Raw genomic sequence first — 144,179 nt, 5'->3', positions numbered from 1 at the left:
ATGGCCATCACCTGCCTCCATTACACACACACACACACACACACACACACACACACACACACACACACACACACACACACACACACACACACACACACACACACACACACACAGAAAGAGAGGAGTGAACCCTTAGCCCTCTAACTAATGGAATGGGGCCTCACAACTAGCCATTAGAGTATTGGTATTCCTCCCCGTGCCCCTAAGTGCCCAGCACAAAGAGCAAAGAGAGGGAGAGGACACAGGAGAGAGGGATGGAGGAGGGAGAGGAAAGAGAGGTGTGCCTTGGGGTCTGGTCATTGCATTTCAGCCAACATCCATCCACCATGCATATGAACGCATAGGGAATGGAGGTTGTTCGTAAGACTTAAATGTCTATTACCTTGAACATTTATAGAATATATTTATTTGTGTATTTACCAGCATTTTCTACTAATTTTGCCAGATACTGTCAATATTGTATCTGTTTTAGCACATGTAAGCAGCATTTACGTTTGTCTGCAGTCCGCATTTTACATGTCCTGGTTTGATATTGCGCGTTCGCTCAGTTGACTGGTCAGTGTGTAACTCGCAGGTTTGTATCTTTTGTTGAAAGGATATTGAGATTCTAAATGAGGTACAGTATACAGACTAAGCCCTGTTCAAAGGTAGTTTTAAGCGTGTATGACAGCCGAGTTGACTGATCTCTGAGCGCTCTGATTTCATTTAGCCCAGTAAATCCAGTTCTCTACATCAATTACATGTGCTTTACTCAGATAGAAAACACATCTCAAGAGTACATGTATGATTGGTAGAGAGAGACAGGTGGAAGGTAGGGTATGTGTAAAATAGGCATTGGGGGGGGGGTTGAATCTCTTGATGAGCTGATACAATGTCCACAGACACTAACACAAGCTGTGCTTTGGTAATGTTATGGTAATGCAATGGTAATGATATGGTAATCCGGCAGCAGTGTTCCACATCACTAGAGAGAGGGGAATTCTGGGAGGCCTTTCACCACTGGGTGGAGAGGAGGGACTTCCTGGTCTCAGAGTACACAACAACAACAACACACACCCACAACACACACACACACACACACCTACCCATACGCACCCACACACACACACGGTCATATATACTACTATCACATATACACACTATCTACAGTCATTAAAACAAATACGCAATAACATGATACGACATATTTGCAAATACACATGCAGAATGCATTTGCGCATGTGAGTGCGAGGGCTCTTAAGCCTGTACAGTATCTTGAGTCAGTCTGATGTTCTGTATAATAAAAGGAGTATGAAGAGATTAAGGGGAGTGTGTGTGTGCATGTGTGTGCATGCCAATCCTTCACACATGCCGGGGGCCATGCGAAGTGTGTGTGTGTGTGTGTGTGTGTGTGTGTGTGTGTGTGTGTGTGTGTGTGTGTGTGTGTGTGTGTGTGTGTGTGTGTGTGTGTGTGTGTGTGCGTGCGCATATGTGTGTGCGTGCGCATGTGTGTGTGTGTGCGTGCGCATGTGTGTGTGCGTGTGTGTGTGTGCGTGTGTGTGTGTGTGTGTGTGTGTGTGTGTGTGTGTGTGTGTGTGTGTGTGTGTGTGTGTGTGTGTGTGTGTGTGTGTGTGTGTGTGAAGTGGTTGAGAACGATCCTGTTGTTTTCCATGTCTGAAACCTCACACCAGTAATGTCTGCTATTACCTACCCTGTCTGAGCGTGCTCTTGTCACACACACACAATGGGCTACACATCACATCTATAAACAATGGACTGCAACCATATACTACATGGGTTTGGAAGAGTACCTGTACCACACATTCTGACAATAATCCATCCTGAGTACACACAAACACACGCATGGGGGAGTTTCTGATACTACAACTCACATCCTTATCCTCTCTTGAGAGAACTGAAACTAACTTAAAACGTGTGTTTTTTTCTGTTCTATATTTTCACTGCGCCTCATCTGAAGATTTTCTGACGTTCAGACATCTAAAGTACAGGCTTGCTGAAGGTTTTAATACCACCCTTCAAATGAGAGGTATCTTTAAGGCCCTTTTGAAATGACTGCTCAGGTAAAAATCTGGGAGCCGTACGGTATGGTAAGAGAAAAACAACATAACGATGTTTAATCATGGCCATCATCATCATCCGAACCAAAGAAGAAGAGCACTGAGAAATCTGGACAGCGAACTGCAAGTGTCCTCTTGAATCTCCCCAGTGACCGTCAATGAATCAAATAAAATCCAAAATAGGAAGGTGAATATTCTGCCACTGAAAAAGCAATGAGGAAAACTAGAATTTGGACATTTATATTGAATTGACTACAATAATGTCTGCTATGCTGTATTATACAGTATTGAAGAGTGCGCACAGAAAGTAAAGAGACCTATAGTGCATTGCTGTAAAATATATCATGTCAAAAATGCTGTTTGTGTTTTTACCTTTTTGCTTCTTTTTTTTTTTATCCCAGTTGAAATGAATATGTCAAGCCAGCACAATACAATACACAGAAACCTGATGACATTTTCCTAGGTGCGCTACTAAATCAAAGAGACCACCAATATGTTGAGTGCTAGCGTCAATAGACATTTGATTCCCATTCCCTTCATACAATATTACCACTGGAATGCCAGAAGCAGATATCATAATCCTCCAAAGCCCGCCGTGCTGTCAAACTTTTCATTTCACTTCAATGTTTTCAAAAATATCACAGTCAATTGTGAAGTGCCGGTCTTGATATACAATATCGTATGCATGCAATGAGCAAATCACCGGTGACACAATTAAATTGGATTTGACTTAACAAAGGGATTTAATGTCATTGACATTTAGCATCAGCCTGTGGCGACAGGTAAAACAGGCCAGTCAGCAGATTGGAGGAGCTACAGGAACCTGCCATGGTTGGCTTGGCGTTCCTCTGCTGCTGAGACCAAAGTTGCTGAGACTATACTATACACAAAAAGAGAGAGAGAGAAAGAGAGAGAGAGAGGTGATTCAAGACAGATCCCACTCTCATTAATACCTGAGAAGAGAGGCCACCTTTACGTTTTGCGTGCATGCATGCATGTATGCTTGTGTGTGTTTGTATGCGCCCGTGTGTGTATAAGAGTTCAAGATGGAGGGGCACTGTCCAACAAACTCCTGATGAAAGTCAACTCAATGTATTATTCATGGTCCAGGCTAGGGTTGCAAAGGGTCGGAAACTTTCCAGTAAATTTCCGGAATTTTTCCTTGGGAAGTTAAGCCTGGGAATTTGGGGAATTTTCCATAAATTCATCAAAAACAGTTAGCTTAAAACAGTGAACCTTTTTTATGGGACACATATAAGGCAATTCTAGGTCTTGTGGTATATTTTGGTTAAACTATCCACAATTCAATGTAATTGCAACCCTCTGCATGCACAGTGCACTCTTCCATCACATGTACAGCTGATTCTCAAGATCTTGCACACTAATGAGATGCTATTGAGCCCACACTACTACACTGTCTGAGCCAAGGACTACCTGCTTTCTGGTAAGTTTTGATTACAATACTGGTGGGGGAATATATTTTATATGACAAACATTTCTTTTTGTTAACTAATAAATAGTAGCCTACAGCAAAGTGTGTTTAAATCAGTCCTAACTTGTTAACAATTTCTGCTAGTTAGTTACCAAGTGGGTTTTAACTTGCTTGAGCCTGCTAACTGAGGAGTGTTAATTCACCTGTTTCCATACATGTTTTTTTTTTTTAAATCTTACAAAGGAGTTGTTTCAATCTAACTGCTTAACTATTTATCTGTACATGGAATTGTATTTATTTTTTTTACTTATTTTTTTCTAATCTTTACAGGAAAATGCCATGGGCACTATGATGTGTGGAGACATTTCACTGCAGCTAATGTAGAAGGAAAAGCTGTGTACATTTGCAAATATTATACCAAATCATATGTGAAGAATGCAAAAAAAAATGCAGAATCATCTGGCCAAGTGCATAAAGTTCCCTCAGCGCTCACAACAAGCAACCTCTGACAAAAGTCCCTCTACTTCTAATCAATGTGAAAATGATGAATCAGACACCTTATCGATAGCAACAGGTCATGGTCCTCCTGGAATCAGAAGTTTTTGTTGACTCAATGGAGGAACATAGTCAGAGAAATGCTGATGAATGTCTTGCTTGAGCTGTGTATGCAACTGGTTCACCTCTGATGCTCACAGACAATGTGTATTGGAAGAGATTTCTGAATGTTCTTCGCCCAGCATACACCCCTCCAACCAGACATACTTTATCTACTCATTTGCTGGATGCAGAGTTCAACAGAGTTCAAGTGAAGGTCAAGCAAATCATAGAGAGAGCAGACTGTATTGCAATCATCTCTGATGGGTGGTCGAATGTTTGTGGGCAAGGAATAATTAACTACATCATCTCCACCCCTCAACCAGTATTCTACAAGAGCACAGACACAAGGGACAACAGACACACCAGTCTCTGCACTGCAGATGACTTGAAGGCAGTCATCAATGACCTTGGACCACAGAAGGTATTTGCACTGGTGACAGACAATGCTGCGAACATGAAGGCTGCTTGGTCTAAAGTGGAGGAGTCCTACCCTCACATCACACCCATTGGCTGTGCTGCTCATGCATTGAATCTGCTCTTCAAGGACATCATGGCACTGAAAACAATGGATACACTCTGCAAGAGAGCCAAGGAAATGGTTAGGTATGTGAAGGGTAATCAAGTTATAGCAGCAATCTACCTCACCAAGCAAAGTGAGAAGAATAAGAGCACCACATTGAAGCTGCCCAGCAACACCCGTTGGGGTGGTGTTGTCATCATGTTTGATAGTCTCCTGGAGGGGATGGAGTCTCTCCAAGAAATGGCCATATCACAGTCTGCTGATACGGACAGTCCCATCAAGAGGATCCTCCTGGATGGTGTATTTTGGGAGAGGGTGGTAAGCAGCCTGAAACTCCTGAAACTTATAGCAGTAGCCATTGCACAGATTGAGGGAGACAATGCCATCCTGTCTGATGTTCAGACTCTGCTTGCAGATGTAAGAGAAGAAATCCGTACAGTCCTGCCCACTTCACTGCTGCTCCAAGCAGAGGAAACTTCAGTTCTGAAATACATCAAAAAGCGTGAAGACTTCTGCCTGAAGCCCATACACGCCGCAGCGTATATGTTGGACCCCAAGTATGCTGGCAAGAGCATCCTGTCTGGTGCAGAGATCAACAAGGCCTATGGTGTCATCACTACCGTGTCTCGCCACCTTGGCCTGGATGAGGGCAAGGTTCTTGGCAGTCTGGCGAAGTACACTTCCAAGCAAGGTCTTTGGGATGGAGATGTAATATGGCAGTCGTGCCAACATATCTCATCAGCCACCTGGTGGAAGGACTTTGTCGATCTGAGGCTCTTTCCCTTGTTGCCTCCATCATCCTCCAAATCCCACCAACATCAGCCGCCTCAGAGCGCAACAGGTCCTTGTTTGGGAACACACACACCAAAGCACGCAACAGGCTGACCAATACAAGGGTTGAAACACTGGTGGCAATCCGGGCAAATTTGAGGTGTTTTGAGCCTGACAACGAGCCATCCTCAAAAAGGTTGGAAAGTGACAGTGAAGATGAGGGCCTCAGAGTCTGATGTTCAAGAGGTGGACATTGAGGAGGTCCAGGGAGAAGACATGGAAGCCTGAGAGGAAGACAACCAAAGCTTTAGTTTATAGACTATCATTTTACAGATGTTGAAAACGTTTTTGGGAGATGCGATGGTTCATTGGGTATCATTCAATATTCCCTTTCTTTTGTTGTTCAGTGAAATCATCCCATGTGAAGAGTCAACTCATATAATTAAAGTTCAATTCATAACTAAATTGTTTTTTTTATTTCTATTGGAAGGATTTCATATTTTGCAATTATGTATATTGATGATAAGGTAAAAGGCTTATGGTTCTGTCTCCATATGATATGGTAAATATATCCAATGCAAAAAACATAACATTAATTTGCATATATTTCCATTAATTCCCATATATTCCCGTTAATTCCCACGGAAAGTTTCCACCTTTCAATTTTCCCCAAAATGTGCAACCCTAGTCCAGGCAGCAGCGGGCAGAGCCAAGGCTGAGATGTGCTTACGTCCTCAGGGTGAACATTAGGGAGTCGACCACCAGGGCAAAGGACACATCCCTGATCACTTATCAATAACCTCATACTCGCTCACCCTCTCCTTCAATAGTTTGACCAGGCAAAACAGGAACTTGGAAACACACTATACTGTATAACACTAACACTGTACCTCAAACTACAAAAAAACGGAATATCTTGGCGCATTGACATACAGAATCTACTAAGCCACACAATTACAAAACTTGACTCAAACTCACGTCCCCTAAACATCGATTACATCAGCTACACAAACACCCTGAATAGGCCTAGACGCTTTACAAAAGACAGTACTGATATGGTACGAATCAGTCATACAGACAGATGGACAGGCGAGAAGACAATAGATAAAATGGAAGCCAATAGGCCTAATCATTTCTAAAGACAACTGGATTTCTTATATCAAATTTTAGTATAGGATTCCAAGGTTGGCCTGTGACGATAGGTAAGAGTGAAAGTGAGTGTGTGTGTGTGCGTGTGTGAATGGGTGAGAGGGGGTCTTTGATCAGATATGAAATATTCAGAAAGCCCGCTGTAATTTGATGAAAGTCAGATATCCTCAAATGGAAATGGAAGTCAGCACTTTCATACACCTCCCGACAAAAAGCCCCTCAGTAAACTGATTTAAAGAACGAAAATTGCGGGTCCATAAGATGAAGTAATAAAGGTAGGTTTTAAATATGCACTGACCTGTGATATGAACTGTAGTCCGTGCTGCTCGGCCAGGGCTCGTGCATCTGTGGCGCCTCCGTCCATCTCCACAGCATAGAAGTGGGGCTTGGTGCCGGGCTGCCCCCCTGTGGTCGCTAGAAGCCACTGCAGCAGGCAGCATACAGTCAGCAGCACAACCACCGCCCTGTCCTTCAAGGCCCTGATACACAGAAATATGGTTTAACACATGCCAAGTTAAAGCCTGAGGGTAGTTACTGTGAGAGAGCAACAACAGCATTTTAGCTTACATTTCTAAAACCTCAATTACAAATCAATAGTGTTTACAAGTTACACTTCATTATGGTTTGTTAACCAGCACCGTGCATTAACATTTTAAAACTAGCTATGAAACTGCATAGCCAAAGAATAACAAAATGTTGTAAAATAATCAAAAGGTCAAAGGGTACAACAGTAGGTAAAGTTTGACAGGAAAATGTCTAGGTCAATAACAAATTACATGATCAATTATGTATCGAAATTAAACAATCACTTTCTAGCATCATGAAATAGATAAATAGGGGAACCACTGCATGATAATGCCAGCTTTCAGAGAGTGTGTGACTGGGAGAAATGCAGGCCTGAGGGCCATCCAGCTACAGACACAGAAATAGACAGACAGTACCGATAGAACTGAAAGTGAAGTCCTTCATTTGTTGCTTTACAAGCAAAAGACGGTGCCTGCCTGAGCCTGACCTGCTCATCTAAATGAGTTATTAGGTGAGAATAACATTTTAATGCATTGTAAGACTTCCCATGAGCAAGACCCCTTTATAATGTCTTATAATCATCTCGGACTAAAGAACAGCCCATTTGAGACAGTTAAAAATGTTATGCATAGAGAGACCTAACACATAAGTGTTGTTATAAGGCATAATAATGTAGATTTAAATAATCCACTTGCCAAATTATTGCTGTAAATGTACTGAAACAACCCAATCTAATTCAAGCACGAGCATATAGTGTAGATGTTAGTTCCCCTTCAGCAGAGTACCATAGTCCACAAGTTGTCATATCATATGACAATGACTATGGCTTTGTAACAATGCAGGAGCACAGTTAGTAACAGGATCTAGCAACCTCTCCCTAGGCCTATAACATTATACTGGAACATTTAATAATAGCAATAATACCTTCAACATAGACCCTAATACTTCCCATGTGAGCCACTGTATCAAATGCACATGCAAAGAGTGGATGTAGCCTATAGCGTACAGTATAAATACCACCCACCTGTAGCAGCAGAAAGTGTCCGAGTCTGATCCTTCACTGGTCTCTCCGTATGCTGCACTGGGTTAGAACTCTGGCATAAGAGCCCAGAGCATGAAAACACACACTTTCACACACACTCTTCCCACACAATTGAATCTCTTGGCCTTAATGCGAATGTATCGAATGCAGAAACACAGCACTCTCCTTCTGTGGACTTTCATCTTCATGCAAAACCATCTCTTTATCTGCCTTTTTATGCCATCCCTCTATCTATCCTGTTTTATTTGCGCCACCATTGTGTGGGGCTCATGTTATTACATTGAGTTACTGCTATAACCTACTCATACCTGTTTGCCCCGAGCCTAAAAGTTCCAATGGAGCCATTTTTATTCCAATATCAAATCCTATCTGGGTAACAATTAAGTACCTTACTGTGACTGTTTTCAATTAAAATGATCAAACAGAAACAAAACTAGCTTTTTAGCAAAGAGAAATTTCTCAAGCAAGAATTTCACTTGGACTGTCTGGGAGTGGTCTGAGTGGGGAGGGGAAAACTGAAAACTAGCTTTTATTGGCAGAGAGGTTAAGAACTCTCTTTGTTATCGGTCTATTTACTAATTTGTCACCAGACAGGCCAAAACTCCATCCCACCAAAACAGATTGAAATTTCAGGTTGCCTTTTCAAACAGCTCTTGCTAGAAGGGCATTATAATAATTTTCACAATTTCACAGTATTATTCCAACCTCATAGAGTGGAAATATATATAAAACACAGGTAAATCACGTTTTTTAACTGCACTAGGCCTTTAAAAGATGTCTAGGAGACTTTAGATATATCAACTGCAGGGAAGCCATAAGGATTTCCCAGGGAAGAGTGATACACTATATATCCAGAAGTATGTGGACACCCTTTCAAATGAGTGGATTCGGCTATTTCAGCCACACCTGTGGCTGACAGGTGTATAAAATCAAGCACACAGCCATGCAATCTCCATAGCCAACCATTGGCAGTAGAATGGCCTTACTGAAGAGCTCAGTGACTTTCAACGTGGCTCCGTCATAGGATGCCACCTTTCCAACAAGTCAGTTCGTCAAATTTCTGCCCTGCTAGAGCTGCCCCGTTCAAGTATAAGTGCCGTTATTGTGAAGTGGAACCGTCTAGGAGCAATAACGGCTCAGCCACGAAGTGGTAGGCCACACAAGCTCACAGAACAGGACCACCGATTGCTGAAGTGCGTAAAAATCGTCTGTCCTTGGTTGCAGCACACACTACCGAGTTGCAAACTGCCTCTGGAAGCAACGTCACCACAATAACTGTTCGTCAGGAGCTTCATGAAATGGGCTTCAATAGCCGAGCAGCCGCACACAAGCCTAAGATCACCATGCGCAATGCCAAGCATCAGCTGGAGTGGTGTAAAGCTCGCCGCCATGCCTTCTCTGGAGTGATGAATCACGCTTCACCATCTGGCAGTTCGACGGACAAATCTGGGTTTGGAGGATCCAAGAGAACGCTACCTGCCCCAATGCATAGTGTGGTGCCAACTGTAAAGTTTGGTGGAGGACGAATAATGGTCTGGGGCTTTTTTTCATGGTTCGGGCTAGACCCCTTAGGGAAAAGGGAAATCTTAACGCTACAGCATACAGTGACATTCTGTGCTTCCGACGTTGTGACAACAGTTTGGGGAAGGCCCTTTCCTGTTTCAGCATGACAATGCCCCCATGCACAAAATGAGGTCCATACAGAAATGGTTTGTCGAGAGCCCTGACCTCAACCCCACCGAACACCTTCGGGATGAATTTGAATGCCGACTGCGAGCCATGCCTAATCGACCAAACATCAGTGCCCGACCTCACTAATGCTCCTTCGGCTAAATGGAAGCAAGTCCCTGCAGCAATGTTCTAACATCTAGTGGAAAGCCTTTAAAAAAATGACATGACCAGTTATATATCGAAATTCAACAATCACTTTCTAGCATCATGAAATAATTAAATAGGGGAACCACTGCATGATAATGCCCGCTTTCAGAGTGTGTGAAAAGTGGGCATTAAGGCAACAAAGGGGGAACTAACTCCATATTAATGTATGATTTTGTAATGAGATGTTCGACGAGCAGGTGTCCACATACTTTTGGTCATGTAGTGCATCTATGAAGGACTGACTATGATATACGGACAGTAAACCAGCTGTTACAATTTTTGAGGAAACGATAGTTCCAAGTTACAAAATTACATATTGGTTTCCTTACACTGTAAGCAGTCTATGGACAAGGTACAGATGTATGATCTTAATTTGATCATTCTTTTTTTTGCTGAGAATTGTATTTACCTGCACAGCAGTAACTGCATACTTGTAGTGTATTCAATGTTTAAAATGGCTTCTAAAGTAAGTCATTTCCACAATAAAATGTCAGATTTGCCCCCTACAAAATCCAACAAAAAATGTCCAATAATTCTAATTCACATGATATTTCACATTTCCTGTTGCTGCAGGATTATTTTCCTGCTGTTGAAAACTGGCTGAAATTAAGATTCTACATCTGTAAGACAGAAATCCAAGCATGCAATGCTTTTGTTAACCTGGCTACTGTTTCCAAATGCTAACTTTTTAGCATTTGTGGCAAAAATCCAAGTCAAGCCATATAACACATTTCCCTCTATTTCTCCCCACACAAACGGGATGATTGTTTGATTAATAATAACTCATGTTTAATGATGCCGTTGTTTTCATTAACAGGTTTCCTTTTGGCCAGAGTAATGTGAATTGTGCAATCAAATTGCCATTAAAGTGTATTAGGCCTATCCCTGTTCATTGAGAATTTACATGGAAAGGCATGAAGGGTTTATGCCAGGTTAGAGAGGTCCTTTTAGGATCCTCATTTTCCTCATTTTGGGAGAGCTGCTTGTCAGGTAACATGCTGTTATAAACTCAGCAAAAAAAGAAAAGTCCCTTTTTCAAGGAGCCTGTCTTTCAAAGATCATTAGTAAAAATCCAAATAACTTCACAGATCTTCATTGTAAAGGGTTTAAACACTGTTTCCCATGCTTGTTCAATGAACCATAAACAATTAATGAACATGCACCTGTGGAACGGTCGTTAAGACACTAACAGCTTACAGACGGTAGGCAATTAAGGTCACAGTTATGAAAACGTAGGACACTAAAGAGGCCTTTCTACTGACTCTGAAAAACACCAAAAGAAAGATGCCCAGGGTCCCTGCTCATCTGTGTGAATGTGCACCAGGCATGAGGACTGCAGATGTGGCCAGGGCAATAAATTGCAATGTCCGTACTGTGAGATGCCTAAGACAGCGCTACAGGGAGACAGGACGGACAGCTGATCATCCTCGCAGTGGTAGACCACGTGTAACAACACCTGCACAGGATCGGTACATCCGAACATCACACCCGCGGGACAGGTACAGGATGGCAACAGCAAATGCCTGAGTTACACCAGGAAAGCACAATCCCTCCATCAGTGCTCAGACTGTCCACAATAGGTTGAGAGAGACTGGGCTGAGGGCTTGTAGGCCTGTTGTAAGGCAGGTCCTCACCAGACATCACCGGCAACAGCGTTACCTATGGGCACAAACCCACCGTCGCTGGACCAGACAGGACTGGCAAAAAGTGGTCTTCACTGACGAGACGCGGGTTTTGTCTCACCAGGGGTGATGGTCAGATTCGCGTTTATCGTCGATGGAATGAGTGTTACACTGAGGCCTGTACTCTGGAGCGGGATCAATTTGGAGGTGTAGGGTCCGTCATGGTCTGGGGAGTGTGTCACAGCATCATCGGACTGAGCTTGTTGTCATTGCAGGCAATCTCCACGCTGTGTGTTACAGGGAAGACATCCTCCTCCCTCATGTGGTAGCCTTCCAGCAGGCTCATCCTGACATGACCCTTCAGCATGACAATGCCACCAGCCATACTGCTCGTTCTGTACGTAATTTCCAGCAAGACACGAATGTCAGTGTTCTGCCATGGCCAGCGAAGAGCCCGGATCTCAATCCCATTGAGCACGTATGGGACCTGTTGGATCGGAGGGTGAGGGCTAGGGTCATTACCCCCAGAAATGTCCGGGAACTTGCAGGTGCCTTGGTGGAAGAGTGGGGTAACATCTCACAGCAAGAACTGGCAAATCTGGTGCAATCCATGAGGAGGAGATGCACTGCAGTATTTAATGCAGCTGGTGGCCACACCAGATACCGACTGTTACTTTTGATTTTGACCCCCCCTTTGTTCAGGGACACATTATTCCATTTCTGTTAGTCACATGTCTGTGGAACGTTTCTTTTTTTTCTGAGTTTAGCTCTGCCATATACAATTCAGATGTGTGTTTATGGGAATTTTGCCCTGTGTTTGAGGAAATTTTGCTATTGGCCAAGAAAGGTGATTGTTTTTTATATACTTGATCCAGCCTTCTTCATCACCTGCACGGTAAAATACATATATTTTCTGCACCTGACTGAGCCTGAACTGTTGCTGCCTCACGTCAACACAAAATCTTAGAAAAATTAATAATTTAGCTTTACATTTCCTTAAAGAGTAGCTTACTTAGACTATATATTTTTTTCATGTTTGTTCTTTATCGCTGCCGTTTCAATTTATCCCTCTATATTCACTGAGCAATGATGAACACATCACTCGGGTTATGCTCTTTCTCCTTCACTTCCTCTTTAACATCACCTCCCTTCAAAACACTTAACAGTCAGCCATATGAAAACGGCTACCCACACTGCTCCCCAAACTACCCCATCAATAGGATCATCGTGGTTCAAATCTACAGCATCACTCAGGCCCAATCTACAGTAAGAATACCCTTGCTGAAATCAATAACATCGCCAGGGGACTTAGCCCTAGTCTATCCCTGTCTGGAGCTGGAGGAGCCGGGTCTGCAGGGCAGGGCTGTACAGTACGCCCCCTATGTAAGCAGGCCCCAGGCAAAGGCAGGCTGAACAAGGGGCCAGATGGGTCGTGGAACGAATGGCGAACAGGCAGCAGGAAACTGAATGCAGAGGCGGCCTGGGGGCCTACTGTGACGCCGATAAAGCACCTGTACATTTTTATAGACAAACTACTTATTTCCGTCCTGCATATCAGCTTGGAAAGAATGATAACTTTCTATTCCTCCCATGCGGAAGGATGAAAGGGCCAGGGGAGAGGCCTTTCAGGAGTTTAATTGATCAAGCAGAGGCCACAGGGCTTTACCAGAGATAAAAGTGACTACCACTATGCTCAGCACAATGAGGAGATCTATTTTGGAGGAGACCCAATGAAGAAGGAGAATGTAGCTCATTATGCAAAGTCATTATGAGGTACTAACTATATGGGACTAATTTTTTTAAAGAGTTTTTAAAGAGAGTTTGTGGTAGAATTGAACATGATTTCCAGAGGTCACGCAACACTGCCAGGGTGTTAACTTGTAGACCAGACTTGTTACTGTACTCGGTACAATTAAAATACATTTAAAAAACAATGCTGCTCATTCCTTGAAAAAAAAACGACATATCTGTAGATCCCCTGTTTAGCATGTTTACAATTTATTTCCTACATTATCTCTTAAATGGATTGTGTTGCTCAATGACTAAGTATACAATTATTTTAAGATGATAGGGTATGATGTTTAAAACATGGTAAACGCAGAGAATTCTTACATTGTTTATTGCTCTGAAAATACTAGTGTAACCGATGTGAAATGGCTAGTTAGTTAGCGGTGGTGCGCGCTAATAGTGTTTCAATCAGTGACGTCACTTGCTCTGAGACTTGAAGTAAGGTTTCCCCTTGCCTTGCAAGGGCCGCGGCTTTTGTGGCGCGATGGGTAACGATGCTTCGTGGGTGTCAGTTGTTGATGTGTGCAAGGGTCCCTGGTTCGAGCCCAGGTTGGGGCGAAGAGAGGGACGGAACCTACACTGTTACACTAGCATGGAACCTAATGCATGGAGCCGATGCATTAACAAAACATTTGCATTTTTGTACCGTTTCAGAACCAATGGGTATGTTTAAAAACACTGAATTCTACATACTTAATGCTAAATAGGGTTGGAGAACCTTAACCCAGGGAATTGTGGTTTGATTAATACTGAAAGTGCCACATTAAGTTCTTCAATCCATGGAAGGGTTGCCCACACATTCCTTAAAATAATGATGTATTTCCTAGTAAAATGTTGAGTTCCGTAGACCTCTAAGGAGTGCCATTTGTTCCTTAACATGATCAGCAAGCTTCTGCAACTACAAATAGCGAACGTTCAGAAATATTACTAGGTTGTTACCCCATATGACATATCTGGGTTTCACTTTACTGAGAGCCAGTCGACCGGTCAGTTTGCCTTACTGCAAGAAATGGAACAACTTAACTTCTCCACCTTCAACTCCACCTCTAATGCCTCCTTCTGGGGTCTGGCTCCAGGCGTGGCCTTGTCTCTGTACTGCCTGCTCAGTATTCCCGGTAACATTGCAGTTATAGTCGTCCTCCATCGGGAACCAAGATCTATCCAGTTTGAGCCGGAGACTGATGTTGAACTTGGCTGCATCGGACCTACTCTGCATCCTTACCCTACCTTTGCGTATCTACAACCTAGTCTTCACCTGGAGCCTGGGTCTAGTGCTCTGTCAGCTCAACATGTACTTTTTCTACTGCAGTATCTGTACCGGTCTGCTGACTGTCACACTTCTGAGCATCCAGCGCAACCTCCAGGTAGTGCATTCTCACAGCTGGGCCAGACCGGGTGTGGCAAAGGAGCGGGTGCTACTGGTTGTCCTGTGGGGGGTAGCTGGGGTCCTGTCCATTCCTTATGGGGTGACGGTGCGGGATGTGAAGGATGATAATGGATGGGTCCGGTGCCAGTATGATTTTGTATCAGACGCTGAGCTGGTGGCTGTGTTGCTCCTACAGACTCTCCTGGCATTTGTAGTTCCTTTCTTCATCATGGCCACAGCCTATATCCGCATCCAGCAAAGGGTGAACCAAACAGCTTTCTTCAGGAGCCCCAGGATGACCAGATTAGTGAGCCTTATCGTTGGGACCTTCATCGTTCTATGGACTCCTCACCATGTCATGAATGTGCTGGGAGTGATGGCCATCTTGGCAAAGAATAAGGCTCTGAGAGTGTTCTGGGAGGACAATTGGAGGATTGCAGGATCTCTGGTCTTCATCAACAGCAACTTGGATCCATTCCTCTATGCCTTTGCCTCCAGAAACCCCCAGAGAGCACAGAGCAGTGACAGTCAGTTAGTGACAAGTGAAAACGTACTTTATTTCCTAGAAACAGTTACTGTTTCCCTTAAACATGATAAAATTCCAGGTTAATTGATCAAGCAGAGGCCACAGGGCCTTACCAGAGATAAAAGTGACTACCACTATGCTCAGCACAATGAGGAGATATTCTTTGGAGGAGACCCAATGAAAGAGAATGTAGCTCATTATGCTAAATCAATATGAGGTACTAACTATATGGGACTCTTTTTGTAAAGAGCGTTTAAAAGAAAAAAAAGAGAGTTAGTGGTAGAATTGGACATGATTTCCAGAGGTCAGGTTATAGGTCACACAGCACTGCCAGGGTGTTAACTTGTAGACCAGACTTGTTACTGTTGACATCAGACTTGTTACTGTAAACGTAAAAAAAAAACAATGGCGCTCATTCCTTGAGAATGACAAACAGTATCTGTAGATACCCCAAGCCCAGTATGGGGCAGTCGGACAGTGGCGGTAGCTATGCTTTTAGCAGCACGCTGAGCCCAGTTACGGTGGTGACGTGACCCGGATCGACAGTTGGCCTCAGCTCAACGGTCGGGGTTGCTCGCTGTCTAGCGAGTTTAGAAGGGGTGAGTGTAACGGAGTTAAGAACGTACCGTAAGCTCCCTCCACAGCTATCTTGAAATGTCGCCGATGGAGCCATGCAAGGGGTCCCTTTTGTATGGCTCAATTGGTTTGCACAGTGTCAAGGAGCGCAGTCACGTGTGTTGTGAAACAGGATAATTGGTTTGAGCCCAGCATAGGGCGGTCGGACAGTGGAGGAAGCTAAGCTGTTAGTAGCATGCTGAGCCCCATTACAGCGTGCTGCTAACAGCTCCACTAATTTCCCCATCAACATGCATTTTCTCTACGCATCGAGAGTTTGGGACTACTGTATAAGGTTCTATGTGCATTTTTGTCAAAATGTTGTTATTGTTCAATGTTCTCTACCTATATAGTACCTCAAAATACCCCAATTAATGTTGTTAAGTTCAAAAGAATACTTGATAAAAAAAAATTGCTATGAGGGTTCGGTTAAGCCAATTATTTCAGAATTATCTTTTTGCAGATAGAACCTTATAGTCCCAAACTCTCGGCATGTCTGTGTAACAGTGTAGGTTTCCGTCCCTCTCTTCGCCCCGACCTGGGCTCGAACCAGGGACCCTTGTACACATCAACAACTGACACCCACGAAGCATCGTTACCCATCGCGCCACAAAAGCCGCGGCCCTTGCAACGCAAGGGGAAACCGTACTTCAAGTCTCAGAGCGAGTGACGTCACTGATTGAAATTACATTTACATTACATTTAAGTCATTTAGCAGACGCTCTTATCCAGAGCGACTTACAAAATGGTGCATTCACCTTATGATATCCAGTGGAACAACCACTTTACAATAGTGCATCTAAATCTTTTAAGGGGGGGGGTTAGAAGGATTACTTTATCCTATCCTAGGTATTCCTTAAAGAGGTGGGGTTTCAGGTGTCTCCGGAAGGTGGTGATTGACTCCGCTGTCCTGGCGTCGTGAGGGAGCTTGTTCCACCATTGGGGTGCCAGAGCAGCGAACAGTTTTGACTGGGCTGAGCGGGAACTGTGCTTCCTCAGAGGTAGGGGGGCCAGCAGGCCAGTGGTGGATGAACGCAGTGCCCTTGTTTGGGTGTAGGGCCTGATCAGAGCCTGAAGGTATGGAGGTGCCGTTCACTTCACAGCTCCGTAGGCAATCACCATGGTCTTGTAGCGGATGCGAGCTTCAACTGGAAGCCAGTGGAGAGAGCGGAGGAGCGGGGTGACGTGAGAGAACTTGGGAAGGTTGAACACCAGACGGGCTGCGGCGTTCTGGATGAGTTGTAGGGGTTTAATGGCACAGGCAGGGAGCCCAGCCAACAGCGAGTTGCAGTAATCCAGACGGGAGATGACAAGTGCCTGGATTAGGACCTGCGCCGCTTCCTGTGTGAGGCAGGGTCGTACTCTGCGAATGTTGTAGAGCATGAACCTACAGGATCGGGTCACCGCCTTGATGTTAGTGGAGAACGACAGGGTGTTGTCCAGGATCACGCCAAGGTTCTTAGCACTCTGGGAGGAGGACACAAGGGAGTTGTCAACCGTGATGGTGAGATCATGGAACGGGCAGTCCTTCCCCGGGAGGAAGAGCAGCTCCGTCTTGCCGAGGTTCAGCTTGAGCTGGTGATCCGTCATCCACACTGATATGTCTGACAGACATGCAGAGATGCGATTCGCCGCCTGGTTATCAGAAGGGGGAAAGGAGAAGATGAATTGTGTGTCGTCTGCATAGCAATGATAGGAGAGACCATGTGAGGATATGACAGAGCCAAGTGACTTGGTGTATAGCGAGAATAGGAGAGGGCCTAGAACAGAGCCCTGGGGGACACCAGTGGTGAGAGCGCATGGTGCGGAGACAGATTCTCGCCACGCCACCTGGTAGGAGCGACCTGTCAGGTAGGACGCAATCCAAGCGTGGGCCGCACCGGAGATGCCCAACTCGGAGAGGGTGGAGAGGAGGATCTGATGGTTCACAGTATCAAAGGCAGCAGATAGGTCTAGAAGGATGAGAGCAGAGGAGAGAGAGTTAGCTTTAGCAGTGCGGAGAGCCTCCGTGACACAGAGAAGAGCAGTCTCAGTTGAATGCCCAGTCTTGAAACCTGACTGATTAGGATCAAGAAGGTCATTCTGAGAGAGATAGCAGGAGAGCTGGCCAAGGACGGCACGTTCAAGAGTTTTGGAGAGAAAAGAAAGAAGGGATACTGGTCTGTAGTTGTTGACATCGGAGGGATCGAGTGTAGGTTTTTTCAGAAGGGGTGCAACTCTCGCTCTCTTGAAGACGGAAGGGACGTAGCCAGCGGTCAAGGATGAGTTGATGAGCGAGGTGAGGAAGGGGAGAAGGTCTCCGGAAATGGTCTGGAGAAGAGAGGAGGGGATAGGGTCAAGTGGGCAGGTTGTTGGGCGGCCGGCCGTCACAAGACGCGAGATTTCATCTGGAGAGAGAGGGGAGAAAGAGGTCAAAGCACAGGGTAGGGCAGTGTGAGCAGGACCAGCGGTGTCGTTTGACTTAGCAAACGAGGATCGGATATCGTCAACCTTCTTTTCAAAATGGTTGACGAAGTCATCCGCAGAGAGGGAGGAGGGGGGGGGGGGAGGAGGATTCAGGAGGGAGGAGAAGGTAGCAAAGAGCTTCCTAGGGTTAGAGGCAGATGCTTGGAATTTAGAGTGGTAGAAAGTGGCTTTAGCAGCAGAGACAGAAGAGGAGAATGTAGAGAGGAGTGAGTGAAAGGATGCCAGGTCCGCAGGGGAGGCGAGTTTTCCTCCATTTCCGCTCGGCTGCCCGGAGCCTGTGAGCTCGTAGTGAGTCGTCGAGCCACGGAGCAGGAGGGGAGGACCGAGCCGGCCTGGAGGATAGGGGACAGAGAAAATCAAAGGATGCAGAAAGGGAGGAGAGGAGGGTTGAGGAGGCAGAATCAGGAGATAGGTTGGAGAAGGTTTGAGCAGAGGGAAGAGATGATAGGATGGAAGAGGAGAGAGTAGCGGGAGAGAGAGAGCGAAGGTTGGGACGGCGCAATACCATCCGAGTAGGGGCAGAGTGAGAAGTGTTGGATGAGAGCAAGAGGGAAAAGGATACAAGGTAGTGGTCGGAGATTTGGAGGGGAGTTGCAATGAGATTAGTGGAAGAACAGCATCTAGTAAAGATGAGGTCAAGCGTATTGCCTGCCTTGTGAGTAGGGGGGGGAAGGTGAGAGGGTGAGGTCAAAAGAGGAGAGGAGTGGAAAGAAGGAGGCAGAGAGGAATGAGTCAAAGGTAGACGTGGGGAGGTTAAAGTCACCCAGAACTGTGAGAAGTGAGCCATCCTCAGGAAAGGAACTTATCAAGGCGTCAAGCTCATTGATGAACTCTCCAAGGGAACCTGGAGGGCGATAAATGATAAGGATGTTAAGCTTGAAAGGGCTGGTAACTGTGACAGCATGGAATTCAAATGAGGAGATAGACAGATGGGTCAGGGGAGAAAGAGAGAATGTCCACTTGGGAGAGATGAGGATTCCAGTGCCACCACCCCGCTGGCTCGATGCTCTAGGGGTATGCGAGAACACGTGGGCAGACGAAGAGAGAGCAGTAGGAGTAGCAGTGTTATCTGTGGTAATCCATGTTTCCGTCAGCGCCAGGAAGTCTAGGGACTGGAGGGTAGCATAGGCTGAGATGAACTCAGCCTTGTTGGCTGCAGACCGGCAGTTCCAGAGGCTGCCGGAGACCTGGAACTCCACGTGGGTCGTGCGCGCTGGGACCACCAGGTTAGAGTGGCAGCGGCCACGCGGTGTGAAGCGTTTGTATGTCCTGTGCAGAGAGGAGAGAACAGGGATAGACAGACACATAGTTGACAAGCTACAGAAGTGTTGTTTCTTGTATTATTGTCTCCTGTGTCTTTAGAGAACTGTTTCACTTTGATATCCTTTTTCTTCTGTCCTGATTTTCTCTTTCTTTTCTTCTGTTAACTAGATATTCTTTGTTGTTCTTCGTTAGCTAGCTAGCTTCTTCCAAAAGAGTCCCTAGCAACTGCTTAGCAACTGGTAAACAATTCAGCTTGCTAAGATAACTACAATTTTATGAAAAATAGTTATTTTTCAAAAGCCTATCTTCTTTGTTTGTTGCTTGTTTTTTCTCCTATTCAGTCTTGCAGTTTTCTTTTGCTTTTTTCTGATGTACTTCACTCAAAAAACCATGTAAATTTCAATATTTGTAGGAGCTCATTTTTCAGCTGCTGCTGCTCAAATTGAAATGCTATTAGCGCGCACCACCGCTAACTAACTAGCCATTTCACATCCGTTACATCTGACATGCTGATTACACATGCTGATTATATTCACATGTAAAAACTAATACTGTATTTCCGAGAAACAGTTGCTGTTTCACTGCAACATACATGACACAATTCTGGGTTACACCAATGGGGAAATACAGTAGCTCTATATAATAAATTCCACTAAATGATGCAATAATAATAAATAATAATAATAAAATCAGTGCCGTTTCTAGGCCAATATTATTGTGGGTTAATAAGAGGCAGCTAGTTGGAAGTTATGTCAGTCACTGTCACTCAATTAGTCCATGTCAGCTAACATTTGATAGATTGCTAGGTAAGTTAGTCTAGCCAGCTATCTAAACTTTGTAGTAATCATGGCAGAATTACTGGCTGGGCACGCAAGGCACGCATGTGCCCAGGGGCCCTGACCTCGAGGAGGCCCCCATTGATTTTGTTAGTTACTCTCACTCAGATCTCATATGAACATGGCGTAAGTCATTGCAAAATATGTAAAAACTGCAGGAAATTAGCTTTAAAACGGCAACATGTTTTCTCCATCCCATGGCAAAACGTGTAGAACTGCAAGAAATTAGCTTACATTTACTTTAAAACGGTAAAATGTTCCTTATGCTGCCAAGTGTTTTTCGGGGAAAAGTCTCGCTTTTAGGTACCCCTAAAAGCTAGAAACGCCCCCGAATAAAACAACAGAATTGATCTCACAGCACAATGGACCATTTGGAAAGACTTAAGTTACACACTCGCTTTTAGGAAGGAGATGTATTCATATACACAGGTTGAAATTGTCCTCCCCTCTCTCCAAAGAAAGGTTAGCAGAAATGATGGAACCTACCTTTACATCCAAGACGACTCCGTGTGCTTGCTTTGGGCCTGGATCTCTTGATGTTATGAAAACCATACACGTTGCCTCACAAAGCAAACAAATCCAATTCAATGTCTCTCGGTCGTCTTTATTGTCTCTATCTGTGGTGTGTAGGGGGATATTCATAAAAAATTCGCCCAGTGGTATAAGCACGCGGTTGTATGTGGACTTATCTAGCCTATAGATTCCCTAGTTCTCGAGCATGTATGCAAACGAAAGCGAATTAAATCCCGTCACAAACTACTCCAGCAAACGACAACATTCTGCTCCTGTTGAAAATGATTTTGGAAAATATGTGAATATGCATTTGAATGCAAGCATGGTGAGATGGCGAGATACCGTTTTGCAGAGACAGATCTGCATATGGAAATTAGGGTTAGCCTGTGTCCAATTTTACCTCACTGTTGTACTGTTTTTAATGAGACGGGGACACCAAGATACCAACTGTCGGGGAAGGGCATAGGACGTTACTTTCATACGAGGCTACAAATGACATACAAATATAATACATTTAATCAACTATACCAGGGATGGTCAACTTTGACGGAGGTGGGGGCCAGAAAAACCTGAACTTATAATGAGGGGCCGCAGTTGCTCTCTGGTGTGCGTATCCACGTGTGTATAACCCCCGACCCCACCACACTACAGCACATTGCGAGCAACAACAAAAAAATAGCATTCCCCTGTTGTTGTTTTTTAAGTTTTAGTTAATTTTGTGCAATTCTACACATTTTGCCATGGGGGCATATACGTTTTTGCAATTTTACATCAGTCTCTGCAATTCTACACATTTTGCCATGGGGTGGAGAGAAATGTTTGCTGTTTTTAATATGACATCTGAGTGAGATTGACTAACAACAGGGGCCCCGGATGTCATATAAGCGTACATGTAGTTAGCCAAGTTAGCTTAAGTATGAATTTGACTCTTCCCCCAGCCCCATCCCTCATCTTTCCAACCAAAGTGCCATGGCCAGACTGTTGAAATGACAGATTGTGTCTTTGTCACTTCTCTAAAGTGAACACAACGGAAGAGGACGCTGATGTCACCCTTCGCAGGGGAAAGCCAGTGTGAGCTGACCCCAGCCCTGCCACCCTGTTTCTCCTGTGCATCTGACTCGAGTCAGGAAGACACCCGGCCACTGTCATCTGACAGTTATTTTGGCAGGGGCTCCCTGAAACGGTAACGTCTCTATGAGCACACAGCTGAGGCATATATTATACTGAACAAAAATATAAACTCAACATGCAACAATTTCTAAGATTTTAGTGAGTATCAGTTCATATAAGGAAATCAGTCAATTTAAATACATTATTACTGACAGAAATACTCCTCAGTACTCCTTTGTTCAGTGTATAATCTACTGTATAAGAGTACAGAGACATTACATTAGGCATTTGCCATGACTCATGACAAAAACACCACTCCTCTTGGTAAATACAGCATGAAAGTCCCGTCTACTTCATGGATCATGTCCCACAGTGTTTTTGAATGGCCTTCAAGCATATATAATCAAATTAATAAAAAAGCGGTCATTTAAGATATGTAAAATTATATTTCTATTTGTGGATTAATTTACTCAGTCAATCAGAAATCTTCATGAAAGGCATCAGGTAGAAGTCAATTAATCCACAAATACTAATATATTTGACATATCTTAAATTACTGTGTTTTCATGAATTTGACAATATAATCTTGAAGGCCATTCAATAACAGCGTGGGACATGATCCAGGAAGTAGGTGGGACTTTCATATCGTATGTGACACATAGTAACTCAAAAGATTGTTAGATTGGACGGCTGACAACAGTGGACAGAAATAATACATATTATGTTGACCTTGTTATAATACAACAGAATCATTACTGACAATATTGTTTGAGGAAAAGTCCCTGCCTTCAGTGTCTTTTAGGCTGCAGCAGATCTAAGTGTAACGGCCGTCGTAGGAAGTGGACCAAAATGCAGCGGGTACGTGAATGCTCATATTTATTTTATTACGAACTCCACACAAAAACAACAAACCGAAACCACGAACGACCGCTAAAAGTTCTGCAGGCTAAACATAGCAGTGCACGAATACAACTTCCCACAAAGGGACAGGTGACAACAGGCTACCTAAGTATGACTCTCAATCAGCAACAACGATGTACAGCTGTTCCTGATTGAGAGACATACCAGGCCAACACAAAGAGATACACAACATAGATAGAACCTAGAATACGACACATAGAACATAACCCAAAAACCCCGGAATACTCAAACCAAACACCCCTCTACATAAACACACACCCCGAACCACATAAAACAAATACCCCCCTGCCACGTCCTGACCAAACTACAATAACAAATGACGCCTTTACTGGTCAGAACGTGACACTAAGTCACTATTGTCTTCCAAAGGCTGCTGTTACATCTGGCCCCAGCCCCTGCAGACTATGAGGAGGACACAGTGGATATCTTTGGCTTCCCATGGGTGACAGAGACTGCTCTGGTGGAATCTACCAAGCTTTTGTTCGGCCTGTTCAGGTGGGAATACAGCCAGATAATGTGGAGCCTCAGAGATGGGCTGTGCCACACCTGACACACACACACGCACAGACACGTCAAGATCAAGGCTAATCAAGATAATGTCATTCATTTTTTTCAGACTATGTATAGCTGCCTCACTGTCTCTAATTGTCAGGGTTTCGAGGTCAGTAATGTCACAATTTGTTGTCACCTTTCAGGCAAAAGCTTCTTAAACTAGAGACCCTGGTGCAGTCCAGCTCTCATGACTTTGGTAAGCTAACTTAATGTATACCTTGCTGCTCATGGTTTTGTGAGAGGTTTTGTGAGAGTTCATAAGTTGAAATTTGATATAGGTTTGTGGAAATAACCAACTGTGAAGTGATTTGGTATGGTGGTGGTTAGATGTTTTTCTAGGTTGCTGTAATGGGGAAATATTGTACTGTTTTTGTTGTACTGAATGTATTTGACAATGTTATGTTTCAGGCCAAGCCAGCAGCCTCCATTATGAGGCAGAAGACCTTAGGAAACAGTGTGTGCTGTTTCTCCAATATGTCAAAGTCGTCCTATACAGGTAATGCCTGCTGGTCAGTTATTACTGATTCTCACTGACTGTATTCCTGGCCTAGGGCATAGACTATATTTACTAGGCATATACTGTTGAAGTTGGAAGTGTACATACACCTTAGCCAAATACTTGTCTTGAGATGTTGCTTCAATATATCCACATATTTTCCTGCCTCATGATGCCATCTATTTTGTGAAGTGCACCAGTCCCTCCTGCAGCAAAGCACCCCCACAACATGATGCTAGCACCCCCGTGCTTCATGGTTGGGATGGTGTTCTTCAGCTTGCAAGCGTCCCCCTTTTTCCTCTAAACACAACAATAGTCATTATGGCCAAACAGTTTTATTTTTGTTTCATCAGACCAAATGACATTTCTCCAAAAAGTACGATCTTTGTCCCCATGTGCAGTTGCAAACCGTAGTCTGGTGTTTTTATGGTGGTTTTGGAGCAGTGGCTTCTTCCTTGCTGAGCGGCCTTTCAGGTTATGTCGATATAGGACTCGTTTGACTGTGGATATTGATACTTTTGTACCTGTTTCCTCCAGCATCTTCACAAGGTCCTTTGCTGTTGTTCTGGGATTGATTTGCACTTTTCGCACCAGAGTATGTTCATCTCTTGGAGACAGAACGCATCTCCTTCCTTAGCAGTATGATGGCTGCGTGGTCCCATGGTGTTTATACTTGCGTACTATTGTTTATACAGATGAACGTGGTACCTTCAAGCGTTTGGAAATTGCTCCCAAGGATGAACCAGACTTGTGGAGGTCGACAATTGTTTTTCTGAGGTTGTGGCTGATTTCTTTATATTTTCCAATGATGTCAAGCAAAGAGGCACTGAGTTTGAAGGTAGTCCTTGCAATACATCCACAGGTCCAACTCCAATTGACTCAAATTATGTCAATTAGCCTATCAGAAGCTTCTAAAGCCATGACATCATTTTCTGGAATTTTCCAAGCTGTTTAAAGGCACAGTCAACTTAGTGTATGTAAACTTCTGACCCACTGGAATTGTGATACAGTGAATTATAAGTGAAATAATCTGTCTGTAAACAATTGTTGGAAAAATTACTTGTGTCATGAATAAAGTAGATGTCCTATCCGACTTGCCAAAACTATAGTTTGTTAACAATACATTTGTGGAATGGTTGAAAAATTAGTTTTAATGACTCCAACCCAAGTGTATGTAAACTTCCAACTTCAACTGTACGTAGCAAGTTCCAGTAAAACACTGTAAGGATTTGCCCAAAACAAGTATTTTTATTTGAGTATTTGAATGTAAAACCAAATTGTATTTGACAGTATGCTCAAATACTTATTTCAAATGCTATTTTCAAATACCTGGGTTAAATGCATAGGAGTGTATTTGAGTCAGTGGATTTAAGTTTATCAAATACTTTGCAAGTGTATTTGCAAATACATAAAAATATTCAACTACTTGTCTTTTCAAAGAAAATATATCTCAATACTTACTTCTATTGTGGAAATTCTATGCAGGGACACTCAAAGTCAATCTTAAATGAATCATTCTTTATTATCAGCGCGCTGGAGAGGTTCCAACCAACTCAATGCACCAAGTACACATGTCGATCAGGAGCTCTACCGGGGCAGTCCCGTTAGTTCTCTAATATACTGCAGACAAGTTATATTTGCATGATTTGTATTAAGCTCATTCATAATTAATGAATCATTAACGTTAACTTCATTCATGTGACCGACCAATACTGGGTCATGCATGTGACAGACCAATACCTCGCAAGGCTTCTTCTCTAAGCTGAGATCTTGAAACTGGGATATCTTTCATTCTCAAAACAAAGGTCTGGGGGTACTGCCAAATTGCAGATACTGATAGTGAGGATTTGTTCAATCAGTCACATTATTAGAAAAGCACAAACATAAAATGTTCCATCACATTTCATAAGTATGTGAAAGTAATTTAGATATTTGAAATAGTATTTGAACCCAGGTCTGGTGAATATACCCTGATATGCTTTTACTGTATACCTCCCCTCAGCTGTTTCCTCCCTCCTGGCATTTGTTATGCCTCCACCTGGACATCCACTGGTCAGTGTTGGAGATTCTCCACCTGCTGGGGAAGAGGATGCAAGGTATGTGTTGTTTTTATTGTTGTTATTTTTAAGATCTCGTCTAACCTATCATAGGGTAATCTTCCAAGGCAAAACAAATGTCATATGCAGTACTGCAAAAATCAAATGCGGATCTGAAATACACAATATGAAGAGAGAGAAGAAAAAAAACTTGGCCTGTGTTGTCAGGCTAGTGTTGTCAGTGAATTATAGGTCTACTACATTCTTATTTGTCTGTTTGACCTTTGCAGGTTAGGTGGTGTACGCCCACCAGTTTGTGAACCTGACTGGGGAGAACCTGACCAACAACAGCCTGTTTGAGGAGCATCTCTGCAACCTGCTCTCTGACCTCACTGGCCTGGCCATCGGAAAATACAGCAAGGTAATGTGTATGGGGTTATACATGTGTTTTGTGTTCCTTAACAATGCTAACCATTGAGTAAGCCATGAGGCAAACCCCTTAAAAATGCTCCAGGGGCGCCACACTATGGCTGACCCTGTGCTCCCATCTCTCTGTGGGTGGGTGGTATATTTTTGTTGTTGTTGTATTTTATTAGGATCCCCATTAGCTGTTGCAAAAGCAGCAGCTACAGTACTTTTCCTGGGGTCCACACAGAACATGAAACATGACAACACAGAACATTAATAGACAAGAACAGCTCAAGGACAGAACTACATACTTTTTTTTTAAAGGCACACGTAGCCTACATATCAATGCATACACACACACTATCTAGGTCAAATAGGGGAGAGGCGTTGTGCCGTGAGGTGTTGCTTTATCTGTTTTTGAAACCAGGTTTGCTGTTTATTTGAGAAATATGAGATGGAATGGAGTTCCATGCAATAATGGCTCTATATAATACTGTACACTTTAAAAACAATTGTTCTGGATTTGGGGACTATGAAAAGACCCCAGGTGGCATGTCTGGTGGGGTAAGTGTGTGTGTCAGAGCTGTGTATAAGTTGACCTTGCAAACTATTTGGGATTTTCAACACATTAATGTTTCTTATAAATGGAAGAAGTGATGCAGTCAGTCTCTCCTAAACTCTTAGCTAAGAGAAAGTATTTATGTCAGCCCTCTGTTTACAATGAAGAGAAAGACGTGCCACTCTGTTCTGGGCCAGCTGCAGCTTAACTACAGTGGGGGAAAAAAGTATTTGATCCCCAGCTGATTTTGTACGTTTGCCCATTTACAAAGAAATTATTAGCCTATAATTTTAATGGTAGGTTAATTTGAACAGTGAGAGACAGAATAACAACAAAAAAATCCAGAAAAACGCATGTCAAAAATGCGTTAATGTGCTTCTTCTTGAGCCACTCCTTTGTTGCCTTGGCCATGTGTTTTGAGTCATTGTCATGCTGGAATACCCATCCACGACCCATTTTCAATGCCCTGGCTGAGGGAAGGATGTTCTCACCCAAGATTTGACGGTACATGGCCCCGTCCATCGTCCCTTTGATGCGGTGAAGTTGTCCTGCCCCCTTAGCAGAAAAACACCCCCAAAGCATAATGTTTCCACCTCCATGTTTGACGGTGGAGATGGTGTTCTTGGGGTCATTGGCAGCATTTCTCCTCCTCCAAACACGGCGAGTTGAGTTGATGCCAAAGAGCTCCATTTTGGTCTCATCTGACCACAACACTTTCACCAGTTGTCCTCTGAATCATTCAGATGTTCATTGGCAAACTTCAGACGGGCATGTATATGTATTCTTGAGCAGGGGGACCTTGCGGGCGCTGCAGGATTTCAGTCCTTCACGGCGTAGTGTGTTACCAATTGTTTTCTTGGTGACTATGGTCCCAGCTGCCTTGAGATCATTGACAAGATCCTCCCGTGTAGTTCTGGGCTGATTGCTCACCGTTCTCATGATCATTGCAACCCCACGAGGTGAGATCTTGCATGGAGCCCCAGGCCGAGGGATATTGACAGTTCTTTTGTGTTTCTTCCATTTGCGAATAATCGCACCAACTGTTGTCACCTTCTTACCAAGCTGCTTGGCGATGGTCTTGTAACCCATTCCAGCCTTGTGTAGGTCTACAATGTTGTCCCTGACATCCTTGGAGAGCGCTTTGGTCTTGGCCATGGTGGAGAGTTTGGAATCTGATTGATTGATTGCTTCTGTGGACAGGTGTCTTTTTTACAGGTAACAAACTGTGGTTAGGAGCACTCCCTTTAAGAGTGTGCTCCTAATCTCAGCTCGTTACCTGTATAAAAGACACCTGGGAGCCAGAAATCTTTCTGATTGAGAGGGGGTCAAATACTTATTTCCCTCATTAAAATGCAAATCAATTTATAACATTTTTGACATGCGTTTTTCTGGATATTTTTGTTGTTATTCTGTCTCTCACTGTTCAAATAAACCTACCATTAAAATTATAGACTGATCCTTTCTTTATCAGTGGGCAAACGCACAAAATCAGCAGGGGAACAAATACTTTTTTCCCCCACTGTATGTCTTTCCTTGCAGCAGTGGACTAGAGCCTGCAGAACTTGCTTTTTGGAGTGTGGTGTTAAAAAAGCAGAGCATCTCTTTATTACGGACAGACCTCTCCCCATCTTTACAACCATTTAATCTATATGTTTTGACCATGACAGTTTACAATCTAAGGTAACCCCAAGTAATTTAGTCTCCTCAACTTGTTCAACAGCCACACCATTCATTACCAGATTCAGCTGAGGTCTAGAACTTAGGAAATTATTTTTTACCAAATACAATGCTCTTAGTTTTAGAGATGTTCAGGACCAGTTTATTACTAGCCACCTATTCCAAAACAGACTGCAACTCTTTGTTAAGGGTTTCAGTGACTTCATTAGTTGGGGTTGATGATGTGTATATGGTTGAATCATCAGCATACATGGACACACATGCTTTGTTTAATGCCAGTGGCCGGTCATTGGTAAAAATAGAAAAGAGTAGAAGGCCTAGAGAGCTGCCCTGCGGTACACCACACTTTACATGTTTGACATTAGAGAAGCTTCAATTTGAGTTCTATTAGATAGATAGCTCTGAATCCACAATATGACAGAGGTTGAAAAGCCATAACACAAGTTTTTTTCAACAACAGGTTATTGTCAATAATATCAAAGACTGCACTGAAATCCAACAGTACAGCTCCCACAATATTCTTATTAGCAGTTTCTTTCAACCAATCATCAGTCACTTGTGTCAGTGCAGTACATGTTGTGTGCCCTTCTCTATAAGCATGCTGAAAGTCTGCAATAGCATTGTATTTGGTCAAACACAATTTTTTCCAACAGTTTGCTAAGAGCTGGCAGCAAGCTTATAGGTCTGCTGTTAGAACCAGTAAAGGCCGCTTTACCACTCTTGGGTAGCGGAATTACTTTGGCTTGCCTCCACGCCTGAGGACAAAGACTTTCCTCTAGGCTCAGATTAAAGATATGATAGATAGGAGTGGCCATAGAGTCAGCTACCATCCTCAGTAGCTTTCCAAGTTGTCAATGCCAGGAGGTTTGTCATTATTAACTTTACAAAATTAAAACTTGCAATGCTTTTCTTTCATAATTTTTTTGTTGTTGCATGAATACAATGGCTCACTGTTCGTTGTTGTAATTTCCTGCCTATGTTTGTCCCCTTTGCCAATGAAGTAATCAATATGTAGTAAGTCAGCCAGTCAGATATACAGCCAGACTTATTAGCCACTCCTTTTGAGCCATCTCTTTGAACCATTCAGTTTTTCAATTCCTCATCAATCCATGGAGCCTTAACAGTTCTAACAGTCCGTTTTTTAACATGTGCATGTTTATCAATAACTGGAAGAAGCAATTTCATAAATTCATCAAGTGCAGGGTCTGGATGCTCCTTATTAATCACATCAGACCAACACATATTTAAACATCAACCACATAAGAGTCACAGCAAAATCTTTTGTATGAGCTCTTATACATTATTTTAGGCCCAGCTGTTGGAACTTTGGCTTTCCTGGATATAGCTACTATATTGTGATCACTGCATCGAATGGGTACGGATACAGCTTTAGAACAAAGTTCTACAGTATTAGTAAAAATGTGATCAATACATGTGGATGATCTTGTTCCTATAGTGTTTGTAAACACCCTGGTAGGTTGATTAATAACCTGAACCAGATTACAGGCACTGGTTACAGTAAGAAGCTTCCTCTTGAGCCGACAACTTGATGAAAACCAGTCAGTTTTCAGGTCCCCAAGAAAGTAGACTTCTCTGTTTATACCACATACACTATCAAGCATTTCACACATATTATTTAGACATTGACTGTTCACACTTGGTGGCCTCTAGCAACACCCCAAAAGAAAAGACTTTAGATGTGCCAAGTGAACCTGCAGCCACAACACTTCAATAACACTTGACATAAGATCTTCTCTAAGCATTACAGGGATATGGCTCTGAAATATATATATATACAGTCCCCATAAGCATTTCTGTCTCTTCTATAGATGTTATATCCTTGAATTGCTACTGCTGTATCATCAAATGAACTATCCAAGTGACTCACAGAAATGTCTAATATATGAATGTTATCTGATGTTAGCAAGTTATTGATTTCATGAACCTTATTTCTAAGGCTACATATATTAGGGCTAATTTCAGCCTTTTCCTTGGTAGCTTATCAGAGATAGACATAATACTGAGAAGAGCAAACAAAGCAAGATTTAAAAAAAATACATTCAGCAGTCCATTAATCAATTGGGGTGTGTGTGTGTGTGCTGCGGGGTTGAAGCTACGAACCCATAGGCTTGGCTCTCTCATCCCTTCCAGGCTTCTGTGAGGGAGGGTGGACAATGAGCCAGTCATGGCAGATGTAAGCAATGTGATTGTGTCTAAGAGTTGGGGGAGAAGAAAAACAAAAAACGAATGCCTAATAACTTTTTGTATGGTTATAATACTGCCTGGAACGGGTGAAATCGATAGGTAATTTAAAACCTTCAGGCAACATTTACATCTCCGTAAGAGTTAGTAGCCTCTTCCGAGGCTTAGGCTTTTGGGGTAAGGGTATTTCTAACTCTCTCCTCTGTTCTAGGTAAGGCCTACTGAGGCCCTTAACCAGCCATCACTACCACTGCACCTGCACCAAAGAGCTGTGGATACTACCTATACACTTACTGGAACACAGGAGCAAAGTGTTACACAAACAGGTGAACACACACACACACATTCACACTTGATGTAACTATGATTTGGTGACCATTGGATTTTATCTGCAATTAATCAAATTTGACATAGCGTTTGTATTTACAACTGTGTGTGTGTGTGTGTGTGTGTGTGTGTGTGTGTGTGTGTGTGTGTGTGTGTGTGTGTGTGTGTGTGTGTGTGTGTGTGTGTGTGTGTGTGTGTGTGTGTGCGTACTTGTGTGTGTTTCTCCGTAGTCTTTCTGGAACTACATGAACACACTGCTGCGGTCTCTGATCAGTGGCCAGCCTGTAGCAGAGGAGTACGGTGTGCTCCCTACACACTGTAAAGACCCTCTGGGCTTCACCTGGTGGCTTGTCACTCACTTGGCTGAGCTGGGACAATACAGCAGAAACGGGGCCTTCCAAAACGAGGTACCGTAATTTCCAGACTATTAAGCGCACATGAATATAAGCCGCACCCACTGAATTAAATTTATTTATTTTTTTGAACATAAATAAGCCGCACATGTCTATAAGCCGCAGGTGCCTACCGGTACATTGAAACAAATGAACTTTACACAGGCTTTAACGAAACACGGCTTGTAACAAAAATAAATAGGCTTTAACGAAACACGGCTTGTAACAAAAATAAATAGGCTTTAACGAAACACGGCTTGTAACAAAAAATGTAAAATTAGCAGTAAGCTTTAGTTGTCTTTTCCAACGTCTTATCATCAACTCATTAAGACCAAGCTCCCGTGCAGCAGCTCTATTTCCTTTTCCAACAGCCAGATCAATCGCCTTCAACTTGAAAGCTGCATCATATGCATTTCTCCGTGTCTTTGCCATGATGAGGGTGACAAAATGACTACCGTAATCAGAATGATGGGAAGTTTAAGAGCGCTCGTTTTAATCTAAACAGTAAACAAAAAAGTTGTTTGACCTTAACCCGTTCGGCAATTTCATTGGTCTAATGAAAGCTTCATGCCGGTAAAAAACTGAGCACGTCACAGAATGTGTTTTTTTGGAGAAAAAAAAATTGAAAGCGGGAAAAATCCATATAATGGCCGCGTCATTGTTTAAGCCGCGAGGTTCAAAGCCTGGGAAAAAAGTTGCGGTTTATAGTCCGGAATTTACGGTAATCTACCTGAGATTAGGGGGTATAAGGAGGGATGTCCTAAACTGTAAAGGGGTGTGATTTTTCCTGATTAATCAGATATGGCTGAATTTGTGAAATGTGTCCTCCATTTATAGTTTAAACGGTCAAAATCCTGTTTTGGCCCGATCGCATCCCCTGTTAAGATGAAAGTCACAGGCTGCAATTTTGACTTCTTGCCAAGCTTATTAGACTGTATGTTTTGTTGGTAATATAATGTATGCTCTGGTCTCACAGAAACAGCAGTTTTGTGGGTGAGCTGCTCTATTCCACCTGTAACCCTAAGGTAGGCTCTCGCTCAAAGAGGATATGGGTTATGGATGGGAGCATGGTTTCAGTGTACAGTTATAATTAGTTTGTTGATTGATCTGTGTGTGTTGCAGAGAACGCTACAGGAGGATCAGATCAGAATGCACGTCCACTGCTGCCTGAATCTGTCTGTGCTATGGAAACCTAACAATAGCACTGTCACCACAAAACCTGGTAAGGAACACCTCTAACACACCACTCTAAGACATGAACAATATGTAATGTACTCCTCAAAATATCCCACTTACATTCTCCCCTCCCTCCAAAGCGGTTCGATCACAGTGCCCTGGTTAGGGGTGTCAGGGCTCTGCAGTGTGAGCAGAACCCCCCTGGCCCTGTTGGACCAGGCCCGGATCTACTGCTCCCCTTCCCCCCTCCTTTCTCCCAGCCACACCCAACTGTACCGCTCAGCCAACTCCTTTCACATCTTCCTCAGAGTGCTGGCTCTCTACCTGGCCCAGGAGAACGCAGGCGGCGCCCCCTGGAGGCAGATCAAGGGCAGGTGAGGTGTGTGTGTGTATGTAGGGATGGGTAACATGGAGGGGTACAGAAAAGGAGGCCAGTTAAACCCCTAAGGTACTCTTTAAATGGAGCTAAATTAGTTTTGTTCAATATTATGTTGATATGAAATACTGTCCCAAGGGGGACAGGTAAGTCCACACTCACAGGCACACACACACGCACAGACACGTCAAGATCAAGGCACAGAGAGTCGTGTCTGTGCGTGTGTGTGTGCCTGCCAGGTGTGGCACAGCCCATCTCTGAGGCATTGCTATTTGCTCAGACTCCCAGGGAGAGCAGGTGTCTCAGGAGGAACCTCCACCTGCCTCTCCTCTCCTCCCAGCGGAGGCCAGCCTAGTCCCACTGAGCCACACATCAAACCCACAGCTGCTTCCCAAACTCCCCCAGCCATGGCTCCACTTTCTGGGGGAGACCAAAGACGATAAGCCCATGGATCCCAACATCAGAACGTGGCCTGGGACGGGCCCGGCTGGGCGCCAGCGAGAAGGATAAATCCGCCTAATGACTTCCCTCTGTCTGGAACGTGCTCAGCCGCTCCACAGACATGAAGGCTAATTAGCTAACGAGCATGGCGGTTAATTCCCCTTAACGAAGCCGTGTTGGTTTCCAGCACGGATGGGGGTGGGCAGCGGCAGGGAGGTTGCTGGCAGGGACCGGACTGGGCTGGGCCTGGTCCAGATTAGAACACCCCCTCTCCCTCTGTCTCTGCTCCAGTTCCCTCGAGAAGAGCCGGGCGTGCTTATGGCGTTCCGGCAACGTTCCGGCAGCGTTCTCGCTGGCTGGACCGGCTCCATGGGAGGCCTGTGGTGGCTGCATTACTGGGATCGACTGGGAGAGCGCTGATCTCTTATGCCGGGAGTCGTGAGCATCTGCTTGCCTCCGGAAAAATATGTCCAGGATAAACAAACACACAGACACGCAGACGGACTGTCTGTCTGACAGACAGAAAACACAGGAAAAAGCCTCCCAACCTGTTACAGACAAACTGTAAATCCATTTCCCACTGCTGTTTTTCTCTAAATGGATCTCCCTATCTACCTTCTCTCTTTTTCTCATCTTTCGCTTCTTCTCACAATCTCTTCCTGCCTTAGGTTATTTTTCGACATGTATACCATCCATACACCTTTTACCTTCTCCTCCTCCCACTCTCTCTCCCTGTAGCATGTAGCAGAACTTTAGAACCAGTCATGGTTAGGGCTGTTACAGTGACCGTATTACCGCCACACCGGCAGTCATGGGTCATGACCGCAGTCAAATTCTACGTGACCGCTGAGTCACGGTAACTAAGCTTCTCCAAGCTCTGACGGTCATTAGTAGCATATTAAACTTGCTAACTGCCTGGTACTCAGCACTTTATTGTCCCTCTAATCACTCTGCCATAAATGCAAATGTGATTGAAAATAAAATCGAACACTTAATGAGAGCTCATGTTGAGGAACATTTCTATAGGCTATACAATTGCGCGAGAAAACAAGAGTTTTGATGGTTTTCTATTAAAAAGAGGATTGCATCAGCTTTCTATAGGCTAGGCCTCTATTTATTTCTCAACTTATCCTAATTTTTTGCATATTGCTTCGCTTTACAACAGGAATATAGCCTACCTGGCATGAAAATGAACCACAGGAAAAGCGTCCTCCATTCGCTATTGAAGTGCATAGATTACATGTATTTTTCCCCCTGCCCCTGTTCCGAGACAGGTGCATGATAATGGTCCATTCTAAATCATAACTCATTTCACACACAGAGTACCAGTTAAAAGTTTGGACACACCTACTCATTCAAGGGTTTTCTTAATTCTTTACTATTTTCTACATTGTAGAATAATAGTGAAGACATCAAAACTATAAAATAACACATATGGAGTCATGTAGTAACCAAAAAAGTGTTAAACAAATCAAAATATATTTTATATTTTTCAAAGTAGTCACCCTTTGCCTTGATGACAGCTTTGCACACTCTTGGTAAAATAGTTCAAATAAAGAAAAACCCTGGAATGAATCGCTGTGTCCAAACTTTTGACTGGTACTGTACATTATTTAATATATGTAAAGACAAGATTAAATTAAGAATGGTCTGATGGGTGACAATATCAGCCTTTCACTTGTGAATGATGTATTATCTGTCGCTTGTGAATGATGCCTAGTGTGTGCAGTCAGGCAAGAAACAGCGCATTACTTCTTTTTGCGACTTTTTCAAATCATAGTCACACACCTCATGTAGCCTGTTGATAAGGTTTGTATCACAACTAAAGTGGCAAAATATCTTCTTAAAATTAAGCACATTAATCCTCTTTACAATCAGTGTAAAGCCTGATTGTACCACCAGAGGTGGGATCAAGTCTTAGCACTCAAGTCCCAAGTCAAGTCCCAAGTCAAGACAGGCAAGTCCGAGTCAAGTCTCAAGTCAGATCGTCAAGTATCAAGTCAAGTCTTAAGTCCTAAACTTTGAGTTTCGAGTTTAAAACGAGTCATAATGTGCTCTTCACCAAATGTTAAAAGGTATTACAAGAGTAATAGTGTATTACATTTACGCAAATCATGAATGCTTTTAAAAATATCTAAATATTTATTACTTTCCAAATAAACATTATATTTCCATGGAGAAAGACACACACCCCCCCAATAGTGATCGACTATTGAGGATCGCAATGGGGCGCAATCGCCCAACCTTAACACACACTCTTTCTCTCACTGTGTGGTTACAGTAGGTTAATGTATGTCAATGGTTTTAGGAACAGCAGTAACATCAGGCAGGATTTAGGTTACCAACTGCCTAGCCAGTTGTACCTCAATCTTGGGTGCAATGATCACGTTCCCGCACTGACTGACTGTGTGGAGGCTCATTGATTTAACGTTACACAAGCCTACATGATACACCAGTAAAGTAATAAAATATATAGCTGTCGGCTATATTAGCCACGATTTACCGTTCTTTGTGCAGCTTCAAATGTCGAACAAAGTTGGAAATTGTTGCGCCTCCGTCTGTAATTTTCTTCCCGCGTGTTTTTCAAGTTGCAATTCGTTTTTTGTCGTCTTTATATCCGAAAATAATAATTTGGGGTATCGTCTTTCCAAGGGCTCCATCAGAATTCACCCGCTGATGTTCCTCTGCACTGCCACGCACAATGTTTTCTCAGCTGGCACAATTTGATTGGCTGCTGTCCGATTCAAACTGTAATCCGTTAAATGAAGAGTTTGATGCGCTGCACACTTTTTTTAATAGCAGAATTTTTTATATTTGGGCTTGGGGAGGGTATCAAGTCAGGTTGAGTCATAAGGCTCAAGTCCAAGTCAAGTCACAAGTCATTGGTGTTAAAGTCAAAGTTGAGTTGCAAGTCATCATATTTGTCATGACTCGAGTCCACACCTCTGCTAACTGCCATACGTAGGCGGCACGTGAGTTTCAAGTTTGGGGAAGATATTTTTCACCTTGAAAATGCACCTTTATAATAATGCATAATCGCATTTGTGGTGTCATGACTCTCACTCCTGGGTGAGGATCTAAGATCGCATCAGAGAGGAGAGCTTAACCTCTCTAGGGTAGGTGGCACCAAATCGTCCCACCTACGTAACAGCCAGTGTAATCCCGTGGCGCGTTATTCAAAAACCTCAAAAATGCAAAAACTTCAATTTTTCAAACATATGACTATTTTACACCATTTTAAAGACAAGACTCTCGTTAATCTAACCACACTGTCCGATTTCAAAAAGGCTTTACAACGAAAGCAAAACATTAGATTATGTCAGCAGAGTACCCAGCCAGAAATAATCAGACACCCATTTTTCAAGCTAGCATATAATGTCACATAAACCCAAACCACAGCTAAATGCAGCACTAACCTTTGATGATCTTCATCAGATGACAACCCTAGGACATTATGTTATACAATACATGCATGTTTTGTTCAATCAAGTTCATATTTATATCAAAAACCAGCTTTTTACATTAGCATGTGACTAGCATGTGACTAGCATTCCCACCGAACACTGCCGGTGAATTTACTAAATTACTCACGATAAACGTTCACAAAAAGCATAACAATTATTTTAAGAATTATAGATACAGAACTCCTCTATGCACTCGATATGTCCGATTTTAAAATAGCTTTTCGGTGAAAGCACATTTTGCAATATTCTCAGTAGATAGCCCGGCATCACAGGGCTAGCTATTTAGACACCCAGCAAGTTTAGCACTCATCAAAGTCAGATTTACTATAAGAAAAATGTTATTACCTTTGCTGTCTTCGTCAGAATGCACTCCCAGGACTTCTACTTCAATAACAAATGTTGGTTTGGTTCAAAATAATCCATAGTTATATCCAAACAGCGGCGTTTTGTTTGTGCGTTCAAGACACTATCCGAAAGGGTAAATAAGGGTGACGAGCATGGCGCAATTCGTGACAAAAAAATTGTAAATATTCCATTACCGTACTTCGAAGCATGTCAACCGCTGTTTAAAATCAATTTTTATGCCATTTTTCTCATAAAAAAGCGATAATATTCCGACCGGGAATCTGCGTTTAGGTAAACAGACGAAAGAAAATAAAGCATTCGGTCGACTCGGGCACGCGCCTAAGCCCATAGTACTCTGATCGGCCACTTGCCAAAAGCGATAATGTGTTTCAGCCAGAGGCTGCCTCGATATCGTTCAGCTTTTTCCCGGGCTCTGAGAGCCTATGGGAGCCGTAGGAAGTGTCACGTTAGAGCAAAGATCCTCAGTCCTCAATAAAAAGAGCCAAGATGAAACACAGTTTGTCAGACAGGCCACTTCCTGCATGGAATCTTCTCAGGTTTTGGCCTGCCATTTGAGTTCTGTTATACTCACAGACACCATTCAAACAGTTAGAAACTTTAGGGTGTTTTCTATCCAAAGCCAATAATTATATGCATATTCTAGTTACTGGGCAGGAGTAGTAACCAGATTAAATCGGGTACATTTTTTATCCGGCCGTGTCAATACTGCCTCCTAGCCCTAACAGGTTAAGTATAAGAATACTTTTGTGAAGATGAAATGTGATTTTAGCCTTTAAAGGAGAATTGTTTTTCATATAAACTTTTGCCAAGTCAGTAACCACGCCCACGTGAGCACAGACATTGTGGCAACGTGATGGAACCGCCCTCCAAGGCGAGTGCTTTAAAGAACTTGCTGAAGAATTAACATATTAGACCAAAACATGCTGGGTTGCTGCCATTGAGACCAGTCTACGAGCAGTGCGAGCTGAATATGTGACAAATGGTTTAAAACTACAAGACCAGACAATGGTGGGACCCTCTGGAACTCTTTAGTGAAGAGAATAGGGACTATACCGGAACATTCAGTCTGCAGCTTTTTAAATACCGGTTGCCTAGTAAACTCGACTGAGGACCACCGCGTGTTTACCTCTGAAGGATCCAGTCTAACGAACACTACAACTACTAAGTACATTGTGACCTCTGGTGGACAACCAGAGACTTGCATCAAACTACTCGCCATAGACGGATCGAGTGGTTTCAACAGAGAGTGACGACAAAGATATACAAACATAAATATATACATTGCACTTCTTTTCGAATGTGCTGTTGTTCATGTGCAATGTATCCACATTCCCATGAGCATAGTTTTCCAACTGTATGTACAATGGGTACCCTCTCTGTCTTTCCCGCTCTTTATCTGTCCCCACCCCCTTTTTTGTATTTTACCCCCTTTTTCTCCCCAATTTCGTGATATCCAATTGCGATCTTGTCTCATCGCTGCAACTCCCCAACAGGCTTAGAAGAGGCGAAGGTCGAGTCATGCATCCTCTGAAACATGACCTGCCAAACTACGCTTCTTAACACCCGCTCACTTAACCTTGAAACCAGCTGCACCAATGTGTCAGAGGAAACACCATTCAACTGACCATCAAAGTCAGCCTGCAGGCGACAGGCCTACCACAAGGAGTTGCTAGAGGGCAATGAGCCAAGTAAAGCTCCTCCGACCAAACCTTCCTCTAACCCAGACAACGCTGGGCCAATTGTGTGCCGCCCTATGGGACTCCCAGTCACGGCCAGTTGTGACACAGCCTGGAGTCGAACCCGGGTTTGTAGTGACGCCTCAAGCACTGCGATAGACTGCTGCTCCACTCAGGAGGACCAGAATCATTGCTTTTAAATGTTTTTTTGATGTGAATGGTTGTATTAATTTGGGATCTATCACATCCAACAACTGTCCCAGAGTCTGTTTGGAATATTTAGTTCTCGCACAAAAGGACTAGTTGACCAATAGAATAGGTAAACTTTCATACTATGGGCGATAGTAGATTGACATAGGCTAGTGCTTTTGCTGTTCGTTAGGCATGCTCATCTTGTTGGCTGACGAAAAGTAAATGTGACAGTTCTTCTAACACCTTCAATATGCGCCTTGGAATTCGATAAGGACACGCGCAGTTGTGTCCCCGATGTGTCTGTCTTCACTTGTAGCCTTCTATGGAGCTGAGATGCCTGTGAGAAGGACCCAATCACATGATGGGCATTGGCTAATAAGAATTGATTGGCAGCCAGGAGAAGGGAATTATGATTATTATATTCATCCCACAACGGCCACTTTGGCTGCAAAAAGGCATGGAATTCTTTAGGGGGTATTGGGCCACACAAGGGGGATGCCACACAGAAATTCGAGGCCTGGTGAGAATATTATCAAGTGCTTGTCAAATCGTGAATGAGAGACTGATGAAGTGTGTACAGCCTGCAGAAAAAAAACAAAGCAGAGCTCATGTGACCTTTTTCCAATCATCATTAGAGTCGCATCATGCAGCCTTAGAATGTTTTAAAAATCTAAACATAGTGCATTCGGAAAGTATTCACACCTGTCTATATAAGGTCCCACAGTTGACAGTGCATGTCAGAGCAAAAACAAAGCCATGAGGTCGAAGGAATTGTCCATAGAGCTCAGAGGCAGGATTTTGTCTAGGCACAGTTCTGGGGAAGGGTACCAAAACATTTCTGCAGCATTGAAGGTCCCCAGGAACACTGTGGACTCCATCATTCTTAAATGGAAGAAGTTTGGAACCACAAAGACTCTTCCTAGAGGTGGCCAGCCGGCCAAACTGAGCAATCGTGAGTAGAAGGGCCTTGGTCAGGGAGGTGACCAAGAACCCGATGGTCACTCTGACAAAGCTCCAGAGTTCCTCTGTGGAGATGGGAGAACCTTTGAGAAGGACAACCATCTCTGCAGCACTCCACCAATCAGGCCTTTATGGTAGTTTGGCCAGACGGAAGCCACTCCTCAGTAAAAGGCACATGACAGCCCGCTTGGAGTTTGCGAAAAGGCACCTAAAGGACTCTCAGACCATGAGAAACAAGATTCTCTGGTCTGATGAAGCCAAGATTGAACTCTTTGGCCTGAATGCCAAGCGTCACCTCTGGAGGAAACCTGGCACCATCCCTACGGTGAAGCATGGTGGTGGCAATCATGCTTTGGGGATGTTTTTCAGCGGCAGGGATTGAGAGACTAGACAGGATCAACGGTAAGATGAACAGAGCAATGTACAGAGAGATCCTCGATGAAAACCTGCTTCAGAGCTCTCACGACCTCAGACTGGGGCATAGGTTCACCTTCCAACAGGACAACGATCTGCAGAGAAGAATGGGAAAAACTCCCCAAATTCAGGTGTGCCAAGCTTGTAGCGTCGTACCCAAGAAGACTCAAGGCTGTAATTGCTGCCAAAGGTCCTTCAACAAAGTACTAAGTAAAGGTTCTGAATACTTATGTAAATGTCATATTTCCATATTTCATTTTTTATTTTTATTTTTACATTTGCTAAAATGTCTAAAAACCTGTTTTGCTTTGTCATTATGGGGTATTGTGTGTAGATTGATGAGGGGGGGGGATGATTTAACCCATTTTAGAATAAGGCTGTAACGTAACAAAAGGAGGAAAAAGTCAAGGGGTCTGAATACCTTCCGAATGCACTGTATAGCCCAACATTTTTATCACAACTAAAGTTGCATAAATAACTCTAAATTAAGCATATAGGAAGACTTGTTTCTTTGTTAATCGCTCAACACAGAATATATCGTTTCTATTTCATTCAGCTATGTGTCACGTCCTGACCAGCAGATGGAGCTAGTGTTTTAATTTTGGTCAGGACGTGGCATGTTTGTGTTTGTTAAATGTTGGGTTGATGATTGGGACTTCCAATTGAAGGCAGGTGTGTATAGTTGCCTTTGATTGGAAGTCCTATATAGGTGTGTGTGTTTGTCTTTGGGGTTGTGGGGAATTGTTCTGTGTTGAGCCTATGCTTTGCCAGACTGTTTGTTGGTTGTTCGTTCATTCTCATGGTTTGTTATTTTGGCATTCATTTTGATAGTTAATAAAAGTCAAGATGAGCCTGCACATACCTGCTGCGTTTTGGTCCTCTTCTCTCCAGTACGACATTTTTAAGGATGAGTACAACTATTTTTATGCCAGAATTCCCCACCAACAAAGGACCAAGCAGCGGAAGAAGGCTGGCGAGGTAAGGGAGACCGAGAGGCACCCCCAAGAATTTTTTAGGGGGGGGCACAAGGGCTGTTTGACGGGGCAAGAGCTGCCCGCCAGTCAACAGTCGTCATCAGAGCTGCCCGCCAGTCAACAGTCGTCGTCAGAGCTGCCCGCCAGTCAACAGTCGTCGTCAGAGCTGCCCGCCAGTCAACAGTCGTCGTCAGAGCTGCCCGCCAGTCAACAGTCGTCGTCAGAGCTGCCCGCCAGTCAACAGTCGTCGTCAGAGCTGCCCGCCAGTCAACAGTCGTCGCAGTCAACAGTCGTCAGAGCTGCCCGCCAGTCAACAGTCGTCAGAGCTGCCCGCCAGTCAACAGTCGTCAGAGCTGCCCGCCAGTCAACAGTCGTGAGAGCTGCCCGCCAGTCAACAGTCGTCAGAGCTGCCCGCCAGTCAACAGTCGCCAGAGAGGTCAGACTGCGCTGAACTGCCGGAGAGGTCAGACTGCGCTGAACTGCCGGAGAGGCCAGACTGCGCTGAACTGCCGGAGTGGCCAGACTGCGCTGAACTGCCGGAGTGGCCAGACTGCGCTGAACTGCCGGAGTGGCCAGACTGCGCTGAACTGCCGGAGTGGCCAGACTGCGCTGAACTGCCGGAGTGGCCAGACTGCGCTGAACTGCCGGCGTGGCCAGACTGCGCTGAACTGCCGGCGTGGCCAGACTGCGCTGAACTGCCGGCGTGGCCAGACTGCCCCGAACTGCCGGCGTGGCCAGACTGCCCCGACTGTCCCGAGTTGCCAGACTGCCCCGAGTTGCCAGACTGCCCCGACTGTCCCGAGTTGCCAGACTGCCCCGACTGTCCCGAGTTGCCAGACTGCCCCGACTGTCCCGAGTTGCCAGACTACCCCGACTGTCCCGAGTTGCCAGACTGTCCCGAGTTGCCAGACTGTCCCGAGTTGCCAGACTGCCCCGACTGTCCCGAGTTGCCAGACTGCCCCGACAGCCTGGAACGGCCTGCACCTGAGCCACCTCCAGGATAGGTGGGTTGGGGAGGGAGGGTGTAGCACAGTGCCGTCGTTGACGGCAGCCACCCTCCCTTCCCTCCCTTATGGTTTAGGGGTTATTGTTTGTTGGGTTTTTGTTGGGGTATTGGGGATTTTCTTGTTTTTCTTTTTTAGGTGCATTCCGGGGTCTGCACCTTGAGGGGGGGGTACTGTCACGTCCTGACCAGCAGATGGAGCTAGTGTTTTAATTTTGGTCAGGACGTGGCATGTTTGTGTTTGTTAAATGTTGGGTTGATGATTGGGACTTCCAATTGAAGGCAGGTGTGTATAGTTGCCTTTGATTGGAAGTCCTATATAGGTGTGTGTGTTTGTCTTTGGGGTTGTGGGGAATTGTTCTGTGTTGAGCCTATGCTTTGCCAGACTGTTTGTTGGTTGTTCGTTCATTCTCATGGTTTGTTATTTTGGCATTCATTTTGATAGTTAATAAAAGTCAAGATGAGCCTGCACATACCTGCTGCGTTTTGGTCCTCTTCTCTCCAGTACGACATTTTTAAGGATGAGTACAACTATTTTTATGACACTATGTTACATTTTATTCTTCATACTATAAAATAATATAATACCACGGAATTCTAAACAAATCTTGTCTACATTTTCTTCATATCATGTGTCTTTAGACCTGTCTAAAATTAGTAATGGATTAATTGAGATGGTGTAGGCTATATTAAATTGATTTATGTACAGTACCAATCAAAAGTTTGGACACACCTACTCATTCAAGCGTTTTTCTTTATTTTTACTATTTTCTACATTGTAGAATAATTGGGAAGACTTCAAAACTATGAAATAGCACATATGGAATCATGTAGTCACCAAAAAGTGTTCAAATCAACTCAACATATATTTGAGATTCTTCAAAGTAGCCACCCTTTGTCTTGATGACAGCTTTGCACACTCTCTGCATTCTCTCAACCAGCTTCATGAGGAATGCTTTTCCAACAGTCTTGAAGGAGTTCCCACATATGCTGAGCACTTGTTGGCTGCTTTTCCTTCACTCTGCGGTCCAATTCATCCCAAACAATCTCAATTGGGTTGAGGTCAGGTGATTGTGGAGGCCAGGTCATCTGATGCAGAACTCCATCACTCTTCTTCTTGGTCAAATAGCCCTTACACAGCCTGGAGGTGTGTTGGGTCATTATCCTGTTGAAAAAAAAATGATAGTCCCACTAAGCGTAAACCAGATGGGATAGCCATGCTGGTTAAGTGTGCTTTGAATTCTAAATAAATCACAACAGTGTCACCAGCAAAGCACCATCACACCACCTCCTTCATGCTTCGCGTTAGGAACTACACATGCGGAGCCAGTTTCATCATAGCGCTTGATAGTTTTTGTGACTGCACTTGAAGAAACTTTCAAAGACCTTGAAATTTTCCGGATTGACTGACCTTCATGTCTTAAAGTAATGATGGACTGTCGTTTCTCTTTGCTTATTTGAGCAATTCTTGCCATAATATGGACTTGGTCTTTTACCAAATAGGGCTATTTTCTGTATACCACACCTACCTTGTCACAACACAACTGATTGGCTCAAACACATTAAGAAGGAAAGAAATTCCACAAATGAACTTTTAACAAGGCACCTGGTAACTGAAATGCATTCCAGGTGACTACCTCATGAAGCTGGTTGAGAGAATGCCAAGAGTGTGCAGAGCTGTCATCAAGGCAAAGGGTGGCTACTTTGAAGAATCTCAAATATATTTTTTGTTACTACATGGTTCCATATGTGTTATTTCATAGTTTTGATGTTTTCATAATTATTCTACTATGTAGAAATGAATGAGTAGGTGTGTCCAAACTTTTGACTGGTACTGTAGATGTTCCAAAGGTCTGCATTAGTGACTTGTAGGCTATGCATGAAAGCCAGGAGATGCTAAATGTGTTTATTTTAATTAATGGTCAATTACCGTGAGACCGGCAGTTATTTGCTTGACAATCACCGGCTGCAAAAATGTAATGACCGCCACAGCCCTAGTCATGATAATGCTCATAATTTGTATGGGGGAGTTTCAGTCCCTGTTCCTCAATATGTGTTGTGTCCGTTCTAGGGGAACTATGGAGCCCTCTGGGTGCACTGCAGGGGGTGGTGTGTGTGTGTGTGTGTGTGTGTGTGTGTGTGTGTGTGTGTGTGTGTGTGTGTGTGTGTGTGTGTGTGTGTGTGTGTGTGTGTGTGTGTGTGTGTGTGTGTGTGTGTGTGTGTGTGTGTGTGTGTGTGTGTGTGTGTGTGTGTGTGTGGTAGTTATTGATCTCTAACTGGTGTTGCAGTAGATTGGTTTGACTGCAGAGAGGGCGACTGTGTGCCTACCGCTGCGTGGCTGAGTGTCTGACATTTAACATGATCTCTAAAGGCATTTGTTCACGGTACGCGCAGGATCCAACAACGTTGCGCTGGGTGTTTTTCTCATACACACAGACACACACGCATGCCTGGCATGTCTCTCATCAGCACCAGAGAAGGAGTGATGGAGCTTTATGATGGAGGAAGGGACGGGTGGGGAGATCTACCAATACATATGCACTCTGATCTTGACTAGAGCAATGCAAAGTCTCAGTGAGTAATATGAATGTCACACACTCAATTTGAACTGTGACACTACTATCTCTTCATCTTACTATGACCAATGGAAACTTATGTCCCTTGTTTCTCATCCATCTCTCTCGCTCTCTCCTCTCCAGGGTGTACTCCAAGTTCCACCAGCGGCGGATGCAGGAACTATCCGAGGCTGGGCTGATGAACTTCCTGCTGTTGTTCGTTGTGTTGACCCGGCAGGCCGAGCTGGAGGACGTGGCCGGCCGGGCATGTGAGCTGCTGCGCCTGCTCCCTCCGGAGACCCTACAACTAGATCCTGGAGTTTTTGCTGGCATGATCACGTGAAAAAACTCCTGGCCCTACCTATCAATGCTGTGATCTAGAAGCCGTAAAGGGGTCAGTCAGGCGCCAGTACTGACATCTACAAAGACAGGATTGTGCTGTCCTCTGTTCCCCCTCCATCCCTACGATAAACCCAGCCCATCCATTGTGTCGGGAGGCCCCTCTCTGTCTCTTGGGGCCCCGTGGCCCCCAGGTCACCTTCAATAGTTACGGCCTCTAGGGGCCCCAGTGCGGTCACCATGGGTATAGCGGCAGGTCGTGAGTATGTGGAGTGACTGTGTGGCGGAGAGTGGAGACGGTGTCAGGGTGAAGTCACCGGCGGGCCACCGGTGTGTGTTACACGGACGACCCAATCAGAGGTCAAGGGTTTAGAGAGAAAGGCACAGGTGACACAGGTGTCTGTTTTGGTGAGGGAAGAAGTAAAAGGGTAGGACAGAGGTGTCAGGAGGGAGAGGATGTCTGGTTGTATGTAAATGGACCGGACCACTACAGTGTTGTGTTATTGTTCAGTTTGGATTACCCTGAGTCAGCGCTAGTGAAGCAGTAAGCTGCCAGCCTGCAACAATCCTCACTCACGACTTATATGAGTGTGTGCTTGCTTTGACTCACCTGTGTATACATGCCAACACTCCCACATACACACATACCTCCAAGGTGAAACACTAAGTGTGCTAGTGCTGGGAATTGCCAGGGACCTCACAATACGATATCACGATACTTAAGTGCCGATACGATATAAAAAATATTGCGATATTGTCAATACGATATATCGTTCAAAAAAATCCCGATATGTAACTGTAGATTTTTCACCCATCACTATCACCCATCTTATTTCAGTCCAGGCTCCCGTAACGCGGCATATCTCGTTAGCTTCGCTAATTCTAAAAACGTCCCCATCTCATATCTCGGGGTTGGAGGGCACTCATTTGCACAAACTCCCAAAGGGGACAGTGTTATGGCCGAGATCACGCTGACCCATTTAATGAAATAAAAAAGCGCTCTCTCAAATTCGTCCCGCCAAATTATGCTTAATTCTCCATCCTGGCAGTACTTGGTATCTCTGTGATTAATGTGTTTTCAGTGACACAATTAACAGGTAATTATGTAGTCCTGCAAATTGTGCCTCGCCGTCATTATGTTTATTAAGAGCAGAGCGGAATCTGCACACATCAAGAGAATTATCCCGCCAGAGGCCGAGACCAAGAGGTGTGTGTGCGTGTGTGACAACCACTGACTCGTATGGCTGTCGCCAAGGCCGGCCGCCCGCCTAACAGCCAACCAGTAGGCTAATTCCTCACATTGCATTCCTTCCCATGATCCTGTGCATGAGGGCTTGAGACCCCTGTGTCGCCAGAGGGTGTGTGTGAGGTCTCAGTGGTACACATTCAGTATTATATTGGAGGACGGGTGGTGGACAATTATCTGAGATCTTAATTAAGTGCTCTCCTCCGTATCTAGACCCTACGCCCCTACACCTTGGCCCTCCATTGGACCCTGAGTCTCTCTCTAAAGAGCAGTGGATGGACATTATAGAGGTGGTGGGAGGCAATAGTTGTTTTCCCCTGTCATTATTTAAGGCCCAGTGCAATCATAAACATCATTTTCCACACTGAGGTTGGATAATACTGTGTAATTGTGAAAATTATGATAATGCCCGTTTAGTGTAAGAGCTGTTTGAAAATACCGCCTGAAATTTTTGCCTGTTTTGGTGGGATGGAGTTTTGGCCTGCCTGGTTACATTAGTTAATAGACCAATAAGAAAGAGAGTTCCAAACCTCTCAGGCAATAACTGCTAGTTTTCAGTTTTTCCCTCTTCACTGAGACCACTCCCAGACAGTCCTTGCAAAAGTGTTGCTTGAGAAATTGCTCTTTGCTGAGACGTTATTTTTGTTTATTTTTATGGTTGAGTATTTTAAATATTTTCACTATTAGAATAATATCATGACATTTTATCAGATGTCCGGATAGTCGAAATACATGTGTTAAAAAACTTGGGAATGGGGCCTACCGAGTGGTGCAGTGGTCTAAGGCACTGTGCCACTAGAGACCCTGGTTTGAGTCCAGGCTCTGTCGCAGCCGGCCATGACCGGGAGACCTGTGGGGTGGCGCACAATTGGCCCAGCGCCGTCCGGGTTAGGGGAGGGTTTGGCCGGCAGGGATGTTCTTGTCCCACTGCGCACTAGCGACTCCTGTGGCAGGCTGGTCGCAGTTGCCCGGTGTACGGTGTTTCCTCCAACCCATTGGTGCGACTGGCTTCTTGGTTAAGCGGGCATTGTGTCACAAAGCATTGCGGCTTGGCTGGGTTGTGTTTCGGAGAACGCACGGCTATCGACCTTCGCCTCTCCCGAGTCCGTACGGGAGTTGACTGGGACAAGACTGTAACTACCAATTGGATACCACGACATTGGGGAGAAAAAGGGGTAAGGTCCCGTGTGGCTCAGTTGGCTCAGTTGGTAGAGCATGGTGTTTGCAATGCCAGGGTTGTGTGTTCGATTCCCACGGGGGACCAGTACGGAGAAGAAAAAAAAAAATGTATGAAATGTATACATTCACTACTGTAAGTCGCTCTGGATAAGAGCGTCTGCTAAATGACTAAAATGTAAAACAAAAAAACAACTTGGGAACTGGCTTGCTGTGCATCCTGCGTGACTAAAGGAGAGAGGTGATACTCTGCTTGCTTGAGTTTGACCCGGGAAGGAGGAAAAAAAGAGAGAGTAGCCATACAGATAGTGCCTGTCTTGACCGCATCAAATCAATGTAAAGAAGCTAGCTAATATAGCTAGCTACCTAGGCTAATTGAGGCTATTTTGCTGTGCTTCCCGTCCTTGTCTACAACTCATTTTAGATTAAACAACAGCCTATCTGATGATTGGTCGTTGTAGCCTACTCCTTATCATTTAACTAACTTAATTCCGTAATTTTTATTCAACTTTGCATTGATTTAAAGATCTACGTTGTTTGCTTCATTTGGAGCCACTGTAGACAGTGCCACTTTGATTAGCTGACAAAAACAACAAACGCATTAAGCCGGTGTAGACTACAGTATGTCTTAACTACACTGAACAAAATATAAAAATATAAACATGCAACAATTTAAAAAGATTTTACTGAGTTACAGTTCATATAAGGAAATTGGTCAATTTAAATAAATTCATTAGACCCTAATCTAGGGATTTCACATGACTCGGAATACAGATATGCATCTGTTTCTCACAGATAGCTTTAAAAAAAAAGGTAGGGGTGTGGATCAGAAAACCAGTCACTATCGGGTGTGACCACCATTTGCCTCATGCAGCGCAACACATCTCCTTCGCATATAGTTGATCAGGCTGTGAAATGTTGTACTACTCTTCTTCAATGGCTGTGCAAAGTTGCTGGATATTGTCGGGAACTGGAATACGCTGTCATACACGTTGATCCAGAGCATCCCAAACATGCTCAATGGGTGATATGTCTGGTGAGTATGCAGGCCATGGAAGAACTGGGACATTTTCAGCTTCCAGGAATTGTGTACAGATCCTTGCAACATGGGGCCCTGCAATATCATGCTGAAATATGAGGGAATGGCGGGCGGATATATGGCACAACAATGAGCCTCAGGATCTCGACACTGTATCTCTGGGCATTCAAATTACCATTGATAAAATGTAATTGTATTCATTGTCTATAGCTTATGCATGCCTATACCATAACCCCACCGCCACCATGGGGCACTCGGTTTACAACTTTGACATCAGCAAACTGCTTGCCCGCACGATGCCATATACACCATCTGCCATCTGCCCGGTACAGTTGAAACCGGGATTCATCCATGAAGAGCACACTTCTCTAGTGTGCCAGTGGCCATCGAAGGTGAGCATTTTCCCACTGAAGTCGGTTACGACGCCGAACTGCAGTCAAGTCAAGACCCTGGTGAGGACGACGAGCACGCAGATGAGCTTCCATGAGACTGTTTCTGACAGTTTGTGCAGAAATTCATCGGTTGTGCAAACCCACAGTTTCATCAGCTGTCTGGGTTGCAAGTCAGTCTGTGTGTGTGTGTGTGTGTGTTAGTGGCTGCAATTGGGGGAGGGGTTAAGTGGGGTCTCTAATGGTGTGTGTACAGCTATAAGAAGCGGCAGTGAGGAGGATTAAGTGGGGTCTCTGACTATGTCTTGTACAATGAGCCTTGATGGGTGTGAAAGGCCCATTCCGCCGTAGTAACGAGGCTAATGAATTCAGACTCTAATCGATTGTCTCAGCTCTCTCTGGATTAGATGCAACCTTGCTGGAAGGCGCAGGCAGAGTGTGTGTGTGTGTGTGTGTGTGTGTGTGTGTGTGTGTGTGTGTGTGTGTGTGTGTGTGTGTGTGTGTGTGTGTGTGTGTGTGTGTGTGTGACACGAGTGGGGAGTGCAAGGGGAGCTGAGGATGCCAGTACTCAGCCCTCCCTCCCTCCCCTCCATCGCTCCATCCGGGCGAATGAGGGGACAGGAGGATCATCTCCAGTCTAAATGAGATTACAGCTCCTTCAGCTGCTTATCTGGGCTAATGCCAGCCGCCGTGGAGCCAGGCAGACACAGCAGCCAGAGCCCAGTCTGTGTACAGGGGATCAGCCCCGCTCTGCCCTGTCCTGTTCCTCTCTACCTTGCATCGCACCGCATGACCTAATCCCCCCCAGAGATGGGAAGAGTGAGAGAGCGATGAAGAAGGATGGAGATAATGTGAAAGAGAGGAGGGAAGCGGAATATAAGAAAGGGAAGGAGGTGGAGAGGTGGTGTGAAGGAGAGATACTGTGTTTCTGTTGAATAAGGATGTTATTGGTGTGTGTGTGTTTCTCTCCTGTGTGGTTGTGTGTGTGTGTGTCTCCTACAGGACGGTCCATCAGCGCAATGTCCAGCCTGGCCACTTAGCATGTCCCCCCCGGTGCCTGGCTGCCTCCTCCCAATGCCAGCGTGGGTAAAGGCCGCCACCTAGCGGTGGCAGCAGCTCTCTGGGCCAACCTTTTCCCCTTCCTCCGCAGCCTGCGCCTTTCCAACACCCCTCCTGCCCAGCTGGCTGATGCTGCCGCAGGTCAGATGCACACCCAGAGGGAGAGAGGGAGAGAGTGGGAGGAATGGGGGAGGAGGATAAATGTTCACTGTACACAACAATTTCACACTGTGGGTTGCACACACTAACAATTGTCTTCCTCATGAGATAATATACACTGTCTGCCTTTGTCTCACTGTTTCTCTCTCTCTCTTTTTTTTCTCTCGTCAGTTCTTTTACTCTCAATATCTTGCATCTGTGCTTTGTGTTGAGCATGCAGTGAAAAATCTTTCCATTATAGTATGACTCTCTCAAACGTATTTTCCATGGTAGTTACCGTAGGTAACATGGTATGAATGTTGACTCTCATTTCCAGGATTTACTCTGCCCCCCCCCAAGACCTCCAGCCCAATCCCATCCAGTCCATCATGCAGTGCTTCAGCTGGGACGACATGCTGCACCCCCCTGCTAGTGACTTGCTACCTACCCCACCTGCTCCAGAACAGGTAACATTACTCCAGTACATTACCCTAGTAAGCAGGGTCTGAACTTGTCCAATAAGAAATGCTTGTTTTTGGTTTTTATTGCAAAACACTTTGCTACGGAGTGCACTAATGAATACAAACCATGTGTGGTGGCAGACATCCAAAATGATCATTCTAAGCAAGGTGCTGCACAAAATCACTGCTCTACAAATCACCTTTGCATTCCAAACTACTATCCATCATGTGAGCCTCCTTTATACAGATTAGCACATCTGTGCAGCGCTTTGCTCTGGTGGAACATAGAGATTGAGATCCACTACATTGCGGTCAGACTGCACAGAATCACTGATCTACAAATCACCTCGCATCCCAAACAATAACGAATTATTTGATCAAGATGATCAATTCTGCGCCTCACCTTACTCTAACTTGTGATTCCCTTAAACACATTTGTCGTCTGTTCTATGTCAAACTGACCTCTCTTCCCCAGCGAGCTGGTGTATTCAGTGAGCTCCGGCTGTGGAGGTTCCGTGTCGGGCTTAGCCCAGACCCTGTCTGTGAGAGCCTGGTTCCGCTATGTTCGGCAGCAGCACATCCACATGAACCCAGATGGCATTGACAGCAGAGCAGGTACAGAACCTCAACCTAGAACCCCGACCATTTAGCAAACGCTTTTATCCAAAGGTACTTAGAGTCTTGCGTGCACACACTGGCCAGGCCTCACTGGTCTCCGTTCAGCAATGGAACGACATCCTCAGTCAGTTAGGCCACATTTAAAACACTTGCAACCTACACTTCTTGTCTATTACAATATTATGATGATTTCCCATTCGTTTCTGTTTTTAAGTATGTGTATTTCTGTACGTTTATTTCAGTGTTTTGTTGTGGATATGTAAGTGTGTGTGTGTGTGTGTGGCAGTTGGAAAGAGTGTGGCGCTAGAAACACTTAAGGTCGTGGGTTCAGGTCCCATAAGGAGCTAATACACATCCTAAAAATGGCCAGCATTTACACAGGCAGACCAATTTTGATATTTTGCCCAATTATTGGTCTTTTGACCAATCAGATCAGATATTCTGCCGATAATTGGGCAAAAGATCGGAATTGGGATACGTGTGTAAATGCAGTCTTTGGATAAAAGTGTCTGCTAAGTGGCATATATGATTATTTATGATGTGTTACTGACTTTTTCCAGGCAGGACTCTGGAGGAGCTGTTGTCAGAGCTCACTAGGCTCGTATTAAGGCTCCCTGAGGTGGACTCCCTACTGCAGAGGGCCGGGCTGCAAGCTAGTGCCCAGGTCTGCTCTGGAGATGTTCATCAAGGTACTACACACACACACTGTAACAGGGTAGCACCACGTCACACACACAGTGTAACAGGGTAGCTTGTCATCTCACACACGCATGTGAACAAGGATATTTGCAGCATGCAAGATACATACAGGTAATCGCCAAAAGAAAGTAAACACTTGAGTAAATGAGGGATACAAAGTATATTGAAAGCAGGTGCTTCCACACAGGTGTGGTTCCTGAGTTATTTAAGCAATTCATCCCATCATGCTTAAGGGTCATGTATAAAAATGCCCAGTTGTCCATTATTTTGGCTACCATGTCTAGAAGAAGAGATCTCAGTGACTTTGAAAGAGGGGTCTCAAAGTAGCATAGGGGGTTTTGAGGGTGTGTGTGTGTGTGTGTGTGTGTGTGTGTCTCGAACAACCGATCTCAACCCAATTAAAACCCTTATGGGAGATTCATGGAGCGGCGCCTGATACAGCGTTTTCCAAAATGCAATTTCTCGGGGAAGAATGGTGTCACATCCTTGCAATAGAGTTCCAGACACTTGTAGAATCTATGCCAAGAAGTATTGAAGCTGTTCTGGCTGCTCGTGGTGGCCCAATGCCCTATTAAGACATGCATTTCCAAACATATACAGCTTAAATACATTATGTCGCTTTTGTATTTTTCTTTTTCAGGCTGTGGGGCGTGTGTACAGTGGGCTGCAGATGTTGTCTGAGCATTCTGCCATGGTCGCCCGTGCTCTGGACTACACAGGGGGACATCATGAAGTATATCAAACACTACCTGGTCGATAAGAGTCCTCAGGAGGGGCTGCTGCTGGCCTACTGGGCTGTGGGTGGGTGTATGCATCACGGAGGGCTGCCCCTATCCCCTTAGGCTGTTGTATGAATCTCTAAGGACTGGATAGGTGTAAGGTGGAGCTATAACCTTATTGCTTATACCTATCCAATCATTTCAGATCTCTACAAGTGTGTAGAAAAGATATTGGCTTGAGGTCAATTTGGTGTTGGGCGAGAAGGAATCGGCGTATGTGAGAGGATCAGGATGAGCAATTCTGCCCAGCGACTTGCTTCGAGCCTATCTCCTCAAACGCATTGAATGTCTGTCATCCTTGGTGTTGACTGTGTGTGTGTGTGTGTGTGTGTGTGTGTGTGTGTGTGTGTGTGTGTGTGTGTGTGTGTGTGTGTGTGTGTGTGTGTGTGTGTGTGTGTGTTTCGTGGTAAAGCACTGGAGTCCCCTGCTGGCCACCTCCAAGGCCCAGCAGCTGTAGTTCAACATTGTCACCGGGCTGCTCCTCCCTAACTCTCTGTCCGGGCTGGACAAGGCCTTGAGGGACAGCCTGTCCCTTGTCGTGTCTTTGGCATCATTAAACTGAAGACATGTTTATCAAATAACTCTCTGTAATTATTATTACGCTATTAAACTGATTAATCGTGTAACTGTAATTAACTAGAAGGTCGGGGCACCAAGGAAAATATTCACATTACAAAGTTAGAATTTTCCTAATATAACTTTCAGATATTATAATATCTGATCCATGAGTCCTCTGATTAATGATGTGTTAGTTTACCTCACGTTAGTCTCATTCCAAACGTTGTAAATTGTTGGTTATCTGCACGAACCCAGTCTTCACTATGAGTCATCCATACATCAATTGTCTTAAAATCATTTATTTACTAAACTAAATAATTCACAGAAATGCATAAACAAACAGATATGGTTACAAGGAAATGATAGGAGAATGTGCCCTAGTGGGCTAAACCGGCATGGCGGCTTGTTACACAAAGAAAGGGGGTTGGGCTTGAATGAAAGAGCGGGAAGACTGAGTAACAAGAAAAAGCAGCTATGCCATCGTAAATACATTATCGTATGCATTCTAAATTACCGCCCATTAGGAAAAGGAAAATGCAATAAATATTTACTCTGAGCTACGCTTCGGTAGGTTGGTCGTAGATGCTGGCCGTGTTGGCCAACAGAGATCTTCCTGTCCTCGGAAGAATGTCACTGGTGGTAAAATGGATACGTTGTAGTATCTTCATTGTGTGTTAGACTGGATCCGTCGTCCGTCCTTTCCTAGCCCACATCTACAGCGGCCACTGCTAACTCAACAGCTAGGAAGTATCACTTCTGTAGTGAATAAGTTCAAAGTTCATTCCATTCGCAACCAAAACTCACGCCAAGGTTGGCTTAGTTCTGTACTTGACATGTGTGTCCTTTTAACGCAGAGGCTGCAGACCTCACGTACCCGGAACAGACTGGTTACGTTTTCGTCACTGACTTATATAGTGGCGAGGGGAGAAGGGTGTGTTTCATCGTTTATAACCCCTGTCTCTTCACAGGGGCGGGCCACTGATTGGTCAGGGCTCTTTCCTTATGAAAACCCAATTCTCCCATTTGGAAGCTAAAATTACATTTAAACTCCTAACAAACCGTTTCAATATCAAACATTTAAATTGCACAACAATTCTATGTGAATCTGATAACTAGAATGGGTAGACTTTCCCAGGTACAGTTTATGTCATCCTGTCATCAGTCATAATGTCTCAGATGACAACCGAACTGACATCCATACTCATTAAGTTCCAACGCATATTTCCAACTGGTTCTATTACCGAAATATGGTTCCTTTCCCCCAACTTGTTTGATGTTCCCAGACTCTCTATATTTAACAAAGGCTATTCAAAAGTCCTTCAGTAGGGTCAGAGAGAGAGGGGAAGGGGAGAAAGGTATTTATTGGGGGGTCATAAACCTTACCCACAGGCCAACGTCATGACACCCTCTACCTGCAGGTGGGACGCATGAACAGACACACGCATACACACCCGCGAACACAAACACTCCCTATACCTAAACATTATGTTACTTACTACCCCAGTTTGGATACTTCAGGAAAAAAGTATTGTTTGGATACTTCAGAAAATACTATACTAGCAGGGTTAGAGGGGAGGAAAGAAAAATCCAGAAGTATTTTCCATGAGAATTAATAATACTATACTGACCTCTCTCACTGTGTGTTTGTCTCTCCTTTCTTCCCCTCCAGGGTCTGTCTATAGCAGCCAGTATGTCTGTCTCAGGGAGCCTGCCTAAAGAAGCAGCTCCGTGATGTCATCTCCAAGTACCTTGACCATTTCCTGCCTGCCACTCCATCGGTTGGGGCCACAGCCAATCACCCGGCGCTGCTGGCGGCCTGCGAGGTCACACCCACCCCACGTGGGGCAGCACTGAGGAGGAGCATCCTGCAGGTGATCAGGTAGGATTCTGACGCTCTGGGTAGAGATTGCTCTTAGGCACATATCCAGGATGAGTTAACCCTGCCCAAATTCTAGCCTTAATAATTAGGTAAGGGAATGCGAAGCCAAACTGAAATTGGAGCAGTGTCTCAGGACAACTTCATCCTAATCCACCTTGACAGCCTCCTAAGAGCATCTACTAAATGGCCAGACGACTGGCTCTGTGTCATACCTCTTCTGTGTCTGTCTCCATAGTGAGAACTTCCTGCATTTTAAAGGTCACGGTCCTGGCCTTCCTATTGGAGCTGCTGAGACGGAACAATGACAGTGACCCCGCCCTGCTCACCATGCCCCTTCCCCTCTCTGCTCCGCTGCCTGAAGCTGGTCAACGAGCCTCACGGTGAGAGTACACACACATAAAGACACGTACACACAGTAATCATATTTGTGAACAATGTGCAAACAAGCTTGCTTTTATGGGTAGTGTTTTTCTAGGTTTTTGTGTGTGCAATGTGCATCTGTGTGTGGTAACTAGTCTAAAAGCAACTGTGTGTTCACAATGAGGAGGACCAGTACAGAGGCCCTGCAGCTGGTGGTGGAGAGATGTTCAGGGGATGCACCATGTGACCAGACTGTCACTGTTCTACGGTGAGTGACACCAACTGCCATAACCTTTACTCTTCCTCTCTCTGTGTTCAGCACTTGGGTCGTGTCTATTATTGTACACCGTAGCAAAATGTTTTCAAATGTTGGACATAACCTAACCCATACATAATCCTATTTTTAAAGGTTCATTTACTGTTGCATTATGGGAATTAGCAGTCCAAAGCAGTCCGACAGCATGTAGGATGCCTTTTTATCCGTTTCCTCGTAGAGAATCTTGTCACTCTACCTGATATAACGCTACGGGGAACACCACGGGGAACCATTATCGCACGGTGTAAGTTGCATGGTATAAATTGCGTGTTGGCCTATGTGGGGAAAACATCTGAAATGTAGGGATTGGGACTTTCGTCCTAAGTTGATTCTATTCAAATGCTTTACAGTAGTCATAAAACCATAAAGCCAGTGTGTGACATGCCAGATATCAAACCACATCACTAATAAAACACACAACCCCTGTCTGTCTGTGTGTGTGTATATATATGTATATATACACACATTATATACACACATTATATATATATATATATATATACATATATACAGACAGACAGACAGACAGACAGACAGACAGACAGACAGACCAGACAGACAGACAGACAGACAGACAGACAGACAGACAGACAGACTGCATTCGAAAGTATTCAGACCCCTCCCCTTTTCCACATTTTAGAATATGCCTTATTGTAAAATGTATTAAATATTTATTTTTTTCCTCATCAATCTACAAACTTTACCCCATAATGACAAAGCAAAAACAGGTTTTTAGAATGTCAAATGTATTCAAAATGGCGCAGTGGTCTAAGGCACTGCATCTCAGTGTCATTACAGACATTACAGACACCCCGGTTTGATTCCAGGCTGTAGCACAACAGGTCGTGATTGGGAGTCCTATAGGGCGTCCGGGTTTGGCAAGTGTAGGCCGTCATTGTAAATAAGAATTTGTTCTTAACTGAATTGCCTAGTTAAATAAAAGGTGAAATAAAAAAGTATTCAGACCGTTTGCTATGAGACTTGAAATTACGGTGTGGGTCATGTTTCCATTGTTCATCCTTGAGATGTTGCTACAACTTGGAGTCCACCTGTGGTAAGGTCAATTGATTGGACATGATTTGGAAAAGCACACAAGTTTGGAACCAACAAGACTCTTCCTAGAGTTGGCCGGCCGGCCGGCCAAACTGAGCAAAAGGGAGAGAAGGGCCTTGGTCAGAGAGGTGGCCAAGAACCCGATGGTCACTCTGACAGAGCTCCAGAGTTCCTCTGTGGAGATGGGAGAACCTTCCAGAAGGACAACCATCTCTGCAGCACTCCACCAATCAGGCCTTTATGGTAGAGTGGCCAGACGGAAGGCACCAAATGGCACCTAAAGGACTCTCAGACCATGAGAAACAAGATTCTCTGGTCTGATGAAACCAAAATTGTAGGTGTCCACATCTGAAGGACACCTGGCAGCATCCTTACGGTAACGCATGGTGGTGGCAGCATCATGCTGTGGCAATGTTTTTCAGCAGCAGGAACTGGGAGACTAGTTAGGATCGAGGGAAAGATGAACGAAGCAAAGTACAGAGAGATCATTGATGAAAACCTGCTCCAGAGCGCTCAGGACCTCAGATGGGGCGAAGGTTCACCTTCCAACAGGACAACTACCCTAAGTACACAGCCAAGACAACGCAGGAGTGGCTTCGGGACAAGTCTCGGAATGTCCTTGTGTGGCCCAGCCAGAGCCTGGACTTGAACCCAATCTCTGGAGAGACCTGAAAATAGCTGTGCAGCGACGCTCCCCGTCCAACCTGACAGAGCTTGAGAGGATCTGCAGAGAAGAATGGGAGAAACTCCCCAAGTACAGATGTGCCAAGCTTGTAGCGTCATGCCCAACAAGACTCGAGGCTGTAATCACTGCAAAGGTGCTTCAACAAAGTAAAGGTTCTGAATACTTATGTAAATGTGATATTTCCTTTTTTTTTATCTACAAAAATGTCTAAACCTGTTTTTGTTTTGTCATTATGGGGTATTGTGTGTAGATTGATGAGAGAAAAAAAACAATTTAATCCATTTTAGAATAAGGCTGTAACAATTTTTTTGGGGAAAAGTCAAGGGGTCTGAATACTTTCCGAATGCACTGTATATATATATACAGTGAACGCTGATGCAGTGTTCAGTGACATAGTCCACTCTCTGTATGAAATATACTGGATCTTGTGCTGTGACATCTTTGTGAGTCATCTTGTGACCCCCCCCTCTCACTCACTCACTCACTCACTCAGTCACTCACTCACTCACTCACTCACTCACTCACTCACTCACTCACTCACTGCATGTGTGACAGGAATACATATAGGAATTTGCTGACCCTTCTGGGGGACGGTGGTCAGGCGGAGATAATCAGCCTGGAGGAGGACTAACCCTTGACCCCAGGACCAGGCTACCATGCTGTTGACCTCAACACCACTGGGCTTGAAATTCATGTATTTACATGTACATAATGTATAGAAATTGTGCTGTTGGGGTTACAGATCATAATTTATGATCAAGTTTCCCATTGAAATATTTTCAAAAAGGTGTTATGAAATAAAGTAAATAATGTGATGAAATAAGAGAATGTGGAAGTGCATGTGTTGTATTTCAGTTTCCTAATTGTACAGGCATAGAACGAGGGAAGTGTGTGTGATGCATATAGATAAATGTATAATATTCTGTTCTAACTATTTCTATGGTGTGACAGTAACTACTGATAGTAGATAAATAGGATCTCTGTGTGCTAATGCACTCTTTTGTTGGCCCAACTTTACAGGCAGAACCACCTCCTTTCCTGACACTGTGTCCCTCATCAGATACAGCCAGAGAGTCCGAAAGATTACTTCTGCTCTTTCCATTCCCTTTTTCCTTTGCAATCAGGCTTCATTTCGTCAGTCATAATTTCACGCCTGGTCGAACTTGAGGTGTCATAAAGAAAATGCACACAAAAAAATACTTTCACATGACCCTCCCCTTTGTACTGTAGTTGTTTGTTGTTGCATACCCTCCCCCTCATAGAATTAACTCATAATAATGTTTACAACCACAAATAAAAAATAACCATAGCAACCATGTATTTATAAATGTGGATATTGGCTTTTTCCACTTCAGCATGCTTTTGTGGCACAGTTGATGCCACGCAAAGCTACGGGACAAAAGGTTGAGGGTTCACTGACCACCACGGACGAGCTCATTCTCCCTATCTGTTTTATTCCGTTACGATCAGAGCCGGCTGCAGACAATGATCAGCTAGGGGAAATCAGTTGTTTTTTTCTTACACCTTTTTCTCCAATTGGTAGTTAGTCTTGTCCCGTCACTCCAACTCCCAGTCACGGTCGGCTGTGACACATCCTGGGATCGAACCCGGGTCTGTTGTGACACCTCAAGCAATGCCTTAGACCGCTGCGCCATTCGGGAGGCCAGGAAATCTGATTAAAAATCTGATTCTATAAAATATATGCAACGAATGATCCACCAACAGGTTTCTGTGCCAATGTACCACACAATCAATAAGTGAAGCATACCGGCTTCAGGCGCTTCAATATCAAGGTTTGCTTTTTAAACACCACAGTCAAAGACTGTCAATCTCGACAAACAGAAAATAGGCCTACATCCCTCCTTAACTTATAGGTCTACCCAGTATCGAAAGCTTGGCTTGACAGTCTCTGAATGTCATTAAACTTTTGTGTTTTGTAATGTGTCTTTCCATTCATCAAATGGACACTGCACAGTTTGGATGCTGGAATTATATTTTGGACGAAAGTGTGCAGGTAGCCTACAGGAGACTTTTGAAGTAATCAGATTAAAACATTAAAATCAAATGTTATTAGTCACAAGCACCGAATACAACAGGTTACAGTGAACCTTACAGTGAAATGCTTACTTACGAGCCCCTTACCAACAATGCAGTTTAAAAAAATATGAGTAAGAATAATAAATAAAAGTAACAAGTAATTAAAAAGCAGTAGTAAAATAACAATAACGAGACTATACACGGGGGGTACAGAGTCAATCTGCGGGGGCACCGATTAGTTGAGGTAATATGTACATATAGGTAGAGTTAATAAAGTGACTATGCATAGATGATAACAACAGAGAGTAGCAGCGGTGTAAAAGAGGGGGGGATGCAAATAGTCTGGGTAGCCATTTTTTTATGAGATGTTCAGGAGTCTTATGGCTTGGGGTAGAAGCTGTTTAGAAGCCTCTTGGACCTAGACTTGGCGCTCCGGTACCGCTTGCCGTGCGGTAGCAGAGAGAACAGTATATGACTAGGGTGGCTGAAGTCTTTGATAATTTTTAGGGCCTTCCTCTGACACCGCCTGGTGTAGAGGTCCTGGATGGCAGGAAGATGGGCCCCAGTGATGTACTGGGCCGTACGCACTACCCTCTGTAGTGCCTTGCGGTCGGAGGCCGAGCAGTTGCCATACCAGGCAGTAATGCAAAACATTGTGACTGGTTGTGTGTTTATGCCAAATGTAAAAGGTAATTAATACATTTTAAAAGTAAAATGACAAATTATTTGGGCTATATTGAACCATTAGATTCTAGATGAGCGAAGAATAGCTGCTCAGATCGGAGAGGAGGCAGAGCATATGTTGAGCTTTCCTGATTAACTGGGCCTACTAAGAGTCACATTATTGTGGCCACATTATTATAGGACGACATGCGAGAATGATGATCCGCAACAAGACCGCGCACCTCAGTATCAGAAGTAGAAATACAGCCAGACAGTCCTGCTACGGTGCCTTTCTAGACCTTCTAAAATGTCCAGAGTAGACCCAGAACCCAGTCATTCAAATGACATTTTCACTGCAGCCTAGAGTAGAATTTTGTACTCACTTGAAAACAGGAATGCAATTATTCATTGCATTGTGGTGTTGTAGGCTAGTCTTGGTAGGATAATTGTATTGTCCCTAAAGATCAATAGGGGAGCTTTTTGAGCTGCGTGCCTCGTCTTTCATGCTCAGGGATTTACCTGGCCTATCCACTTCCTATCAGCTCTTCCTCTTTATGTGGATTCATATTAAATATTGGTGCAGCTTTGAATGAATATATGTGCCATGATTGCTAGTTAGCCTATTGAGTACCACAGTATGAGTCATAAAACCCAGGAAATGGTTCCAATCGTTTTTTTCACCATTAATTTTTTTCCATCTGGGATTTTAGAACTACTTCATATAAGCTCTTAGTTTCATGTAGGCTTACCCTGGCGTGACGTTTTTATAACCGCGCAAATCTCTCTCAGACAAGTCACTTTTATCAATAATTAGAATTGCACATTTTAAGTAAATTGAGGCGAATATATTGATAAAACTCACCTTGTCCGAGAGAGAATTACACGGCTATCAAAACCTCACAATTAATTAAATTTTTTGTAAACTTCACGATGTGAAAAATGAATGGCGGAAAAAAACATTTCCGTGTTTTTATGGGTATGATGTGTCCACTGTGGCGGACTATTGCAGATCTGGACAAACGGTCCACCTACCACTATTGTCACTATAAATGGTGGCTAGAGGGCAGGATAGACAGACTGGTAGATATATCCCCCTCCTTCTACTTAAGGTGTCGAAAGCATGCCACAGGGATGCTGGCCCAGGTTGACTCCAATGCTTCCCACAGTTGTCAAGTTAGCTACATGGCGTTTGGGTGGGGGACCATTGTTCACTCAGCAGCGTTACAGTTCTTGACAAAACCGCTGCGCCTGGCACCTACCCTGTTCAAAGGCACTTAAATCTTTTGTCTTGCCCATTCACCCTATGAATCGCACACATACACAATCCTTCCTTGACCTGTCTCCTCCCCTTCATCTACACTGATTGAAGTGGTTTTAACATGTGACATTAATAAGGGATCATAGCTTTCACCTGGATTCACGTGGTCAGTCTGTCACGGAAAGAGCAGGTATCCTTAATGTTTTGTATACTTGTGGTATAGTTAAGCAATAAGGCCCAAGTGGGTGTGGTATATGGCCAATATACCACAGCTAAGGGCTGTTCTTACGCACGACGTAACGCGGAGTGCCAGGATACAGCCCTTAGCCGTGGTATATTGGCCATATACCACAAACCCCCGAGGTGCCGTATCGCTATTATAAACTGCTTTCCAACTAATTAGAGCAATGCAAATACATGTTTTGTCATACCCGTGGTATAGGGTCTGATATACCACGGCTGTCAGTCAAACAGCACTCAGGGCTCGAACCACCCAGTTTATAATAATAGTTAGTGCGTGGAAAAGCATATTGCATAAGGGAAGTACCAAAACACCTCGATATAGGGGATGTGTGTGCAAGCAGATGAGAAAATGTGCTAAGGATAGAATAAATGATATAGTAAATCCTGCAAAAGGGAGAATGTAAACCAGGGAAAAAGCGCCCTGTGCAAAAACAACCCTTCCAAAAGTAAAAAAATAAATAAATGCTCCCCTATTTCAGACTAACACAATACAGCGGATGAACGACTTGCTCGATTCAACTTATCACGAGCTTTATTGATACAGTACCTCTTTATTGTGTTTTTAAAGTCCTCTTTCTCTCACTGCTGGAGGCGTTACGGCGTTATTTCTTTGTCGAAGTAAAACAGGACATTTTGAAAATGGCATAAGACAGTGGCAACACATAGCTTAGGTTCTCCTACACACAGTATGTTGAGTATATGCACTGTATGACACGTGGTCAGACATTCACTGAACTGTTAAACAGTCTTAAATCCTGAGCTTGAATAGAAAAACATACGCTCAAGAAAGAGTAAGACGGGACCACAGTTTACACATGACAGGTTTCAATTGAAATGACCTTGGGTGAGTCCATTGGCTTCGTATTGGGTAGATGGGTTATGGTAAGTAGTAAGTACAGCTAGTTAGATTGCCAATAGCCCTATAGTGCATTAGTAAAGGAGGGAGCCATTTCACTCCGTAAAGAGCTCTGCTCCCCTTGAGTGCTCCAGCATTGCGATCTACGGTTCTGCATCCGTTTAACTAGAACAGCCCCTTTATTCAACCAGTCATCTGAGCAGGATTGGGGTCAATTCAGGATATATTACTCCAATCAATATCTATTATGCTCAATGCTTTTCAATGACCAAAATTGTCATCAGAATTTCTGTTTACTTCCTGAATTGACTGAATTGAAATGGAATTGACCCAAACCCTGCTGATCAGTCCATCATCACATGGTAGTTGGATAGGAATAGGGAACCTCCTCAAAGTCCTCTTGAGGACCCTCCTTTTTTCAATCAGGGCCATGTTTTTTTCAGTTCATGGGTGTTGTCAAGTCCTCAGGATGGGCAGTGACGGCTGCACTTGAAGTGGTTAGGTTGGGATCCTGAAACTGGGGAAGACGTGGGTAATCTTATCTGGGCGGCAATAGTGTGTGTGTGTGTGTGTGTGTGTGTTTGTGTGTGTGTATGCATTTTAGAGGAAGAGTGGGGCTGTTGTAAAGGAGCAGACCTTTGGTTGTATTATTTTGTGTTACATAATTGTATGTATGTCCATATGAGTTGTTTGCATGATGTATCTACGTAGACATTTTGCTGTAGTCTCTATTAGTGTGTTAGACAGCACCTATCCTGTGATGGGGCACTTGTAGAGTGTGTAGGTTGGGGCAGGTGAAGTATGGAGCAGGGAGGAAACACGTTGCTATTCCATTGGAGGCGAACGGTAGAGTTGGTCCATAGAACACTTCCTCCTTCCCCTCCGTGCTCACATCCAACACCTGGACAACAGGAAGTGAAATAAACATGTCATGCACATGGAATAATAGAACATTTGTATAAGATAACATTTGCTATGAATACCCGCTTTCCCCATAATGCATTATAACCTTATAAACTATGCGCAACATAGTTTAATAAAACATACACTTTTCAGGTTACTTAAACCTGTCAAGGTCACTCACCTGAATACACGCTAGGGGCTCATTGGTCCAAATAGAATATCCACCGACAACATAGATACGGTCATCATGGACTGCCACGCCAGATTCGTTCTGACCTGCAGAGGATAGAGAGGAGAGAGCGAAAACAATGATTCGCTGTGCCAAAGAGAGGCCAGATGACTCAATGTCATCTGAGACACAGGGTGCGTTGGGAAAGATCCCGAAAATAAGTCCCTCCATCTCCTCTCATGACTTCACCTTACTTGACAACTTCACAGGCAATCAAGGTCGGGAGGGGTGGAGAGTCACGGGAAAAAGGAGAACAGTGATCTTATCTAGTATGTGTGTGCGTGCGTGCGTGTACACATGTGCGCGTATGTATGTCTGCCTGCCTGTGTGTGCACGTGCATGCGTATGCATGAGCATGTGTGTATGCGCAACCCACCCACCCGTGAGTAGGCTGAAGGTGCAGCGGGTCCACTGGTCCATGTCTATGTCATAGGAGTCGATGTGGCGGACCAGGATGCGGTCGTTGTTGTAGTCCAGGTCATTTCCTCCCAGCACATACAGCTGCCTTCTCACCACGGCCATGACATGGTACACTCGCCTCTGTAGCATGGGACTGCGGGCCAGCCACTGGTTCTGTCAGAGAGAGAAAGGGTGAAAGAGAGAGGGGGGGAGTGAAAGAGACAGAGAGGGGCGAGAGGAGGGGGGGTGGAAGAGAGAGGGGTGAGGGCAACGAGTGAGAGAACGAGAAGGTGAGGAAAAAGGATGGTGAGAAGATGTTGAATAGATGGATTAATATTTTAGCGTATCCCTGCTTGGGTAATTGATGTATGTTCAGTGCTGGATAAATAATGTGACACCAGGGCTATGATTTTTCCTAATGATTTGGCCCCCCTTCCTGATAATATACTTCACTCTCTCCATTTTACACAGATGTATCCGACTATGCACATTTGACTAAGTGTGTCTATGGTTGTTTTGTATGTGTGTGTGTGGGGGGTGTGGGGGGGCGGACGTGACCATGTTTGTGTGCGTGAGCGCGCGTGTGTGTATGTGTGTGTGTGTGTGTGTGTGTGTGTGTGTGTGTGTGGGGGGGGGTGTGCGTGCCTATGTCTGTATAAGCTGACGGGTGGCCATCTGTTGAGGGTAGTGTGGGTGGGGGGGTTGGTGTTCCTGGCAGGTGAATGTAGCTCCACGGTGAATACAAATGAGACTTTCTCTGTCTCCTGCTCTCTCTCTCTGTCTCCTGCTCTCTCTCTCTGCCTCCTGCTCTCTAAATTCAATTCTATTCTATTCAAGGGGCTTTATTGGCATGGGAAACATATGTTAACATTGCCAAAGCAAGTGAAGTAGATAATATACAAAAGTGAAATAAACAATAAAAATGAACAGTAAACATTACACTCACAGAAGTTCCAAAAGAATAAAGACATTTCAAATGTCATATGTATATATACAGTGTTGTAACGATGTGCAAATGGTTAAAGTACAAAAGGGAAAATAAATAAACATAAATATGGGTTGTATTTACAATGGTTTTTGTTCTACACTGGTTTCCCTTTTCTTGTGGCAACAGGTCACAAATCGTGCTGCTGTGATTGCACACTGGTATTTCACCCAGTAGATATGGGAGTTTATCAAAATTGGGTTTGTTTTCGAATTCTTTGTGGATCTGTGTAATCTCAAGGAAATATGTATCTCTAATATGGTCATACATTTGGCAGGAGGTTAGGAAGTGCAGCTCAGTTTCCATCTCATTTTGTGGGAAGTGTGCACATAGCCTGTCTTCTCTTGAGAGCCAGGTCTGCCTACGGCGGCCTTTCTCAAAAGCAAGGCTATGCTTACTGAGTCAGTACATTTGGGTCAGTCACAGTGGTCAGGTATTCTGCCACTGTGTACTCTCTATTTAGGGCCAAACAGCATTCTAGTTTGCTCAGTTTTTTTGTTAATTATTGTCAATGATTCAAGTAATTCTCTTTTTATATTCTGATGATTTGGTAGGGTCTAATTGTGTTGCTGTCCTGGGGCTCTGTGGGGTCTGTTTGTGTTTGTAAACAGAGCCCCAGTACCAGCTTGCTTAGAGGACTCTTCTCCAGGTTCATCTTTCTGTAGGTTATGGCTTTGTTATGGAAGGTTTGGGAATTGCTTCCTTTTAGGTGGTTGTAGAATTTAGCTGCTTTTTCCTGGATTTTGATAATAAGCGGGTATCTGCCTAATTTGGTGTTTGTCTCATTTTGTGAATTCTTGGTTGGTGAACAGACCCTAGAGCTCACAAACATAAAGGGCAATGGGTTCTATAACTGATTCAAGTATTTTTAGTCAGATCCTAATTGGTATGTCAAATTTTATGTTCCTTTTGATGGCCTAGAAGGCCCTTCTTGCTTTGTCTCTCAGATTGTTCACAGCTTTGTGGAAGTTACCTGTGGCGCTGATGTTTAGGCCAAGGTATGTATAGTTTTTTGGGTGCTCTAGGGCAACGGTGTCTAGATGGAATTTGTATTTGTGGTCCTGGCGACTGGACCTTTTTTGGAACACCATTATTTTTGGTCTTACTGAAATATACTGTCAGGGCCCAGGTCTGACAGAATCTGTGCAGAAGATCTAGGTGCTGCTGTAGGCCCTCCTTGTTTGGGGACAGAAGCACCAGATCATCAGCAAACTGTAGACATTTGACTTCAGATTCTAGTAGGATGCTGCAGACTGTTCTAGTGTCCTCGCCAATTTGTTGATATATATGTTGAAGAGGGTGGGGCTTAAGCTGCATCCCTGTCTCATCCCACGGCCCTGTGGGAAGAAATTTGTGTTTTTTGCCAATTTTAACCTCACACTTGTTGTTTGTGTACATGGATTTTATACTGTTGTATGTTTTTCCCCCAACACCACTTTCCATCAATTTGTATAGCAGACCCTCGTGCCAAATTTAAATCAACAAAAGCATTAGAAGACTTTGCCTTTGTTTTGGTTTGTTTGTTTGTCAATTAGGGTGTGCAGGGTGAATACATGATCTGTCGTACGATAATTTGATAAAAAGCCAATTTGACATTAGCTCAGTACATTGTTTTTACTGAGAAAATGTACGAGTCTGCTGTTAATGATAATGCAGAGGATTTTCCCAAGGTTGCTGTTGACGCATATCCTACAGTAATTATTGGGGTCAAATTTGTCTCCTACTTTTGTGGATTGGGGTGATCAGTCCTTGGTTCCAAATATTGTGGAATATGCCAGAGCTGAGGATGATGATAAAGAGTTTAAGTTTAGCCAATTGGAATTTGTTGTCTGTATATTTGATCATTTCATTGAGGATACCATCAACCCCACAGGACTTTTGGGGTTGGAGGGTTTTTATTTTGTCTTGTAGTTCATTCAAGATAATTGGATAATCCAGAGGGTTCTGGTAGTCTTTAATAGTTGATTCTAAGATTTGTATTTGTTCTTGTATATGTTTTTGTTCTTTGTTATAGAGCCAAAAAGATTGGAGAAGTGGTTTACCCATACATCTCAATTTTGGACAGATAACAACACAAATAATTATCTGTTTAGTGTTTTCTAATTTCTAAGAAGTGGTTAGAGTCTATGGATTCTTCAATTACATTGAGCTGATTTCTGATGTGTTGTTCCTTTTTCCATAGTGTATTTCTGCATTGTTTTAGTGATTCACCATATTGAAGGAGTAGACTCAGGTTTTCTATGTTTTTGGTTGGACAGGTTTCTCAATTTCTTAGGTTTCTGCATTCTTAATCAAACCATTTGTCATTGTTGTTCATTTTCTTCCGTTTTGTGTTTGACATTTTTAGATTTGATATGGAAGCTGAGAGGTCAAATATACTATTTAGATTTTCTACTGCCAACTTTACACCTTCACTATTACAGTGGAACGTTTCATCCAGGAAGTTGTCTAAAATGTATTGCATTTGTTGTTGCCGAATTGTATTTTGGTAGGTTTCCACACATCATTCCTTCCCATCTATAGCATTTCTTAATATTACTCAGTTCCTCTGGCTTTGATGCCTCATGATTGAGTATTACTCTGTTCAAGTAGACTGATTTTTCTGTGATCTGATAGGGGTGTCAGTGTGCTGACTGAACGCTCTGAAAGACTCTGGGTTGAGGTCAGTGATAAAGTAGTCTACAGTACTACTGCCAAGCGATAGAGAGTGCGCCAGAGACAGAGACTCCTATGGTAAGTACACCTATAGCTCATCTCTTGGCAGTAGTACTGTAGACTACTTTAATCACTGACCTCAACCCAGAGTTTCTCAGAGCATTCAGTCAACTCTCTGTCTCTCTCGCTCGCTCTCTCTCTCTCTGGCGCTCGCTCTCTCTCTCTCCCTCTCTCTCGCTCTCTCTCTCTATGGCGCTTGCTCTGTCTTTCTGGTGCTCGCTCTCTCTCTCTCTGGCGCTCGCCCTCTCTCTCTCTGGGGCTCACACTCTCTCTCTCTGGCGCTCACACTCTCTGTTTCTGGTGCTCACACTCACTCTGTCTCTGGTGCTCGCACTCCCTCTGTCTCTGGCGCACTCTCTCTGGCGCTCTCTCTCTGTCACTCTGTCTTTGGGGCTCTCTGTCTCTTTCGCATGCTCTCTGTCTCTGGCGCTCGCTCTCTGTCTCTGGCGCTCGCTCTCTGTCTCTGTCTCTGGCGCTCGCGCTCTCTCTCTCTCTCTGGCGCTCGCTCTCTCTCTCTCTCTAGCGCTCTCTCTCTCTCTCTCTCTCTCTGGCGCTCGCTCTCTCTCTCTCTCTCTCTGGCGCTCGCTCTCTCTCTCTCTCTCTGGCGCTCGCGTCTCTCTCTCTCGCTCGCTCTCTCTCTCTCTCTCTCTCGCTCGCTCTCTCTCTCTGGCGCTCACTCTCTCTCTCTGCGCTCACTCTCTCTCTCTCTGGCGCTCTCTTCTCTCTCTCTCTCTGGCGCTCGCTCTCTCTCTCTCTGGCGCTCGCTCTCTCTCTCTCTGGCGCTCTCTCTCTCTCTGGCGCTCTCTCTCTCTCTGCGCTCGCTCTCTCTCTCTCTGGCGCTCGCTCTCTCTCTCTCTGGCGCTCGCTCTCTCTCTCTCTGGCGCTCTCTCTCTCTCTGGCGCTCGCTCTCTCTCTGGCGCGTGCTCTCTCTCTCTGGCGCTCACTCTCTCTCTCTCTGGCGTTCACTTTCTACGGCGCTCGCTCTCTCTCTCTCTGGCGCTCTCTCTCTCTCTCTGGCGCTCGCTCTCTCTCTGGCGCGTGCTCTCTCTCTCTCTGGCGCGTGCTCTCTCTCTCTCTGGCGCGTGCTCTCTCTCTCTCTGGCGCGTGCTCTCTCTCTCTCTGGCGCGTGGTCTCTCTCTCTCTGGCGCTCGCTCTCTCTCTCTCTGGCGCTCGCTCTCTCTCTCTCTGGCGCTCGCTCTCTCTCTTTGGCGCTCGCTCTCTCTCTTTGGCGCTCGCTCTCTCTCTTTGGCGCTCGCTCTCCCTCTCTCTCTCTCTCTGGCGCTCACTTTCTCTCTCTCTCTGGCGCTCACTCTCTCTCTCTCTGTCTGTCTCGCTCTCACGCGCACGCACACTCTTTCTCTGTCTCGCTCGCGCGTGCACGCTCACTCTCGTGCACGCTCTCTGTCTGTCTCACTCACGCGTGCGCTCTCTCTCTGTCTGTCTCTCTCTCTCTCTCTCTCTCTGTCTGTCTCCCTCTCGCGCGTCCTCTCTCTGTCTGTCTGTCTGTCTCTCGCGCGCGCACTCTCTATCTCTGTCTGTCTCGCTCTCACGCGCGCTCTCTCTCTCTGTCTGTCTCTCTCTCTCTCTGGCGCTCGCTCTCTCTCTCTCTCTCTCTGGCGCTCGCTGTCTCTCTCTCTCTGGCGCTCGCTGTCTCTCTCTGGCTCTCGCTCGCTCGCTCTCTCTGGCTCTCGCTCTGGCGCGCGCTCTCTCTCTCTCTCTGGCGCGCTCTCTCTCTCTCTCGCTCTCTCTGTCTCTCACGCGCCCTCTCTCTCTCTCTGTCTCTGGCGCGCTCTCTCTCTCTCTCTGTCTCGCACGCGCTCTTTCTCTCGCACGCGCTCTCTCTCTCTCTCGCTCTCTCTGTCTCTCACGCGCCCTCTCTCTCTCTCTGTCTCTGGCGCGCGCTCTCTCTCTCTCTGTCTCGCACCCGCTCTCTCTTTCTCTCTGTCTCGCGCAGAAGCTCTCTCTCTCTGTCTCCCTCTTGCGCGCGCTCTCTCTGTCTGTCTCTCGCTCTCTCACGCGCTCTCTCTCTGTCTGTCTCTCACTCTCTCACACGCTCTCTCTCTGTCTGTCTCACTCGCTCTCACGCACACTCTCTCTCTGTCTCGCTCTTGTGCACACTCTCTGTCTCACACGCACTCTCTCTCTGTCTCGCACGCGCTCTCTCTCTGTCTCGCACGCCTCTCTCTCTGTCTCGCACGCGCTCTCTCTGTCTCGCACGCGCTCTCTGTCTCGCACGCGCTCTCTCTGTCTCGCACGCGCTCTCTCTGTCTCGCACGCGCTCTCTCTGTCTCGCACGCGCTCTCTCTGTCTCGCACACGCTCTCTCTGTCTCGCACACGCTCTCTCTGTCTCGCACCCGCTCTCTCTGTCTCGCACCCGCTCTCTCTGTCTCGCACCCGCTCTCTCTGTCTCGCGCACGTGCTCTCTCTCTCTGTCTCGCGCAGACGCTCTCTCTCTCTGTCTCGCGCAGACGCTCTCTCTCTCTGTCTCGCGCAGACGCTCTCTCTCTCTCTCTCTCTGTCTCCCTCTTGCGCGCGCTCTCTCTGTCTGTCTCTCGCTCTCGCACGCGCTCTCTGTCTGTCTCGCTCGCTCTTGCGCACACTCTCTCTGTCTCGCTCTCCCGCGCTCTCTCTCTCTGGCGCGCGCTCGCTCTCTCTGGCGCGCGCTCGCTCTCTCTGGCGCGCGCTCGCTCTCTCATGGGCTCTCTCTGTCTCTCATGCGCTCTCTCTGTCTCTCATGCGCTCTCTCTGTCTCTCATGCGCTCTCTCTCTCTCTCTGTTTCTCACGTGCTCTCTCTCTCTCTCGCTCTCTCTCTCTCTCTCTCTCTCTCTCTCTCTCTCTCTCTCTCTCTGTGTCTGTCTCTCTCGCGCGCTCTCTCTCTCTCTGTCTGTCTCTCTGGCGCTCGCTCTCTCTCTCTCTCTCTGGCGCTCGCTCTCTCTGGCGTGCGCTCTCTCTCGCTCTCTCTGTCGCTCACGCTCTCTCACTCTCTCTGTCACTCACGCGCTCGCACGCTCTCTCTGACTCGCACGTGCTCTCTCTCTCGCTCTGTCTCGCACACGCTCTCTCTGTCTCTCACGCGCTCTCTCTCTCTCTCTGTCTCTCACGCTCTCTCTCTCTGTCTCTCACGCTCTCTCTCTCTGTCTCTCACGCTCTCTCTCTCTGTCTCTCACGCTCTCTCTCTCTCTGTCTCTCACGCTCTCTCTCTCTCTGTCTCTCACGCTCTCTCTCTCTGTCTCTCACGCTCTCTCTCTCTGTCTCTCACGCGTTCTCTCTCTGTCTCTCACGCGTTCTCTCTCTGTCTCTCACGCGTTCTCTCTCACGCGTTCTCTCTCTGTCTCTCTCACGCGTTCTCTCTCTGTGTCTCTCACGCTCTCTGTGTCTCTCACGCTCTCTCTGTGTCTCTTACGCTCTCTCTCTCTGTGTCTCTCACGCTCTCTCTCTCTGTGTCTCTCACGCTCTCTCTCTCTCTGTGTCTCTCACGCTCTCTCTCTCTGTGTCTCTCACGCTCTCTCTCTCTGTCTCTCTCGGTGCGCTCTCTGTCTCTGTCTCTCTCGGTGCGCTCTCTGTCTCTCTCTCACTCGCTCTGTCTCGCACGCTCTGTCTCTCGCGCGCTCTCTCTCTCTCTCACTGTCTCGCACGCGCTCTCTCTCTGTCTCACACGCGCTCTCTCTCACTCTCTGTCTCGCACGCACACGCTCTCTCTCACTCTCTGTCCCGCACGCGCTCTCTCTCACTCTCTGTCCCGCACGCGCTCTCTCTCACGCTCTGTCTCGCACGCGCTCTCTCTCACTCTCTGTCTCGCACGCGCTCTCTCACTCTCTGTCTCTCACGCGCTCTCTGTCTCTCACGCGCGCTCTCTGTCTCTCACGCGCGCTCTCTCTCTTCGTCTCTCACGCGCTCTCCCTCTCTCACTCGCTCTCTCTCGCTGTGTCTCCCACGTGCTCTCTCTCTTCGTCTCTCTCGCACTCTCTCTCTCTGTCTCTCACCCGCTCTCTCTCTGTCTCTCACTTGCTCGCTCTCTCTGTCTGTCTGTCTCGCACTCTCTCTCTCTCTGTCTCTCACACGCTCTCACTCTCTCTGTCTCTCTCTCTGGCGCTCGCTCTCTCTGTCTCTCATGTGCTCTCTCTCTCTGTCTGTCTCTCTCACTCTCTCTGTCTCGCGCTCTCTCTCGCGCACACATCCTCCTATTGCAGTAAACAAGCGTATTACTCAGCTATCACATAAACAGAAACTGTTCTGAAACCATGGTTTTCATTGTTTTGATGGCTTTTCTGTTATTTCTCTGTACTAACAGTTGTTCAGTTACCTGTTCTGGGTCGTACACCATCAGTCTATTCTGGTACTGAGCTGTGTTTGTGACTCCACCTGTAACAGACAAGAGTATTACACACAGGTGGCGTGCATGTGTGTGTGTGTGTGTGTGTGTGTGTGTGTGTGTGTGTGTGTGTGTGTGTGTGTGTGTGTGTGTGTGTGTGTGTATGTGTGTGTGTTATGCTCTATTCTCCATCTGGGTGTGTGTGTACCTGAGACCCAGAGCAGGTCGTCAGCCACACTGCCTGCGTGGCAGGACAGCGAGCGGTCAAAGGACTGGACGAAAGTCCACTTGTTCCTCTTCGGACAGTAGCGTTCCACGGTGGGCAGCACCTGTCTCAGCTCGTTCCTCCCCCCCACCGCGTACAGGTACTGGCCCAGAGCCCCCAGGACAAAGTGTTCCCTGCACGCCTTCATGGAGGCTATCTCCGTCCAGCGGTTCCCCCGGGGGTCGTACCGACAGGCTGTCCTCACCGCACACGTCCTCCCCGTGGAATGCTCCACCTCACCACCCGCCACAAACAGGAAGTGGCCCATGACGGCCACGCAGTGGTGGCTGCGCCCAGCGGGCATTGGCGCCAGCTCGCTCCAATTGGAGCATCCGGCCACGCGCACGTTCTCCTGGGCGGCTGGGTTGAAGTAGCGCAGCTCCCGCACGCGGCTAACCTCGCGCTTGCGCCCGCCGGCGATGTAGAGGGTGAGAGACTGGAAGCGGGGCTTGGTGTGGGCGGTCTGGCGGAGGGGTTGGGCGAAGGTGGCACGGTGGTACTCTAGAGCCTCGTCCACTAGGGCGGCGGCGTTGGCACTGGACTGGACCAGCGGGTGGCACTGTGCCACGTGGTGCAGGGCGGCCACGTCCATAAGGCCATAACGAACGTGCTGTATCAGGTCCTCTGTGTACTGGTACCGACAGTCATGCTCTAACCAGCACACCACCAGCTAAAGAGGAGAGGGGGAAGAGGAAGACAGAGGGAAGCGATTCATACTTATTAGTATTCCAAATGCCTACAGAGCAGTGTTGCAAGATCAAGACGAGTGTGTTACCGTATACAAACACACTTATACAAACGAATACACACTTATACAAACGCACACACACACACAATAGTGTGTTGTGTGCAAGCATCATAAATATCCACCGGTACATTCCTTTGTTGAGGACCGGTAGAGGAGAGAAGCAGAGAGGGGATTTAATTGAACAGTGAGCGCAATCGGAGGCTGTTTAGCTGCGGCAGTGGCGCGTGAATGTGGGCGAGATGGCTGAAGATCACTGATACCATTATCGGGGAAACAAAGTGGCTTTTAACACAATCAGTACAGAGACAGGGAACTTATTACAGCAAAGCAAGATTACTGAGCTGGAGCGGTTCACTGTCAGCACCTCCTCCTGACTCGCAGGCACACTGGATACACACAGAAATCCTATTCAAACATTAAACTGGCTCGTATATGTGTTCAAACCATATTCTGTACAAACAGCAGAGCAAAAACACACATTTACATAGACACAGACATATTCACACATCAATTATATATGTTGTCCTGCTACTGTCAATGCCACTCCTTTTTGTCATTCTTCCTTAAATACATCCTAAAATTATGCCAACACAACAGTATTTACACCCCCTTGCCCCCTTCCACTCTCTGCTTTGTCCTCTTCTCGGTTTTGCTATCTACACCCCTCTCCTCCTCTCTCTCTCTCTCTTTCCCGCTCTCTCCCTCCTCCCACCTCTGAAGTGGCGGAGGGGTGTGTGCGCTCCGGGAAGGCTGACTGAAGGTCACGCTGGATCAGAGAACTTCCTCGGGGCAGAGAATAAATCAACTTCCCGTCTCTCCCCTCCTCCCCAAAGAGAGAGACAGAAAGAGAGAGGGAGAGAGCAGCCAGAGAAAGGCAAACACGTAAAGAAGGGGGGAAAAAACAAAGACCCAAGAAAATGTGATTTCCAGAGCGTGAGACTCGGAGAGAAGTCGGTGTGACTATGATTGACGGGCAAACTATATCGGCTGTGTATTGGCGCCCGCACGTTTTTTCGGGCGGATGCCCAAATTAACCTTCTCGGCAGAGTGAAGGAGGCCCAAAGCAGCCTAATCAGGGTCTGATTATGGCGGCATCGCCTGGCTAAAGGGTCAGGGTAATTTTGCCATCAGAGGCCTGATTGTTTTCAATCAGACGGGCGGCCGGAGTGACAGCTGGGGGATTGGGGCGCTGATGAAGCCGCGGTGGGCCTAATCAGAGAGGGGGGAGAAGGGAGAGGGGGGCCTGATTGGTGCAAATGAACAGTCAAAATGCATAGCCCCCCCCCTCCACACTTCACCCATCCCTCATACATATATACACTCACACACACACACACACACACACACACACACACACACACACACACACACACACACACACACACACACACACACACACACACACACACATACACAGACATACACAGACATACACCTTCCTTTCCTATTCACTCCTATACATAAATATAAAGAGAGCATTTTGGTGCAGGCAAGGAAAATTGACCAGTTGTTGTTTTATGACACACTGTGTGTTGTAGTATATCAAAGTCTGTGTGGGTCTGGCTGTATGGAAGATCTGCATTTTATGGTGTGCATATAGTGTGTGTGTGTGCGCATACGTGCATATGTGCATGTGCCTGTATATGTGCATGCATTTACAAACATGTGTGCGTTCCTTCCATTGTGTGTGTGTGTGTGTGTGTGTGTGTGTGTGTGTGTGTGTGTGTGTGTGTGTGTGTGTGTGTGTGTGTGTGTGTGTGTGTATGTGTGTGAGGCTGTGAGGAGCCAGTGCGTTGTACCTGCCAGATCTCCTCCTCGTTGAGGGAGGTGAGGCGGTCGCTCATCAGCACCTCCCTGAGGAGGCGGTAGGGGAGCAGCAGCACCTCCTCCTGGCGGCTCTGCTGCAGCTCACACAGGTGTTCTACCAGGAAGCTGACAACAGCCTCCTCCAGAGCAGGGAGGTGGAACAGATCAGACACACGGTACAGGTCCAGGTAGTTAACACTGTTCAGCTCCTGTTGTGGACACATGGGCATAGGGTAAAGACTCATGAGGTAAATACATTTACATTGGAGTTATTTAGTAGCAGAGTTTCTCAACGCCACGACGTGTACCATCTCAGTGGAGTTGAGCAGCGGCGGCTGCGGGCGGACCGGGCCTCCCGACTACATCGAGTCACTGTCAGTCGACACTAAAAATATACAGTTGAAGTCGGAAGTTTACATTTAGGTTGGAGTTATTAAAACTCGTTTTTCAACCACTCCACAAATTTCTTGTTAATTATAGTTTTGGCAAGTCGGTTCGGACATCTACTTTGTGCATGACACAAGTAATTTTTCCAACAATTGTTTACAGATTATTTCACTTATAATTCACTGTATCACAATTCCAGTGGGTCAGAAGTTTACATACACTAAGTTGACTGTGCCTTTAAACAGCTTGGAAAATTACAGAAAATGATGTCATGGCTTTAGAAGCTTCTGATAGGCTAATTGACATAATTTGAGTTAATTGGAGGTGTACCTGTGGATGTATTTCAAGGTCTACCTTTAAACTCAGTGCATCTTTGCTTGACATCATGGGAAAAATCTAAAGAAATCAGCCAAAACCTCAGAAAACAAATTGTAGACCTCCACAAGTCTGGTTCATCCTTGGGAGAAATTTCCAAATGCCTGAAGCAACCATGGTCATCTGTACAAACAATAGTGCGCAAGTATAAACACCATGGGACCACGCAGCCATCATACCGCTCAGGAAGGAGACGTGTTCTGTCTCCTTCAGATGAACATACTTTGGTGCGAAAACTGCAAATCAATCCCAGAACAACAGCAAAGGACCTTGTGAAGATGCTGGAGGAAACAGGTAGAAAAGTATCTATATCCACAGTCAAACAAGTCCTATATCGACATAACCTGAAAGGCCGCTCAGCAAGGAAGAAGCCACTGCTCCAAAACCGGCATAAAAAGCCAGACTACGGTTTGCAACTGCACATGGGGACAAAGATCGTACTTTTTGGAGAAATGTCCTCTGGTCTGATGAAACAAAAATAGAACGGTTTTCCGTAATGACCATCATTATGTTTGGAGGAAAAAGGGGGAGGCTTGCAAGCCAAAGAACACCATCCCAACTGTGAAGCATGGGGGTGGAAGCATCATGTTGTGGGGGTGCTTTGCTGCAGGAGGTACTGGTGCACTTCACAAAATAGATGGCATCATGAGGACAGAAAATTATGTGGATATATTGAAGCAACATCTCAAGATATCAGTCAGGAAGTTAAAGCTTGGTCGCAAATGGGTCTTTCAAATGGACAATGACCCCAGGCATACTTCCAAAATTGTGGAAAAATGACTTAAAGACAACAAAGTCAAGGTATTGGAGTGGCCATCACAATGCCCTGACCTCAATCTCATAGAATATTTGTGGGCAGAACTGAAAAAGCGTGTGCAAGCAAGGAGGCCTACAAACCTGACTCAGTTACACGAGCTCTGTCAGGAGGAATGGGCCAAAATTCACCCAACTTAAAGTGGAAGCTTTTGGAAGGCTACCCGTAACGTTTGACCCAAGTTAAACAATTTAAAGGCAATGCTACCAAATACTAATTGAGTGTATGTAAACTTCTGATCCACTGGGAATGTGATGAAAGAAATAAAAGCTGAAATAAATCATTCTCTCTACTATTATTCTGACATTTCACATTCTTAAAATAAAGTGGTGTTCCAAACTGACCTAAGACAGGGCATTTTTACTTGGATTAAATGAAGAGGAATTGTGAAAAACTGCGTTTAAATGTATTTGGTTAAAGTGTATGTAAACTTCCGACTTCAACTGTACATGTCGTGGAGATGAGAAACCCAGCTAGTCATTTAGCAGACGCTCTTATTCATCTTAGGATAGCTAGGCGAGACAACAACATATCACAGCCGTGGGACTGTGATCTTCCCACAATTAAGTAGCAGGAAAAGACAAGTGTAGGTTTTTATTTATTTATACATGTTTTGGGGGGTGCCGTGGGATTTATTTAAGATACTGTTTGAGGAGGAAGTGTTTCAAAACATTTCAGAAGATAGGCAGGTACTCCGCTGTCCTGACGTTAGGTGGAAGTCTGTTCCACCGTTGGGGTGCCAGGACAGAGCAGAGCTTTGAGCAGGACCTGACCTCCTGTAGGGATGGGAGGGCCAAGAGACCAGAGGTGGCAGAACGGAGTGCTCGGTTGGGGTGTAGGGTTTGAGTTAATACATCCAGTAACACACACAGACATACCGTTAAATATCCCTCACATGCACGCACGCCCGCCCGCACACACACACACACACACACACACACACACACACACACACACACACACACACACACACACACACACACACGGTTCCACATTTTCCTTGGGGTGTTTTTGAACTGCAGTTTATATATCACTGAATCTATTGAGATGAGACCACATTGTCATTCAAGTAGATCACAGAGTATGAGAGAGGGAACAGGAGAGGAGGCAAGAGAATAGAAAACGGAGATCGCGAGTGGAATAAGACTGCCATCTGCTGGCAGTAAGCAGAGCCATGTACAACCTACTGCATGGCTCTGTGAGTATTCAGCTCAAACAAAAACTAAACACACAGGAATAACCTGTTCAATATCGCCTTTCATACAGACAAAACACTTGTGAATCTATATTTTATGCTAACCTGGGCCTTTTCTCTGCATCTTCAGCTGTGCTCTAACTGCTATCTAATTGTATAATACGATGTTTACAGTGAGCATGTCTGTAGGGACAGTGCAGTGAAATCAATGGTGTGCAACAGTGTCCATTTCTCTCTCCACCAGCAGATGGTGTATAAGAGCACTGTTTACCATAACGTGATGTAACGGTTTGCCCATTGTCATGCTAATGTATCTTTCTGGTGGTGACAGGGGGGTTTAATGTGTGGTTTTGTGTGGTTAGGAGGTACCTTGAACAGAGTAGACCCTCCATATACACAATAAATTGCAGTGTGTGTGTGTGTGTGATACACATGTGTTTATTTGACTGTACTACTGTATATGACTGTTTGTGTGAGTACGTAATATGTGTGTGTGTGTGTGTGTGTGTGTGTGTGTGTGTGTGTGTGTGTGTGTGTGTGTGTGTGTGTGTGTGTGTAGATGTCTGTCTTGACTCCTCACCTGGACGAGGTAGTGTGAGCAGAGACTGAGCAGCTCCAGCAGCTGAAGGTGACTTCCTGCCGACAGAACATCCTGAATCACCCCTGGCTCCAGTATTATCTGAGGAGAGGACCTGAGTAAGACCACTTCCTGTCCACCTCACACACTGCTCACCTCCCCAGACAGACAGGTTCCGTCCCAAATTGCATCATATTCCCTATATAGTGCCCATAGGGTTCTGGTCAAAAGTAGTGCACTATGTATTTGAATAGGGTGCCATTCTGGACGCACTCAATGACAGAAGCACTCAGGACCAGTGGTCACTTTATATACTGCTGCTGATTCATGTGTGTGGGTGTGTGACTGTGGTCTCAGGCCAGGCGTGTTTTTTTGTGCAATAGCATTTAAACTAATGTGCTTTCACTCATGTGTCACTGAAAGCCTTTGAGAGGCATTATTTACGCTATCTGTTATTCAATAGACTACATGTGTTGGTCCCACTTTATATTCAGTGTCTATAAAACATGAATTTAAAAAGGGCCATTACGTTGCAGTTTGCGTGTTATTAGACATCGTTATTCACACACAGTTATTCTTCTTACAACTGTGATACCTATCCCATTGAAATGTAATTGCCATGTAAATACATGATTTTATCAACATCAAATAAAAAGTCAGACTAATATTTTGAATGTGCGTGCGTGCGTCCTCTCAGTGTAGACTATATAGCAACAGCATGTCTGCTAACCTTTATGGCCCCTGACATGTGGCTGGTGGATTTCAGCTGTGTGGTTGTTTACTGAAATAAGCATATTGCTCACGTCTCATCATCTCATCTCAGAAAGAAACGGACTGGCAGCCGGCTGCTGACCTACATCGACACAACTCCCCCTGCTCATTTCCACTGTGGAAATGCAATTAGGAATAATTACGAGCTAGCCAGCCTCTCACTGCTGGGCCACAGGGCATAGGTCTCCTGATTCCTCACCGCAGAGAGAGCGAGAGAGAGAGGGAGAGAAAGATGGGGGAAGAGAGATAGGCGAGAGAGAGCGAGCGGGAGGAGAGAGAGAGAGAGGGGGGGTGAGGAGAGAGAGAGAGGGGGGGGGGGGGAATCACTGGCATACTGTTGGGTCAGGCTAGGTTAGATATCACATCCATGCATAGGTTGTAGCAGGTGTACTCAACCACTACTTAAGAAGGTCCAGTCACACAAATGTACTAGATGGCAAAGGTCCGGATGGATATTGTCATTTATCAGCATAACAAACCGCCACATCGTGACTCATATGACCCCAAGCTGCTCACACCCCTCTTCTAGGCAGAGAGAAAACGTCTGCATTTTAAAGCAAATCTCCTGCAATTCTACACATTTTGTCATGTTTTATGTGCGTTCGTATGATACCTGAGTGACTCAACAAAATTAATGGGGGCCCCCTCGGGGACAAGTATCCAGACTGCAATCTGCCTGTTGAGTATGGCTGGGCTATAGCTTTAATCAGCTAACGAAAAGCTGAAAACTGTCACTCTTAGTTAGTGTTAGCCTGGATATTTGTGAGATAAGTTTGTGTGTACAGTTCAGTACCTGTGTGTGACTTGAGGACATGTGGTGGCTAGCTGTAGATGAAGGTGCTACTGTAGACTCACCTGTCCTGTGTAGGCGAAGTCTAGTGCATGTTTCAGTCCCACACTTGTCACTCCCTGAAGAGTCACCTCATCTGCCTCACTCTCCACCATGCACAGACTGAACATGGCCTGAGAACACACACACAGAGACAGAGAGAGAGACAGAGAGACACAGAGAGAGAGAGACAGAGACAGAGAGTGAGAGAGGAGACATAGGCACAGCAAACCTGATCTAGTCACACCACTCATCACTACAACCTCAGAGCAGAGGATACTCCTGGCCTTTTTTTCATTAGGACTGGTCTTTTTTGGGTGTTGTTCTAGTGTTGTTCTAGGTACATTGTGTTTCCATAGCTAACACAGTCTCTACTCTATAAAGGATTGGGACAACCACTTTTAATTCATTCAGAGTAATTGTGAACAATAAATGGGTCAGATCTTCTTGCCTTGTCTCTCAGATCGTTTACAGCTTTGTGGAAGTTACCTGTGGCGCTGATGTTTAGGCTGGGGTATGTATAGTTTTTTGTGTGCTCTAGGGCAATGGTGTCTAGATGGAATTTGTATTCGTGGTCCTGGGAACTGGACCTTTTTTGGAAGACCGTTATTATTTTTGTCTTACTGAGATTTGTCGTCAGGGCCCAGGTCTGACAGAATCTGTGCAAAAGATCTAGGTGCTGCTGTAGGCCCTCCTTGTTTGGGGACAGAAGCACCAGATCATCAGCAAACAGTAGACATTTGACTTCAGATTGTAGTAGGGTGAGGCCGGGTGGTGCAGACTGTTCTAGTGCCCTCACCAATTCGTTGATATATATGTTGAAGAGGGTAGGGCTTAAGCTGCATCCCTGTCTCATCTCCCGGCCCTGTGGAAAGAAATGTGTGTTTTTTGCCAATTTTAACCTCACACCTGCTGTTTGTGTACATGGATTTTATAATGTCATATGTTTTTCCCCCAACACCACTTTCCATCAATTTGTATAGCAGGCCCTCGTGACATATTGAGTCGAAAGCTTTTTTGAAATCAACAAAGCATGAGAAGACTTTGCCATTGTTTTGGTTTGTTTGTTTGTCAATTAGGGTGTGCAGGGTGAATACGTGGTCTGTCCTACGGTAACTTGGTAAAAAGCCCATTTGAAATTTTCTCAGTACATTGTTTTGCATAAGAAATGAACGAGTCTGTTGTTAATGATAATGCAGAGGATTTTCCCAAGGTTGACGCATATCCTACGGAAGTTATCGGGGTCATATTTGTCTCCACTTTTGTGGATTGGGGTGATCAGTCCTTGGTTCCAAATATTGGGGAAGATGCCAGAGCTAAGGATGATGTTAGAGAGTTTAAATATAGCCAATTGGAATTTGTGGTCTGTAATGTTTTATCATTTCATAAAGGATACCATCAACACCACAGGCCTTTTTGGGTTGGAGGGTTTGTATTTTGTCCTGAAGTTCATTCAAGATAATTGGATAATCCAGTGGGTTCTGGTAGTCTTTAATAGTTGATTCTAAGATGTGTATTTGTTCATGTATATGCTTTTGCTGTTTGTTCTTTGTTATAGAGCCAAAAAGATTGGAGAAGTGGTTTATCCATATATCGCCATTTTGGATATATAACTCTTTGTGTTGTTGTTTGTTTAGAGTTCTACAATTTTCCCAGAGGTGGTTAGATTTGATAGATTCTTCAATTACATTGAGCTGATTTCTGACGTGCTGTTCCTTCTTTTTCTGTAGTGTATTTCTGTATTGTTTTAGTGATTCACCATAGGGAAGGCATAGGCTGAGGTTTTCTGGGTCTCTATGTTTTGGTTGGATAGGTTTCTCAATTTCTTTTTAGGTTTTTGCATTCTTCATCAAACCATTTGTCATTGTTGTTAATTTTCTTAGGTTGTCTGCTTGACATTTTTAGATTTGATATGGAAGCTGAAAGGTCAAATATACTGTTTAGATTTTCTACTGCCAAGTTTACACCTTCACTATTACAGTAAAACAGTTTGTCTAGGAAATTGTCTAGAAGGGATTGCATTTGTTGTTGCCTAACTTTCCTTCCATCTATAGCATTTCTTAATATTATTCAGTTCATTTGGCTTTGATGCCTCATGATTGAGCAAAGCTCTGTTCAAGTAGAGTGTGATTTTGATATGATCTGATTGCGGTGTCAGTAGACTGACTGTGAAGGCGCTAAGAGACTCTGGGTTGAGGTCAGTGATAAAGTAGTCTACAGTACTACTGCCAAGAGATGAGCTATATGTGTACCTACCATAGGAGTCCCCTCGAAGCCTACCATTAACTATGTACATACCCAGCGTCCAACAAAGCTGCAGGAGTTATGACCCGTTTATGTTGGTTATGTTATCGTAGTTGTGTCTAGGGGGGAATATGGGGGAGGGAATGCTGTCACCTCCAGGTAGGTGTTTGTCCCCCTGTGTGTTGAGGGTGTAAGGTTCTTGTCCAGTTCTGGCATTTAGGTCACCACAGACTAGTTCATGTCCCTGGGCCTGAAAATGTTTTATCTCCCCCTCTAGGATGAGAAGCTGTCATCGTTAAAGTATGGGGATTCATTTGGGCGATATAAACTCAGCAAAAAGAGAAAAGTCCCTTTTTCAGGACCCTGTCTTTCAAAGATAATTCGTAAAAATCCAAACAACTTCACAGATCTTCATTGTAAAGGGTTTAAACACTGTTTCCCATGTTTATGCAATGAACCATAAACAATTAATGAGCATGCACCTGTGGAACGGTCGTTAAGACACTAACAGCTTACAGACAGTAGGCAATTAAGGTCACAGTTATGAAAACTTAGGACACTAAAGAGGCCTTTCTACTGACTCTGAAAAACACCAAAAGAAAGATGCCCAGGGTCCCTGCTCATCTGCGTGAACGTGCCTTAGGCATGCTGCAAGGACGCATGTGGCCAGGGCAATGAATTGCAATGTCCGTACTGTGAGATGCCTAAGACAGCGCTACAGGGAGACAGGACGGACAGCTGATCGTCCTCACAGTGGCAGACCATGTGTAACAACACCTGCACAGGATCGGTACATCCGAACATCACACCTGCGGGAAGGTACAGGATGGCAACAACAACTGCCCAAGTTACACCAGGAACATACAATCCCTCCATCAGTGCTCAGACTGTCCGCAATAGGCTGAGAGAGGCTGGACTGAGGGCTTGTAGGCCTGTTGAAAGGCAGGTCCTCACCAGACATCACCGGCAACAACGTCGCCTATGGGCACAAACCCACCGTCGCTGGACCAGACAGGAATGGCAAAAAGTGCTCTTCACTGACGAGTCGCAGGTTTGTCTCACCAGGGGTGATGGTCAGATTCGGATTTATCGTCGAAGGAATGAGCGTTATACCGCTGCCTGTACTCTGGAGCGGGATCGATTTGGAGGTGGAGGGTCTGTCATGGTCTGTGGCGGTGTGTCACAGCATTATCGGACTGAGCTTGTTGTCTTTGCAGGTAATCTCAATGCTGTGCGTTACAGGGAAGACATCCTCCTCCCTCATGTGGTACCCTTTCTGCAGGCTCATCCTGACATGACCCTCCAGCATGACAATGCCACCAGCCATACTGCTCGTTCTGTGCATGATTTCCTGCAAGACAGGAATGTCAATGTTCTGCCATGGCCTGCGAAGAGCTCGGATCTCAATCCCATTGAGCACGTCTGGGACCTGTTGGATCGGAGGGTGAGGGCTAGGGCTATTCACCCCCAGAAATGTCCGGGAACTTGCAGGTGCCTTGGTGGAAGAGTGGGGTAACATCTCACAGCAAGAACTGGCAAATCTGGTGCAGTCCATGAGGAGAAGATGCACTGCAGTGCTTAATGCAGCTGGTGGCCACACCAGATACTGACTTACTTTTTGACCCCCCCCCCCCCCACCACCACCACCTTTGTTCAGGGACACATTATTCCACATGTTTGTGGAACTTGTTCAGTTTATGTCTCAGCTGTTGAATCTTGTTATATTCATACAAATATTTACACATGTTAAGTTTGCTGAAAATAAACACAGTTGACAGGGAGAGGACGTTTCTTTTTTGCTGAGTTTAGGTAGCACGAGGAAATTTTTCTCTGTTGAGATCATTCCTTATTAATATCTAGCCAGATGTAAAATACCATGTTTCTTGTAGGATGACAATGTCTGTATTTCCAATTTATTTGATGAAGTCTGGGCTCCTGCTCTTTAGGCCAACAGCAGATGACCTCAGACCTTGTGTATTCCAGGATGTGATAGTAAAAGCTTTGTGTTCCATATTGTCTAGTGTTGTTTTCATGTGGTTTAGGCTCAGACCATTACAGCAGGTGTGAGCAGGGCATGTTGAGCATGCTGAGCATATGTGCGGCTTTAATACATCAGACTAAAAACAGTTGCATGCATTCGTGAATTGCGATGTATTTATTGTTTAGGCTAACTATTCAAAGCTTCCTTTGTTATTAATTTTAAAACTAAAATGCTTGATTGCATTTCAAAGCATGAATGTCTCGTATACTGTGTGATGGCATGAACAAATCAATGACTGATTGATTAATACAGTAGCCTATATATTGAAATATAGGCGTAAGTAAGTTAGGGTATTTAGTCTAGGACGCACTCTTAGGTCTACAGCTCGATGGTGGTTACACAAGGCTACTATATGATGATATTTCGACAAGTCCAGGCGACAACAGGGCTACACTGATCAATCGAGCCTGGTTCCCAAGTTTCTAAACCATCTTTGTTATGGTATCGCCTAAATATTTGAATTGAAGAAGTGTGATAATCCTTAGGATATTTTAGCGATCCCCAGTAGACGTCCTAAATGCCCCCCAGCCTTCAGATGTGAGCTAAACAGCGCACTTGCACTTGAGGTGCGTTTTAAGGCTATGGATGCAAAAGTGAACTTATCATTTCCAAACGTTTAAGTCGGTTGTATGCTGCTTTGCGATCTATTAACAGCATAATCATTACGATATTAAATAGGCGCTATATTTTTTACTGATGCATTATTCAATTCATACGCACAAAACATAGCATTCACTGTGAAAGTTGATACATGTAGGCCCTTCATATATAGGCTATGCACTTCGTTCAATTTATCGAATCAGTTATTGTTGACGCAAAAAAAAAGACAGATGTGGTGTTTTGCGCTTGTGCACATAATGTGCACATAATTACATTACCCGACCACCCCCAGTAAAACAAATCCCATACGAATAGGGCTTGAGGCAAGGGCTGTTTCTGCACTTCTGCTATTATGCACATAGCAACATAGGGAATAGTGCCAATTCTATGGAGCACTGAATATTATGTTTCAGAACCGCGGACAGCGACCATATCCAACACGGGAGAAAGCGCATGTTCTAAAATAATATTCGATTTATTAGTGTTGCACCATTTATAATATAACCACACACGTCTTAGAGTGATGGACTGTGCCATCCCTGTGGCCTCCAATGGAGTAGTCCACTGAGACATGCGCGAATCAGACAGGTGCATCATGAAAAAAAAAAGTGACTGCTAGACTAAATAAATCTCGGTCGACCAACAGCCTATTGACCAAACAACTAAATGCGGTCAGCCTAAGATTTTCACATATGGAATTGAGATTTTCACTTGGACAGATAGACAGCTAGGAGAACAAGAGACACAGACCAGGAGATGCGGCAGGTAGCCTAGCGGTTAAGAGTGTTGGACCGATAACGAAAAGTCGCTGGTTTGAATCCCTAACTTGAATAGATGAAAAATCTGTCCATGTTCCCTTGAGCAAGGCACTTAACCCTAATTGCTCCTGTAAGTGAAACGGCAAATGTGATTTAACATTAATCTATTAAAAACAGTTATCTAGTCATGAGGTTTGTGCAGTAGGCTATAGGCCCAAAACATTATCACTGCATATTGGCTTTGCTTGAATTGCCCGGCCAATGCATTGTTGTTCTTCTCAGACCATTGAAAAAAAATACAGTACGAGTCAAAAGTTTGGACACACCTACTTATTCAAGGGTTTCTTTGTTTTAACATTGCAGAATAATAGTGAAGAATTCAAAACTATCAAATAACACATATGGAATCATGTAGTAACCAAAAAAGTTTTAAACAAATCAAATTATATTTTATATTCTTCAAAGTAGTCACCGGTCTAATGTCTATTGCTCATGTTTCTTGGCCAAAGCAAGTCTCTTCTTGTTATTGGTTCCCTTTAGTCGTGGTTTCTTTGCAGCAATTTGACCATGAAAGCCTGATTCACACAGTCTCCTCTGAACAGTTGATGTTGAGATGTGTCTGTTAATTGAACTCCGTGAAGCATTTATTTGGTCTGCAATGTGAGGTGTAGTTAACTCTAATGAACTTATCCTCTGCAGCAAAGGTAACTCTGGGTCTTCCTTTCATGTGGTGGTCCTCATGAGAGCCAGTTTCATCATAGCGCAAGATGGTTGTTACAACTGCACTTGAAGAAACTTCAGTTCTTGGAATTTTCCGTGTTGACTGACCTTGTCATTTCATTGACTGACTGTCATTTCTATTTGCTTATTTGAGCTATTCTTGTCATAATATGGACTTGGTCTTTTACCAAATAGGGCTATCTTCTGTATACCACACTTGCCTTGTCACAACACAACTGATTGGCTGACTACCTTAGTGACTACCTCATGAAGCTGGTTTGCTTGATTACTGACTAATATACACTACATGACCAAAAGTATGTGGACACCTTGGTGGTCAGCACTCGGCGGGTTCCGTTCTGCGAGCTTGGGTGGCCTACCACTTCGCGGCTGAGCAGCTGTTGTGCCTAGACATTTCCATTTCACAATAACAGCCCTTACAGTTGACCGGGAAGGCTCAAGCAGGGCAGACATTTGACAAACTGACTTGTTGGATAGGTGGTCCTATGACGGTGCCAAGTTGAAAGTCACTGAGCTCTTCAGTAAGGCCATTCTATTGCAAATGTCTGTCTATGGAGATTGCATGGCTGCGTGCTCGATTTTAGACCTGTCGGCAACGGGGGTGGCTGAAATAGCCGAATCCACTCATTTGAAGGGGGGTCCACATACTTTTGTATATATAGTGTATGTGCAGATATACTGTGTTGATATACTGTGCATGCGGACTGTACTGTATATGTTCCATGTCCTCCGAAGGCAGATGTGCACATTACACTGACATTACATAATGGCACAGAAGATGGCGTCATACTGTAAGGCGGCCGTCTTTCGAGCTCTGACCCAACTTTGCTTCTTTTGGCGTTTATCTCGTAAACCTCAATTCCCACTCATCTGCCCTGGGCTAACCAAGACGAAACGCAGGCAAAGATTGCAGGAGAGGGGGAGTCCTGGCAAGATTAAGGTGAAGGGATAACCGGCCACCTCTTTCCCCCATTTTATTGGCCAGACACTTGATAATAAGATGGATGACATCCAAGCGTGAATTTGATATCAACAGGACTCTCATAACTGCAATATTCTCTGCTTTTCTGAAACATGGCTTTTGGAAAAGATACCCCCCCATGGCTCTCCAACTTGATGGATTCTCCATTCACCAAGCGAACCGGACATTGGATTCAGAGCAATCCTAGATGGGGAGGGGTATGAGTCTTCATCAACAGCAAATGGTGTGCTGACTCTAGCCCAGTGGTAGTCTTGACCCATTGTTCACCCGTCTTGGAATACCTGATGGTCAAATGTCAATCCTTCTATCTCATGAGAGAGTTTTCAGCTGTTATCATGACTGCTGTATATATTCCACCTCAGGACAAGAAAAACGACAAGCTGGCACTTAAAACTATACAAGGCTATACATTTTTTTTAAATGTAACCTTTATTTAACTAGGCAAGTCAGTTAAAAACAAATTCTTATTTACAATGACGGCCTACCGGGGAACAGTGGGTTAACTGCTTTGTTCAGGGGCAGAACGACAGAGTTTTACCTTATCAGCTCGGGGATTCAATCCAGCAACCTTTTAGTTACTGGCCCAACGCTCTAACCACTAGGCTACCCGCCGCCCCATAAACAAGCAGGAAACCATCAACCTGGAGGCAGCTTTTTTGGTTGCCGGTGATTTTAATTCTGCATCATTAAGACGCCTAATACCCAACTTCCATCAACACGTCTCCTTCACCACTAGGGGTGATAGTCCTAGATCACTGTTACTCTACTCACAGGCAAGCATACAAGGCCCTCCCTCATCCCCTGTTCGGCAATCAGATCATGACTCTATACTCCTGTCTACAAGCAGAAGCTCAAACAGGAAGTACCCGTGACGTGCTCTGTAGATAAATGGTCCTCTAGAATCGGAGGCTATGCTACTGGACTGCTTGCTAGCGCTGACTGTACCAGGACTCCGCTGATAGCATCGACAAGCTAACCACCTCTGCGACCGGCTTTATTAGGAAATGCATCACCGATGTTGTCCCCACAGTGAAGGTTAGCTGCTTCCCCAATCAAAAGCCCTGGATTAACACCAAGGTTGCAGCTAAACTAAAAGGACAGTGCTACCACACACAGGTCTATCGCAGCCAACCCAGAGACTACGGCTGATGACAAGAAATCCTGCTACGACCTCCACAGAACCATCAAACAGGCAAAAGGCCAAAATAAAAACAAGGTGGAATCCTATTACACAGGCTCAGATGCCCGCCGCATGTGGCAGGGGTTACAGTTCATTACGGATTACAAAGGAAGAACCAGCCAAAATCTGCCCAACAATGCATCTTTACCAGACGAACTCAATGCATTTTATACATGCTTCGACAAAAACACCAAGCCGTGCATGACGGCTCCCGTCGACCCAAAGGACTGGGTGATCTCGCTCTCCGAGGCCGACGTGAGTTTTTTAATCAGGTCAACACTAGCAAGGCCGCAGGCCGGACAGTATTCCAGGACGTGTTCTCAGAGCATGCGCAGAACAGCTGGCAGGCATATTTACGGTCATTTTCAACCTCTCCTTGTCCCAGTTTGTAATCCCCACATCTCAAGCAGACCACCATTATTCCTGTTCCCAAAAACTTTTAGGCTAACTGCCACAAAGACTACCACCCAGTATCACAATCACCACCCGCAATAACATCTGCTAAAGACGTATGTGACCAATATAATTTGATTTAAGTACTTTGAAAGGCTGGTTATGGCACACTTCAACGCCATCATCGCAGACACCCCTAACACACTCAAATTAGCGTCTTTGGATCTGTTGGTCGGTATGCAATCTCAACTGCACTCCACACTGCCCTCACCCACCTAGATAAGAGGAATACCTACAGTTGAAGTCGGAAGCTTACATACACTTAGGTTGGAGTCATTAAAACTTGTTTTTCAACCACTCCACACATTTCTTGTTAACAAACTATAGTTTTGGCATGTCGGTTAGAACATCTACTTTGTGCATGACACATGTATTTTTTCCAACAACTGTTTACAGACAGATTATTTCACTTATAATTCACTGTATCACAATTCCAGTGGGTCAGAAGTTCACATACACTATGTTGACTGTGCCTTTAAACAGCTTGGAAAATTCCAGAAAATGATGTCATGGCTTTAGAAGCTTCTGATAGGCTAATTGACATAATTTGAGTCAATTGGAGGTGGACCTGTGGATGTACTTCAAGGCCTACCTTCAAACTCAGTGCCTCTTTACTTGACATCATGGAAAAATCTAAAGAAATCAGCCAAGACCTCAAGAAATAAAATTGTAGACCTCCACTAGTTTGGTTCATCCTTGGGAGCAATTTCCAAACGCCTGAAAGTGCAAATCAATCCCAGAACAACAGCAAAGGACCTTGTTAAGATGCTGGAGGAAACAGGTACAAAAGTATCTATATCCACAGTCAAACGAGTCCTTATATCGACATAACCTGAAAGGCCGCTCAGCAAGGCAGAAGCCACTGCTCCAAAACCGCCATAAAAAAGCCAGACTACGGTTTGCAACTGCACATGGGGACAAAGATCGTACTTTTTGGAGAAATGTCCTCTGGTCTGATGAAACAAAAATAGAACTGCTTCGCCATAATGACCATCGTTATGTTTGGAGGAAAAAGGGGGAGGCTTGCAAGCCGAAGAACACCATCCGAACCGTGAAGCACGTGGGTGGCAGAGCCAAAGCCCCATACTACCCACCACTGCGACCTCTATGCTCTCGTTGGCTGGCCCTCACAACATATCCGTCGCCAAACCCACTGGCTCCAGGTCATCTATAAGTATTTGCTAGGTAAAGCCCCGCCTTATCTCAGCTCACTGGTCACCATAGCAACACCCACCCATAGCACACGCTCCAACAGGTATATTGCACTGGTCATCCCCAAAGCCAACACATCCTTTGGCCGCCTTTCCTTCCAGTTCTCTGCTGCCAATGACTGGAACGAATTGCAAAAATCTCTGATGCAACTGCACATGGTCTTATATCTCCCTCTCTAACTTTAAGCATCAGCTGTCAGAGCAGCTTACCGATCACTGTACCTGTACACAGCCAATCTGTAAATAGCACACCCGACTTCCTCATCCCCATATTATTTCCTACCCTCTTGCTCTTTTGCACCCCAGTATCTCTACTTGCACATCATCATCTGCACATATATCACTCCAGTATTAATGCTAAATTGTAATTATTTTCACCTCTATGGCCTATTTATTGCCTACCTCCCTACTCTTCTACATTTGCACACACTGTAGATAGATCTTTCTATTTTTATTTTCTTTTGTGTTATTGACTGTGCGTTTGTTTATGTGTAACTCTGTGTCGTTGTTTTTGTCGCACTGCTTTGCTTTATCTTGGCCAGGTCGCAGTTGTAAATGAGAACTTGTTCTCAACTGGCCTACCTGGTTAAATAAAAGTGAAATAAAAATAAAGAAATAAAATCATATATATTCTGATGTCTAGTCACCTTACACCCTATACACATCTACTCCTAACCACTTCAGTATCCCTGCACATTGTATGGTATTGGCACTGACCCTGGAACTGACCCTGTATATAGCTTACTTACTTTCTCCTGTTCTTATTATTTCTATTTCTCGTGTGTTTTTGTTCTACTTTACTTTATTAGTAATAGTGATATTGATTATTGCATTGTTGGGAAAGAGCTTGCAAGAAAGGCATTTCACTGTACTCGTGCACGTGACAATACATCTTCAAACTACACTCTTAGAAAAAAAGGGTTCCAAAAGTTTTTTGGGGCTGTACCCATAGAAGAACCCTTTTTAGTTCTAGGTAGAACACTTTTTGATTCCAAGTAGAACTCTTTTGGGTTCCATGTAGAACCCTCTGTGGAAAGGGTTCTACAAGGAACCCAAACGGGTTCTACCTAGCAGCTAAAGGGTTCTTCAAAGGGTTCTCCCATGAGGACACCTGAATAACTATTTTTTTCTAAGAGTGTAGTGTCCTCCCCAGGTCCAAACTCACCCGGAAGTAATCGCTGCACGCCGCCAGCACCGCTTTATGGGCGTGGAACTTCTGATCGCCGGCGACCAAGGTGACATCACAGAGTAGGCCATCCTTCCTCTGCTGATTGAGGGCGGAGAGGACGGAGTCCTGGTGAGACTTGGACTGGCATAGCCTCTGGTCTGTTACCAGCTCCTGCCCACTGGGAGTGGGGGAGATAGGGAAAGGGAGAGACATCAGTTAAGGCTGGGGGAAAATCTCGGTCTCTCTTGTCTCTCGGCTCATCTCATTTTAGTCATTTAGCAGACGCTCTTATCCAGAGCGACTTACAGGAGCAATTAGGGTTATGTGCCTTGCTCAAGGTAACATGGACAGATTTTTCACCTATTCAAGTCAGGGATTCAAACCAGCAACTTTTCATTACCGGCCCAACACTCTTAACCGCTAGGCTACCTGCCGCATCTCCTGGTCTGTGTCTCTTGTTCTCCTAGCTGTCTATCTATCCATTTCATATTTGTTTGTTTATTAGTCCAGCTGTTTATTATTTATTAGTCTAGTCTGTTTATTATTAACTTGCTGTCAGTCCTTTTTTCTGCAGTTTGGTCTGTCACCTTAAGATAGTATGTGAACACAAGTCTGGTGTGTGTGTGTGTGTGTGTGTGTTTCGTGGTAAAGCACTGGAGCCCCCTGCTGGCCACCTCCAAGGCCCAGCAGCTGTAGTTCAACATTGTCACCGGGCTGCTCCTCCCTAACTCTCTGTCCGGGCTGGACAAGGCCCTGAGGAACAGCCTGTCCCTCTACCTGCAGTGTGTGTGGCCCTGACAGAGTAATACCCCATGAATGAGGGACAGGTCGCCACAGGCTGAGAGGCAGAGTCAGGATTATAATATGACAGGCGTGTGTGTGGAGGGGAGGGGTTGACTGCGAACACACCTGCCCAACATGCTGCCCCACCAAAGCTCAGATCAGCAATGCCAAACCAAGGTTGGTTGGAGGTTAGTTAACTGCAGTATATGTGGTGAGCTAACACTGCAGATTGCATTGCAAACTCTAAGAGCAAAATGAGTCACACCCGATTACAAAATGCTGGAAACATTAGTAGGGCTGTGTGTGTGATTCACTTGTGTGTGTGTGTGTGTGTGTGTGTGTGTGTGTGTGTGTGTGTGTGTGTGTGTGTGTGTGTGTGTGTGTGTGTGTGTGTGTGTGTGTGTGTGTGCACGGATTCACCAGCTTACAGATTTACCTGACACAAGGTTCAGATGGCATGCTCCCGGAGAAGGAGAGAAGATGTGGAACAGTATTCTGTGATTCCTTAGGGCTGCAGTTACTTCCTGCATTAGCCTGGAAAGAGAAACAGATAAGGCATATTTCAATTAATCCATTTGGATCAATTAACTGCTAACCCCTAATACAAAGCAGACTGAAAGTCCACTTGAAACTGCGAGGCACTTCAGGTTAAATGAATAGAATGAAGCAAAGGCACTTTGTGAATTAGCAATCAGCCAAGAAAGACCATGACCTGAGCTTCCTACTGACTCTCTGTGGTTAAGAATATTTTTTTAATAAAAAAAATATTTCACCTTTATTTAACCTAGCCAAGATAAAGCAAAGCAGTGCGACACAAAGAACAACACAGAGTTACACATGGAATAAAGAAGCGTACAGTCAATAACACAATAGAATAAAAGAAAGTCTATATACAGTGTGTGCAAATGGCTTGAGGAGGTAGGCAATAAATAGGCCATAGTAGCGAAGTAATTACAATTTAGCAGATTAACACTGGAGTGATAGATGAGCAGATGATGATGTACAAGTAGAGATACAGGTGTGCAAAAGAGCAGAAAAGTAAATAAAAACAATATGGGGATGAGGTAGGTAGATTGGGTGGGCTATTTACAGATGGACTATGTACAGCTGCAGCGATCGGTTAGCTGCTCAGATAGCTGATGTTTAAAGTTAGTGAGGGAAATATAAGTCTCCAGCTTCAGCGATTTTTGCAATTCGTTCCAGTCACTGGCATCAGAGAACTGGAAGGAAAGGCGGCCAAAGGAGGTGTTGGCTTTGGGGATGACCAGTGAGATATACCTGCTGGAGCGAGTGCTACGGGTGGGTGTTGTTATCGTGACCAGTGAGCTGAGATAAGGCGGAGCTTTACCTAGCATAGATTTATAGATGACCCGGAGCCAGTGAGTCTGGCGATGAATATTTAGCGAGGGCCAGCCGACTAGAGCATACAGGTCGCAGTGGTGGGTGGTATAAGGGGCTTTGGTAACGAAACGGATGGCACTGTGATAGACTGCATCCAGTTTGCTGAGTAGAGTATTGGAAGCTATTTTGTAGATGACATCGCCGAAGTCGAGGATTGGTAGGATAGTCAGTTTTACTAGGTTAAGTTTGGCGGCGTGAGTGAAGGAGGCTTTGTTGCGAAATAGAAAGCCATTTCTAGATTTGATTTTGTATTGGAGATGTTTAATATGAGTCTGGAAGGAGAGTTAACAGTCTAGCCAGACACCTAGGTATTTGTAGTTGTCCACATATTCTAGGTCAGAACCATCCAGGGTAGTGATGCTAGTCGGGCGGGTGCGGACAGCAATCATGCATTTTGTTTAACTAGCATTTAAGAGCAGTTGGAGGTCACGGAAGGAGTGTTGTATGGTGTTGAAGCTCGTTTGGAGGTTAACACAGTGTCCAAAGATCTAAACATGTGACTCTCATAGACACATAATAAACCATAGGCCTAGTTGAATTAATGAATTAAGTCTTTGCTAGGTAAAGCTCCGCCTTATCTCAGCTCACTGGTCACCATGGCAACACCCACCCGTAGCGCACGCTCCAGCAGGTATATTTCACTGGTCATCCCCAAAGCCAACACCTCATTTGGCCGACTTTCCTTCCAGTTCTCTGCTGCCAATGACTGGAACGAATTGCAAAAATCACTGAAGTTGGAGACATATCTCCCTCACTAACTTTAAGCATCAGCTGTCAGAGCAGCTTACCAACCGCTGCAGCTGTACATAGCCCATCTCTGTAAATAGCCCATCCAACCAACTACCTACCTCATCCCATATTGTTTTAGCTGTTTTAGTTTTTTTCTGCGCTTTTGAACACCAGTATTTCTAAGTGCACATCCCCATGTGCACATCTATCACTCCAGTGTTAATTGCTGAATTGTTATTACTTCGCCACTATGGCCTATTTATTGCCTTACCTCCTTACTTCATTTGCACACACTGTATACAGATTTTTCTATTGTGTTATTGCCTGTACGTTTGTTTATCCCATGTGTAACTCTGTGTTGTTGTTTTTGTCGCACTCCTTTGCTTTATCTTGGCCAGGTCGCAGTTGTCATTCTGTTGTCACTCTGTCAGAGCTCCAGAGTTCCTTTGTGGAGATGGGAGAACCTTCCATAAGGACGACTATCTCTGCAGCACTCAACCAATTAGGCCTTTATGGTAGAGTGGCCAGACGGAAGCCACTCCTCAGTCAAAAGGCACATGACAGCCCACTTGGAGTTACCAAAAGACACCTACAAGATTCTCTGGTCTGATGAAACCAAGATTGAGCTCTTTGGCCTGAATTCCAAGCATCACGTCTGGAGGAAACATGGCATCATCCCTACTGTGAAGCATGGTGGTGGCAGAATCATGCTGTGGGGATGTTTTTCAGCGGCAGGGACTGGGAAACTAGTCAGGGTCAAGGCAAAGATGAACGGAGCAAAGTACAGAGAGATCATTGATGAAAACCTGCTCCAGAGAACTCAGGACCTCAGACTGGAGCGAAGGTTCACCTTCCAACAGGACAACGACCCTAAGCACATAGCTAAGACAACGCAGGAGTGGCTTCGGGACAAGTCTCTGAATGTTCTTGAGTGGCCCAGCCAGAGCCTGGACTTAAACACGATCGAACATCTCTGGAGAGACCTGAAAATAGCTGTGCAGCAACACTGAACATCCAACCTGACAGAGCTTGAGAGGATCTGATGAGAAGAATGGGAGAAACTCCCCAAATACAGGTGTGCTAAGCTTGTCGTGTCATACCCAAGAAGATTTGAGGCTGTAATCTCTGTCAAAGGTGCTTTAACAAAGTACTGAGTAAAGGATCTGAATACTTATGTAAATGTGATATTTCATTATTATTATTTTTTTTATAAATTAGCAAACATTTGCTTTTGCTTTGTCATTATGGGGTATTGTGTGTAGATTGATGAGGGGGAAAAAACGATTTAATACATTTTAGAATACGGCTGTAATGTAACAAATGCTTTCCAAATGCAAGTAAATCTGTTTGAAGTGTATGCAAATACATTATAGAAGTGGTTAGGCATTTTGAACTCACAAATGTTTCTTAAAAAGACTAGAATATTAGTAGTCAATTTCTCAACAACCATGAACGACTATCATGCATGTTGTTGATGTTAGTTCTGTGTGTGCAGTTAAGGGCAAGGCGTGCTGCTTTGTTTTGCGCCAGCTGCAGCTTTGCTTGGTCTTCCTTTGCTGCACCTGACCGTATTACCGGATAGTACTTGTGGAAACTTACAAGGATTATCCACAGGTGTTTCGATGTTCATTGCCTTTACTTGCAAACTACAAATAAAGGGGTACAAACTGTAAAAAAACGGGAGAGCGATATACCCAACTCAACATTAGGTACCGTCCTGTTAATGCTGTGCCAACTCTGGGTGATGACATCACAGCAGGGTAAACACCAATGTCCATAATAACCACGCTCCCATGAATAGTAATACTACTATATTTCAGTTAAGTACACCACCTATTAAGTAGGAATTATTTATATAGTGTCCACACGATAACACTGCTCTCCCCTTAATTTCAATCCCACTGCGAGGAAAATACATTAAGTATACAAGTCAACAACAAGTGTTTCGTTTTCTTTACAATACTTTACAACTTGTGCTAGTGTTACTGCAACTGTAAACAAACAAAGATAAGACCTTTTTCTTTCAACTATGTCTGCTTTTCAAAAATTAACACCATGAGTCTCCTAGTCTCAACTATAGCGTCAGTCTGTCAGGAGACTTATTACAACGCTGTGACAGGAGCCTTGTGACTACGCTGTGATCTGCACAGTACTCCTGGTGTCCCACTAGACACAGGTGAGGAGTGTCCCAGTGGAGCTGGGTCTGAGGGCACAGGAGTGGGTCGAGTGTTTGTAAGAGTCCATCACCCTCTCCTGGAGGCACTGAATGCCCCTGTTCCTCAGAAACGGTTCCCTGTGGTGTTTGAACTTGTGCACTACACTCACTTTGGAGCAAAGCTCTGTAGCATTGGTGAAGATATGATCAATACAAGTGGATATAACAGATACAACTCTATTAAAATACACTCTAAATTGGTTGAGTGATAACCTGGGTCATGTTACAGGTATTAGTCACAGTTCCTCTTGAGCACTTGGTGGCCTATAGCAGCACCCTAAAAGAAGAGGCTTCAGATGAGGTAGGTGAACCTGCAACCACAGCATTTCTACTTAATTTGTCATGAGATCCTCTTTAAGCTTTACAGGAATGTGGCTCTGAATATATACAGTTGAAGTTGGAAGTTTACATACACTTAGTTTGGAGTCATTAAAACTCGTTTTTCAACCACTCCACAAATTTCTTGTTAACAAACTATAGTTTTGGCAAGTCGGTTAGGACAACTACTTTGTGCATGACACAAGTCATTTTTCCAACAATTGTTTACAGACAGATTATTTCACTTATAATTCACAATTCCAGTGGGCCAGAAGTGTACATACACTAAGTTGACTGTGCCTTTAAACAGCTTTGAAAATTCCAGAAAATGATGTCATGGCTTTAGAAGCTTCTGATAAGCTAATTGACATCATTGGAGTTAATTGAAAGTATACCTGTGGATGTATTTCAAGGCCTACCTTCAAACTCAGTGCCTCTTTGCTTGACATCATGGGAAAACCAAAAGAAAATCAGCCAAGACCTCATAAAAAAATTGTAGACCTCCACAAGTCTGGTTCATCCTTGGGAGCAATTTCCAAACGCCTGAAGGTACCACGTTCATCTGTACAAACAATAGTACGCAAGTAGAGATCGACCGATTATGATTTTTCAACGCCACTACCGATTATTGGAGGACCGAAAAAAGGCGATACCGATTATTGCCAGCCTAATCTCGGGAGTTGATAGGCTTGAAGTCATAAACAGCGCAATGCTTGAAGCACAGTGAAGAGCTGCTGGCAAATGCAGGAAAGTGCTGTTTGAATGAATGCTTACGAGCCAGCTGCTGCCTACCACCGCTCAGTCAGACTGCTCTATCAAATATCAAATCATAGACTCAATATGGACTTAATGACTTAATATGGTCAAATCCGGAAACTATTATTTCGAAAACAAAATGTTTATTCTTTCAGTGAAATACGGAACCGTTACGTATTTTATCTAACGGGTGGCATCCCTAAGTCTAAATATTGCTGTTGCATTACACAACCTTCATTGTTATGTCATAATTATGTACAATTCTGGCAAATTAATTACGGTCTTTGTTAGGAAGAAATGGTCTTCACACAGTTCGCAATGAGCTAGGCAGCCCAAACTGCTGCATATACCCTGACTCTGCTTGCACAGAATGCAAGAGAAGTGACACAATTTCCCTAGTTAAAAGAAATGCATGCTAGCAGGCAATATTAACTAAATATGCAGGTTTAAAAATATATACTTGTGTATTGATTTTAAGAAAGGCATTGATGTTTATGGTTAGGTACACATTGGTGCCACGACAGTGCTTTTTTTCGCGAATGTGCTTGTTAAATCATCACCCGTTGGCAAAGTAGGCTGTGATTCGATGATAAATGAACAGGCACCGCATCGATTATATGCAACGCATGACAAGCTAGATAAACTAGTAATATCATCAAACATGTGTAGTTAACTAGTGATTATGTTAAAATTGATTGTTTTTATAAGATAAGTTTAATGCTAGCCAGCAACTTACCTTGGCTCCTTGCTGCACTCGCGTAACAGGTAGTCAGCCTGCCACGCAGTCTCCTCGTGGAGTAAATGTAATCGGCCATAATCGGTGTCCAAAAATGCCGATTGTTATGAAAACGTGGAAATCGGCCCTAATCAAATCGGCCATTCCGATTAATCGGTCGACCTCTATACACAAGTATAAACACCATGGGACCACGCAGCCGTCATACCACTCAGGAAGGAGACGCATTCTGTCTCCTAGAGATGAACGTACTTTGGTGCGAAAACTGCAAATCAATCCCAGAACAACAGCAAAGGACCTTGTGAAGATGCTGGAGGAAACAGGTACAAAAGTATCTATATCCACAGTAAAACGAGTCCTATATCGACATAACCTGAAAAGCCGCTCAGCAAGGAAGAAGCCACTGGTCCAAAACCGCCATAAAAAAGCCAGACTACAGTTTGCAACTGCGCATGGGGACAAAGATCATACTTTTTGGAGAAATGTCCTCTGGTCTGATGAAACAAAAATATAACTGTTTGGCTATAATGACCATCGTTATGTTTGGAGGAAAAAGGGGGAGGCTTGCAAGCCGAAGAACACCATCCCAACCATGAAGCATGGGGATTGGCAGCATCATGCTGCAGGAGGGACTGGTGCACTTCACAAAATAGATGGCATCATGAGGATGACAAATGATGTGGATATATTGAAGCAACATCTCAAGACATCAGTCAGAAAGTTAAAGCTTGGTCGCAAATGGGTCTTCCAAATGGACAGTGACCCCAAGCATACTTCCAAAGTTGTGGAAAAATGGCTTAAGGACAAGTCAAGTTATTGGAGTGGCCATCAAAGCCCTGACCTCAATCCTATAGAAAATTTGTGGGCAGAACTGAAAAAGTGTGTGTGAGCAAGGAGGCCTACAAACCTGACTCAATGACACCAGCTCTGTCAGGAGGAATGGACCAAAATTCACCCAACTTATTGTGGAAGCTTGTGGAAGGCTACCCAAAATGTTTGACTCAAGTTAAACAATTTAAAGGCAATGCTCCCAAATACTAATTGAGTGTATGTAAACTTCTGACCCACTGGGAATGTGATGAACGCAATAAAAGCTTAAATAAATCATGCTCTCTACTATTATTCTGACATTTCACATTCTTAAAATAAAGTGGTGATCCTAACTGACCTAAGACAGGGCATTTTTACTAGGATTCAATGTCAGGAATAGTGAAAAACTGAGTTTAAATGTATTTGGCTAAGGTGTATGTAAACTTCCGACTTCAACTGTACATCAACACCTCCCCCGTAGACATTCCTGTCTTTTTTATAGATGTTATATCCTTGTATTCCTACTGCTGTATCATCGATGGTGCTGTAAAAGTGAGTCAGAAATGTCTAACACTGAATATTAATATTATCTAAGATTAGCTGTGCTACGAATTTCATGAGCTTTGTTTGAGGCTACATACATCATCAGTGCGCGCAACAGAACAGTGTACTGTCTACACTCAGTTTGATGTTTTTATGAAATAGTTTTCTTTTAAATCATAGCTAAAGTTTTATTGCTACGGATTCCGTGACGCGGTTAGCCTTTAAGGCTGGTACTGCAAGTTTGTGTTCCGGATTCCTGTTAAGTAGCATTTAGCTGATAGCCATCAGGAAAACGAAGCAGGCTAACGCTAGCAGTGCTAGCCCACTGGTGTTTTTATCCACGGCTGGGTGTGAGATGATTTCCACACAATCACAAGATGAAGATAAGGCGTAACTGAAAACTGGGACAGGGATTTGTTTGCACTAAATGCACCACCATCAAGCAGCTTAGGGAAGAGATCCTCCGACTGCTCGCTAGGCTGCGAGAGAAGGATTGCCTGCTTTCTAAGTACACAACCTTGCTGTAGCCCAGGCAAACCGAATCTCACTTATAAATGTCTCCTATAGCAAAGCTGTCGATGAGTCGGGCGGAGTTGATCTGCCCCAATCCAACGGACAAATGTTAAGCTCAACTCCGCAGCCCATGGGAGACTAGACACTCGCAAGGTGTAGGAGATAGGGAAGGCAGTCTGACCACCCTTCATCTATCTGAGAAGATCAAATCCAGCTATCAAACATCTTTGGCCCACTTGAGACGGACCTACCAGCCCCGGGAGTCAGCACGGATCTTGGGAGTATACCACCAGCCGGTGGCCACCACAGTTCAGCAGGTCGCTGACTCAAGACAGAAGGGGCTTGGGCCATCTTCCACCTTCCTGGGGTTTCCAACGCCATCGGAATTTTGTGATTACGATCTTGTCTCATCGCTGCAACTCCCCAACGGGCTCGGGACAGGCGAAGATCGAGTGATGCATCCTCAGCAACATGACCCGCCAAACCGTGCTTCTTAACACCTGCTCGCTTATCCCAGAAGCCAGCTGCACCAATGTGTCGGAGGAAATACCGTTCAACAGACGACCGAAGTCAGCCTGCAGGTGTCCGGCCTGCCACAAGGAGTCGCTAGAGCACGATGTGCCAAGTAAAGCCCCCCCGGCCAAACCCTCGCTTAACCCGGGCGACGCTGGGCAAATTGTGCGCCGACCTATGGGACTCACGGTCACGGCCGGTAATGACACAGCCTGGGATCGAACCCCAGGCTATACTAACACCGATACAGTGTCTTAGACTGCTGCGCCACTCGGGAGGCCCATTCACGTAGGTTTTAATGACTTTCGCTTTAGGCGATCTGAGGAACTGAGGGTGGACTACATATATATATTTTATAACACCACACTAGCACAGGGCCATCTCCAGTGCTATCGGAGGGGTTCAGAACATTTCAGCCGACTCGTTGCTCTAAACGAGTACCTGAAGAAACTTTACAATGACAGGAATGTCTCCTTTTGTGACAACTTTGATTTGCTGTGGGAGCAATCAGCAGTTTTTAAAAAAGAGATGGGATTCATCCTAATCGCAGGGGTTCCAGGATTATTTCCAGTAACATCACAAACTGTTTTAGAGACTGACTGATAGGGTCTGGTAGTGCTCCAGTCCTCCCTGTCAGAATAAGCAACAGAGGACTTGGAAAGCATATCAACTCCTGTAGAAATGGCACTGTGGTTATTGTGAGTAACCTCATTTATGTTCCTCTAACGCCACTTTCTAGTGAGTTTATACAAATTGTCATATCCTACCATTCTGATCGATTGGAGACTGACAGAAAATGTGGCTGTAATTTTCATAATTTGGTTGTTATTCCATTGGTTACCTGCCCCAGAGTCCGAGTGGCCTACACTTATTGAATATGGAGCTTTTAAAATGTTAGAGCAATCACTTGTAAAACCTTTCTCGTGAATGACCTCATTACTGAGCGCAAAATTGATAGCCATGTTCTTGTGAGAAACATGCAGTCTTCAGACTGCAGTATCTCTCTTATTGAAGCCTCCCCGCCAGACTACAGCTTTTTATACTATCAGAAAAGGGAAAAGGGTGGGGGGACAGCCTCTATTTTTACTAATGCTCTCAGCTGTAAGGACATTTCATTTGGTGACTTTGAGTCTTTTGAGTATCATGCTATACTGTTTAAATGTCAGCCACCAGTGCTGGCTATAACCCTGTATAGGCCAGCAGAGTATTGCCCCACTTTCTTTACTGATTTCTCTGAACTAATGTCCTTGAGAACTATGATAAAATCGTTGTGTTTGGCGATTTTAATATTCACGTTGACAAAGAGACTGACTCCAAGGCCAATGAATTTATTAATCTTTTGAACTCTATGAACTTTATCCAACAAGTTATTGGGCCCACCGATAACCGCAGACATACTCTGGACCTGGTTATTACCAAAGGGCTTTCTATTGACATATCCTCTACAGTTGAAGTTGCTTTATCTGATCACCACTGTGCATTTCTCTTTTCTTTGTATTTTCACCCCTTTTTTTCTCCCCAATTTCGTGGTATCCAATCGGTAGTAGTTACAGTCTTGTCTCATCGCTGCAACTCCGTACGGACTCGGGAGAGGCGAAGGTCGAGAGACATGCGTCCTCCGAAACACAACCCAACCCGCACTGCTTCTTGACACAATGTCCATCCAACCCGAAAGCCAGCCGCACCAATGTGTCGGAGGAAACACCGTACACTGTACACCAGCTAGCACTGCGATGCAGTGCCTTAGACCACTGCGCCACTCGGGATGCCTACTGTGCATTTTTTACTACCTTGTTGCCCATAGCCCAGGGTAATACTGAACGCATTATTAAGAAATGCTATCTTACCTCTGAAGTTGCTACAGATTTGGATTGAGTGTATGAACAATACATCATCACCTATTCTGCCTTCCTCTTGTGATAATTTAGTTGATAACTTTAATAGCAAATTAAGGGCAACCATTGATGCCATAGCTCCAGTAATGTTGAAAAAGGCCACATCGAAATGTAGAACCCCTTGGCTGAGTGAGGAAACAAATCAATTAAAGAGAAATTGCAAAAAGGCAGAGCGGAAGTGGAGAATGTCAAAGTTGCAAGTCCACTATGATATTCTGAGAGAGCAACTTGGCATATCTAACAAAGCAATTGGAAATGCCAGATGGGCTCAGTTTTCTAACTTGATCACTAATAATCAGAATAATTTGAGAGTGCACTTCTCGACCATAACTCCTACCCCTACAAACCTATGTGAACTTTCCTCCACATATAATGTGATAAGTTTGCAGCATAGTTCAGAGATAAGATAACAAACGTTAGGCTGGGAATCCAGACCTGATGAGAAGTTTGATGATATGTGCCCTAGCCTACCACGCAAAGGCACTATGGAGTTATTTTCCCTGGTTGACACAGACATGCCCAGGAAAGTGATATCACAGCTTATTAAGCCTTCTACTTGCCTTCTTGATCCTATCTCCACCACCTTCTTCAAAACAGTTTTTAATTGCATATCTGAAGAGGTACAAGCTATTGTTAATCCCTCCCTGTTCACAGGCACTTTCCCCACTGCACTAAAAACTGCTATGGTGAAACCCCTTCTGAAGAAAAAGTAATCTAGAATCTTCAGCTCCAACCTCCATCTCCAACCTTCCATTCTTCAAAATTCTGAAGAAATTGGTTTTCAAACAGCTAAATTATTTAAGTGCCAACTGTATTTAAAAATCCTATCTGGTTTTCATGCCCACCACAGCACAGACATCCTTAGTTAAAGTGGTAACTTATCCTAGAGCCAACACAAATGCCAAACAGCTCTCTGTCATTGGATTTAGGTGCTGTGTTCAACACTGTTAACCATGATGTCCTTCTGGACAGAATGCAGAGGTGGGTTGGCCTCTCTGGTCCAGTTTTAAATTGGTTTAGGACCTATTTAACAGGTCGAGAGTTTGTCACCCTTGGTGAACATAACTCTGAGCAAATAGATATCACGTGGCGTTCCACAAGGTTCAATTTTGGATCCGGTACTGTTCAGTTTATATGTTACACCTTGGCAGCATGGCACTGATTTTCACTGCTACCCAGACTATACACAACTTTACATTTCTGTGTCACCAGAGCCATTTCTATCTCAGGCTGATACAGAGAGACTCATCCATGATTTTATTACAAGCAGGCTTGACTACTTTAATGCTCTCCTGTCTGGTCTACCCAAGAAAGCCATTGGTGAACTGCAAAACATACAGAATGCTGCACACATTACACCAGTTTCAAAGTCTCTGCACTGGCTGCACTAGCTTATATAAAACTGAGCTCATCATTATAATAGACTGTATTTCTAATAATTTTATTTCTCATAATAACAAATTCTATTTCAAATTTTATTGCAAATAATGTTCACCAGATGCCTTATCTGGTCGAGTTCAGCTGCAGCAGGGTGCTCTATTCTTCGTGACACTTCTGCATAGATGTCTTGCTGGACCGTTGGTCTCTTCTGACTAAGGTGTTTTCCTGTTAGCATGGATGGGTAGTGAGGTAAGGGGGTGCTGTCCACTCTGGAAGGGGCCCGATGTTGTAGGGTGGAGCTGGCCTCTCTGGAAGGAGCCTGGTGGTTTAGGGTCGAGCTAGCCTCTATGGAAGGGGCCCGATGGTGCAGAGTGGTGTTGGCCGCTCTGGATGGGGCCGATGGTGTAGGATGGAGCTGGCCTCTGTGGATGTGGCCCGGTAGTGTAGAGTGGTGCTGATCTCTCTGGGTGGCTGATGGTCATGATCTTGGTGGATGTATGGCAGAGTTCCTCTTATTTTAGTTTTTGCTTTGTCCCAGAACAGTTTCATTCAGTTTCCTAGTAAAGACCTTGACACCAGTTTTTTTCAAGTGTACTAGGTCATACATCAGCTGGGGGTGAATATCAGTGGTGGTTCTTTAGGTAAACATTGTCCAAGAGAGCACAGCCTCTAAAGAGCTCAGCTTTGTTGCTCTGAATAATGTGGAAGGGCACATCTCCATGTGGCAACAGGGTGGACATACTGATTTTGGCTGCTACATGCTGCATTGCAGGAGCTACATGTCCTCTCACTGCCATCAAAATCATTGTTAAATCATGTTAAATGCAAGAGTCATGGATTTACATAGGCCTACAATACTATTTGGTCTGTAATGTGAAATCACATGTTAGATGATTTGTTGTGTGTGATCGATTACATTAAGGTAGGATACGCTATACATTTGTGATCATTTAATGATTATTTGAGTGCCTCAATTTTGGCCCACCTACATTTTTGCTGGCCCTGCCATCAATATTTCTGACTACACCACTGGTTCACCGAGTGACCTTCAGATGCATGGCCATAGGCACCAAGAGAACGAGAGAGAGAGAGAGATGGGATACTACGTTACACATCTGTCCTGTCAAATTCCTGCCTTTTATGTTGCTCCAGTGAAAATGACACTTCTAGTTTTTCAAACTTTGGACAAGTAGCCTAGGCTAGATATGTTAACCTACTTTACTGTACCATATTTTATTGTCAAACATAGTGTCCATACATAACTCGCGAATTGAACGATGTTTGATGGTTAACATGATATGGCTATGTTTACACATGGATAACGTAGTCTACAATTTACATCGCATGAGAAGCACGCGCGGTAGATTAGACAGAAGCAGTCTGGTGGTGGTGAGTATATAAATCAGTGCGCTCGAGCCTGTTTCAGCCGAGGAGTCCGCAGGCCTTGGTCATTCACTATCACTTTTAAATTAAATCTCAGAGCTGTCAAAGGTTTCCTAGCAACAAGGCAGCGGATCTTTCAGCCGAGAAAAAAAAACAATACGGGGTATTTGGGATAAACCCCTGTCTCACCAAAGTGTCCTGACCGCATAAACCTAGTCTCCGACTTAACCCCCAAAAATATTGCCCGGTATAAATATGCCCTTCTCGCATTTAATAACCATCCAAACCATGTATGCAGTAATATTCTCCCGATGTTGCACACCAAACGAGCTACCCACCTCATATGACTATGACTGTTCTCTGGCCCTGTCCTCTCAGCGGTCCCGTTTTGTTGACAATCTGTTTTCTACCATTTGATATCCGTTTCATTTGTGGTGAGCAGTTGAAACGAGTAATGAATACCAAGTTAGTCTGCGGTTTTACAGTCAGTTGTATTGGACAGTTGAGATGGTTACATTGTGTTAGCTAAATTGTCACATTCAAACCCCGCCTCTTGATATGGTCACATGCGGTCACATGGTCATGTGGTATACAGCGCCATCAAGTGATGGAATTGTTGTATGAGTACGTCTAGTAGGTTATGGGGCCTCTCGGTTATATTTTATTATATGTAGGCTAGTGCTAGTCTATGGGCCCAATCGAGAAATGGGTGGTATGATCCCAGTTTGTGCTCTTGATTTGATTCGATTTTTTATTTGATTTAAAATACATGAAAATGTTCAACTAGGCAGATACAGTTATCAACATTGCCGATGATTATATAGACAAAAAAAGTAAATACTTCAAATCAAATGTTATTTATCACATGCGGTGAATTCAACAGGTGTAGACCTTACCGAGAAATGCCTACTTACAAGCCCTTAACTCTATTTCTTAAACTGCATTGTTGGTTAAGAAAATATTTACTAAATAAACTAAAGTAAAAAAAATCTAACATTTCTTAGCAACCAGGCTAAGAAATGGGGCCTATCGAAATTGGTAAGTCTTTGAGTACAATACAACATTCACTGCAGTGAGTATTTGAATAGTAAGGCCTATGCTAATTACCAGTTTATTTTGTCTCCAAAATAATGTCAACCCATAAAATACTTATTTAGCCTAGAACTATGTGTTGGGAGAATGAGCTGACCGCCTGGCCTAGAGCTGGCCACCTGGCCAAACTGAGCAATCGGGGGGGAAGGGCCTTGGTCAGGGAAGTGACCAAGAACCTGATGGTCACTCTGACAGAGCTCCAAAGTTCCTCTGTGGAGATGGGAGAAACTTCCAGAAGGACAACCATCTCTTCAGCACTCCCCCAATCAGGCCTTTATGGTAGGCCTTTATGGTAGAGTGGCCAGACGGAAGCCACTCCTCAGTAAAAGGCACATGACAGCCCGCTTGGAGTTGCCAAAAGGCACCTAAAGGACTCTCAGACCATGAGAAACAAGATTCTCTGGTCTGATGAAACCAATATTGAACTCTTTGGCCTGAATGCCAAGCGTCACGTCCGGAGAAAACCTGGCACCACTCATCACTTGGCCAATACCATTCCTACGGTGAAGCATGGTGGTAGCAGCATCATGCTGTGGGGATGTTTTTCAACAGCAGGGCCAGAGAGACTAGTCAGGATCGAGGGAAAGATGAACAGAGCAAAGTACAGAAAGATCATTGATGAAAACCTGCTCCAGAGCACTCAGGACCTCAAACTGGGGCGAAGGTTCACCTTCCAACAGGACAACGACCCTAAGCACACAGCCAAGACAATGCAGGATTGACTTGAACCCGATCGAACATCTCTAGAGAGACCTGAAAATAGCTGTGCAGCGACGCTCCCCATCCAACCTGACAGAGCTTGAGAGGATCTGCAGAGAAGAATGGGAGAAACTTACCAAATACAGGTGTGCTAGGCTTGTAGCATCGTGCCCAAGAAGACTCGAGGCTGAAATCGCTGCCAAAGGTGCTTCAACAAAGTACTAAGTAAACTGAAAACAATACATTTGCAAAAATGTCTAAAACCTGTTTTTGCTTCGTCATTATGGGGTATTGTGTGTAGATTGATGAGGGAAAAAATTACAATTTAATCAATTTTAAAATAAGGCTGTAACGTAACAAAATGTGGAAAAAGTCAAGGGGTCTGAGTACTTTTAGAATGCACCGTAGCTAGGCTAGCTAGTTAGATTATTCATAGGTAAAAATAATGTTTTTCCCTGCAGTGGATCCTTGACTGCGTATGGACAGACCCCAGCCAATTTAAGTTAGTCTTTTGTATCATTTAGCTAGCTAGTTCCTGAACGTTAACCCTTTATTCTTCATCTTGTGTGGAATTGTTTTACTGACTCTCTGTCTCTGCATTATCCACAGGGTAACTGTCAACTTGTGAGTCTGTAAATGGACACAGTATAATGGCACAAGGCGAGACCCAAATGCAGACACAGGATGAAGATGGTAGAGCTCAGATATTTATTATAACAAAGGGAGTAGGTAGAGGCAGGTCGGGGACAGGCGAGAGTTCATAAACCAGGTCAGAGTCCAAAGGGTACCAGACAATAGGCAGTCTCGAGGTCAGGCCAGACAGGGGTCAAAAAACAGATCCGAGTCCAACAACCGTACAAGGGGAAAGGCAGGCTGGTAGTCAGAACAGGCAGAGTGGTCAGGCAGGCGGGTTCAGAGTCAGGACAGGCAAGGGTCGAAACCAGGAGGACTAGAAACAAACAGAGCCTGGGGAAAAATAGGAGCAAGGAAAAATGATGGTTGACTTGGAAAACAAGATGAACTGGCATAGAGAGACAGGAAACACAAGGATATATACACAGGGGATAATAAGCAACACCTGGAGGGGGTGGAGACAATCACAAGGACAGGTGAACCAGATCAGAGTGTGACACACAGGAGGTTAAGGAATTGAAAAATGTTATGTTTGGAGGGATGAGGCAAAAGGAAGTCTGACTGCACAACCGACTGGCAAGCATACTGCAAATTGAGAAATCATGTGACTAAACTGAATAAAAATAAGAAACTACACTACTGTATGAAACAAAGATAAATTACATAAAGAATGATAGTAAAAAGCTTTGGAGCATCTTCAATGAAATGTTGGGAAAAAAGGAAAACTCAGCTCCATCATTCATTGAATCAGATGGCTCATTCATCACAAAACCGACTGATATTAACTACTTTAATTATTTTTTAATTGGGAAGATAAGCAAACTTAGGCATGACATGCCAACAACAAATGCTGACACTAAACATCCAAGTATATCTGACCAAATTATGAAAGACAAGAATTGTAATTTTGAATTCTGTAAAGTGGGTGTGGAAGAGGTGAAAAAATGATTGTTGTCTATCAGCAATGACAAGCCACCGGGGTCTGACAACTTGGATGGAAAATTACAGACGATAATAGCGGACGATATTGCCACATCTTCAATTTAAGCCTACTAGAAAGTGTGTGCCCTCAGGCCTGGAGGGAAGCAAAAGTAATTCCGCTACCTAAGAATTGTAAAGCCCCCTTTACTGGCTCAAATAGCCGACCAATCATTGTGTTACCAACCCTTAGTAAACTTTTGGAAAAAATTGTGTTTGACCAGATACAGTGCTATTTTACAGTAAAGTAATTGACAACTGACTTTCAGCACGCTTATAGGAGAGGACATTCAACAAGCACAGCACTTACACAAATGACTGATGATTGGCTGAGAGAAATTGATAATAAAAAGATTGTGGGGGCTGTTTTGTGGGACTTCAGTGTGGCTTTTGACATTATTGATCATAGTCTGCTGCTGGAAAAACGTATGTGTAATGGCTTTACACCCTGTGCTATACACCCCAACTCACTGGTCACCATAGCAACACCCACCCGTAGCACGCTCCAGCAGGTATATTTCACTGGTCATCCCCAAAGCCAACACCTACTTTGGCCTCCTTTCCTTCCAGTTCTCTGCTGCCAATGACTGGAACAAATTGCAAAAATCACTAAAGTTGGAGACTTATATCTCCCTCTCTAACTTTAAGCATCAGCTGTCAGAGCAGCTTACCGATTGCTGCAGCTGTACACAGCCCATCTGTAAATTGCCCATCCAACCAACTTCCTACCTCATCCCATATTTGTTTTAGTTTTTCTGCTCTTTTGCACACCAGTATTTCTACTTGCACATCCTCATCTGCACATCTATCACTCCAGTGTTAATTGCTAAATTGTAATTACTTCGCCACTATGGCCTATTTATTGCCTTACCTCCTTCCTTCATTTGCACACACTCTATACAGATTTTTCTATTGTGTTATTGACTGTACGTTTGTTTATCCCATGTGTAACTCTGTGTTGTTGTTTTTGTCGCACTGCCTTACTTTATCTTGGCCGGGTCACAGTTGTAAATGAGAACTTGTTCTCAAATTGCATACCTGGTTAAATAAAGGTGAAATAAATAAAACTTATATAAAAAAATATTGTGGATAAAAAATTACCTGTCTAACAGAACACAGATGGTGTTCTTTAATAGAAGCCTCTCCAACATAATCCAGGTAGAATTACGAATTCCCCAGGGCAGCTGTCTAGGCCCTTTACTTGTTTAAGACTTTTACTAAAGACATGCCACTGGGTTTGAGTAAAGCCAGTGTGTCTATGTATGCGGATGACTTGACACTATACACGTCAGCTACTACAGTGACGGAAATGACTGCAACACTTAACAAAGAGCTGCAGTTAGTTTAAGAATGGGGGCAAGGAATAAGTTAGTATTTCAAAAACGAAACTATTTGAAAAACTAAAAGCTGTCTAGGCCCCTTACTTACTCAAATCATTCAATAAACCCTCAACCTCAACTAAATCTTGTAATAAATGATGTGGAAATTGAGGAAGTTGAAGTGACTAAACTGCGTGGAGTAACACTGGATTGTAAACTGTCATTGTCACGCCCTGACCTGAGAGAGCCGTTTTTCTCTGTTTAGTTAGGTCAGGGTGTGATATGGGGTGGGCAATCTATGTATTTTGTTTCTATGTTTTGGCCAGGTATGGTTTCCAATCAGAGGCAGCTGTCTATCGTTGTCTCTGATTGGGAACCATACTTAGGCAGCCCTTTTTCCCTCCTTGAGTTGTGGGATTTTGTTTTGTGTAGCTGCCTTTGAGCAGCCCCAGAACGTCACGTTTCTTTCTGTTTTCACCTGTTTCTTGTTTTGTTCGGGTTCACAAATAAAGTATGTGGAATTACCGGCACACTGCGCCTTGGCTGATCTGTGACAAGGAGTTCGAAGAAAGCGATCGTGACAGTCATGGTCAAAACATACTGACACAACAGTAGCTAAGATGGGGAGAAGTGTGTCCATAATAATGCGCTGCTCAACCTTCTTAACAGCACTATCAGCAAGGAAGGTCCTACAGGCTCTAGTTTTGTCGCACCTGGACTACTGTTCAGTCGTGAGGTCAGGTGCCACAAATAGGGATTTAGGAAAATCGCAATTGTCTCAGAACAGGGCAGCACGGCTGGCCCTTGGATGTACACAGAGAGCAAACATTAATAATATGCATGTACATCTCTTCTGGCTCAGTGGAGGAGAGATTGACTTCATCACACTTGTATTTGTGAAAGGTATTGACATGTTGAAATCACCGAGCTGTCTGTTTAAATGACTAGCACAGAGCACAGACACCCATGCATGCCCCACAAGATATGCCACCAGAGGTCTCTTCACTGTCCAGAACAGACTATAGGAGGCGCACAGTACTACATAGAGCCATGACTACATGGAACTCTATTCCACATCGAGTAACTGATACAAGCAGTAGAATCAGATAAAAAAGAGATAAAAATACACCTTATGGAACAGCAGGGACTGTGAAGCAACACAAACATAGGCACAGACATGCGTACACACACATGATAACATATGCACTATACATACACGTACACGTGGATTTTGTGTTATAGATACGTGGTAGTGGAGTAGGGGCCTGAGGGCACACACTTAGTGTGTTGTGAAATCTGTTATGAATGTGTTGTAATGTTTTTAAAATTGTATAACTTCCTTCATTTTGCCAGAACCCAGGAAGTGTAACTGCTGCTTTGGCAGCAGCTAATGGGGATCCATAAGAAAAACAAAATACAAATACCAAATCGGATTTCTGTGTGTTCAGACAGCAGTAATTTGCTGACATGGCTATGCTTGTTGTCATAGTAATGACGGATGTGAGCAGTGGCGTAGACCGATTGGTGGTGGTGCTTGTGCTTCCTATCGCTCAGAAGTTATGGAGCAAGCTAAGGTGACAACAATACCTGCCATGGACATTTCCCAGCTGCTTTAAATGTTAAAAATCATAGTATAAGTACACTTTTAAAGCCTCAAAGGATTAGATGATCCAACTTTTAAAACAAGTAATTTTTGGCTAGCCACAGCAGTCAACTAGCTAGCTAGGTAGCTGTTTAGCTTTCTACCACATTCACTAATTTGTTTGTAAACAATTAACAAGCTTGTTAGCTACCATGTGTTCTTGTCAAAACTGTCAACAGAGTAGCTAGCAAGCAACAAGATTTTCCAAATAACAGTCTAAAATCAACTTCAGAGCAAATAAATTCGATTTGAATTTTCAGACAAGTCGCATGGCCATGAATCAGTCTGACTTGAATATCTGATTCCATGTGCTTTTTGGCTGTTCACACTGCAGGAAAAAGAACAGATTTAAATCAGATATGCAAAAAAATCGGACTTTGGTCACTTCAAACTGCCAATGTAAACTAGGCTTAAGAGTAGTACAGTACATGGCCATTAAGGCCAGATTGTTCTTCAAGATGTCTAAATGTTCATAGATGATCAGCAGGGTAAAATAATAATCACAATGGTTATAGAGGGCGCACACTTCAGGAGTAAATGTCAGTTGGCTTTTCATAGCCGAGCATTCAAAGGTCGCGACAGCAGGTGCGAACGAGAGAGAGAGAGAACGAGAGAGAGAGAGAGAGAGAGAGAATGAGTTAGAGAGAGATTGAGCTAAAGAGAAAACAACTGGCTGGGTTTTTAAACCAAGGGAAAGGGATGTGAGAGAGAAAGAGAGGAGAATTAGAGGGAGCCTACATGAGATCACACAGGACCCAAGATAAGACAGGAGCAGAGGCATCATGCCTATAGGGGGCACATGACCACGTGCCCCCTCAGATTTGTCCTATTTAAATATATAACAATAGGAGCTGACAGGGAAAACCGCTGGTTAGCTTGAACGAACAAGACGAACTGGTGACAAACAGACAGAGAACACAGGTATAAATACACGGGATAGTTGGAAAGAAGGGCGACACCAGGAGGGGGGTGGAGACAAGCACAAGGACAGGTGAAACAGATCAGGGCGTGAGACATACAGCTGAAGTCGGAAGTTTACATACACCTTGGCCAAATACATTTAAACTCAGTTTTGTTGCAATTCCTGACATTTAATAATAGTACAAATTCCCTGTCTTAGGTCAGTTAGGATCACCACTTTATTTTAAGAATGTGAAATGTCAGAATAATAGTAGAGAGCATGATTTATTTGAGCTTTTATTTCTTTCATCACATTCCCAGTGGGTCAGAAGTTTACATACACTCAATTAGTATTTGGTAGCATTGCCTTTAAATTGTTTAACTTGGGTCAAACATTTTGGGTAGCCTTCCACAAGCTTCCCACAAGAAGTTGGGTGAATTTTGGCCCATTCCTCCTGACAGAGCTGGTGTACCTGAGTCAGGTTTGTAGGCCTCCTTGCTCGCACACAATTTTTCAGTTCTGCCCACAAATGTTCTATAGGATTGAGGTCAGGGCTTTGTGATGGCCACTCCAATACCTTGACTTTGTTGTCCTTAAGCCATTTTGCCACAACTTTGGAAGTATGCTTGGGGTCATTGTCCATTTGGAAGACCCATTTGCGACCAAGCTTTAACTTCCTGACTGATGTCTTGAGATGTTGCTTCAATATATCCACATAATTTAACTCCCTCATGATGCCATCTATTTTGTGAAGTGCACCAGTCCCTCCTGCAGCAAAGCACCCCCACAACAGGATGCTGCCACCCCCGTGCTTCACGGTTGGGATGGTGTTCTTCGGCTTGCAAACATCCCCCTTTTTCCTCCAAACATAACGATGGTCATTATGGCCAAATAGTTATATTTTTGTTTCATCAGACCAGAGGACATTTCTCCAAAAAGTATGGTCTTTGTTCCCATGTGCAATTGCAAACCGTAGTCTGGCTTTTTTATGGCGGTTTTGGAGCAGTGGCTTCTTCCTTGCTGAGCGGCCTTTCAGGTTATGTCGATCTATGGATATAGATACTTTTGTACCTGTTTCCTCCAGCATCTTCACAAGGTCCTTTGCCAAGGAAGAACCAGACTTGTGGAGGTCTACAATTTTTTTCTTAGGTCTTGGCTGAATTCTTTTGATTTTCCCATGATGTCAAGCAAAAGGCACTGAGTTTGAAGGTAGGCCTTGAAATACATCCACAGTTACACCTCCAATTGATGCAAATGATGTCAGTTAGCCTATCAGAAACTTCGAAAGCCATGACATCATTTTCTGGAATTTTCAAAGCTGTTTAAAGGCACAGTCAACTTAGTGTATGTAAACTTCTGACCCACTGGAATTGTGAATTATAAGTGAAATAATCTGTCTGTAAACAATTGTTGGAAAAATTACGTGTGTCATGCACAAAGTAGTTGTCCTTACCGACTTGCCAAAACTATAGTTTGTTAACAAGAAATTTGTGGAGTGGTTGAAAAATGAGTTTTAATGACTCCAACCTAAGTGTATGTAAACTTCCGACTTCTACTGTACATACAGTACCAGTCAAACGTTTGGACACACTGACTCATTCAAGGGTTTTTCTTTATTTTTACTAATAGCGAAGACATCAAAACTATGAAATAGCACACATGAAATCATGTAGTAACCAAAAAAGTGTTAAACAAATCAAAATATATTTGAGATTTTTCGAGGTACGCACCCTTTGTCTTGATGACAGCTTTGCACACTCTTTGCATTCTCTCAACCAGCTTTATGAGGTAGTCACCTGGAATGGATTTCAATTAACAGATGTGCCTTGTTGAAAGTTAATTTTTGGAATTTCTTTCCTTCTTAATGCATTTGAGCCAATCAGTTGTGTTGTGATAAGGTATGGGGTGCTATGCAGAAGATAGCCCTAAGATAGCCTAGCTCAAATAAGCAAAAAGAACGACAGTTCATCATTACTTTAAGACATGAAGGTCAGTCAATCCGGAAAATTTCAAGAACTTGAAAGTTTCTTCAAGTGCAGTCGCAAAAACCATCAAGCGCAATGATGAAAATGGCACTCACGAGGACGGCCTCAGGAAAGGAAGACCCAGAGTTACCTCTGCTGCAGAGGATAAGTTCGCTAGAGTTACCAGTCTCAGAAATTGCAGCACAAATAAATGCTTCACAGAGTTCAAGAAACAGACACATCTCAACATCAACTGTTCAGAGGAGACTGGGGGAGTAAGTCCTTCATGGTCGAATTGCTGCAAAGAAACCACTACTAAAAGACACCAATAATAAGAAGAGACTTGCTTGGGCCTAAAGCACAAAGAATGGCCATTAGACCAGTGGAAATCTGTCCTTTGGTCTGCTGAGTCCAAATTTGAGATTTTTGGTTCCAACCGCCATGTCTTTGTGAGATGCAGACTAGGTGAACGGATGATCACTGCATGTGTGCTTCCCACCGTGAAGCATGGAGGAGGAGGTGCGATGGTGTGGGGGTGCTTTGCTAGTGACACTGTCAGTGATTTATTTAGAATTCAAGGCACATTTAGCCAGCAATGCTACCATAGCATTCCGCAGCGATACGCCATCCCATCTGGTTTGTGCTTAGTAGGATTATCATTTGTTTTTCAACAGGACAATGACCCAAAACACACCTCCAGGCTGTGTAAGGGCTATTTGACCAAGAAGGAGAGTGATGGAGTGCTGCATCAGATGACCTGGCCTCCACAATCACCCGACCTCAACCCAATTGAGATGGTTTGGGATGAGTTGAACTGCAGAATGAAGGAAACGCAGCCAACAAGTGCTCAGAATATGTGGGAACTCCTTCAAGACTGTTGGAAAAGCATCCCATGTGAAGCTGGTTGAGAGAATGCCAAGAGTGTGAAAAGCTGTAATCAAGGCAAAGGGTGGCTGCTTTCAAGAATTTAACACTTTTTTTGGTTACTACATGATTCCATATGTGTTATTTCATAGTTTTGATGTCTTCACTATTATTCTACAGTGTAGAAAATAGTACAAAGAAAGAAAAACCCTGGAATGAGTAGGTGTGTCCAAACTTTGGACCGGTACTGTATATACTGTATATATACACTGCCTTTGGAAAGTATTCAGACCCCTTCACTTTTTCCACATTTTGTTACGTTACAGCTTTATTCTACAATGTATTAAATAAATGTTGTTTCTCATCAATCTACACACAATACCCCATAATGATAAAGTGAAAACAGGTTTTTAGAAATCTTTGCAAATGTATAAAAAAATATAAAACTGAAATACCTTATTTACGTAAGTATTTAGACCCTTTGCTATGAGACTCAAAGCTGAGCTCAGGTGCATCCTGTTCCATTGATCACACTTGAGATGTTTCTACAACTTGATTGGAGTCCACCTGTGGTAAATTCTGTTGATTGGACATGATTTGGAATGGCACACACCTGTCTATATAAGGTCCCACAGTTGACAGTGCATGTCAGAGCAAGGTCGAAGGAATTGTCCATAGAGCGCCGAGACAGGATTGTGTTGCGGCACAGATCTGGGGAAGGGTACCAAAAAATGTCTGCAGCATTCAAGGTCCCCAAGAACACAGTGGCCAAACTGGGTCGGGGTAGAAGGGTCTTGGTCAGGGAGGAGACCAAGAACCCGATGGTCACTCTGACAGAGCTCTTGAGTTCCTCTGTGGAGATGGGAACCTTCCAGAAGGACAACCATCTCTGCAGCACTCCACCAATCCGGCCTTTATGGTAGAGTGACCAGACGGAAGCCACATGACAGCCCGCTTGGAGTATACCAAAAGGCACCTAAAGACTCTCAGACCATGAGAAACAAGATTCTCTGGTCTTCTGAAACCAAGATTGAACTCTTTGGCCTGAATGCCAAGCGTCACGTCTGGAGGAAACCTGGCACCATCCCTACGGTGAAGCATGATGGTGGCAGCATCATGCTGTGGGTATGTTTTTCAGTGGCAGGGACTGGGAGACTAGTCAGGATCGAGGCAAAGATGAACAGAGCAAAGTACAGAGAGATCCTTGATGAAAACCTGCTCCAGAGCACTCAGGACCTCAGATTAGGGCGAATGTTCACATTCCAACAGGACAACGTCCCTAAGCACACAGCTAAGACAACAAAGGAGTGGCCCAGCAGAGCCCGGACTTGAACCGGATCGAAACCGGAAATAGTTGTGCAGCAACGCTCCCCATACTATCTTACAAAGCTTGAGAGGATCTGCAGAGAATAATGGGAGAAACTTCCCAAATGCACGTGTACCAAGCTCATACCCAAGAATGATCGCTGCCAATTTGGGCTTCAACAAAGTACTGAGTAAAGGGTTTGAATACTTATGTAATACTTATTAAATATTATTTTTCCGTTTTTTAAAATATATTTCTAGAAACCTGTTTTTGCTTTGTCATTATGGGGTATTGTGTGTAGATTGATGAGGGGGAAAAAACAGTTTAATCAATCTTAGAATAAGGCTGTAACTTAACAAAATGTGGAAAAAGTCAAGGAGTCTGAGTACTCTCCGAAGGCACTGTAAATATTGTTTTACTACTAGCCACCTAGCAATTTTATAAAGTTGGCTTTCGCTAACCCAGATAGGTTCTTAATCTACCAAACTCCTAACTAGCTACCAAGAATACATTTCAGGACATCAATCAAGTTAGAGTAGCTAGCTTGTCTAACTATCTTAGCTGGCATGCCTGCTGGCAAGGTTGGTAGACTTTTTCAAAGCAACCAATTACTAAATGTACTGAATACGACTCACATTCCTTTCCATCTTTTACCCAGATTTTAGCAGAGATGCAGAGAAGCATATTTAAAAAAAAAAAATTTTTTACCACCAGTCAGGAGGATACAGACAGGTCAAGAGCTGTGCCTAAGATATGCAGAAAAATAAACATATATTTTTTAATTAATTTCTCCAATTTATAGATGGGGGCAAGCACCCAACCAGACCACCCCCCTTCAGATTTTTGGGGCGCATGACAACCTGCGGGGCTGGTCTGGGAATTAATAGAATACCCTCATTGTATCGTCCATAAATAAACTGTAGCCTAGTGAAGTGACTTCATGTTTACAACACCATGAGTTGGAGGCGCGCCGGAGAGGGCAGGGGAACTGAAAGTATAGCTGTCACGTCAATTTATATGCTCCCATGACTTGCTATCAGCAGAAGTGCCTGTAAGTCCTGTGCGTCTGGAATGATGGATAAGTTCAAAACGGTTCTTAAAATTGTTGAGAAACAGCAGACTAGTCTCGGGTTTGGTTTAGTTGCGTTGTTAACTGCAGGCGGGGAACATATATTTTCGTCAGTGGTGTTCAGATGTCCTTGCAGCGGCTGGAACTTTTCCTACGGCATGGTGTTTCTCTTAGTGCCTGCTCTGGCATTGTTGGTGTTAGGTTACATCATGAGCAATAAAACATGGAAATTGTTAACAGGATTGTGTTTACGTAAATCCAAATTTTGTCATTTTAAAAATGTTTGCGCCTGTGGGGTGGTCTTCTTTCAGATCACCACGACAGCACTAGTTGCACCTGTCAGTTGGATTGCAGTCGCTTTGCTCAATGGCAATTACTTTGAATGCGCCGTGACTGGCGTCAATGTAACGGTTTTCACAAACCACCTTTGCGATGGAAAGAGTCCGCAGTGCCAGGATGAACTTTCTAAATTCCCGTGCGGGAGAGCCACCCACGTGCCCCAATCTGACAGCAATGATGTGCTGGCAACCATCCGCGCTGAGTCGCAGGTGAGATAATATTCACACTAATAGAACCAAGTTATGGTTTGAATTACATATTTTTTATCATATCTTCTTTGCCCCATTTTACAAGCTTCAATATGTTTTAGTGGGCTATCCTTGTTTTTGTCGACGGCCTGTTGGAGTGTAGGTGATTAGACTGACAGATTTCAGCTAACAGTAATTGACACCACTGGATGTGTTCTGACAGCGAAGGGAGTTGTAATATATTTTAAACTGAGCCTCTGACATTATGAAGTACACATTTTTGCTTTGAACGCATTTGTCAAACTAAAACATATTCAAAGATGACAAAAAATGTAATGTGATACAATTTTGTATCACTTATTTTCAATTTAAATCCGTATAATAAAATGATAGCAATACCAATGCTAAACATACAGTCTAAACATACAGTCTCTCATTTGGAAATGCCAACATTAAAATGCCCCAAAGCAGAAGTACCTCAAAGCATAGGCTACTTCCATTATTATAAAATAGCAGTTATTTTTCAGTCTGACTCAGTTCCTGTATGACTTGTTCTCATTAATGTACAAAACTTCCCAGTGTTTCCCCTATATTAATTTAGCAGTGACAGGCAGCCGCTGGGGGGATGGTAAAAACGTTTTCAGTGTAAATTTTAAAGGCTAAAACCAGATATAAAGTATGTAGAAAAGATAAGGCAGCCCCCATTGATTTTGATAGAATGTTGGAGTCACTCAGATATCATAAGAACATGGCACAATCTCCATTACAAAATGTGTAGAATTGCAGGAAATAAGCTTTAAAACAGCAAAATTGTTTCTCTGTGGCCAAGAGGAGGTCCTCTAAAATGTATGTTTGGAGATCGCACCATTGGCCACACCCACTCCCCCTTATGCTAACTTTGCCACCGCTGCTGAAAAAAATCTTAAGGGAAACACACAAGAGGTGATGGAGGAATTGCTGACCAACACACACCTCTGAAATGAATCTACCGTTCCATATACAGTATGCTTCCCTAATACATTCTCCTGCTACCTGCTATTTTTATAGATATGGTTTGAGTTTGAGCAGTACAGTATACTGTATTATAACTGTGACATTAACTCAGGCATTCCAGGTAAGGGGTTAAGCAGAATAGTTGAATATTGTGTTGAATGTATTGGTTTTGATTTCAGATCCTGGGTTGGCTACTGATTGCCTCCATCATGGTCTTCAACCTCCTACTGACCTGTGTTGCCCGATGTAACTCCCCAGTCAGCTACCTGCAGCTGAAGTTCTGGAGGGTCTATGCCCAGCGGGAGAGTGACCTGCTGGAAAACTACACGGCAGATCACGCCGAAAAGCTTGCAGAGAGGAACCTGAAGAGCTTCTTCCAGAAGACGCCTCCAGAGCCTGTCACAACCCCACCTAACCAGGCCTGGGAGAAGATCTCGTCCCTCTACAGGTTCAGCACCAAAGACCACTACTACAGCATCCTGCACAAGTACGTGGAGTGCCATGACCCAGCACAGGCCAGGAACCACAGAATGTCATCTGTCAGGTCAGACGGTCCAGACACTGCTAATCCAGCCGTGCTCGCCTTTGTGGATGAGGGCAAGATGATGCTGTGAATGGGCATGCATATGATCATAGGAACAGCATCACTATCATGACCCTATCTGTAACCATCCTTATTATTTTTATCATCAAAGTCATGATTCATTATAGAGGATTGTTGTCAGCATTCTAATCTTCGTCATCATCATCATTATCGCTGTGCATCAGGGGATTTTTCAGTAGAAAGACCAATCACATCTGATTAACCACTCTCAGGTCTTCACTTGAATAACAATACTTCCCAATTTTATATTGTTACTTGAAAGTTCACTCACTGTATCACGAGTGCTGCTTGCAGCTTTTTATTTGAAATTCTATGTTCAGAAGGGATTTTTTTTAAATAGTTGGTCATACTTTCTTTCTCTTCTACTTTTCTTTTCACTTTAGCATTTTTATGCTCAGAGGCCAGGGACTTGACCTACATACAGGTGTTCTGTGGTATTAAACAGGAAACGCATGGTCTGGTTCTATGAAATGGGGCGGCAGATAGCCTAGTGGTTAGAGTGTTGGGCCAGTAACTGAAAGGTTGCTAGATCGAATCCCCGAGCTGACAAGGTAAAAATCTGCCGTTTTGCCCCTGAACAAGGCAGTTAACCCACTGTTCCTAGGCCGTCATTGTAAATACGAATTTGTTCTAGTTAACTGACTTGCCTAGTTAAATAAAACAATAAGGAGCATATTTACTTCCTATTAGCTAGTGCACTGCAAAATACTTTCAAGTAAAAGCCTGTTACCAGTGTACATGTAGCATCTTTATGACGGTAACCCACAGTTGGACCTTACAAGCTTGGTCTCCAAAGTATTTCTGCGTTATTGTTATTTATATTATTGCACTGTAGACCGACCATTGCCACAAGAGAACTGCGATGAACATCAGCTCTGAATTGAATGTAAACTTAGTGTAATTGTTAGATTTGTATCTCTGTGTAAAGCTTAGGTAGTACTAGTCAGAGATTGGCAGTATTTCTGTTACATGTATTTGACATACAGATTTCAGTTACTTTTAATATATATATTTTGAATTGAAACTGTAACAACTTACTTCAGAGAATGGTATTTTGTATTTTCTGACACCAATGCAAACGAATTTGAGGTAACAGGGGGCCCCAAAGATCTGAAGACTAACATATACATTGATAAATTGGTCATTAGGGTATTTTTTTAATTTTGTAATAAGATACATTTTGATTTAGTACATTTGGTACCTGATCTGGCTAGTACAGCCCTGTTAAAAGCTTCTCTGTGGGAGAAATCAATGCACTCAGAGCCTTTTAGGGTGAGGAGATTATAGCTTCAGCCCGTGGGAATTGTAGAGCATAGAAACTCATCACAGCCTTCTATAGGAAGTGGGAGAGGAAACTCTTCTATTTACCAACCACTGACTCAGAACACGTGTTTCATCTGCTCATTTCTCCTTTTTCTGAAACAATGCATAGGTCTTATGCAAGTCTAATGTAATGTCTAGCTAGCTATATGATTGTCTATAAAACAGTGCTCTGTGTTATATTTTTGGGTATGCATGATATGCATCTGCGGGAGGCTCCATAGCTCAGTATTAACATTCTTGTTGATTTCCATTTAATTTTGCAACTGCTAATGAATGCAGTGCAGCCTTAGTGCCGAAATACCACATTGCTTCGTGTGTGTGTGTTTATGTGTGTGCGCGTTTTGTGCATGTAAGAGAAAGGGAAAAAGAAAGAGAGGGCGAGAGAGAGAGCAAAGGGTGATTTCATATAGTGTATAATGTTGTATCTGGCTCAAGCTGTATGTGAATTTAATACAGATAATAAATCATGTTGCTGAAATCACTGTGCTGAACTGCTCAAATAACTATCAAAATAAATCTGGTTAAAGTGAAGTTAATGTTGTTTTTTTTTGACAGACTGCATGACCCCGTGGCTGCTTGTCATATGACATCACTCTGAGAGGACAACTGCAGCTGCATGGTCTGAAGTACAAAAACAGATCTGCAGGATGTCAGCCAGTTCAGTCACTGCTATTTTATTACCTACGCATAGGAAAGGAGGGGGAGTGAGAGAGAAGGAAATTTAGAAGGAAGAAATAAGAATCAGGGTGGGGTTTGAGAGTTGGAGAATGCAGACAATCTCATTGGATTAAGTGGGTGGACAAGGTTGGGCAACAGATGAAAAGAGGGAGGAGTTGGTGAGGACGAAGAGTGAAAGAGAAAGAACAGGAAAGAGGGAAAGGGAGGGGCAGAAATAGGCTCAGAAGAACTTCAGTGTGTTTGTCTTCGGCTCAAACAGCACAGGGAGTGGAGTGAGTGTTGGAGACGCAACCGTTTGCGTCTAAACTATTTCACCGCTGTATTTTTCCTCTTCTAATGCTCCGTTCTTGCATTATTTTGTTTTTTGCGGAGCATGCGGGACAAACCCCTTGTCGACACCATGGATAACTTCCAGACCGTCCTGCGCTTTTTCATGAACCAGAAGGCCACCATTGGCTACAGCTTCATGGCCATCCTGACCATCGGGGGAGAGCGGATCTTCTCCATGGTCTCCTTCCAGTGCCCCTGCAACCACGACCAGAACTTTGCATACGGCCTGACCTTCCTGCTGGGCCCAGGCCTGGTGCTGCTGGTGCTGGGTCTTTTCTTCAGCAGCAGGCTGTGGCGCCTCTACACTGGCTGTTGCCTCAACCCCATTAAGCTATGCCCCAGGGGCAACTGTTTCAGCTGCCTCAAAGTGTTTGTCAAAATCTTCTCCGGCGCCTGTGTGGCCCCTATCATGTGGCTGTGTGTGGCACTGTTGAACGGGACCTTCTACGAGTGTGCCGTCAGCGGGCTGGATGATAATCTGGTGGTGGATCTGTTCTGTAAAAACAAGACCTTGATGTGCCGGGAGGAGTTGGCCCGCGTGCCCTGCAGCAAGTCCAAGCTGCCCAGTGACGAGAACATGGAACTGTTGCTCATGTTCCGGGCTCAGTCACAGGTGAGTGCAAGCAGCAGTCAGACCCTGTTTGTGACTTTTGTATGGTGGAATGTCATATTTTTCACTGTCAATGGGTTATTGATACAGCTGCAAAGGCTGGTACGAGTCAGACCAAAATGAAATCCAATTGACAGTAAAGCAACAGTATTGAATATGTTTATTATTAACAATTATTATTGTTGGCATTGTTTATTCATTTTATGTGAGCGTAAGTTTTGGTTCATGTCTGTACATCCCCAGATACTGGGCTGGTGTATTATCATCATTTCAGCCGTTCTAGGGCTCCTCGGGACCTGTTACACAAACTGCCGCTCAAAGGTCAGCTACCTGCAGCTCACCTTCTGGAAGCGCTACGTAGAAAAGGAGAAGGAGCAGTTTGACACATTCGCTATGGAGTACGCATCCAAGCTGGCCGAGAGGAACCTAAAGAGCTTCTTTGAGAACCGTGACCCGGAAATATTCCCATTCCCCAACCACAAGGCTTGGGAGGAGATCTCAGCCCTCTACACCTTCTCCAAGAGTGAGCAGTACTACAGCACCCTGCAGAGGTATGTGGAGCGTGATGACCGAGACTACAGCCCTGAGAAAAGACCAGTCATGGACCTGGAGCATGGCATAGAGATGAGCTGAGAGAGGGGCGGATAATGGCAGAGTATGAATTACAGTATATCCTATTTGTTTTACCTTTATAAATGACATGCAGTAAATACAATAGATTTCACTCGCAGACTGAGAAGAAGCGTTGTTGCCTGCATTTCCCCCAAAGCACTGACATCTACACAGAGCACCATTCAGAAAGTTATTATCAGTGACACAGGAGTGATTACCAAAGAATGCAGCCATTGCAGAAGTGGTAAAACAGTAGGGCTTCTTGTCTGCTGGAATCCACAGTTTGTGAATGGTCATGAACACTAGCTGATGCAATGTCCCTGTCATAACAAACACTTTGATTTGACAAAGTCTCCTCTACCTCTCTTTGACATGCCTTTGAAGCATTTAATTCACTTTACTGGTAGATAATGGTAGGAGAGCTATTGTAATTGTATAGTTTCAATAGGGAATTTTGTGTTTAATATTGCACCACAATATGAATGCTACATGAATGACAGAGTTGTAACATGCAATTTGCTTGAAATGTTTAGACAACTCAATGTTTACATTGTTATGACAACTTGAGCACCACCTTAAAGTGTCTTTCTATGGCAGTACAAGCGAAGCAGCTCACTTTATATTTTATGTTAATTTGGGGATAACTAGTTTTGTCCAATCAACAATTTTAGGTTTGCCATTACTACCATCCTGTTCAATTATTAATGTCAATAGTAGTCAATAACTCACACATTGAGAGGTAATAAATCATGTATGACATATGGGATATTCTCACTGGATTCTACAAAAACATTTGTGGAACCTGTTAATTTTTTTTCTTCTCCTTTCTAACATCTGTAAAATCCCTACCATGTAATGTGTAAGCACTTGTCACGACTTCCACCGAAGGTGGCTCCTCTACCTGTTCGGGTGGTGCTTGGCGGTCGTCGTCGCCGGTCTACTAGCTGCCACTGATCCTTTTTTCTTTTTCGTTTAGTCTTGTCTGTTTTGGTTGTGCACCTGTTCCTTGTTTGGGTTGATTAGTGTGGGTATTTATTTTCTCTCTACCCGCTTTGTGTCGTGCGGGTTTATTTTCGTTTCCCTATTTTATGTTGGGTGACGTTATTTTGTTCATCATTTTTCATTCAGGTTATGTCCTTTGGATTTCGTTCTTTTGGTCATTTTTGGACTGTGTATTTTTGGTCCGGTGCATGTATGTTTTTGATGGACTTTATTAAACTCTTGTTATTGTAATTATCTTCTCTCCTGCGCCTGACTCCTACACCCATCTCTCATAGAGAGACATTACAGCACTAAATGAACCTGTACATAGAACATTATTTGGACATGTTGCATTATGCCTGATAAAAACATTTTAGGGTGGTGAGTTTGTGTGTAAAAAACTGTCCACATTCCACCATGTTTGACTAAGAGGGGAGAATGCAGCCATATCGGTGAAGTTATAGTACCTTCAGAAACTATTCACACACCATGACTTGTTCTACATTTTGTTGTGTTACAGTCTGAATTACAAATGGATTAAATTGATTTTTTTTTCTCACCCGTCTACACACAATACCCCATAATGACAACATGTTTTTAGAAATGTTTGCAAATGTATTGAAAATGTAATACAGAAATATCTAATTTGCATACAGTACTAGTCTCAAGTTTGGACACCGCCTCATTCAAGTGTTTTTCTTTATTTTTACTATTTTCTACTTGTAGAATAAAAGTGAAGACATATAAACTATAAAATAACACATATGGAATCATGTAGTAACCATATTTGAGATTCTTCAAAGTAGCCACCCTTTGCCTTGATGACAGCTTTGCACACTCTTGGCATTCTCTCAACCAGCTTCATGAGGAATGCAACAGTCTTGAAGGAGTTCCCACATATGCTGAGCACTTGTTGGCTGCTTTTCCTTCACTCTGCGGTCCAACTCATTCCAAACCATCTCAACTGGATTGAGGTCGGGTGATTGTGGAGCCCAGGTCATCTGATGCAGCAATCCACTCCATCACTCTCTTTCTTGGTCAAATAGCCCTTACACAGCCTGGAGGTGCGTTTTAGGTTATTGTCCTGTTGAAAAACAAATGATAGTCCCACTAAGCGCAAACCAGATGGGGTGGCGTATCGCTGCAGAATGCTATGCTAGCCATGCTGGTTAAGTGTGCCTTGAATTCTAAATAAATCACTGACGGTGTCACCAGCAAAGCACCCCCACATCATCACACCTCCTCCTTCATGCTTAATGGTGGGAACCACACGTGCAGAGATCATCTGTTCACCTACTCTGCGTCTCACAAAGACTCGGCGGTTGGAACCAAAAATCTCACATTTGGACTCATTAGTCCAAAGGACAGATTTCCACCGGTCTAATGTCCATTGCTCGTGTTTCTTGGCCCAAGCAAGTCTCTTCTTCTTATTGGTGTCCTTTAGTAGTGGTTTCTTTGCAGCAATTTGACCATGAAGGCCTGATTCACGCAGTCTCCTCTGAACAGTTGATGTTGAGATGTGTCTGTTACTTAAACTCTGTGAAGCATTTATTTGGGCTGCAATCTGAGGTGCAATTATTTCGAATGAACTTATCCTCTGCAGCAGAGGTATCTCTGGGACTTCCATTACTGTGGCGGTCCTCAGGAGAGCCAGTTTCATCATAGCGCATGATGGTTTTAGCAACTGCGCTTGATGAAACTTTCAAAGTTCTTGAATTTGAAGCTGGTTGAGAGAATGTCAAGAGTGTGCAAAGCTGTCATCAAGGCAAAGGGTGGCTACTTTGAAGAATCTAAAATCTAAAATAGATTTTGATTTGTTTAACACTTTTTTGGCTACTACTTGATTCCATATGTATTATGTCATAGTTTTGATGTCTTCACTATTGTTGTAAGATGTACAAAATAGTAAAAATAAAGAAAAACCCTTTAATGAGTAGGTGTGTTCGAACTTTTGACTGGTACTGTAAGTATTCACACCCCTGAGTCTCTAAGAGATTTCCACACCTGGATTGTGCATCATTTGCCGCTTATTATTAAAAAAATTCTTCAAACTGGTTTTTGATCATTGCTAGACAACCATTTTCAGATCTTGCCATAGATTTTGAAGTAGATTTAAAACTGTTACTTGGCGACTCAGGAACATTCACTGTCTTCTTGGTAAGCAAGTGTCGATTTGGCCTTGTGTTTTAGGTTATTGTCCTGCTAAAAGCTGAATTCATCTCCCAGTGTCGGGTGGAAAGCAAACTGATCTAGGTTTCCCTCTAGGATTTTGCCTGTGCTTAACTCCATTCAATTTCATTTTTATCCTGAAAAACTCCCTAATCCTTAACAATTACAAGCATACCCATAACATGATGCAGTCACCACTATGCTTGAAAATATGGAGAGTGGTACTCAGTAATGCATTGTATTGGATTTCCCCCTAACATAACACTTTGTATTCTTGACAAAAAGTGAATTGCTTTGACACATTTGTTGCAGTATTACTTTAGTGCCTTGTTGCAAACAGGATGCATGTTTTGGAATATGTTTTATTTTGTAGAGGCTTCCTTCTTTTTACTCTTGTCAATTAGGTTAGTATTGTGGAGTAAGTACAATGTTGTTGATCCATCCTCAGTTTTCTTCTATCACAGCCATTAAACTGTAACTGTTTTAAAGTCAGCATTGGCCTCATGGTGAAATCCCTGAACGGTTTCCTTCCTTTCCAGCAACTGAGTTAGGAATTACACCTTTATCTTTGTAGTAACTGCGTGCATTGATACACCATCCAAAGTGTAATTAATAACTTCACCATGCTCAAAGGCATATTTATTGTCTGTTTTTTTTACCCATCTACCAATAGGTGCCCTTCTTTGCGAGGCATTGGAAAACCTCCTTGGTCTTTGTGGTTGAATCTTTGTTTGAAATTCACTGCTCAACTGACGGACCTTACAGATAATTGTATGTTTGGGGTACAGAGATGTGGTGGTCATTAAAAAGTAATGTTAAACACAATTATTGCACACAGATTCAGTCCATGCAACTTATTATGACTTGTTAAGTACATTTTTACTCCTGAACTTATTTAGGTTTGCAATAACAAAAGAGTTGAATAATTATTGACTCAAGATATTTCAGCTTTTCATTTTTAATTGATTTGTAAAAAATGTAATAAAAACATAATTCCACTTTGATATTACGGAGTATTGTGTGTTGGCCAGTGACAAAAAAAACGACAAATCAAATCAAAGTTTATTTGTCACGTGCGCCAAATACAACAAGTGTAGACCTTACAGTGAAATGCTTACTTACAGGCTCTAACCAATAGTGCAAAAAAGGTGTTAGGTGAACAATAGGTAAGTAAAGAAATAAAAACAACAGTAAAAAGACAGGCTATATACAGTAGCGAGGCTATAAAAGTAGCGAGGTTATAAAAGTAGCGAGGCTACATACAGACACCGGTTAGTCAGGCTGATTGAGGTAGTATGTACATGTAGATATGGTTAAAGTGACTATGCATATATGATGAACAGAGAGTAGCAGTAGCGTAAAAGAGGGGTTGGCGGGTGGTGGGTGGCGGGACACAATGCAGATAGCCCGGTTAGCCAATGTGCGAGAGCACTGGTTGGTCGGCCCAATTGAGGTAGTATGTACATGAATGTATAGTTAAAGTGACTATGCATATCTGATAAACAGAGAGTAGCGTAAAAGAGGGGTTGGGAGGGGGGCACACAATGCAAATAGTCCAGGTAGCCATTTGATTACCTATTCAGGAGTCTTGGGGGTAAAAACTGTTGAGAAGCCTTTTTGTCCGAGACTTGGCACTCCGGTACCGCTTGCCATGCGGTAGTAAAGAGAACAGTCTATGACTGGGGTGGCTGGGGTCCTTGACAATTTTTAGGGCCTTCCTCTGACACTGCCTGGTGTAGAGGTCCTGGATGGCAGGCAGCTTATCCCCAGATGTACTGGGCCGTACGCACTACCCTCTGTAGTGTCTTGCGGTCAGAGGCCGAGCAATTGCCGTACCAGGCAGTGATGCAACCAGTCAGGATGCTCTCGATGTTGCAGCTGTAAAACCTTTTGAGGATCTCAGGACCCATGCCAAATCTTTTTAGTTTCCTGAGGGGGAATAGGCTTTGTCGTGCCCTCTTCACAACTGTCTTGGTGTGTTTGGAGCATTCTAGTTTGTTGTTGATGTGGACACCAAGGAACTTGAAGCTCTCGTTGGGCGCCCGTAAAACTGCTGCCATTTCTTCCGGCGCCATTTTAAATTCAGGTTGTAACCCAACAAATGTGGGAAAAGCAAAGGTGTGAATACTTTGAGACATTGTAGGTGTACGTGTTTAGACCTGCCTTCTCAGACAACCGAGGGCCTCAGGGATCAAGTGCCTCTCATCTCAGCTCTATATATGTCATGGATATCTTACATAACCTTTGACTGCTTTGTTTCCTCAGTCTTGGAAGGTCAGAAGGCTACTTTATAAAAAGAAAATCAGAAAAGTAGCTATACACTGAGTGTACAAAACATTAAGGACACCTTCCTAATAGTGAGTTATACTGCCCCTTTTGTCCTCAGAACAGCCTCAATTCATTGGGGCATGGACTCTACAAGGTGTCGCAAGTGTTCCACAAGGATAACGGCTCGTGTTGACTCTAATGCTTTCCCACAGTTGTATCAAGTTGGCTGGATGTCCTTTGGGTGGTGGACCATTCTTGATATACACAGGAAACTGTTGAGCATGAAAATCCCAGCAGCATCCCAGCAGCAAACCGGTTTGCCTGGCACCTATTACATACCCCGTTCAAAAGCACTTAAATCTTGTGACTTGCCCATTAACCCTCTGAATGACACACACATACACAATCCATGTCTCAATTGTCTCAAGGCTTAAAAATCATTCTTTAACCTGTCTGCTCCCCTTCATCTACACTGATTGAAGTGGTTTTAACAAGTGACATCAATAAGAGATTATAGCTTTCAGCTGGATTCACCTGGTCGGTCTAGGTCATGGAAAGAGCAGGTGTCCTTAATGTTTTGTACACTCAGTGTAGCTCTGTGGTTCAGTTTTCTTTAATTAAACAGCCACTACAAACGTTGTCTAACTTTATCCACCACAAGCTAGCAGTCAATGGAAGTGATAAAGGGATTGGATCATGTATTTTTTTAATGGCCAAATCAACTGAAGTCAACTCCATATTTGGTTTCATGTCACTTATAGGCAGGGCTCTAAATAAAACTAAATCCTTAAGTACTAATGCTCCCAACTTAAAAAGGTTAGGAGCATAATATAAAATTCAGGGTCAAAATCGACTGGGATACTTTATTGCCTATATTGGGCCAATATGAATTCCAGCTACTTCTGAATCACGTGGCCTAGAAATTAATATCTAACCCTGTTAAGACATTTGTTCATTACAAAAAGCTAATGTTGATACAAATACCTGTCATTGAAATTACAAAGGCATTTGTGGAATATTAGGTTTGTACGTGGTGTAAAAGCACTATTTTCCTATTGAGTGTAAGTTACCAGGTTGTTAGCTAGAACACTGAACAAGGTGTAGGCCTAAAATAATTGCCTGCTTAGGTGCAAAGCTGTCATCAAGGCAAAGAGTAGCTACTTTGATGAACCTCAGATAAAATATATTTTGATTTGTTTAACACTTTTTTGGTTACTACATGACTCCATATGTGTTATTTCATAGTTTTGATGTCTACGCTGTTATTCTACAATGTAGAAAATAGTACAAATAAAGAAAAACCCTTGAATGAGTAGGTGTATGCAAACTTTTGACTAGTGCTGTATATTTTATATATGATATCGGAGGGAATCCAAAATTATTTGTGAATTAAGATAAAATTGATTTCATATGTCAAATGCATCAGAAATCGTCCTTATTTTCTGTTACGCGGGGTGGAACAGGGGAACCCAAGAGCAGACTCAGATGAGGAGACTGGGATGAAGTAACCAAGGTATTTATTGAACCCCAGGAGGAGATGGAGTGCAAGTCAGGGGAAGCTTGGGCGGGTCGCTGGAAACCAGGTGCGGAGGCTGAGGCGAGAGGGGTTGAGACAGGGTAAGCAGGTCCGGAGGGGAATCCAAAGGGGTAGTAGAGTGGGGAATCCAGGACAGAGGAGCACGATGACGAGACTTGGGACAGGAGACAGGGACCAGAGTCAGAGCGGGCAGAACTGTAGCGGAGAGGAAAACAGCGTCAGGCAAGGAAAACAGGCACAACAGGATAGCAGGATCTGAACAGTAACAAATGGCTAGAACATGGACTGACTGAGCAGAGAATATGATCCGGCCGCATGGAAGTGGCAGGGCTGAGTATTTGTAGAGGTCTTGATTATGGAACAGGTTGCAGCTGGTGGGGATCTGCTCTGACTCCAGCACACCTGTCTCCGCCCACACAATCACACACACACAGAGAGAGAGGGAGAGGGAGAGAGTACTGGGAGAGTGGCGGGAGGACAAGGAGACATAGGATGAGCAGTAGAGGGCGTTGCAGAAGCACATGTGACATTTTCAGCAGATCAAGATCTGGATATGGACCCAGCCAAGAGAGGCATATCTGGATTCAACATAGCTTCCTATCTTGAATGTGCTGTGTAAACACAGGTATTGAATTGAATTGAATTACTTTACTTCTACAGAAGGAACTTCAGTTGTGGCAAGTCGGATAAGATAAAGATATATACTGTAGTAAACATATAAACAGCAACATTCACACATGACAGATACAAATGCATACAAGGTACTGTATAGAGTGCATTCGGAAAGTATTCAGACCCCTTGACCTTTTCCACATTTTGTTACGTTACAGCCTTATTAAAAAATGGATTCAAAGTTTTTTTCCTCATCAATCTGCACACAATGACAAAGAAAAACAGGTTTTTAGAAATGTTAGCATTTTTTTTTTTTTCACTTTTACATAAGTATTCAGACCATTCACTCAGTACTTTGTTGAAGCACCTTTGGCGGCGATTACAGCCTCGAGTCTTCTTGGGTATGACGCTACAAGCTTGGCACACCTGTATTTGGGGAGTTTCTCCCATTCTCTGAAGATCCTCTCAAGCTCTGTCAGGTTGGATGGGGATTGTCGCTGCACAGCTATTTTCAGATCTCTCCAGAGATGTTCGGTTGGGTTCAAGTCCGCGTTCTGGCTGGGCCACTCAAGGCAATTTAGAGACTTGTCCCGAAACCACTCCTGCATTTTCTTGGCTGTGGGCTCAGGGTTGTTGTCCTGTTGGAAGGTGAACCTTTGCTCCAGTCTGAGGTCCTGGGCGCTCTGGAGCAGGTTTTCATCAAGGATCTCTCTGTACTTTGCCCTGTTCATCTTTCCCTTGATCCTGACTTGTCTCCCAGTCCCTGCCACTGAAAAACATCCCCACAGCACGATGCTGCCACCATCATGCTTCACCGTAGGGATGGTGCCAGGTTTCCACGTGTTCTTGGGGACCTTCAATGTTGCAGACATGTTTTGGTACCCTTCCCTTCCTCAACACAATCCTGTCTCGGAGCTCTACGGACAATTCCTTTGACCTTATGGCTTGGTTTTTGCTCTGACATGCACTGTCAACTGTGGAACCTTATATAGACAGGTGTGTGCCTTTCCAAATCATGTCCAATCAATTGAGTTTACCACAGGTGGACTCCAATCAAGTTGTAGAAACATCTCAAGGATGATCAATGGTAACAGGATGCGCCTGAGCTCATTTTCGAGTCTCATAGCAAAGGGTCTGAATACTTATGTAAACACGATTTTTCTGTTTTTATTTTTCATACATTTGCAAAAATGTCAAAAGATCTGTTTTTGTTTTGTCATTATGAGGTACTGTGAGTAGATTGATGAGGACATTTTTTTATTTAATCCATTTTAGAATTCGGCTGTAATGTAACAAAATGCAGAAAAAGCGAAAGGGTCTACTTTCCAAATGCACTGTATACAAGCTAAATGTAAGTCACAAAAATCTATTTCATTAAAGAGCTGTACTATAAAAGCTGAACGTAAGTTACACAAATCAATTTTCACTTAAAAGCCATACTGATACTGCTACAAAATTGTTAGTAGTTCTCTTAATTTAAAGAGGTAAAGACCTGAAGCTTTTTGGCAGTATTATACTGTATACTAGCTGTTCAGTGGATTTTACTTCACTGCATTCCCAAAGAAAATGATATACTTTTTAATCCATTCATTTTCCCTGACATCCAAAAGTATATGTTGTTACACTTTCAATGCTTAGGTGGACAGGAAAATGGTCAAATTCAAGCACTTATCAAGAATTCATATCTGGTCATCCCTACTGCTTCTGATCTATTATTCTACAATGTAGAAAATAGTGAAAATAAAGAAAAACCCTTGAATTAGTAGGTGTGTTCAAACTTTTGACTGGTACTGTATAACTAGGCCTTCAAATCAAATTTTATTGGTCACATACACGTGTTTAGCAGATGTTATTGCGGGTGTAATGAAATGCTTGTGCTTCTAGCTCTGACAGTGCAGTAATTGTCACCCCCCTCATCTGTTTCACCTGTCCTTCTGCTTGTCTCCACCCCCTTTCATGTGTCGCTTATTATCTCCTGTGTATTTATCCCTGTGTTTCCTGTCTCTCTGTGCCAGTTCGTCTTGTTTTGCCAAGTCAACCAGCGTTTTTCCTAGCTTCTATTTTTCCCAGTCTATGTTTTTTCCTAGCCCCTCCTGGTTTCGACCCTTGCCTGTCTTGACGCTGAACCCGCCTGCCTGATCTCTCTGCCTGTTCTGACCTCGAGCCTGCCTATCCCCTTGTACTGTTTGGACTCAGACCTGATCACTGAACCCTGCCTGTCCTGACCTCAAGCCTGCCTATCGCCTGGTACTGTTGGACTCTGACCTGGTTTATGAACTCTCGCCTGTCCCCGACCTGCCTTTTGCCTACCGCTTTTGTTATAATAAATATCGGAGCTCAGCCATCTGCCCTCTGTGTCTGCATTTGGGTCTCGCCTTGTGCCCTTATAGTAATATCTAACGAGTAATATCTAACAATTACACAGCATATACTCAATACACACAAACCTAAGTAAAGGAAAGAAACTATAAATATGCTGCTCAAAAAATAAAGGGAACACTTAAATAACACATCCTAGATCTGAATGAAAGAAATCATCTTATTAAATACTTTTTTCTTTACATAGTTGAATGTGCTGACAACAAAATCACACAAAAATAATCAATGGAAATCCAATTTATCAACCCATGGAGGTCTGGATTTGGAGTCACACTCAAAATTAAAGTGGAAAACCACACTACAGGCTGATCCAACTTTGATGTAATGTCCTTAAAACAAGTCAAAATGAGGCTCAGTAGTGTGTGTGGCCTCCACGTGCCTGTATGACCTCCCTACAACGCCTGGGCATGCTCCTGATGAGGTGGCGGATGGTCTCCTGAGGGATCTCCTCCCAGACCTGGACTAAAGCATCCGCCAACTCCTGGACAGTCTGTGGTGCAACGTGGCGTTGGTGGATGGAGCGAGACATGATGTCCCAGATGTGCTCAATTGGATTCAGGTCTGGGGAATGGGCAGGCCAGTCCATAGCATCAATGCCTTCCTCTTGCAGGAACTGCTGACACACTCCAGCCACATGAGGTCTAGCATTGTCTTGCGTTAGGAGGAACCCAGGGCCAACCGCACCAGCATATGGTCTCACAAGGGGTCTGAGGATCTCATCTCGGTACCTAATGGCAGTCAGGCTACCTCTGGTGAGCACATGGAGGGCTGAGCACGGCCCCCCAAAGAAATGCCACCCCATACCATGACTGACCCACCGCCAAACCGGTCATGCTGGAGGATGTTGCAGGCAGCAGAACGTTCTCCATGGCTTCTCCAGACTCTGTCACGTCTGTCACGTGCTCAGTGTGAACCTGCTTTCATCTGTGAAGAGCACAGGGCGCCAGTGGCGAATTTGCCAATCTTGGTGTTCTCTGGCAAATGCCAAACGTCCTGCACGGTGTTGGGCTGTAAGCACAACCCCCACCTGTGGACGTCGGGCCCTCATACCACCCTCATGGAGTCTGTTTCTGACCATTTGAGCAGACACATGCACATTTGTGGCCTGCTGGAGGTCATTTTGCAGGGCTCTGGCAGTGCTCCTCCTGCTCCTCCTTGCACAAAGGCAGAGGTAGCGGCCCTGCTGCTGGGTTGTTGTCCTCCACGTCTCCTGATGTACTGGCCTGTCTCCTGGTAGCGCCTCCATGCTCTGGACACTACGCTGACAGACACAGCAAACCTTCTTGCCACAGCTCGCATTGATGTGCCATCCTGGATGAGCTGCACTACCTGAGCCACTTGTGTGGGTTGTAGACTTTGTCTCATGCTACCACTAGAGTGAAAGCACCGCCAGCATTCAAAAGTGACCAAAACATCAGCCAGGAAGCATAGGAACTGAGAAGTGGTCTGTGGTCACCACCTGCCGAACCACTCCTTTATTGGGGGTGTCTTGCTAATTGCCTATAATTTCCACCTGTTGTCTATTCCATTTGCACAACAGCATGTGAAATTTATTGTCAATCAGTGTTGCTTCCTAAGTGGACAGTTTGATTTCACAGAAGTGTGATTGACTTGGAGTTACATTGTGTTGTTTAAGTGTTCCCTTTATTTTTTTGAGCAGTGTATATGGATGGAGCGGCACAGAATAAGATACAGTAGAATAGTATAGGATACAGTATATACATAGGAGATGGGTTATGCAAGATATGTAGACATTATTAAAGTGACTAGTGCTCCATTTAATAAAGTGGCCTGTGATTTCAAGTCTATGTATATAGGCAGCAGCCTCTATGTGCAAGTGATGGCTATTTAACTGTATGATGGCCTTGAGGTAGAAGCTGTTTTTCAATCACTCAGTCCCAGCTTTGAAGCAGCTGTACAGACCTCACTTTCTGGGTGATAGAGGGGTAAACAAGCAGTGGCTCGGGTGGTTATTGTCCTTGATGATTTTTTTGCCTTCCTGTGACATTGGGTGCTGTAGGTGTCCTGGCGGGCAGATAGTTTGCCCCCGGTAATGCGTTCGACAGACCGCACACCACCCTCTGGAGAGCCCTGTGGTTGCGGGTGGAGCAGTTGCTGTACGAAGTGGTGATACAGCCAGACAAGATGCTCTCAATTGTGCATCTGTAAAAGTTTGTGTGGGTTTTAGATGACAAGCCAACTTTCTTCATCCTCCTGAGCCCTGTTGTGTCTTCTTCACCACACTGTCTGTGTGAGTGGGCCACTTCAGTTTGTCAGTGATGTGTACGCCGAGGAACTTGAAGCTTTCCACCTTCTCCACTGTGGTCCCATCGATGTGGATAAGGGGGTGCTCCCTCTGCTGTTTCCTGAAGTCCACGATCATCTCCTTTGTTTTGCTGACGTTGAGTGAGAGGTTACTTTCCTGGCACCACACTCCCAGAGTCCTCATCTCCCCCCTGTAGGCTGTCTCGTCATTGTTGGTAATCAAGCCTACTACTGTTGTGTCGTCTGCAAACTTGATGATTGAGTTGGAGGCGTGCTTGGCCACGCAGTCATGGGTGAACAGGGAGTACAGGAGGGGACTGAGTACGCACCCTTATGGGGCCCCAGTGTTGAGGATCAGCGAAGTGGAGGTGTTGTTTCCTACCTTCACCACCTGGGGGCAGCCCGTCAGGAAGTCCAGGACCCAGTTGCACATGGCAGGGTTCAGTCCCAGGGCCTTGAGCTTAATGATGAGCTTGGAGGGTACTATGCTGTTGAATGCTGAGCTATATTTAATGTACAGCATTATTACATATGTATTCCTCTTGTCTAGATGGGATAGGGCAGTGTGCAGTGTGCAGTGTGATGGCGATTGCATCGTTTGTGGATCTATTGGGGCGGTAAGCAAATTGAAGTGGGTCTAAGGTGACAGGTAAGGTAGAGGTGATATGATCCTTCACTAGTCTCTCAAAGCACTTCATGATGACAGAAGTGAGTGCTATGGGGCGATAGTCATTTAGTTCAGTTACCTTTGCTTTTTTGGGTACAGGAACATCTTGAATATGTCCATAAACACACCAGCCAGCTGGTCTGCGCATGCTCTGAGGACGCGGCTAGGGATGCCGTCAGGGCCGGCAGCCTTGCGAGGGTTAACACACTTAAATGTCTTACTCACATTGGCCACAGAGAAAGAGAGCCCACAGTCCTTGGTAGCTGGCCGCGTCAGTGGCACTGTGTTATCCTCAAAGCGGGAAAAAAAGGTGTTTAGCTTGTCTGGAAGCAAGAAGTCAGTGTCCACGATGTGGCTGGTTTTCCTTTTGTAGTCCGTGATTGTCTGTAGACCCTGCCACATACGTCTCGTGTCTGAGCAGTAGAATTGTGGCTCCACTTTGTCTCTATACTGACGTTTTTCCTGTTTGATTGCCTTGCGGAGGGAATAACTACACTGTTTGTATTCTGCCATATTCCCAGTCCTGTTGCCATGGTTAAATGAGGTGGTTCACACTTTCAGTTTTGCGTGAATGCTGCAATCTATCCACGGCTTTCTTATTATATATATCATGTTTTGTCATAAATCCTTACATTTTAAAGGCTAATACGGCTGGTGGAACCATTCATAGAGGGTTCTAGGAAGAAACTTTAGATGATAAATCCATATACAGGGAGTTCAATGAAGAACCATACATGAAGGTTTGCAGAGGGCTCTACCTAGCACCAAAAAGGGTTCCCCTATGGGGCAAACCGAAGAACCCTATATGGTTCTACTTAGCACCTTTTTCTTCTAAGAGTGTCTGCGGATCCGTCTTTTCCCAGACAATTATTTCCTCGCACTAAAGGGCCCGAAGCTTCTGCACATGTGCAGACCACGTTCTGCACATTTGTTTAGTCTTCACTCTATGTCTCTGCAGTACTCGTAATGATAGTATTGTACATAACACAACCAAAACTAATAGAACAGTATAACATCACCGTAAGACAAAAACACCACTACATTTTTCTCTCGTGTGGACAAGACTCAACAGCGCACGCCACAAGGCAAAATACACAGGTAGGCTATGCTGCAGTTTGTTAATGCCATCTGCAAAAAACATCGCTCACTGCACATCATTCAAAACAGCATGTAGGCTTCTTCGAATCATTACCGTGTAATTCAAAAAGATTCTAAATGTATATCTCAATCAGTTTCCTGGGGATATTTTTTTATTTATTTAACCTTTTTTTAACTAGGCAAGTAAATTAAGAACAAATTCTTATTTACAATGATGGCCTACCCCGGCCAAACCCAGACGACGCTGGGCCAATTGTGCATATGGTGGCGATTGACAGTGAGAAATGTGAAGGGAAGTAGACCACACAAATGTGTGTGTTAAGTAGAGGTAAAGAAACACGTGCAGAATGTGATCTGCGTAGAAGCTTTGGGACCTTTAGTGCCAGAAAAAAAGGGTCAGGGAAAAGTCGGATCCGCAGCCATGGACATGATTATAACAGTGATTCTGATCTTACCATACATTCATACATTTTGCCACTGGCGTGAGACAATTTAAGTTCAGTATGTAGATTTAGTAGGCTCACGTTAACAGTTAATTTAGCTGGCTCATTGTTGTCCATGCGAGGAAGTTAGGCTAGAAAGCATTTTAGCCAGTCTAGGACAACAAAAACTTTATGTGTATAATATACTGTATGAGGTTTTGCTCCGAGACCAGGCTGGAAAGAGTCATAGACCGTTTTGCCAACATGAAAGAGAGGAGGGTGACATTGGCGTTCGTCTAGTCTACAAGTAGGGTGAGCAAATATATTTTTCTACTTAGCGAGCACGTACAGTACACACACACACACACACACACACACACACACACACACACACACACACACACACACACACACACAGAGAAGTCAGTACCATGGCCAGCCACATGATATTTAGTTTACGTTGATTGCACTAAATTGTTTTTGGTATCTTTAAGTTGTCACTGTATTAGACAAAGCATTTAGTTGATTGGTGATGTTGAAATGTGTTGAAAGGATGCTTGAAAAACGGAGGCAGTGCTCCTGTTTTCTTTTGTGCTGACTTGCGGTAACTCTCTGTGGTTATAAATCAATGTACACACACTTAAAGACAATATTTTTACTTTCCTGTTGTAAGGGATATTCCAAGTAGAAATACAATAAAGTACACACATTAAAGGAGAAAAAAATACGTTTTGAGCAAAATTGTGTTTTTTAGACACGACCGAAAACTTCAATTCTCCAACCAGGATTTCTGGAAAACCATGGAATTTATTGAAAGTTCACTGACTTTTGCAACCCTAGTCATGAGGCACCTGGAACACCTATTGATATGTTCCTTTTGTTAAAGGTCCAATGTAGCTGTTTTAATTTTAATATCAAATCATTTTGGACGCCGTTTGAATCTAACCTCCCAATTGAAATATGAGCACGCCCCCTAGTGGTGTTTCAAAAACAGAACACGTTTGTTTGAACTGTACTACAGTGGTTACACTTGTTAGCCTATACTAATCTTTTTTTCATAGAGATGCATGACAAAATTCTGGCTTGCAAACTTCTTAAAATGTTTACACATTCTGACAACTTAAGCACCACGCTGTGTAATGACAGCAAAAGCGAAACAGCACTTTGATGGTGTGTAATTTTGGGATAGGTATTGTCCAAACAAGCATACAAAAGCTGTGGGTTAAATGTGAGAAAATTAGGGGTTGTTATCCCAGCTTCAGGCTAGACCTTAAGTACACAGACCAGACTGCATTTATGTGGTCTAGAGTGGTCTCAAGACCAAGACCACGAGATCAAGACTTCTCTCTGCTCCTATTCACAGTACAATTTGATTGATCAAAGAATTTATTCATTGAATCACAATATCATTTTTAATAGAGATATATATTCGAATTTGTGTTAGAATGTGTTTGTGCCCTAATATTAAGTTACCACCCAGGTTAGGCTACACACTACGTAGAAATGCTCATCACTTCACAAAATTACCTCAGTGAGTTGAAATTAAATCAAAATCTTTAGAAGGGGAACATTTCATTTCCAAGGAAAAACATTAACTTTGATCAGGCCAAAGGGTGGAGCTATGCTGCGGCACTGACACACCCCTATTCATGGTGAACATGACTGAGACAACTCACAAACAGGCTGCGTTTACAAAGGCAGACAAATTCTGATCTTTTTTCTACTAATTTGTCTTTTGACCAATCACATCAGATCTTTTCACATCAAATCTTTTTCAGAGCTGATCTGATTGGTCAAAAGACCAATTAGTGAAAAAAAGATCAGAATTGGGCTGCCTGTGTAAACGTAGCCTTGGAGGGCTATTATTAATGCTGGCAGACTGATTGTTTGCACTGATTGTGCTATTCAACTGAACTCCAAAATATTACTCCCTCTAAGACATGTTCATTCAGGGTGTTACTCATATACTGTGGTGAGGTCAGCACAGCTCAGCAGCCATGCATCCAAGCTCAATAGTTTTAACAGAATCCTTTAGAAAGTGCTAGTTAATCCTAATTTTCATTCAAAACTTGACATAACTTGAACCTGAGATCCTGGAATCTAAAGCATTTCAGCAAATATACAATTTTGAGTGACAATACAGACAAAAAACATAGGTGTTGTTTCAACAGTTTTATTTAATAGATCAGCAGAAGCTAGAGTAGGCTTTATCAGGCCAGAGTTTTTGTTAAAATACAAACAAATAATAAAGACAAGACATCAGAAAGTGTTTCCCTCATAAATCCAACAGAAGTAAACATCTAACCAAAACTTATCCCAGCCTTGAAATCTGCCAGAGCACACACACACAACAACTTATTAATGGACTGCTGAATAACGTTTTTTTTGTTTTGTTTTTGCCTTATTTGTTATTTTCCTTATTATGTCTTTCTCTGATAAGCTACCCAGGAAAGGGCTAAAAATAGCACATATTAATATATGTCGCCTAAGAAATAAGGTTCATGAAATCAATAAAATACTTACATCAGATAACATTAATATATTAGCCATTTCTGAGACTCACTTAGATCATTCTTATAGCAGCAATACAAGGATATATAGTGCCTTCAGAAAGTATTCACACCCCTTGACTTTTTCCACATTTTGTTGTGTTACAGCCTGAATTTAAAATGGACTAACTTGAGATGTTTTGTCACTGGCCTACACACAATAACCCATAATGTCAAAGTGGAATTATGTTTTTAAAATGTTTTACAAATTAATAAAAAATGTAAAGCTGGAATGTCTTGAGTCCATAAGTAAGTATTCAACCCCTTTGTTATGGCAAGCTTAAATAAGTTCAGTGGTAACATTTGCTATGTATGCAATAATAGTGTAAAACATGATTTTTTAATGACTACCTCATCTCTGTACCCCACACATACAATGATCTGTAAGGTCCCTCAGTCGAGCAGTGAATTTCTAACAGGTTCAACTACAAAGACCAGGGAGGTTTGCCAATGCCTCAAAAAGAAGGGCACATATTGGTAGATGGGTAAAAAAAAGCAGACATTGAATATCCCTTTGAGCATGGTGAAGTTATTAATTACAATGTGGGTGGTGTATCAATACACCCAGTCACTACAAATAGAGAGGTGTCCTTCCTAACTCAAGTGCCAGAGTGGAAGGAAACCGCTCAGGTATTTCACCATGGTGACTTTAAAACAGTTACAGAGTTAAAAGGCTGTGGTAGGCGAAAACGGAGGATGGATCAACAACATTGTATTTTGTCAATGACTTTGTCATTTTGGGGTATTGCGTGTAGATAGGTGAGAGAAACAATCTATTTAATCCATTTTGAATTCAGGTTTTAACCAAACAAAATGTGGAATAAGTCAAGGGGTATGAATACTTTCTGAAGGCGCTGTAACATCTACAGAAGAGACAGGAATGCCTATGGGGGAGGTGTTGTATGGGATCCAAACAAGACTATTTTTCAGTCTGATCAACTGTAGGCTACTAATAAGAACAGCTGCATACAGCCTATGTGCGCTGTCCATCTGGTCAAGGTAAACTAATTGGTAACGTTATGTATATATTATAGTCCATTTGTGTGTCAGGAGAAAATGTGAACGTGATCAAATTTTGTTTATATTCAAAATTGGGCTGGCTAGGCTGCCTATATGTTTTTAATCCAAAATGATTAACTGGAATTAATGAATCAACATAATAGTGATGACAGATGTGAGTAAATGTTTTGTAAGGCCTACAATTGCATAGGCCTGCATGATGCAAGCATGCATAAAGCAAGCTCAGTCCTGTGAGTTCTATTGTCTATCAGTTGTTGTCTATGTGTCTGGGTAGAGGAAATCCCCTCCTAATCTAGTCTAAATATAATTTATATGAACAAATATAAGGTAGCTGCAGTTTGACAGGGTTTTTTTCAGAGGTTTTTAAAAATCATATATATCATCCCCATATAAAACCTTCTTACAACTGATTAATCATTGTCATTCCTTGTAAGGTCCAGAGTTTTCCTAGTTAGGTTAACATATAAGGAAAAACTCCAGGTCCCAGGGGGTAAATATTGCCCCACTGCTCTGGGACCTATGGTGGCACCAGTCTGCTTGCAGTTGTCAGCAATCGTCAGGTATGTGGATGATCAGGGCTTTATTCAGGAATGTTTCTTGGGATAGATTGATGTGTCAAGTGGGCGAGATGTGCAGTCTGTGTTTGACTTTATGAACTTCAAGATGTCTGAGTTTAAGTTGATAGAGAGACTTATCCAAAACCTACGATGGCGCAGCTGTAATGGAATGTATCTGCTATTTGTATTTACAGCTAAGTCCCCTCCTGTTCCCTGATTAAGAGGTGATGACTACTCCACTCCACTACCTTTGTCAACTTTCTCCTGACATGAACTGAAGCCACTTCTCATGTGCCCGCTCATCCATTGGCACATTGAATGTTTCCCCTCCAAGTACTGTGTACCCTGTGTACCCCTATTACTGTATGTAGAGTCAATCGCATACACAATCACATTATTAGACATCAATGTAATCTAACTGTGTAGTGTGTTTTGTTATTGTTTTTTGTCTTCCCAGTCAAATCCTGTCTTGCACTGGTCAAGCCTCTGAACACCTCAACTCATACCTTCATTCAATCACTGCTGTGATCCCTTTCCAACACGTTGTAAGTAGCCCTCTCATTCCCATTCCCCATAATATTGTACTATAAATGTCTTTTTAAATGCTTTAGGTTAAAACCTGTTGGGGCTAGGGGGCAGTATTGAGAATTTTGAAAAAAATATGTGCCCATTTTTAACTGCCTCCTACACCAACTCAGAAGCTAGGATATGCATATTATTACCAGATTTGGATAGAAAACACTCTGAATTTTCTAAAACTGTTTGAATGGTGTCTGTAAGTATAACAAAACTCATATGGCAGGCAAAAACCTGAGAAAAAAAAAAACATTTGTGGCTGTACAATTTTTTTTTTGTCATTGTTATTAGATACCACAGTGAGAAAGGATTCATTTCGCACTTCCTACGGCTTCCACTAGATGTCAACGATCTTTATAAAGTTGTTTGAAGCGTCTATGATGAACAGAGACCGGATGACAAGGAAGAGAAGTTGACCTCCCTGGGATGTCGTCACTTCATTATTTGCTGCACCTGCGCAATCATGTGATACGATACTTTTTTCAAATACGTATTTCAAGACACATGAGAGGTCGGGTTGAAACATTACTGATGTTTCACGTTAAAAATGGCTCTAAAGATTGATGCTAAACAACGTTTGACATGTTTGAACGAACGTAAATAGATAATTTTTTTTACTTTTCGCCGTGACTTCCCCCCCCCCGCGCTACTTTTTAGTAGCCTACCGAAGCGCTAACAACTTGGAGTTATTTGGACATCAATTATGAACTTTGTTGAAAGAAACCACATTTGTTGTGAACATGGGATTCCTGGAAGTGCCAATGGATGAAGATAATCAAAGGTAAGGGAATATTGACAATAGTAATTTTGATATTACATGGTTACAAGATGGTGCTAACCTGTATAGCCTAGCCTATTGTTCTTAGCACAGCACCCGGTTTATTGCAAATTGTGATTTCCCAGTAAAGTTATTTTGAAATCTGGCAATGCAGTAGCATTTACGAAATGTTAAACTATGAATATTAGAATGACAATATTATAATTTACCAATGTTATCAAATAGTAATTTTGTAATTTGTAACGTTGTTCACCGGAAGCATTTGAGAGAAGAAAAAAAATCTGAATTTCACTGCTACTGTAAAATGCTGTTTTTGGATATAAATATGAACTTGATGGAACAAAAAATGCATGTATTGTATAACATAATGTCTTAGGAGTGTCATCTGAGGCAGATTG

At 43.9% G+C, this 144,179-nt stretch overlaps 3 protein-coding genes and 1 pseudogene across 4 annotated transcripts; 3 read left to right on the top strand and 1 right to left on the bottom strand.

Moving 5' to 3' along the window:
* The first annotated feature begins 22,009 nt into the window (after positions 1-22,009).
* Positions 22,010-56,255, top strand: LOC106604992 (protein MMS22-like; annotated as a pseudogene).
* Positions 56,256-62,748: 6,493 nt separating this feature from the next.
* Positions 62,749-106,298, bottom strand: LOC106605029 (kelch-like protein 32). Its single transcript, XM_014200255.2, has 11 exons — positions 106,098-106,298; positions 93,004-93,101; positions 91,782-91,962; positions 80,433-80,540; positions 78,810-78,908; positions 75,452-75,667; positions 72,848-73,574; positions 72,631-72,689; positions 64,607-64,799; positions 64,179-64,273; positions 62,749-63,995 (listed from the first exon to the last, which is right to left on the bottom strand). The coding sequence occupies exons 2-11, from the start codon at positions 93,024-93,026 to the stop codon at positions 63,834-63,836; spliced, it is 1,863 nt and encodes a 620-aa protein (XP_014055730.2). The 5' UTR covers positions 93,027-93,101; positions 106,098-106,298; the 3' UTR covers positions 62,749-63,833.
* Positions 106,299-118,080: 11,782 nt separating this feature from the next.
* Positions 118,081-122,204, top strand: LOC106605039 (calcium homeostasis modulator protein 6). 2 transcript variants are annotated; one of them, XM_045718309.1, is made up of 3 exons: positions 118,081-118,208; positions 118,538-118,774; positions 119,926-122,204. In XM_045718309.1, the coding sequence occupies exon 3, from the start codon at positions 119,956-119,958 to the stop codon at positions 120,358-120,360; it is 405 nt and encodes a 134-aa protein (XP_045574265.1). In that variant the 5' UTR covers positions 118,081-118,208; positions 118,538-118,774; positions 119,926-119,955; the 3' UTR covers positions 120,361-122,204. The 2 variants fall into 2 exon arrangements, with proteins under 2 accessions (XP_045574265.1, XP_014055751.2); XM_014200276.2 differs by having other exon boundaries at positions 118,124-118,774.
* Positions 122,205-122,439: 235 nt separating this feature from the next.
* LOC106605040 (calcium homeostasis modulator protein 5) lies at positions 122,440-125,139 on the top strand. Its single transcript, XM_014200277.2, has 2 exons — positions 122,440-123,294; positions 123,535-125,139. The coding sequence occupies exons 1-2, from the start codon at positions 122,725-122,727 to the stop codon at positions 123,922-123,924; spliced, it is 960 nt and encodes a 319-aa protein (XP_014055752.1). The 5' UTR covers positions 122,440-122,724; the 3' UTR covers positions 123,925-125,139.
* Positions 125,140-144,179: the final 19,040 nt, after the last annotated feature.

This window comes from Salmo salar, chromosome ssa05, assembly GCF_905237065.1.
Source record: "Salmo salar chromosome ssa05, Ssal_v3.1, whole genome shotgun sequence".
NCBI lineage: Eukaryota > Metazoa > Chordata > Actinopteri > Salmoniformes > Salmonidae > Salmo > Salmo salar.
The sequence above is the reverse complement of the archived record's forward strand: the minus strand, read 5'-3'. Positions and strand labels throughout refer to the sequence as shown.

What these genes read in the sequence shown, in the direction of transcription:
- LOC106605029 (XM_014200255.2), bottom strand. Translation starts at nt 93,026, where the DNA reads ATGCCATCTGAACCTTGTGTCAG. An exon ending in ACGAGGAGGAGATCTGGCAG is followed by an intron (nt 73,575 to 75,451) that starts GTACAACGCACT and finishes TCTCCTCTTTAG; the next exon opens with CTGGTGGTGTGCTGGTTAGA. An exon ending in TGGTGTACGACCCAGAACAG is followed by an intron (nt 64,800 to 72,630) that starts GTAACTGAACAA and finishes TCTCTCTGACAG; the next exon opens with AACCAGTGGCTGGCCCGCAG.
- LOC106605039 (XM_014200276.2), top strand. Translation starts at nt 118,229, where the DNA reads ATGATGGATAAGTTCAAAACGGTTCTTAAAATTGTTGAGAAACAGCAG. An exon ending in CCATCCGCGCTGAGTCGCAG is followed by an intron (nt 118,775 to 119,925) that starts GTGAGATAATAT and finishes TTTTGATTTCAG; the next exon opens with ATCCTGGGTTGGCTACTGAT.
- LOC106605040 (XM_014200277.2), top strand. Translation starts at nt 122,725, where the DNA reads ATGCGGGACAAACCCCTTGTCGACACCATGGATAACTTCCAGACCGTC. An exon ending in TGTTCCGGGCTCAGTCACAG is followed by an intron (nt 123,295 to 123,534) that starts GTGAGTGCAAGC and finishes GTACATCCCCAG; the next exon opens with ATACTGGGCTGGTGTATTAT.